The 142,049-nt window shown below is 38.3% G+C and overlaps 12 protein-coding genes and 1 long non-coding RNA gene across 27 annotated transcripts in view; 9 read left to right on the top strand and 4 right to left on the bottom strand.

Moving 5' to 3' along the window:
- The first annotated feature begins 2,549 nt into the window (after positions 1-2,549).
- Positions 2,550-14,655, top strand: LOC103984965 (putative elongation factor TypA-like SVR3, chloroplastic). The gene is made up of 14 exons (XM_009402557.3): positions 2,550-2,834; positions 4,665-4,774; positions 5,937-6,140; positions 6,508-6,684; positions 6,791-6,943; positions 7,629-7,718; positions 8,621-8,755; positions 8,864-8,980; positions 10,098-10,249; positions 10,319-10,403; positions 10,529-10,623; positions 11,138-11,303; positions 11,392-11,587; positions 13,850-14,655. Exons 1-14 carry the CDS (start codon positions 2,594-2,596, stop codon positions 13,978-13,980), a joined length of 2,052 nt encoding a protein of 683 aa, XP_009400832.2. The 5' UTR covers positions 2,550-2,593; the 3' UTR covers positions 13,981-14,655.
- Positions 14,656-16,599: 1,944 nt separating this feature from the next.
- Positions 16,600-18,757, top strand: LOC135637814 (uncharacterized). Of its 2 annotated transcripts, none has more exons than XR_010496392.1 (5): positions 16,600-16,963; positions 17,990-18,081; positions 18,182-18,229; positions 18,325-18,390; positions 18,478-18,757. It is a non-coding gene; the product is annotated as an uncharacterized LOC135637814 (long non-coding RNA). The 2 variants fall into 2 exon arrangements; XR_010496393.1 differs by having other exon boundaries at positions 16,600-16,974.
- Positions 18,758-18,922: 165 nt separating this feature from the next.
- Positions 18,923-22,451, bottom strand: LOC103984964 (E3 ubiquitin-protein ligase WAV3). The gene is made up of 2 exons (XM_009402556.3): positions 21,544-22,451; positions 18,923-21,147 (listed from the first exon to the last, which is right to left on the bottom strand). The coding sequence occupies exons 1-2, from the start codon at positions 21,916-21,918 to the stop codon at positions 19,009-19,011; spliced, it is 2,514 nt and encodes an 837-aa protein (XP_009400831.2). The 5' UTR covers positions 21,919-22,451; the 3' UTR covers positions 18,923-19,008.
- Positions 22,452-30,458: 8,007 nt separating this feature from the next.
- On the top strand, positions 30,459-41,849 carry LOC135638305 (phosphoglycerate mutase-like protein 1). 3 transcript variants are annotated; one of them, XM_065151377.1, is made up of 11 exons: positions 30,459-30,585; positions 32,061-32,122; positions 32,226-32,333; positions 34,104-34,183; positions 37,501-37,663; positions 38,076-38,150; positions 38,251-38,339; positions 40,276-40,395; positions 41,409-41,453; positions 41,532-41,569; positions 41,647-41,849. In XM_065151377.1, the coding sequence occupies exons 2-11, from the start codon at positions 32,063-32,065 to the stop codon at positions 41,658-41,660; spliced, it is 792 nt and encodes a 263-aa protein (XP_065007449.1). In that variant the 5' UTR covers positions 30,459-30,585; positions 32,061-32,062; the 3' UTR covers positions 41,661-41,849. The 3 variants fall into 3 exon arrangements, with proteins under 3 accessions (XP_065007449.1, XP_065007450.1, XP_065007448.1); XM_065151376.1 differs by having other exon boundaries at positions 30,460-30,585; positions 41,532-41,849; XM_065151378.1 differs by lacking the exons at positions 41,409-41,453; positions 41,532-41,569; positions 41,647-41,849 and adding an exon at positions 40,962-41,393.
- Positions 41,850-42,635: 786 nt separating this feature from the next.
- LOC135638304 (probable beta-1,4-xylosyltransferase IRX9H) lies at positions 42,636-55,860 on the top strand. The gene is made up of 4 exons (XM_065151375.1): positions 42,636-44,633; positions 52,108-52,357; positions 54,122-54,311; positions 55,326-55,860. Exons 1-4 carry the CDS (start codon positions 43,783-43,785, stop codon positions 55,340-55,342), a joined length of 1,308 nt encoding a protein of 435 aa, XP_065007447.1. The 5' UTR covers positions 42,636-43,782; the 3' UTR covers positions 55,343-55,860.
- A 1,294-nt stretch (positions 55,861-57,154) lies between these two features.
- On the bottom strand, positions 57,155-63,569 carry LOC135638991 (uncharacterized). Of its 4 annotated transcripts, none has more exons than XM_065152641.1 (4): positions 63,091-63,569; positions 60,659-62,280; positions 59,982-60,126; positions 57,155-58,009 (listed from the first exon to the last, which is right to left on the bottom strand). In XM_065152641.1, exons 2-4 carry the CDS (start codon positions 62,276-62,278, stop codon positions 57,414-57,416), a joined length of 2,361 nt encoding a protein of 786 aa, XP_065008713.1. In that variant the 5' UTR covers positions 62,279-62,280; positions 63,091-63,569; the 3' UTR covers positions 57,155-57,413. The 4 variants fall into 4 exon arrangements, with proteins under 4 accessions (XP_065008713.1, XP_065008715.1, XP_065008714.1 ...); XM_065152643.1 differs by having other exon boundaries at positions 60,659-62,238; XM_065152642.1 differs by having other exon boundaries at positions 63,185-63,569.
- A 5,534-nt stretch (positions 63,570-69,103) lies between these two features.
- On the top strand, positions 69,104-73,859 carry LOC135637926 (probable E3 ubiquitin-protein ligase LOG2). Its single transcript, XM_065150813.1, has 3 exons — positions 69,104-69,883; positions 71,797-72,301; positions 73,501-73,859. The coding sequence occupies exons 1-3, from the start codon at positions 69,315-69,317 to the stop codon at positions 73,639-73,641; spliced, it is 1,215 nt and encodes a 404-aa protein (XP_065006885.1). The 5' UTR covers positions 69,104-69,314; the 3' UTR covers positions 73,642-73,859.
- A 375-nt stretch (positions 73,860-74,234) lies between these two features.
- LOC135637927 (large ribosomal subunit protein uL23-like) lies at positions 74,235-77,287 on the bottom strand. 3 transcript variants are annotated; one of them, XM_065150815.1, is made up of 4 exons: positions 77,181-77,287; positions 76,339-76,388; positions 74,615-74,975; positions 74,235-74,530 (listed from the first exon to the last, which is right to left on the bottom strand). In XM_065150815.1, the coding sequence occupies exons 2-4, from the start codon at positions 76,355-76,357 to the stop codon at positions 74,446-74,448; spliced, it is 465 nt and encodes a 154-aa protein (XP_065006887.1). In that variant the 5' UTR covers positions 76,358-76,388; positions 77,181-77,287; the 3' UTR covers positions 74,235-74,445. The 3 variants fall into 3 exon arrangements, with proteins under 3 accessions (XP_065006887.1, XP_065006888.1, XP_065006886.1); XM_065150816.1 differs by having other exon boundaries at positions 77,212-77,255; XM_065150814.1 differs by having other exon boundaries at positions 74,615-74,978; positions 77,181-77,252.
- A 4,846-nt stretch (positions 77,288-82,133) lies between these two features.
- LOC135637908 (vegetative cell wall protein gp1-like) lies at positions 82,134-86,994 on the bottom strand. Of its 2 annotated transcripts, XR_010496418.1 has the most exons (3): positions 85,656-86,994; positions 84,278-84,387; positions 82,134-84,196 (listed from the first exon to the last, which is right to left on the bottom strand). XR_010496418.1 is itself a non-coding variant. In XM_065150785.1 (2 exons), exons 1-2 carry the CDS (start codon positions 86,135-86,137, stop codon positions 85,245-85,247), a joined length of 486 nt encoding a protein of 161 aa, XP_065006857.1. In that variant the 5' UTR covers positions 86,138-86,529; the 3' UTR covers positions 84,408-85,244. The 2 variants fall into 2 exon arrangements, 1 of the variants encoding a protein (XP_065006857.1); XM_065150785.1 differs by lacking the exons at positions 82,134-84,196; positions 84,278-84,387 and adding an exon at positions 84,408-85,248 and having other exon boundaries at positions 85,656-86,529.
- A 5,861-nt stretch (positions 86,995-92,855) lies between these two features.
- On the top strand, positions 92,856-93,654 carry LOC103984958 (protein S40-5). Its single transcript, XM_009402547.3, has one exon. It carries the CDS (start codon positions 92,979-92,981, stop codon positions 93,495-93,497), a length of 519 nt encoding a protein of 172 aa, XP_009400822.2. The 5' UTR covers positions 92,856-92,978; the 3' UTR covers positions 93,498-93,654.
- A 2,907-nt stretch (positions 93,655-96,561) lies between these two features.
- On the top strand, positions 96,562-115,616 carry LOC135583568 (uncharacterized). Of its 2 annotated transcripts, none has more exons than XM_065152047.1 (14): positions 96,562-96,718; positions 96,989-97,286; positions 99,583-99,821; positions 100,269-100,425; positions 101,983-102,060; positions 102,272-102,346; positions 103,146-103,265; positions 107,443-107,604; positions 108,450-108,975; positions 109,050-109,206; positions 109,514-109,623; positions 110,746-110,858; positions 113,789-114,149; positions 115,044-115,616. In XM_065152047.1, exons 2-14 carry the CDS (start codon positions 96,990-96,992, stop codon positions 115,361-115,363), a joined length of 2,715 nt encoding a protein of 904 aa, XP_065008119.1. In that variant the 5' UTR covers positions 96,562-96,718; position 96,989; the 3' UTR covers positions 115,364-115,616. The 2 variants fall into 2 exon arrangements, with proteins under 2 accessions (XP_065008119.1, XP_065008120.1); XM_065152048.1 differs by having other exon boundaries at positions 96,583-96,722.
- Positions 115,617-117,598: 1,982 nt separating this feature from the next.
- Positions 117,599-131,410, top strand: LOC103984956 (protein ENHANCED DISEASE RESISTANCE 2-like). Of its 4 annotated transcripts, none has more exons than XM_018825918.2 (23): positions 117,600-118,066; positions 119,805-119,879; positions 120,003-120,056; positions 120,148-120,213; positions 120,278-120,330; positions 121,893-121,933; positions 122,476-122,565; positions 122,632-122,678; positions 122,752-122,852; positions 123,239-123,334; positions 123,412-123,476; positions 123,556-123,627; positions 123,726-123,872; positions 123,989-124,308; positions 125,817-125,880; positions 125,987-126,162; positions 128,846-128,947; positions 129,034-129,084; positions 129,210-129,353; positions 129,467-129,562; positions 130,509-130,610; positions 130,929-131,030; positions 131,127-131,410. In XM_018825918.2, the coding sequence occupies exons 1-23, from the start codon at positions 117,905-117,907 to the stop codon at positions 131,136-131,138; spliced, it is 2,238 nt and encodes a 745-aa protein (XP_018681463.2). In that variant the 5' UTR covers positions 117,600-117,904; the 3' UTR covers positions 131,139-131,410. The 4 variants fall into 4 exon arrangements, with proteins under 4 accessions (XP_065008896.1, XP_018681463.2, XP_065008895.1 ...); XM_009402543.3 differs by having other exon boundaries at positions 117,601-118,066; positions 125,808-125,880; XM_065152823.1 differs by lacking the exon at positions 123,556-123,627 and having other exon boundaries at positions 125,808-125,880.
- A 5,953-nt stretch (positions 131,411-137,363) lies between these two features.
- Positions 137,364-142,049, top strand: part of LOC135583564 (auxin response factor 18-like) — a 5,725-nt gene continuing 1,039 nt past the window's right edge. Inside the window, exons 1-3 of one of the 2 annotated variants that reach the window (XM_065150309.1) lie at positions 137,364-137,902; positions 138,236-139,415; positions 140,593-141,509. In XM_065150309.1, the coding sequence (XP_065006381.1) occupies positions 138,276-139,415; positions 140,593-141,509 (2,057 nt within the window). In that variant the 5' untranslated portion in view covers positions 137,364-137,902; positions 138,236-138,275. The remainder of the gene's footprint in view (positions 137,903-138,235; positions 139,416-140,592; positions 141,510-142,049) is intronic. The other variant, XM_065150308.1, reaches the window with a different exon arrangement.

The raw sequence follows: 142,049 nt of genomic DNA, 5'->3' as shown, positions 1-142,049 counted from the left end.
TTTTCAAATATAAAAATATATCAAAAAATTAAAAAAATAATTTATATAATATAACATATTATAGAATTATTGTATTTTAATTTTATAATAAAAAGATTTATATGATCTTTGCTATATATATATATATATGCATACATACATGTATATATATATATGATGATGATGATGATGAAAATGTTTTTATGATCCTCCAAAAACACAACGTTAAACTTCGATCGTTGTTGGCCAAGCGATTGCCTGAGGTAGGACTAATGTTAGACACAACAACGGTAACCCCCTTGTGGAGTTGTTATTTCCAACGTAGACTTGTTGTCGCTTGAGGGAACAATTATTACCTAGGAAGAAGCAGGAGGTAACGACATTCTTACCAGTCATGCATGGATGACGAAACTATTATTGGTAGTGGTGGTTTTGCCGTTGGTTGTAGCGATGTGGTGGCCATCACTGTTTGTGTTGGTGATAATGGTTCTACCATCGAAGAAGTTGCATGAGTTAGTTATTATGAGAGAAGCTTGTGGTAATGTTGAGGGAATATATATAGTAGGTAGGTAATTATCATGATAGGATAAGAGAATTGAAAATCGAAGACAATTTTCACCGATCATATAAAAAAAAATCAATTGATGAATTAGATCATATATATATATATATATATAATATACAAGATGATTGCAACAATATTCCTCCAACTATTTCTTAATGATGCATTCGAGCATCACATTTAACAACTAAAATGTTCATCCACACCCTAACGATGCCTACCTCAGTGCAATCATTGTGCCATTCGCTTCCTCGATACAAAATAGGTGGCCAACAACATGTCGTCCCATTAATGGCCTTCTTTATTACCCGTACACACCAGTTACATAAAACTATTCTTCTTCTTCTCCCTCTCTCTCTCTCTCTCTCTCTCTCTCTCTCTCTATCATTTCTTAATGGCAAAGCATGCTTCTTTAACCTCTTATCAGATCAGTCCACCGCTATACCATTACTCTAATGTTTAAGCCTGTGAGTAGGGTCCCTATTGCTTCCATCATATCTGATATTATTTTGACCTCAGCAGAGTGTACTGACAAACCAAGTCAATACCGCAAGATCTCATACAAGCAAAGTTGGCAGGTGGCGACACAGCTTTGTGTAGAATAATATTACTCTTTCTTCCGATATGACCTCTGGCTGATAGTGTTCTTTATGTGCTTGCTTCCACGAACCTGGTCATCAGATGGTCCGATTAGATCTCACCTTGTGGTTCGAATCCTTCCGACTTTTAGCTTGGGAGGTGTCAGCGGGTGGGCACACTTCTGGGTTGCACCAACACGGAAGTGGAAGTGACGGGGAAGGCCATGGCCGCGTAGTCACCTGCTCCTCCACTTTGAACTTGTCCCTGAGGTAAATGGAAAGGGTGTGGGGGTGGAGCCTCCATGAACGTACGTACGCCAATCTAGTATTCGACACTGTTCACTTTGGGGGTGCAACGAGGAACCCTATCTGTTGTTTAGTGAGTAGTGGTGGTGTCATGGTGGGAACATAAAGCTACGACAGAAGAACAAGTGTGTTATTCGTTTGGTTGAGAGGTTAATATGACTCTGATCCGACGAGGTGATGGGGATGGGATGCTGATAACTCTGCATCGACCCGTTGGATTGAGATGATCGACGGTAGTTCTTAATTGTAGCTTCGACGATTCAACACACTATTCTACACTTTAGGGAAGCAAAGGTCTCATCAAAGTCGTCCATCTCACTTCCCATAATCTCAGTCGTTCGTTCGTTTGTTTTGGATAAAAATATAAAAAATATTCCATTGTTGTTTTGACAGTATAAAGTCCAGTGATTGAGATCAAAACGGGGAGGGAAACGGACGGTTCTGATGGGATGCCATTGTTTGTTGGTTTAATACTATAATATTAATTATTAATTATCGATATACTTAGTTACCTTTAATATCTCGATCTTTACGTTACAATCTTTTTACTTATAAAAATAAAATATTTTTAAAATAATTTAATAAAATTTAAAAATAAATATGATTAAAGTAACAAATTAAATATTTTATTTTTATAGATATAAAAATCTTAATATAAATTTTAAAATAATAAGGATCGAGATGTTAATGACGATTAATTATAATTAGCTTAATATTATATATGATTTAATAGAATAATTCACTTCACTTCACTTCACTTCACTTCGTTCGATTCTTCTCGGATTCCGAACTCCAAATCCGATGTTTACGGATCCAAAACGAGGTTCGACTCGGATCGGGTACGGATCCGGAATCGGCAGCGGCTGCGGCCATCCGAGGAATACCAACCATGAGCTCTGGGCGAGAAGCCTGAGCCCACGCGATTCAGCCACGTCGCTACTCATAAACGGTGCTCCTCCGGTACCGAATAAGGCTCACCTTCCATAAACGACTTCCGCCCATCTGAACCGTCGATTTAGAAGGCCGCTAACCGGCATAGGGCTCTACAGATGGATTCCGGCGGAACACCACAAGCGACATATCTTTAAAGGTCACGGCGCGACCACTCTTTTACCCTCGTCTCCGTTGCCTTTTGGGCCTCGATTGCCAAATCCCAAGGCATTGAGCAATGGAGATGGCGATCGGCATCCGGACTTCGCTCGGCCCGTCGCCTCGCCTCCCGGCCAGCGCTAACACTTACCGAAACCCCAGGGAAGCTACTACCTCCGTCTGCTTCTTCAAGGAGATTCTTGGCCGGCGTGTGTCTTGCCCTTTTTTAAACTCCAGGGGATGTTCTAATCCGAATGCGCGGCTGCGTCGAACGGCCACCAGATGTTCGACGACGTCCACCGCCAAGGAAGCTGCCTCTGGTATTTATTTTTCTGTTCAGCACAGTTTCGGTCAATTACTCGGTGGTTTGGAGTTCGTGTTGGAGATTCTTGATGATATGTGTGTTAGAATCGTGGCTATATCTGATTAATTAAGGGAAGTACGTGGAACTGGAACATGGTTTTTGATTAAAGTTGGCAGAACGCTTGTTCTGATTGGTGTTCTCAGTTGTTTGCTTTGCTTTTCCTCTATATGGAGCCGCTCCATATTCTCTTAAAATTCATAGAAAATTTTCATGATGTTTGATTGGGATGCTTTATATTGTGCATTCTATCAGTAAACTGCTACAAGGCACAGTGAACTGCCTGTGGCAGGGCATTCTTGTGAGTTATCCATCTGTTTGACTGTGTGGACCCATTGTAGCATTGAGTTTAAATTTATTATCGGTGTTATCCTGTGAAACAAAATCGATTCAATTTGCCAATTAATGAAGCGTTAGTTTTAATGATTAAAATTTCATTAACACCGACAACAATACTTGATACTGGAATTCAGTTGCTATATGAGTGGAAAAGCCAGTGTCTACAAGTGTTCTAGTTGTTTGGCGGCTTCCCCAGGTCAAAACAGGTGAACATGTAAAATTCAAACAAAAAAAAAGAAGATACTAAGTATAGAATATAAACACGAAATCATAGTTAATTAAATATGGCATACCATACGACTTGGTATGCTCAATTGGAAGAGTATACATGTCTATGAACATAAAGTTCACATGTTGGAGGAAGAAGAAAGAAAGCTACACAATGCGATAGCAAAACAAAAAAAAGGTGGCAACAGTGATGCAACAACAAAACAAGGCATAATTAACAAGTATAATTCAAACTAGAACATTAACACCAAATGAAGAAGTAATAGGATATGCACCTTTTAGCAGTCCAATAGAGAACAAGGAACGAAAACAAAGAAGAATACAATAAACGAGAGTGTAAAGCAGCAAAGACATGACAAGATCAGTTTCTTGCATTCTAGCAGGGAGAAGTGCAAGGTGAAATGCCCTTTGTTAGTTTATTTTTTTATTGAATAATTGAAAAATCCTAACAAGTGTCATATCGTAATCTTATATATAAGAAGGAAATACAATTATAAGTATCATAAGGCGTGCCTTCCATGCATGATTTTCTGAAAGGCACATAAGACATGCACCTTTGGTATGCCTTGTTAAAGTTGCTGGGCCTTGACTGAGGCAAGGCCCAAGATTGGGTCATTTGGCCTTAGTACCATTCAGGCATGCTTTCAACAATCATCCATTTATCATGTGGTGCATAATGTAATATAACATAACTAGGATGCCTTGAAGCTGGCACTTAGAAAATGTGTTGTTGTCAACACAAAGTACTATTTCTTATATGGTCCTCTTAGTATGATTTTAACCAAATGATTATATGTTATGACATATGGATGCTGCCTTATTAACAGGTTATACTCTCTTCTCTAATGAGTAGGAACTCGTGGTCATCATAAGGCAATGTGCTTGGCTCTTACAATATTTCTTGGGATGTTTTATTAGTTCAACAATAACCTTCTGCCTGCTAAAGCAGCAAATGAATATGACAGGACATTTTAGGATCCTCTTTAATATAATTGAAATGATTATGGATTATGTTTATTATCGTTTTCTAACAATATAAAGATTTTCAGGCTTTAAGCAATGGTTGGCAAGTTTTTTCCTTCCAACTATATGTATCCATCTTTGACTTTTCAAGTTGTGAAACATAAGTTGATTTCAAATGCTTTGAATTTTCGACAATTATGCATTTTTATGATGACTTGAAAAGGTTTTGGAGTGTATAATATGTACTAATTTGTTGTAGTATCAAAGAAGACGTCAATGACAAGAAGAGATGTAAGAAATATAGCGATCGTTGCTCATGTAGATCATGGTAAGACGACACTGGTGGATGCGATGTTGAAGCAAGCAAAGGTAGTGTTGATCTTGCATGAAGTATGTTTCTTAGTAGCACAATACCGTAAATGCCCTATGACCTCTCATGGTAGTCTACAAAGATTTGTGTAAAATTTCTATTACAATTGATTGTTGTGCATGCCTTTTTTAATCATGGTGTTTCTTAAATGTCATCTTTAAAAATATGGAGCTCCTCATAATCTTTCCATGAGAATAGTATATAACTATGTATTGCTTTTGCATTTGATTAGTATAGGGAACGAATTAGTTTCTTGGATCAACTATGAGACATGGATACTTATGTATGGGTTGTGTGCCAAATATGATACTTGTGGGATACTTCATTGATATATGTCAAATAGTTTTGTTTAGGTTATTTATGGATACTTCACAGGCACTTTTTCGAAGAACTTGTTTTTCTTGAATTTTTTATTATACATATAATGATATATAGTTTTTATTTGCTATTAATTATTAGATTATGATTAAAAATTAATATGATAATCTGATTTCCTGTAACCATAAGTTTTCACTATTATTTATATTGTTTAAGTGCAATGTTTCTATAATTGATTTTTTTCATGATTAATAGGTTAGTGATTATATTTAACTACCTTTTATTATTATCATGATGTGGAACTACACATTCTACCAATATCAAGCATTCTCATATCTTTATTGCTATATCTATCACATAATGTATCCTATTTTTCAAGATTTATTTTCCTTTCTATATTTTTGAAGTATAATGTCACTAAAATTTAATATTTGTGTGATAAATAGGATAGTGATTTATCATGTCATGGAACTACATATTCTAATACTATATGCCAAAATTTCTCATATCTTTATTTCCAGATGGTACCTTATTTTAAAGATTTAACATATCAATTTATACATGCTGTGTTGTTTTGGTGTCCGATATCTGTACTATTGCTTTATAGATGATGGCATTCACAAACAATATTCAAGATCGTTTTACACATGTGTTTCTCTAACATCCAGAGAACATTTCATAAATATTAAGAACCGCTATGGGTAAAATTTGTTAATAACTATAATGGTATCTACTCTAAAAGTTTCATCTCTGTATTATGCATAATAACCTGTTTGGACTGTTTAGTTATATGATATGCCATCATTCTTGACTAACCTTATATTGTTGATTTCCTTTTTTCAGGTCTTTCGTGATAACCAAACCGTCCAAGAGAGAATAATGGACTCAAACGATTTGGAGCGAGAAAGGGGAATTACAATACTTAGCAAAAACACATCCATATCCTACAAGGGAACTAAGATAAACATAATTGATACTCCAGGTCATTCTGACTTTGGTGGGGAAGTTGAACGTGTCCTGAACATGGTTGAAGGGGTTCTCCTTGTGGTATATTTTTGAAATTTACTATCAATATTAATCCTTACGATAAGGATGCTTGAAATTCATTGATACATTTCTTAATTCCACTTTGAAAGATTTATCATGGAAATAAGATCATGGAAGTCCTCTTAGATGGTGCATCAGGGATCAAATCATTTTTTACTGTTTTGCATCAGTTTTCCTTCCATACTGTTGGTTAGTTGTTGATAGAATTCTGTCCCTTCCACCAATTTATTCAAATAGTTGCATCATGATATGATCCTATAGAAAGCTATCTATGTTTATCTCATTATGTTCTTAAGAAATTCACTTTTTTGTGCTAATTTCTGATCTTTTAGCTTTCCTGATAACTATCTAAATATTTATTCTGCAGGTAGACTCAGTAGAGGGGCCGATGCCACAAACAAGATTCGTTTTAAAGAAGGCTTTAGAATTTGGTCATGCTGTTGTAGTTGTTGTAAATAAAATTGATAGGCCTTCAGCTCGTCCAGACTTTGTCATAAATTCCACATTCGAACTTTTTATTGAATTAAATGCGACTGATGAACAGGTAGACCATGCTTTAATACATATTTTCTAGTTTTTAGCTTTTGCAAAGTTTCTAAAGTAGCTTCTTTGTTAACTAAAAAACCTTGATTTATTTCTGATATTTGCAGTGTGATTTCCAAGTGATTTATGCAAGTGGCATTAAAGGAAAGGCTGGACTATCTCCAGACAATCTTGCTGATGATCTTGGGCCACTATTTGAGGCCATACTTAGATGCATACCAGAGCCCAGTATTAACAAAGATGGTCCTACACAGATGCTTGTCAGTGATAATTTTTAGCCTTTTCTTTGTTTGTATTTGGGTTTTTCAAGTTTCTGTTAACAATAATAAAGAAACAAAGAAGAAATGAAGAGAAAAAAAAAGGTATGCAGCAACTGTAACATGTATAAAAATCTATTCACTGCATTACTATGAAGAAAAATAGGGGACAAAATAGTTAGCTGGAGTCTCCAATGCCCCAGAAGAGCTTCTGGAGTTTGATGTTTCCTGTATTCTGTAAATGGGTATCAAAGTAAAAAAAAAAATGTTCCACTAAGTGTGATTTTGTGGCATCATGAATTTCCTAAAAATTGAAGGTTTTGTGGTTTTTTCCTCATAGGTGTAGCTTGTTTTCTAGTCTTAATTTGGGATTTGGGTCTTAATGGGGTATTCAAATAAAGGGGCTGTCAGTTGTAGAAAATAGAAGGTGAATGACTCTAACAGAAGGGAAATATTGGTATTTGTCCTATTGCCAGTTAACATCTTTTCCCTACTTTCTTTTTGTTCTTTCTCCTAGTTCTATGATTTATTCAATAAAGTGGGAAAGCTAATATTAGATTTATTTTGTGGCAAATATTTGTCTTCTTGTTCATGGGGTTATTTTCCCTTGCTAAATGAAATAAATATCAAAATATCTCTCTTTCTCTTCTGTATTTGGTGTAGTGATTTTCTAATAATGCTACCACAGGTATCAAACACTGAGTATGATGAACATAAAGGTAAAATAGCAATTGGAAGACTGCATGCTGGGGTTCTGCAAAAAGGCACAGAAGTAAAGGTGAGAACAGTTCAATTATGTATTTCTAATCTACATAGAAGTAAATTTTGGATAAGCAGTTTCTTATATTGCTGTGTGTGTCTGTAAGAACCATAAATTTCTGGTGCTTATCTGAGATGGCAATCCTTTCTTAGATTTCCGTAATTCCTATATTTTCATCTGCTTCTTTTTTAAATCTCCTAATCATCCTTTTGTTGATACTCTATATGTTGTTTACTATTTGCAGAAATAATTTTGCACTATATATTGCTTTTAATGGCTCCCATTTCTTGTATCCTGTTTCACTCTTGGCCATCTTTTCTCCATATCTCTACATTTTGCCTCTGTGGATAACTTGACCTTTGCCCTAGCTGGTTTGAATCTTGAAGAAATTAGGTTGCTTTAGATAGCTAACTATTTATCCTGTCAATGAGATTGATTTAGAACTTCTCTGCCGTGTATGACAATTGTGCATTTTCTTGAGTTAACCATTTTGAGATTCATATTTCCAAGTGATATTCTTGAGTTCACTTTGCCTGTTGCACAGAATATATACTTCTTAGACACAATTGTGAAGTTTCATATCTATTCATGCCTGATAAACATTACAAGTTGAGCTATGAAGTATTATTTGTATTTCTGCTTGATATACAATACAAGTTAAGCCTCGCAAGTGCTTGCATTATCAACAACATGAATTTGAGAACTTTGACTAATATCTAGAACTGATGACATAGAATTGCTCCTCAATTATAGTGTTTTGTTACCGATTAGCAAATACAATATTTGAGAGTGGCTAGTAAATTCAATTATGCTACATATAAACATGCTATGTTTAACAAGGAACATATAGGAAACATCTGTTGGTGACTATTTTGGTTCAGTTGGTCCTTAATTTTCCTGCATTGTTATCTTTCTTGTAGGTATGCACTTCAGATGATACATGCAGATTTGCTAAAATCAGTGAGCTTTTTGTTTATGAGAATTTCAGCAGAGTTCCAGTTGAGCAAGTACAGGCTGGTGACATATGTGCTGTCTGTGGTATTAATGACATAATGGTTAGCATCACTGCATTCTGCCTTCAGAGATCAACTAAAGAGTTATAATTGGAACAAATGGCTACAAACTGTGGCATAATAAAGTTATGATTCCGATACATTCTGCAGATTGGGGAGACTATAGCTGACAAAAGCTCTGGGAAAGCATTACCTACCATTAGGGTGGAAGAGCCAACAGTGAGAATGTCCTTCTCTATCAACACTTCACCTTTTGTTGGTCGAGAGGTATGATAATGCGATAGAGTTCCTTTACAATTAATAAAATGTTCCAGCATCTCGAACATAAGTATTTTTGCAATATACATCCAAATTAATGGTCTGATTAACATGGTTGTTGTGTTAGATAAGTTCTGAATGTTACACACGAAGTTTATGTTCACATGCTTAAGTTGTTGTCTAATTCTTGGTTATGTTAAATTATGGTTATGACTGGATTCCTCTTTTTTGATGTTAGTGCAGGTTAGTGAACAGTCCAGTTTTCATAAAATTGATTACTGTCTGCATTGTGCTCTCTGCTTAATGTTGTCCTTGAGTTTGGGTCTACTACCTGTGTATCTTTCATATTATGTGGCATATTACTCTTGATAATTTTAGTTGGATACCTTGTTTTCTTACGTCAATTGTCCCAGCGAAGATTTTTTTTTTCTTAGTCATGTTTGGGCTCACTATGCCTCCAGACTAAATTATGCATATAACTCCTGTTGCAATATTTTATGTTATAATGGTCAATTTGTTGAACCAAGATAATTGTCAAATAGCTAACAAATATTATAGTTGCATCATTCTTTTGTCATTTTGCCTCCAGCTGAATTTCACTTCTAATTATTGATAACTGCTTCATTTTTTTGTCATTTTGCTTTCAAATGCACTACACTTTTAGTGATCGATAACATTTTTTGAACTATTACAAGAGATTGAAGCATCTATATTGTATTTTGCTATCACTTCCGTTAAATATGACTGTTATTGATAGCCACTACATTGGGACATGCTATCATGGTTCTGTTTTCTCCCAGCCATCTGGTTTGATCAAATAATTTTAATGCTAGATGGGATGATGCTGTCTTCCAATTTGATGGCATTATATTATGCTTAAATGGTATCACAAACAACTCATTGTCAACTGATGCTGGTAGTGTGACTGATCTGTGCTGGTGCATGTGTTCACCTGTAAGGATGATTATCATATTTTATGCATTTTGCAATTATGCCACTAAGGAGAAAGATCTCTCCATGAGAAGAAAAAGTGACACTCATAATAGTTACTGAAAAGTCCGTTGTCAAGCATGAAATCTTCACATGGCTTAGATTGCATAAAAAACTTCTATTGATTAATTTTCAGGGGAAATATGTAACAAGTCGGAATCTTCGGGATCGGCTCTATCGTGAGCTTGAAAGAAACTTGGCTATGAAAGTAGAAGATGGTGAAACCTCTGATACATTTATTGTTAGTGGAAGGGGTACACTGCATCTTACCATCTTGATTGAAAATATGTAAGACTTCTCAAATTTCTGATTTTAATCCTAAGAACCTTATAACCCACTGGACCTAGATTTGTGCAGGCGAAGAGAAGGATATGAGTTTATGGTGGGGCCACCTAAGGTTATTAACAAATATATAGATGATAAGTTGCTGGAGCCGTTTGAGGTAAAAGTTATCCTTCAACATTTTCTATAAGACTAGAAGAATTATGAGTTACATTCCTTTTAAGTTTCTTATGAAGTTTTCACAGTGCAGATGAAAATGCTAATATTCTTTATTATTTTGTGCAGATTGCTACTGTGGAGCTGCCAGAAGAATATATGGGGCCTGTAGTTGAACTACTAGGAAAAAGGCGTGGGCAGATGTTTGATATGCAGGGGGTTGGGTCTGTCTGCTATATCTTCCTCTGTTCATATCATTCTTTCCTGCATATGCCTGCTTCCAAGAGCTTGTAGAAAGGATGATTGATGTGCTTTCTGTTCTGAATTTCACAATTGATAGTTTAGATGTTGAGTTACAATAACTTATCTGAGCAACTCTGCCAAGTTCATAAATGTGAATTAAGCATAGTATTACACCAGCCCCTGGCTGAAAGCCTGAAACAAGGGGTGCCAATGGTGGTTCAAACCTGTGTTAGTTCTTAATAGTGCTATGACACTGCAAAACTTATCCTGGACTAGGTCGACCCTTAAGAGTTTGGTTGGATCATCTGATTGTTAGTAGAAATTGGTAACTGTAGTAATTTAACTTGAATTCTCTGCAATGCATACTATGAGTTAGCTATATATGCCTGATCCTCTTGTTATTTGTGAAATATATGATTTATTCAGCAGAATCCTTTTCCTTCGATATTCTCTTCCACTAGGATATATCCTCATGAATGGGTTCTGTCATTATAGATCTGAGGGGACATCATTGATTAAATACAAAATCCCCACTCGTGGCCTTCTTGGATTGCGGAATGCGATTCTAACAGTTTCTCGAGGCACAGCAGTTTTGAACACAGTATTTGATGGCTATCAACCATGGGCAGGAGATATTAGCACCCGAGACCAGGGATCTTTGGTATAACCTATATTCTAATTCTAATATTATTTCTTTCACCAACCTTACGGTGATTATATTAAAATCAAGTATGGAAATTGTGAAACAGGTTGCTTTTGAAGATGGAAGCACTACCTCTTACGCTCTTTTCAGTGCACAAGAAAGAGGTCAGCTGTTTATTAGCCCTGGTATGGAAGTATATAAAGGTCAAATTGTAGGTAGCCATCAGCGTCCTGGTGACTTATCTCTAAACGTTTGTAAGAAGAAGGCTGCAACTAATATACGATCTAACAAGGAACAGACAGGTGAGTCATATGGTGATCATGAATTAGAAGCTTGTAAAATATACAAGTGCACCTTGAAGTGTCAAACATGCATATTCATTGCCTACAGATGTACATATATGTGCAGTTATGTTCTTTATGTAAACTAAACAATAACATTCAACCACTAAGCTCTTTTTAATTTGCATAATAAGATTGTATGCCCTTTCTTTTTCACCTTATGAACTATCTTGGCATAGATGTAGTGATCCCTTACTACCCAATTATCTACCTAAGGATAAAGATGCATGCTTTCTAGAATTGACTGGGATTCTTTCTCATGTTATATAGCGAACCAGAGATGTTTACAAAACTGTACTTTATTTGAGTTGTTTTAGGTTATTTATATGCACATGCATATATTCATATCATTAGGTTTGAGATTTTTTTTTTTGCAGATAAACAATAGACATGTTGTCTTTCTAACTGTATTTTTTAATTATTTACAAATTTGACATTTTTTTAATCATTTTACAGCACAAACTGTGAAACCTAGAGGCCTTAGTGTAAGCATCTATCTGACGGTTGGAAACAAGAAAAGAATTCAAAACGATTGTTTTAAAAACCAATACTAGATGAACAAGGAGGATAAAGATAATATCTTCAACATGAATGAAAGTTTCTTAGGGTAGATTAGAGTTCTAATGTTTGAAACAAATAAATATAATTATCAGATTTAGTTATTGTGATTTTGGATCTGTGGTTTATTTAAGACCAGATTAATGTCAATTGTTTTAGACAAGTAGATTTAACCGTGTTGATGACTTTTTTTTTTAAAAATGCAGTATATTCATGTGCAGCATGGTGCTACCTGTATCATAATTTTTTTTAGCAACACCAACTATTATGATAATATAATAACTCAATACACCATTAAAAATGAAAAAAATAAATTGGTTTAAAATTTCAGTATTTTAGTACAGTCACTGTATTGGCATACTAGTGTGTTGTGGAACTAATGTATACAAATCAGCATAGTTGGTGTACCATTGTATTTGATTCCATGATGTACAAAAATACGGAATCAGACAAGTCCCTTTCTAATGGTATTTTTTGGCTCAAAAATGTGTTGATTGATTGTTTAACAATGTGAAGCAAGTATTGGTGTTCCTTTGTCATTTTTCCAATTTTCCTTAAGGGATGAATTTAAGCTACTGTGATTTTGGATCCAGACAAAGAGAATTTCACTCTATACTTGTACTAAAAGACCTAATAGTGACAGATGGAGAAGTCTAACCTTTTTCAAACTAGAATTTGTTTGTGCAAATTGAGCCTATGAATTTGGCTTACAGTCTACATAAGTAGAACATGAGATTATGTATTATTGTGGCTTAAGTCTCACATATCAGCAAACATTCTTAGATTTGGAGAAGGATGAGGAGGAGATTGAGGTAAGAGGATCCTATAGAAAAAAGCATCTTGATCCCTGAAAATATAGGAACATCTAAAATTATGATAGGCTATAATCAATATCTTGGTTGCTATGTATCTTAACTAACAAAATAAAGCTGCTAGTAACAACCTTTGATGTCCGTGGCATGGTGAAACCTCTGACTTGAAGGTTTTGTACAGAACTTGATTCCTAATCCTTTCTTCCAAAGTGGGTCAAAAGCATGGTCTGTAGTAGACAAGCTCATTGTCCTATGTCCTTAGAAGATATATCAGTGTGTTCCTGTATGGTGGAAAGAATCAGTTAACAGCTTGAAAGAGTATAATCACTAATTTATGTTCAAAATTAGTGAGATATAGTATGACAATGTTCAGATTTATTTGATTGCTAGTATTGTGGGCTTGTTGCAAATGCTTAAGTAGATTTGGTGGTGGTTGGGGACAGTTATGATAATCTTTGTGCACATTTTTCTTTAGAACAAATAGAGTACAGTTTTAAGTTCTGAACGATGTTTGTTATTATTTTCATATTGTGATATTAAATATTGTATCAAACAACCAACGATTTAAATTGTGATCCAATATATTGCTAGGATACTTGAGGTTAAAGGCTTTAGGTGAAGAGCTTATGGCATGCAACAAAGACATGAGAAACTTGTTAAAATATGAACATGCTTCATTGTGCTGTGAAACTAGTCAGTTTAGGTTTAGATCATGCGCTGTTTCTGATTAAATATCATATCTGCTGGTCAAAGCCTCAACTATGGTGTTGAAACAGCTTGTTAGATCAAACATTCTCCACATCTTATCCTCTTAGATCTAGTTGTCTCACTAGTCTTTTCCTTCTCTATGCAGTGGTTCTGGATTCACCATTAAGTTATAGTTTGGACGACTGTATAGAATACATTCAAGAAGATGAATTGGTAGAAGTTACACCTCTAAGCATTCGGATGTGCAAGAATCCAAAGCTTACCAAGAAAAGGTAGAGGATCAATGGTAGCTCTGCCTGCGGCACTCATTCTTGATCTTTATACTGGCTGTGAAGGTTGACTACGAGTGTCTACCTCCACATTTTATTATATTGCCTCTATATTGCAGCATACCAGACCAATCAGATAATACCGTCAATATGATTAGATCAGTTTCACATCAAATTATCAAGGGTTTATAAACCTTTATACCAAGGTTCGCCGTACCGTACCGTACCGGCGTTTCGACCCGGGCTCGGTACCGGTACGGTACGGTATACCGCTCGGTACACCCAGGTGTACCGAGCGGTACACTCACGTGTACCGAGCACTGTACACTGCTACAGTGCTACTGTACACTGCTACAGTGTCGGTACGGTACGGAGTGGTCCGCGTACCGCTGGCCTATCGGACCGGTACGTACCGCCCGTACCGGGCGGTACAGTCCGGTACGGCAAACCTTGCTTTATACACAATTTTACGACTTCATGTCTTCATTATATTGATTATTCTGCGATCTAGTTTTCCTTCAATTTCCCATGTTGCAAAGGAAACAAGTTTATCTTCTGTAACTCAAAGAATGCTGTCAATGAGATCAAAAAGTTTTGTGCTACTTAAATTTCGGTCCTTGTAATTTCCTTCAGACATTGGATGCAAAAAGCAGACAAAAAACTGATGAACTAAATTTTCATATGGGATATTGTTAAAGATGTGCGTTGCGATATTGGTTGTTGCTTTCTGTGTCACATAAACATCATGGGTTAAGGTTTGTGAATATTAACCAAAAGTCATCTTATTTTTTTGTCTTCTTATTTATTTATTTTTACTTTCACGTAAGCTATACATTGGAGCTACACATGAGCATAGCAGTTTCTCTGCAATCGTCTATCGCATTTTTAGTGTGATGATTTATCCGACCATGGTCACATCACGTTTATGATAGGCCATACCACCAGAATAGGTTTATGGGATGATGGCATGATGCCATCACCTCAAATGGTGTATGTTTTGTTCTAACAAGTTTAAAGAGCATTCTGTGCATTGGATTTTCCAGTTTGATCTGATCGATCTAAATACCGCCTTGGTGGATGTCTCTACATTGATTTTGAAAAAAATTAATTAATTATAGCTTGTGTCACTATAGTGACCGTCAAACAATAAACATTGGCTTTAATAATATATCAAATTGTTTAAGTTTATATATTATTATATATTTTATGAGTATTTTGTATCTTTCTAAGTTTAAGAGTTAAGTGTAATTAGATATTAAAAGTTTTATTATTATAAATAAAATATCTAGGTCTATTTATCGTAACGTCGTCGGTTTTAACAATAGAAACACTAAAATAATGAGAAAAAATAATTTTAATATTTTAATTGGTGGTGACGGACGATATTGGTGGTGGCGGATGACGGTGTTGGACGACGATGTCGCTCTGCATCTATGTCGGTATTGACATAATTATTGAGCGGCGTTACTCTGCATTTGTGTTAGCGTCGACACAAATGTCAAGCGACTATTTCGTCGCTCGACAATTGCATCAATGTCGACGTAATTATCGAGTGACTAAAGGGCCGTTCTGTCACGGACTTAGCTGGAATTGTCTAAGTTGTGAGACACCCTTGTAGCTAAAACGCAAATTTAGCTTGAGTTGCCTAAGTCACGACGCACCATTGCGCAAACTTCTCGGACTTAGCTAGAATTACCTACGTTTTGAGGCGTTCTTACGACATATGCGTCCGCAAAGGTTCAACCTAGTTGTAACCTCGTACAGGTCCTGAATGACTAGTAAAATAGAAAGTTGATTAGATTAAAAATGAGCGACGGACAAGTCCCGGCATCTCGCAAAGAGGGAAGCTTTACAAGCAATTCAGCAAGCACCTTGTGTGCACAGAAGAAAAGAGAGAAATAAGGAAAACAAAGACTTTAGAAGGTAGAACAAATAGTTGTAAGTCCACAAACAACTGCTCAACGGGCGTCGGGCACGAAGGCAAGTTCCCATCAAGTCAACGTACGAACTTGTGAAGATTTTTCAATGCCCGACAATATGCCGAAGCCCCATCCAGCCCTGTGCCACCCGGGGGGTTCTAGGGTGCTGAGATGGCTGACGTTTCGCGGGTGCAGCGGGCTGCAGAAAATAGCCTGCGACATGCAAAAACGGAGCCAATTTGGGGCTTTTTGACTCGGTGTGGTGAGCGATCACACTGTGCATTGCAACCTGTTCGAATATGTATTTTTAAAAGCAAAAACACATAAAGCCAAGGCAAAACAGGCTACCATGTCTCTGTTCAAGCATACAAAAACGACGAACGGTTCGTTGAACGAAGTTGTTGCGAGTGCGCGATAACCATTCGTGACAGCTCGACATCACGCATATGTAAAACGACTCTCATCTCTCGTCGTCACTATTCTCATCTACGACAGTCACCTACGGCCTCCAACGACACCACCGTTAGTCGCCACCAACTACAACGTTGAAATTACTTTTTTCACAATGTTTTTAAGTTTTCATAGGTAAAATTAGTAACGTTAGTATAAATAAATCTAAATATTTTACTTTGATGATTATAGTAATTTCAATGTAAAATTTTTAAATCTAGAGTTAATTTATAATTAACCCAAGTTTTAACACAGTTTTTTTTTTCTTGAAACAAAAAAACGAAAAAACGAAAAAACGAAAAACAAAAACAACAACGACCACGACACCGACCTTACTGGAATCTGGGCACGAGATGGCCGCATCAATGGCCTTAGAGGACATCGCCGTGGACTCCCTGCCTTCGCCCTGCCTCGGGCTCGACGCGGCCCCCCGCTCAGGCCGCCGGGCTGTTCCCTCGAGCTCGGAAGCTCCTTCCTCGATGCCTGTCACGCTCGACGCGGCCGCCTTGCGCCGGCGCTCTTGAAGCGGCAGACGCGAAGCAGGAGGACGTGCGGCCTGGTCGTGGCCGAGATGGGCGGGCAGTACGAAGAGGGATTCGACGACGTTCGTGTGGTAAAAGGGTAACTGCCGTGTAATGTTTCACGCTTGCCCTTTAGATGCTCGATGAATTGCTTATGTAGCTTCCGTTGCATGGTAGTGCGAATAGGTGACTAATGATTGCCTCATTTCCTCATTTCTTGTAAGATTTGTCTTTCTATTGCCGGTTTTTCTATATATAATTTGAAATTGATAGCCTACATAATTTAGAAGGAAAAGAAAATATTGGATCAGGTTAGTATGTTGTTAGAGTCATCATTGGTTCTTGGCTTATGAGATTAATAGCTCACTCATCAGTGCGCCCGCCCTCGTAGGGAAGTCAAGGCCTTTTAGAGGTCTCATGGTGGACTTCATCATTTGTCCTCATGGGATGTCAGCTCGCGGTAGTTGGCTGATAAGGAATGTTCACTCTGGGCAATCTCATATGGTCAAAAGGTACCTATGAGGTTGGAGATAACACCTTACCCTTACAAGGCCTTGATTCCCCTACCACTGAACTAGTGCTGGATTTATGTAAAATACTAGTTAACAATGACTTCACCATCAAAAGATGACAAGAGGAAATGTTTAGTTTGCTGAAATAACGAAAAACCGTTTATCATTTCGATGTCAAATTTTTATAAGATAGCGGTACCTGATTCTTAGTAGTAGCTGAAGTGTGCAAGTATGGTGTTTGATAATCACGATAAAATAGGTAACTTTTTAACCCTTAGTTGGATATTGTGATGAAGAAAACTGATGATTTATGTCTTGTAAAGGTCTTGAACAGACATTGATAGGAGAACAGAGTGCTAAAGCACCATTCTTGTATTTTTATCTTGACAAGCAAACTGTGTTCTGTTATTTTTGTCTTGTATCACTGAAATGAACAACTATTATGATTAAATTAACTTCTCAGTCATTCTCTTTCGCGGAGATGTCTGGCTTTCCAAACATCGCCTAACTGTGATATAGAATATTATTACTTCTGAATATGGTCAATATATATATCAGATTGAAGTATCTTGCATCTCTGTATTTATGTTAATGACAATCTGTTGACTTTGCAGCAACTATTTAATTACTTCACCTATAAAGCGGCAAGGACTGTTCTCCACCAGCTGCATGAAATGAACCCACCAAGTTATATGTGGTTATATAAGTAAGCCATTCTATAGTGATACATTTTATAATGCTTTTTGCATAATTTGATTATATAAATTTCATTCACTGTATTCATATGACCGTGTGATGTTTTGCAGGACAATAAACCATCTGATGGTAAATGCTTTCTCCGCATACCGGCAAAGGTATTGAATTTGTTAGCTTTGATCACGGCTTTTCCCCCTTATTATTATCTTTGGCTGTAAAGGTTTGGATTGTAAAAATATTGGAAAATTCCCAGGAAAAGCAAGATCTGGCAGAAAGAGTGATGATAACAAGCTTTCATCTATATGGCAAATGGATTAAGGTAATGCATGTTATATGATACACTTGGATACAGAATCAAAATATTTCTCTAAATAAGAAGCTAATACCTTTTGGATTTGACTGACAGAAATGTGAGCATGCAAAAACGTATCAACAAATTTCGGAATGAAAACCAACCTACAGCTGATGCGCGAACGGCTGATGGAAACCGTCATTTGACCATCAGATGACACAAACACAGAAAATTGACAGATAGTCAAGTATGTGATTGCAGTGTTCCTCATCTTGTATATTAGTTCGTCATATCAAATCTCTATATCCATTTCCGATGGATTTTGTATTATATTCTTCTTACTCGATCTAATATTAGAAATATAAATCTGAGTTATGCCATCTGTTTATGCTTATCCAGCACTGTCGATTTGTTTACTAAGTTTGATGTATCAAGCCTCACCAAAGGTTAACACCCAAATTAGGGCAAAAAGAAACCACTTTGATGTACTAATGGCATATCTGAGTCATTTTATACCCAATTAGTACTATTCCTCATGCATCTGATAAGTATAACAACATTGTACAAATGAAAATTCATTTAAAGGATCTGTACAATCATTCAACCGGATATATATGAAGTTGAACCCAATTGGCTCCGGTTTGCTCAGAACCGGGCGTTCTCGAACCCATGCAGATCACCGACCCGGTTCAGAGACTTCCGCATGATGGCCACCTTCGCCAGCTGCTCGGCGGCGCGCCATGCCGAAGTGGACGTCAGCTGCTCCCCTCGCACCTCCGCCGGAGGCTCTCGCCGCCGCCGCCTCCTATTGGATGGCGAGAGGGACTCCTCCTGCTGCTCCTGATGACGAGGGAGCTGGTGCTGCTTCCTCAGTAGACGGCGGCGCTCGAGGTCGGCGAGCTCTGCTTCCAGGTTCTGGATGAGGCCGTGGTCCTGGGCGTCGCAAGCGGACTGCCGAAGCAGCGAGCGGGCGGAGGAGAGCAGGTGGTGGGCCGTGGCGTAGTCTGAGAGGTCCGCGAGGCGCCGCGACTCGGCCAACGCCCGGGTGGAGACGAAGAGATTCCGCAGCCACTGGGAGGTCGCGGAGCATGAGGATGACGAGGCTGCTTGGCTGTGGAGGAGGGGTGGCAATAGAAGGATCTGCTCCGCGTCCAATATGACGTCTTGGATGGCTGCATCTCTGTAGTTACACTTCACCGACAGCTGATGGTGGCTGTTTTCCGGTGCCGAAGCAGCCGACGACGACACTGGCACTCGCAGCTCCACCAGCAGCTCCCTCTCCTCCTCGGCGTAGAGGTTTCCCAGATGAAGAACGAAGCTCCCTTCCCCGGGAGCCTCCTCTCTGCAGCCGCCGCCGCCACCACCACCACCGCCGCCGCATGGGTAGACGGCGGAGATCTTGCCGGAGGGGAGGAAAAGTTGCAGGCGGACGTCCCGCATGACCAAGGACGCGAGTCCGCCCAAGCACTTCATGAAGGAGTCTTCGGAGGATTCCTCCTTCTGTTTCTGCTGCGACGGCCCCGCTGCTCCATCACCAAACCCAGGAGCGTGGAGGGGAATCGCCAGATGTGCATAACTAGTGGCGGGGCCGGCAGAAGTCATCATCGGTAGGGGATGGGGCCGGATATCGCCATCACCAGCATCCCGTGGTGAGCAAAGAGGTGTGTGATGGTAGTTGTGCTCGTCCTCCTTTCCTTGGTCCTGCGACTGCTGCTGCCGGGCGTCGGATAGGAGCATGATGGTGGCCACCGGGTTGCGCTCCCTGCGGTCTTCCAGAACCTTGGTGGCCTTCCTGAGCGCATCAGCCACGATCTCTTCCCCTGACGGGGCGCCGCCGCCCACCACGACAAGCCTCTCCACGATCTGGCGGGCAGCGCGCTGGCCCTGCCTCGACATCCGTCGAAGAGGGAGCAGCCTCTTGGCACCTGCGACCGCCGAGAAGGCCACCACGGAGAGTCTATCCGCAGGGCCCATTGACGAGACCACCAGCCGCATTTTGCTCTTCAGCATCTGGAGCTTGTCGGCCGTCATGCCTTGGCCTACGTCGAGCACCGTCACCAGATCGATTGGGGTGCGCCCGCCCGCTGGGCTGAGGAGATTCGCAGGCCGCATCCGTGGCGCTTTCACCTTGAGCATCACCACATAATTCCGGTGTCTCCGCCCTTCGGAGAGCAGAGCTGCCTGCGGCATCATGCTCACCTGGACGCCACCCGCCCTGGACCTCGTTGTCGGCCGACGTGGGACTCCGCCGCCATGGCTTCTAGGAGAGGGAGGGGTCGCGAGGAGCCCACGGAACTTGTTCTTTCGTTCCAAGTCATCCTCATCGTTCCCACGTTCATCTTCATCCTCGTTTGCTGCTTCTGGAATTGGGTTGAACCGCACACCTCCGCCCTTGTTGGTCGTGGACACGATGAGCAGCGGCTCGTCGTCGTCGTAGACCTTAACAGCAGCAGCAGTCAGTCTGTTCTGTCCCAGCTGCCGTTCCCCCATTTTGATAGCATTCCTATCGCCGCCGCTAGTAGCTCTTCTGTTCGGGTTGTTCCGGTTCTCGCTCTCTCCGGCCAGCACCTGTTCGACGACTGCATCCTCTTGTTGGTGGTGGAGAGCGGAGGGCAACTGTGCTCGACGCAAGGTGGCGAAGCAGACGGGGCACGCGAGGCTGCCGTGCATGCTCCTGACGTGGGCAGCGATGCAGGAAAGGTGGAAGGCGTGGGAACACTCCGCCGTGAAGACCGGCATCTCCCGGCTCGCCCTGAGGCTCTGCGTACATATCCGGCACCTACTCTGCAATTCCACCGCCACCACCGCATCAAAACAACGTCAACAACCCAAGAGGAAGACGTCAACAGATACCAGCGATCGTCTATGACAACGAGAAGAGTCAAAAGAAGGATAATTGCTCTGATATGGCAATCAAAACGCTGTGAACCCAAAAGGAAACTGAAATGACCGGAAAAGATGGGGAGAGAACTCGTTCCATCCCTCATCATTCTGCAATGAGGCTGCGCACCATGGTGCTCGCCCAGAAGCTGGGAGTCCCTAACGAGATCCAGCCACCGAGATAGATTAAATGAAACACCATGACCGCTGGATCTTTATGGAAATCAAACAGCAGGAATCAAAGAACTCCGCAGTCATCTTCGAGAAAGAAGCATATTTTTGGAGGCAGGGAATGCATACCCGGGAGAGCTGCTTGAAGAGGGCGAACCCGGATGGGGATCTTGGAGAAGAAGGGGTAGACAGAGCCTTCCGCCGAAACAGAGCTGGACTCCGGTTCTTCCTGCTGGTGTTGACGCTGGCGGTGGCGGGACTGGGAAGCTTGTCGCATTGCAGCTTCGAGCTGTCCGGAGACTCGGAACTAGTCCGGCACAGCGCCAGCCGCGGCGTCGAGGGGCTGTTCCCCCCTCGTCCGCCGCCGCCGGAGAAGAAGCTCAGCTTGGCGCAACTCCTGGGGCTCGAACTGCCCATGATTTGCTTCTGCTGCTTCTTCTCTCCTGCTTCCGTCCTGGCCACCACAGTCGCCGACGTGCAGAAGGCTCTCCGCCACCCTCCCATCGCTCGCTCACTTCACTTCTTCTCTCAAAGGTACTCTCTTTCTGTGCCTTCTTCCACAATTGGACTCCTCCTTGCGCACCTCCACATCCTATATATCACAAGCACATCACCGTCATCATCACCGTCTTGGCTTTTCTGCATCCCAGTGAGAAGGAAGTGCCACCGCATCAGGACAAGTAAATTTCCCGAGGCTCGCAGCGGTACCTCGGCTTTCCGCACTGATCTAGTAATCAAGACTGCGTCGTAATTCTGCACTCCACCTCCCCATTCAGATACAGATCCTTCTTCTCTTCCTGTTTCAGCCCGTCTTTAATCAGCCTCTTGGTTACTCTCTCCTTCTCCGACTACTGCTCCATTCCTCTTTATCGTCTGCTACTTTCAGCAATAAACATTCTTCTTTCCTTTTCGCCACCGCCCATCTTCCAAAGAAGAAGAGAGTAGGCCAGTGGGGGAGACGACGCACTTGCAGCCAACCTTTGGTGACGCCCCACCTGACACAACAATGATAGGAGTTACTGTGCCACCTAAACCATCAATGCCGTCTACACTTGATTACTATTATAGAGTACTGATTGCAGTCATCGAAAGATGCGTTTCTTAGACGGCTTGCTAACATGACATCAATCATCTCTCCTCCCTCTTCATCCTCATCTCCACATTATTTTAGTTGGATGGTCACGTTCTATTCTCATAGAATGACATTGATAGGGATGTCAGTAAAACGAATCTAGAGAGAGATGGATGGATCGACCAATGATTGCTTGTAGAGGCCGATAAGAGCGGCAACGTGATAAAAATGGAGTTGTAGATGGGAATTTACTGGAATAATCTGTAGTTAAAACATTATATTTGTTCCTGTCTTATCTTCAAGCAAAAAAAAAAACAGCTTTAGTAAGATTTTTAACTTTGAGAGTTAGATTTGATAGCGGAGACGTTGGTGATGCTTAGATCAGTCAGATCGTTTGTGCAAAAAGATTGAGACACGAAGTTAGCTTAAGGTTGAAGTAGACTCAGATGCCTTGCTTGCTCCACGATTAATCTGTATGAAAATTGATATCATATAAGTTTTTCGATCCGATTCCTTCGATGTTCAAGTCAGTAATTAATATGAACAGAATAATTTTAATAAATAATAATTAATCTTGATTATCTTACCTAATATATATTTTAGAACAAATTAAGTGATGGGAATATTTTATAGTGTAGATAGAATATTTTGTATCCCATTATTTTTAGAATATTCCTTGGATTACTGTTTTGGATTGATCTCCACGTGGTCTAGATGTTGATTAGGTTATGCTCTTTCACTGTTATGCGTTTTCACTGTTGATGGAACTATTATGTGTCGAGTTATTATTGATGTGAATATTTCTGACAGATTGATTCAGAAAATTGATTCAAACAGGTTATCCACTTATTAGCATAAAGATAAGGAATCGACAACAGCAGTTATTTACTACAAAATTGTTTCGGAATATATATATATGTTCAGTTAAATGATAGAAGTGGAAGAATTTTATTTTGATTCAAAGGTGTTCCTTCTCCGAGGACCACTTGTTGCTATGATCACATGAAATAGTTTTCTGAAAGCAGAATCTTTGTTTTCTTATGTTGATCATTTCTCTCAGAATAATAGAGTATACTATTGTTTATTACAAGAAATATATATATATATATATATATATATATATATATATATATATAACTCATTGTTGAGAGAAAAAGTTGTTAATATCCTAGTTAACCTGACATGGTCCAGACCCATGCGTAAGGTTGATCGAGGTGCTTTCAAGATAGAAATACTAAGCTCGCTCCCAAAATGCTACTTGCATGAAAACTGAGGTCAATAGAGGTTTCTCGACCCAGTCTCTTTGATGCTCAAGATACTAACTCAAGGCATATAAGTGTGGACGCTAGCGGTTAAAAAAAGGTAACTCCCTATTATGTGTTGAAGATGAGTTTTATATATGGTCAAAAAATGGCAAAATATTTCATGAAATATTCTACGAAGAGGTAGCCTATAACCGCCTTCAACAGTTTCCCATTGAGCTCTTGTCCATGTGAGCGACAAGGGAGGACAACTCATAACTTTCTACTTTGGACCCTTACCCATGTGGGCAGACGGGTGGAGGGTGGCCTCCAAACTCTCCTTTCATTTCAGACACTATATGACGATCACATGTCGGAGGAAGATTGGCTAATAGTGTACTCCCTATCATTTATCCCCCTCAAGGCGTGCTTCGAGGCTTTCGCGATAGGGGTTTGAAATATGACGTCTATTTTATCTAATATGTTAAACTTATACCGCTTCGATCCATCGTCGATTTGGTGGCACGCCTAGTTCATCTAACATGTTTAGTTTATCATGCTCAAGTGTTGCCAATGGCAATCCATCACCAACCTACCCCTCGTATCATTGAGAGATGCATCTTAGTCAGACAAGGTCGAGTTTCTCGACCTCCATGTCTCGGGCGAAGGTAGGGGCTGGGTTTCTCGACCTCCTCGTCTTTAGTGAAGGTGGGGGGTCAAGCTTCTGAACCTCCATGACTTACTCTCGTGCGGTTGGGAAGCCTACCCACCTCGAGTAAAGAAGGGGTCGGTGTTCTATCTCCTTGCTTCGGGTATTTTTTTTTCCCTTGTGTCTCTCATCGTGGTAGACTTACTCTCATGCAAGTCCAGTTTTTCTTACTCATATTCTTTAGACATATCTCACATTAGACATATCTCACATTGTGTCTCCCGCCATGATAGGTTTCTTCTTATGTGCATAAATTTTTTTTTTTATCTTGTGCCTCCGGTCATGGCGAGTTTCTTCTTACGTAGGTTGGGTTCTTCTACTCACGCACCTTAAGCACATTTTATCTTGTACCTCTTGCTTTCATGGGTTTCTTTTTACATGTGTTGGGTTTTCCCAACTTACATGCCTTAGACACATTTTATTTTGTGCCTCCCACCATGGCAGATTTCTTCTTACGCGGGTTGGGTTTTCGTGACTCATATACCTCGGGCATATTTTGTCTTATACGTTTCACTGTGTTGGGGTTTTTTTTATGAGGGTCATATTTTTCTGACTCATGTGCCTCGGGTATATTTTGTCTTGTGCCTCCCATCATAGTCGGTTTTGCTTACGTGGGTCGGGTTTTCCCAACTTATGGACCTCGATCATATTTTGTTTTATGTCTCATGTCGTGACAGGTTTCTTTTATATTTTTCGAGGTGAACTTTGTATATCAATCACTTTTATACTTTCTGAGGTGGTCTTCGCACATTGGTTAGTTTTATATTTTTTTAAGATAATCTTTGCACATTGATTACTCTTGTAATTTTCCAAGGTGCCTCTTTGTCTTTTGACTTATAGTATCACCATTATGTTATGACTATTCTTGACCATATACAAAACGTCAGCTTTGTCATTCATTATTAGTCTCTTATGATCAATAATCTCCATGAGGAGGTGGAGGAGCTGAAGAGGAAAAGGGGTGACCTAGCACTTATCATTGAGGCAAAGGCTCGAGGAGTCGAACTAGTGAGGCAACTAGAAGAGGCTGAATGATGCCTCGCCAAGAGCTAGGTTTGATGAGGCCATACAACTTTGAGCTCAATGAGCAAGTTGCAAGGTTTCAGGAGAAGGCAATCCTTATCTTATCTTGTGAGGTGTTGGTCTTTACTAAGTTATCTAGTTTGTCTACCCAACTTAGTCCTTATGTCTTTTTATTGCCGCATTGCCGGGCTTATCCACCTTACCAGTCTCTATCTCGATAAATCAAAGTCTTATTTTTGATGTAGAGGCTCGATCGAGTTGGTGTAGTCTTTTCAAGTAATGAAACTTTCTTTTTTTAACTTACAATACATATATCTTGAAAATATTTTTTTTTACAATTGGTGCTAAAAACATAGTAGACCAAGGCTTGACACTCAGGACACAATCACCCCGACGTATTCTCGAGGGATGCTTAAGGGGTAGAACCTCTTTAAATTTGTAATGTATCATGTCCTTAGAGGCACCACCTCTTCTATTGTCTCGAGGCGATAGGTTCTATCTTGGATGACCTCAATTACTCTATATATCCCTTCCTAGTTTGGCATTAGCTTACCACAAGATCTAGTTAGGTCGAACTTTAGCTCTCCGAAGCACCAAGTTTTGTTTATGGGTGCTTCAATTAGCGGTTCCACCAACTTAGGGTGTGGGATAGACTTAGCGAAATCTTGAGGGTCCATAAGTAGCTTCTTGGATCATGCATTCTTTAATAGGGAGATCATCATTAGATAACACTAGCACGACTCTCTTGGGTTGCTTCTGAGCTCTTTAATGTTGATTCTCGTCGGAAACTTCATCACTATGTGATAGGTTGAGATCACTGCCCTCAGTCTATTCAGTGTAGGTCGGCCTATGATATACATTGTATACCGAGGGGATATCTACTACCATGAATCTAGCCAGTATTGTTTTGGAGCAAGGCTCGTCTCCGAGTATGACATGTAGGTTCACGATCCTGAGAGGGGAGATTTATTCGCTAGTGAGCCTTGTCGATGAAGAAGTCATAGGGGTAAGGTCGTTAGTCGAGAGCCCGAGTTTTTAGAAAATATCAAGGTAGAGGATATCGATAGAACTATCTGTGTCAACCATGACCCTTTTCACCCGAGCATTGACCATCTTTATAGAAACTACTAAGGCATCATCATGATTCGTGTCAAGGTACTCTATCTCTTCCTCCTTGAAGGTTATCTCTAGGTTACTCTCTATCCTCGGTGTTTTTCAATGGTAGCTTGAGCATAAACTTTATGACCCGAGGAGGTATCTCCTCTCGAGGTAGGTCTACCAATGATGATATCAATTTGTCTCTTCACCAACTTCTAGGGCCGAGTTGAGGGTTCCTGATACTTTTAGATGAATCGCCCGAGGTGTCCATGATGTATGAGTTCTTCGATCTACTTTTTCAAGTCGTAACAATCCTTTGTGTCATGGTCGTTATCCTGGTGGAATCGATAGTATTTGAACCTATCTCTTTTCACCAACGGAATCTTCATTGGATGAGAGTCTTTTAAGAGTCTTTTTTTTATCTATAGAAAAACTTCAGTTCTAGACATACTCAAGGGGATCAACTCAGACTTTAGGCGAGGTAACTCAGGTTGTTCATTCCTCCTTTGTCATGGTGACCTTGGGTTCGGGGTAGATTGTGGTCGCTCCTACTTTGGCCTCTTACATGACTCCTCATGCTTACCAAAGATCATTATCTCAATGATAAATATGGCTTAGCCCTCTAAAGTATCTCTAGTGGTTGATGGTCTCTCTACTGACGACTAAAAAAGATAAGATGACTTGAGCCCCCTCATAAATATCTATATTATATGTGACGGATGAGCATTCATTATGTCTCAAATTTCATTGGTGAACGGAATGATAAAATCTATAAGCATTTTCTCCTCCCATTATCCAAGTCCAAGAAGCATTATCATTGATGGCCTCCGACACATGTTCTTAAGGAAGTGCCCTCACGAGTTGGGCAAAAGCAGCTATAGGCAGGTGTACCATTTTTGTGCTGAGCCTCTTAATGTGGTTGGGACAGTATGACATATCAGAATGTTTGAAGTACTATATAATGACATTTGGGCATGAAAAGCTATAATATGCTCCATCAGGTCAGCACTGGTATCGAATGCCTCCAACGATAGAAGCGAAAGTTTGTTAGAATCGATTCCTCCTAGATTTTCTATTTGAATGGTGATTGACTCAAGGTGGGGTCGACCAATGCTTCTCCTCTGGATCGTTGGAACTCTCATTGCATCTTCTCTAAACGTCAGTCCATCCATTGAATCTATCGACTAGGTCTTAGATTCCAGCAACGTAGAGTAGTGGTGTGATCAACTGAATTCCACGGTTTGAGAGATTTTTTCCTCGATCGATAGTTCGATGGATCTTAGGTGCTCTTGGGATGACGGTACCATGTCGAGTGGGGAAACCTCGATGGATGCCGATGCTAGTGGCGGTTGAGTCGGTGACCGTGATTGAGATGGTGGTATCGTCTATTAGGCTAACTAGGACAAAAGTAAACCAATGACCTATATCATAACTATTAGCATCCACACTTACTATGTGAGATTTAAGAATAACTCAGAGGGAATGAGTAGATAGCTTAAGGTTGTTCCTAGTGGTGAGAGGCTTGAGTCGTTGAATAGAAGCCGGTATTACATCGATGCCCAAGTCTGTAACCCAAAGTATGTGAGTGTAAACGCTAGTTGTTAAAAAAAAAAAGATAACATCCATTCGTTACACTGAAAATAAACTTTTATATTTGATAATAAAATAACATAATATTTAATAAAATATTTTATAAGAAAATAATCTCTAACTGTTTATTTCGCTCTTATCCACGGGGATAACAAAGGAAGACGGTCCACAATACTCTTGTCTATACAAGATAGGCTCTATTTCTTTTTTCACATTGAACTATCACATAACAATCATATATGTCAGATAAAATTAATTAAATAGGTACTCCCATCTTTCGTCAATAATTTAATAAAGCACATGAATGACATAAATAAATAAGACTGACTGCTACCGACATGGAGTTGGACTCGATCCTCAGAAAATTAATGTAGAGAGCCTCTTCAGCAGTGTGCATGCAGCTTTCCTTCAGTCACAAGCTATGATCTTGACCTGGAGAGACATCTGTAACAGATCCACAGTCACCTTGTGATGGTTTCTTATCATGTCAGTCTAAGTGGCTTCACATGGAGGCACGGTGAAGTGTCTGCAAGAGGAAGAAAGGCCGAAGAGAGAGAGAGAGAGAGAGAGAGAGAGAGATGTCCAGTATCTTCCAATTATTGTAGATTGTCTGGTTCATGTATCTTGCAATTCTGTGTACATTGAAATCGATGACAAAGAAAACATCCCATCATCTCATTGTCTGTAACCATTAGGGCGTGCACCCCATCACGACAATAACTGCACGGATTTATGGAGTCCCAAACAAGGTTGAAAGTATGATGTGATTGATCACTGGGATTAATGGATGTGCATTGACTTTTTTATTTTTGGCCAAGTAACAACATTTCGACAAGTCAAAGGTCATCAGGATGCTGCTTCCTGCAATTGCTTGACCATGAAATCTTCTTTGCTTGTGGTCAGAGGATTAGAGGATTAGTGTCACATAGTTTCAATAGCTACACAAATATTGATCATTTTCTATACGTTCCTTAAAGAAAAAAGCATTAGTTCTTGTAACTTTCTTAGTGTCCTTTATATCAATCAGGAATACACTCATAAAGAAATAAAAATTTTAAAGCATTATGAATCCAATTTGTGCAGTTACATAAATCATATAAAAATTATAAAAAAACCTAATTATTGTGTCGAAATAATCTTTCGTGATGTAAAATGTTGAAATATAAGTATAATAATACACAACTATTTAGAGTTAACATTTGATCGGTTTTAACATGACGTGACAAAAAAACTTCAAAGTCTACGAGAGAAGAGTGCGTGGCACTGATGTGGACACCTTGATCATTTTAGGTTAACATTTCAATTCAGGGATCTTGAGAGAGGAGATAGATGTGTCATGGATTCTGTAGCTCATGTGACTCGTCTTCATGGTAATCACTAAAGCCTATCAACCTAAATCAAAGAAGGATGAGTGTTTATGAATACTTCATAATTGATCCTTATCGGATATAATTTTCAATCCTTAGTAAATAGATTTGATACATCCAAGTTACGTAAATACTTGAGAGTTTGAAACCTCAAATATGTTATTTTTGCATGATTTTATGTAATAAAATTTAAAAAATAGTAAACCAACAGTAACAAAAAATATTTAAAAAAACCTATTTCGCACTACATTAAAATAAAAAAAAGCTCTTCATGATGTGAAAAAATTAAAATACATATATATTTTTTGAATAAATTGTTCATTAATATTAATTAGTTCGAGTTAAAGAAATAAATAAATGAGATTGCTATTTATAACCCCCATTTTATTATTTACCATCATATTTTAAATTTTTTTAATATTTCTAAATTATAAATATACCTAAATATGCTCCTCTACTTCCTCTTTCTTCTTCTTTTGCTATTTTTCATCTTCCCTGGAAGATGACAATGGTGAAAAAAGATCATAATATAAATAAATATAAAATAATAATTTTATATTCCTTACGTATTCTAATCCTCAATTAATATATAATTCGAGAATCAATTATAAATTTGAGTGAAAATCTCTCCTTTAAATTGAAATTAATCTATTTTATAATAAATGTCTCACTTCTTCAGGTGGGACGACATCAAGTAACATCGGTGATAAAAGTCGATGATGATTACGACTAATAAGGGATTGTAGAAAAAAAATAAAATCAATAATATTAGGATTATAAATAGTAAAAAAATATTTTTTTTTATTTTTATTTTTAAAGAGATTATGAATAACAAGGTTGTTAATAGATAAAAAAAACATAAAATAAAGAAAATTCCAAAACAAATACTTGGGCTGGAATTCTAAGTTCCACAAAAGTTGGGCTTTCGTTTCCTCCCCACATCTGCACCACATATTAATAATGCATCCAAAGCACTCCTCTCTTCATCCTCGTCTCCACCGCTTCTTCCCCTCCCGCTCTCTTCCGCCTCTACTTGGCCGTGTTGTCCCCGCTGCTCCTCCGGCTTCCCAGGTAAATATCAAGGAAAGGAAGAGACTACCTACCTTCCCTTATTGATCTGATCTCGTTCGCGTGCTCCTTAAATTGGTTGCCTGGTCAAGAAGAAGATCGTTGCCCTTGCTCTCTTTGATTGATGGTTGTCTTGTCGTACGGTTACTCCACCATTCGTAATTAGAGATTGATTTTCTTTCGTTTTTGTTTTATCGATGACGAATAGTCGCACAGCGGCAGGCAGTTCGGAAATCCGAGTGAAGACAGCATTGGTAACGACTGGGAAAGAAAAACTGTACTAGTAATTCCATAAAATCGTAGAGAAGTTTAGGTTTCTTGTTCCTCCCAGTTATCACTTGTAAGAATGCAAAAGCATTAAGCCGTTGAGCAAAGAACATGGTTAAGGGAGAATGATATGTTCAAGAAAAGTTGAGCTAGGAGATTTCAACAGAGGGTTTGTAATTTTGTAGATCGGTAGTCCACAGGGAAGCTAGTAGACTCGGTGCCTGCGTTTCTTAGATAGGGTCACATATTTGATCAAAGAATTCAAAGTAGGTGGAGGAGGCACCTTATGGTAACTGCCGGTCTGCCTTATCAAGTTCAATTTTTCCAGAACCTTTTGTCTATCACGTAGCGAAACACATCTTTCAACGGCCAGTTGTCCTCGAGTTATAGGGAAGGAGTGAGAATCGTGACGACTAGTTTTCTTGATGAGAAAATCTCAAAAGGTGCGCCCATAAAGTTTTTGCACCTCCATTGACAACTATTCTAGTCTTTGAACTTAACTACAGGAACTTCTTTTTTAATGAATATATGATTAATGAGGCTAATGGGATTTTTGTTGTCATCTAGGAAGGCTTGCTGCAGAATGTAGTTCTGAGTAATTGCCCCATAGGCCTTATATTTATCTATATGGAGATGAAGTCATGTAAAGAAGGGGATTCTTATTCGTACAAACATTATTTTGAACTTGGAACGAGCATGAAGAAATTAATGATATGGATTTATCTTTTGAGTTCTTTTGCTGGATTGGTCACTCATTATCTTTAGGAAAAAGGTAAGATAATGTGCCAACAATGTACTTAGAATTAATATGTGGATATGTGTCCAGATGGACATAAAAATACTATGTGGATATGGCTTGGCATGGCAAGGATCCTAGAGCTGATATGTCTGCATGGGGCAGCCCAGTTTACATTCACATCCTCATCTCTTGTACTTCATGGTGTAGGACCACTGTTTATAGTTCAGGTTACATAGATGTTTCAAAACATTTAACTTGATTCTTTTGAACCACTGGTTCAAAGTATTTTAGTTGGGCTAGCACCAAGTTGAAAAGTTAAAAAACATTAAATTTTATTATCTGCAAATCTCCTTGTATTACTCATCCTTTCAATAGAGAATTTTAGACAATGCTTTAGGTTTATAATTTGACACTAGTTGCTCTGGTTTTGCATTGACTGAATGCCACTAGCTTCTAACTTGGTTATCTGCAGATATGAATGGTGTCACTAGCTCAAGCTTGTTTCCTTTGCAGCGCTGTAAAACTGTGCACCTGGTTCGTTTTAGCTAAATATATTTTCTAAAGTGGCCTTATACCAAAGATTTTTTTTTTTTGGGACCTGAAACTCTAATCTATTACATTCAAAATGTGTATGTAGGTCAGACATGCACAAGGCATTCATAATGTGAAAGGTGAAAAAGACTACAGATCATACTTATCTCCAGAACTTTTTGATGCACCCCTTACTCCATTGGGATGGGATCAGGTACAATAAATGACTTTCTTTCTCTCTGTTTGCTGCATGTTATTTATTTGAGTAGTCTAGCCTGATTGGATCCAAGGGCAGTCAAGAATGTTTGGTTGAATATATGCACTTTTCTTTTTTTTCAGTTTTGTTGATCATTTGATGGACTACAATTAAAAGCCATGTATGGATGTGGTAGGAGATTCCATATTGAACTAAAGAAAGATATCCATAAGTTAGATAAAACAAAGTGACGTGATTTTGTTGAAATGGAGTTTGAAGGGTCTCTGAGGAGACAGCCTACTGATGTGCGTCATAAGAGCAGGAGTGTGAGTCTTACTCCAAGTGCGAGTCTTACTTGAGTGAAGTGAGTTAAAAAAAAAAAAACTGAAGGATCTAGAGCCATTAGATAAGTGACTAGAGGACGTCAGATGGCTGCATAATCTTGTGAGATGGATGGAGATGTTAATAGGTATAGTCCTGTAATAGCACGAGCTCACATGGAGTTGGGTTTACATATGAGTGAATTAGATGTAGCTAGTGTTATTCAAAGTTGCTGCCTAGGACACTAGGTATCACCCAAGTGCTTAATTGGACTCTACTGGCTAGGTATAATTGACTTAGGCAAATTTAGTCTTTCTTTTTTCATTTTGCATACTATGTATGTATGTTTTCTTTGATATTTAGAGATATAATCAATATAGGTGACTTCTGTGGATGTCAATTTTCTTTTATTTTAATACATGTACATAGGTATTCTTCATAATTTTCGAGGTATAGTTCTCAGATTAGTTTAATGGTTTATTCATTATTGGATTCAATAGTTTTAGGCTTTGCAGTTTAACATACAACAATGGATATGGTTGGTAGTAATGCTATCAAACGCTGGCGCATGGGTGCCTAGATGCATGTGTAGGTGCTTAAATGGGCTTGCCTTTCTAGCCTTTCTAATCCAACCTGTCTTAAGAGGTCTAGGTTAAAAACTATTTCAATATATTTGCCCCATGAGTCCAGGCCTGACAAACGATACTTGGGGTGAAACAAGGTTCTATTAGCCTTTTAAGGTTTATAAGCTTTAAGAGGTAGTTCTTTTTGACCATGCAAAAATGCTAAAATATTGAATTGAAAAATTAATACAAGATTCAAGACCATTTATAGTTTGATGGAGTAAAAATATAGCGACTTGCTTTATATTAAACTGTTAATTGACTTTAGCTTTTACTGGCTATGCATTGTTGCACAATCAACTGTATGCTCAGATTTGAGATTATATTTAACATTATTTTTTTATTGTTAATTTTTAGAAAATTAAATTGCCTAAAGTTACTAGGTGATCTGCTTATTTGCCTTGGTGGTGCATGGGCATGTAAGGATTCCAACTCCTATGTACCATCAGGGTGCTTTGGCAACCTTGGACACAAGTTCCTAACCAACCCATGAGTGGAATGGTTTTGCAAGAAAAAATTGTGGACGCCTTTGTGCAAAGTGGGATTGAGGAAGAGATACAAAGGCCTTTGTGTGTGGCATGAATAGGTAAGAGGACACAGAGAGAAATGTGGCAAAGATAAAATCTATACAAAGCAGCATAAAGAATGGTTGAGCGGAGTTTCAAGAACTAACAACACTTGTTTGGTTATCCTTCAGTGATTTTGTGTATGATAATATGCATGCTTGTTCAACTTATTGGTACTTCTTTTTTCATATTTTAACATGTTAATAATGCGCTTGTTATGAAACTTTCCTGTGACCGATAGTTAAAATTGCTTAATTATATTTATGTTATTCTTACAGGTCGATAATCTCCGTAAACACATTAGAGCCTGCGGCCTATATAAGAAAATTCAATTGGTTATCACCTCTCCTTTGCTAAGGTAGAATCCTTATATGCCTTATATGAATTATTTGACTAATTTGAAGTATGAATTTTTGTCCCTTTTTTAATTCAAATTCTGTGTATTAACAAGTAGAAAGAGGACAGATCTCCATGTATTACACTTTTCAATGCATTTGAAAATATCATTGGACATATTAGGCCTTGTCATGTTGTACTAGAGCCTCGAGTCTTTTGTTAGAACATCAAGGATTAAACTGCCACAGGATCAGAGTTGCCATGTGTACATTATGCGTTTGGTGCTGTCAGTCCTGTGCCTTTTCTTTGCACTCAAATCATGAACAATAGTCTTTTTTTCTTTCGAGAAGAAAATCTTCACCGATGTTGATTCTGTTGCCCTTATTTCTTTGAAGTTCTGAAGATTTTTTTTTAAACTTTGGTGTAAGTGATTTCCATTATTTTGAACTTTCTGGGAGTTCCATTAGGTGGGGCTATATTGTGTCAAGATGGTTCTAGTTTTGGTATTGCACCAAGCCACTGCAGGCTTATCCTTTATCTAAGAGTTTAGTGAATGTCGTGGAACCCAAGTTTCCTCTTCCTCTTAAAAAGAATATCCTTGTTGTCATCTATGTTATTTTTGGCTTAACTTGACTTTAGGAGGCACCACTTTTATCACATGTAATGTCCAGTTTGCATCCAGCCACATGATTTACAACTTTGTAATACCTTAAACACAGTAACATGCAGAATTAGACAAAGGATTTGTTCATGACTCATGAAAACTGATGAAGGTTTATTGTTTTGTTGTATGAAAATTCAATGTTGTTAAGACACCTGAAAATTTTGGTGTTCCACTAATAAATACATATTATAGTGAGAAGAATCATTTAAGATGTTATGGACACATTCAAATAAGATTTATTAATGCATCAGTTTGATTTTTTTTTTTTTTTTAATTTTGACAGTGACATCGTCTTTTAAACACCTCTCTCTCTCTACTCCCCACTCCCCTTGAATCCTGTTTAGCTCGCCACTGCCACCATTATCCAAGGGAATCGTTATTTAACTCTTTTTCTGTAGTTTCAGAGAGAGAAATAATTGATATATGATTTATTTGAAGCTGTTGTAGGTTTGTAAGTGATGCATGATTATCCGCATTAGAGAGTAGCTGTCGATCAACCTTAGCTCCTTCACTCAGTCCTCATCCTCCTCTTCCTCTTCTTCCTCCTACTCTTATTCCGCTGTGCCTCTTCTCAACTCCTCTCCTTTTTCTCCTCTGTCCTTCTTGGTGTTGATCGGCGTGACAGCCTACTATGCGTTGGTATTTTGGTGCATACAGGATTTGTAGTGGTCCAACCACGGACCAATAGATGTCCGGTATCGAGATTTGAAGCCAAGACTGGAACTTTTTGATTTTTGTATTTATTCCACATGCTGCTGAATTTAATGAATCAACATTATTAGTTCTTAGGTGTTTTGTAGTAGTATATTGTTGTGAAGAGATATATGATGAGTTAGATATTGTGGAGAGATATTTAGGGTATGAAAATTTTAAATGCATGTGATTGGTTTGAGATCATTTATTCCTTCAGAACTTGTTATACTGTTACAATATATTGGGTCTAAGACTTGTATTTTTTTTCTCAATTGGAAAGCGATTCTAACTTTAGAAGAAAAAGAAGGTAAAAATGCATTTAGTCATCTTGTTTTCCATTATCTTTGATTCGACATATCAATTGTAATCCGTACATGTGTTTAGTTATTGTAACCCACCAATTCTGCATGAATAGTTGAACATGTCCAATGACTTTGGTTAGTATATGTTACTATCTACCCCCAAGAAACAACATCTGATGAATCCTAAGTGAACTTAACTCACATGATTGTAGGCTCAATTTATAACAAATATGGTAGTTGTTTATGGTGTACGGGGGACACTGGGATCTTTGGTGCATCTTGATGAATATTTGGACTTAGTAGAGGAACACAGGGTATTGTGGCAGCCATGTGGTGGGGCACAACTCTTTCGGACCCTATATCAGCTACAAGGGATCTTGGATGATCCATGTGTTGTATATCTCTGACCTAACAATGATATTAGAGATTAAACTGGAGGTAACTTTAACATTCCTATCCAGTATGATTAATCTCATGTCACTCACTACCCACCATAGGACACGACTTTAAAATACTGTTTGGGAGCTTGGTTCTCATGGTTTTGAGCTTTGGTCATAACAATTTATCGTGTTTTTTATTTTTTAACATCTGTACAATTCATAATGAAAATGTTTGTTCATGTGTCAAAATAATGTACATAAAATATGAATTTGTACTATGAAATAGTAAATCATTTGTATTGAATTATTAATATTCAGCAAATGCTATTTAATTTTGAATAGATATTGTTCGTGGCTAGGGATTTTATTTCACCAAAGCTCCACTTGCCTAGTTAGTGGACAAATAGGCTGTAATTTAATCTTGATTGGACAACAAAAGAATTATAAGTTTTGGTAACACGTGTTGGTATAAATGTTATCCTAAGGAATCAGCCCATTAATTTGAAGGGTCTTATTGGTTAAGGGTCTTATTGTTGATAATGTTCTATTTTTTCTTGATATCAAACACAAGACAACATAAGGTGCACACCAAGTACAAGAAAATGATTGCACTATGACATGCTCATCAATGTGTTAAAGGGAGAACCCAGTGCATGAGGCTCCCCCTAAACCGGGGTCTAAGGGGGATCAATATGCGTAGCCTTATCTCTATATTGCTATTTCCGAGACTTCAAGATTGGTCTCCCAAGTCTGCAAGGAGCAACCTACGTTTGTATTAATGCCTGTCCTCTCTTCTTTCTATTAGTAGACTGTAAAACAAGTTATAGTGTGATATACTATACCGTACATTGTTAAAGAAGTAAAAAGTTCTCATGAACTTGATCCAACTTGTTTAATTAGAGGACAATTGTTATTGAATTAATTGTTTAGAATATTACTTGTCTGAACAACAAAATACTATTGATATGAATGAACTGACATCATTGTGTCATCTATTTGGTCCTGCAAGGGCTTCACCTTGCATTATAAGGTATGTTTTGCCCATTATAATTTGAGTAACCAGGATTCTTATTGTGAATATAATCTCTCTATTTTCAGGGGTAAGGATATGTATATTGGTCATTTGATCTTCCTCAGATACCCATATTGTGCATTAGGCTTGCAAAGATGAGATAAATGTGATGGTTGCAGTGTTTTTGTTACATTGAATTCATAGTTCATTAGTCATCAGTGCATCAAGCTATTGTAGTTTAATCGTGGCTCTGGTTATTTTGTTATATTGGTATAAATTTTGCTACAGAACAATGCAAACTGCCGTAGGGGTTTTTGGAGGAGACAGCTATAGTGATGGGGTCAATGTGCCTGCCTTAATGGTTGAAAACGTTGGGAATAGTAACCGGCCTGCAATTTCAAGCTTGAACTCTCCACCATTTGTAGCGGTTGAATCTTGCCGGGAGCATTTGGTATTTATTACTTTATCCTTTTTCCACTGGGTTGATAATTAATTCTAAAGTTTCACTTACAAGATTAACCTTACTGTTTAATTTATCTTCTGTCAAATTTGATCAGAAGAATTGGTCTTCAAGCATAGATGTCATATTTTTTCATGATTTATCCCAAGTTTTACATAATTTATTATTATTTCATGCCTGTCCTCTTGTTCTATTGATTCTGCTTTGGATCAACAGTAATAGGCTGCACTTCGAGGTGGACTTTTGGTGATAAGTCTATATGTTATTTATTATGAAGTTAACATTCAATTTGAATTCTGAATTCATATTTATTCTAGATGTTAAGTTTATCCATAAGCATTCTGTATTTATCAAATAAAGTTGATAAGTGATTTTCTTATTAAAAGGCTTATGCTGACTGCAGGGAGTTCGCCCATGTGATAAGAGGAGAAATATAAGTGAATATCGGCATCTTTTCCCTGCAATTGATTTTTCTTTGGCAAGTACTTTCTTAATAATTTCATGACTATATCAAGTATCAGTAAGTTTGCAAAGCTAGTCTTTGTTGGAGTATCATGTAAAATTTGACTCTCTTTCAGATAGAGAATGATGAAGACATCTTGTGGAAAGCTGATGTCAGAGAGACAAATGAAGAGGTTGCAGCTAGAGGAGTAAAGTTTTTAAACTGGTGAATAAATAACCAGTATTATAAAAAGTTTTCATGAACAAACCATTGAGGATTTGACTAATTTCTTTATGTTTTCTTATAAGATAGCTTCATTCCAATTTCTAGTTGTCTACCTTTTGCTGAATATCAACAGAACCTTGAATGACCAGTTTGCTGACCGCTATTGCCTGTTTTTCCGTCAATGCTGTTACAATCATTGTGTGGTCCAATTCATTGTTGTGCTTTTAGTTCATGGCTAATTCATTTATACAATTGTAAAGTTATTTTTATGTCACTGAAGGAGTTCATGTTTAGTCAGAGGCAAGGTTCATAATTTCGTATCGTATCAGTGTTTCGAGCTTCGCTCGGTATATATATATATATATATATATATATATATATATATATATATATAAAATAATAATAATAATAATAATAATAATAATAATAATATAAAACTAATATAAAAAAAAGAGGTGTACGCTACCTCGGCGATGTCACCTCATTTGCTTCTCCTCGTCGCGTCAGATGAGGAGAAGACCGATCTTCTCCTCATCTGCAGTGTTCAGTGAAGAACCGATGAAGAAGAAGCCGAGCCGTCGCCTCTCTGTTACCTTTTGGATCGGGATCGTCGAGGGAGGGCGGTGCCAGATCGGAAAGCGTCGAGGTTCTCTCGATTCTTCGAGCGTCTTCTTCCTCTTCTCTCTCGATGCTTCTTCCCTTGCCGCAGCCAGGCAGTATCATTTGAAATTAAAATTCTTGGTCAGAGGCTGGTTGTTCAGTTTTCTTAATGGCACATATATTTCATGCTGACTCAATTGTCTTTATACTCATTTTTGTAACAGTCACAACTTTTTTCTAGTTGTTTCTTGAACTGCTTCACAAAGTTTGGTGGTCCTCTGGCATTCTTTTTGAGTCTAAGGAATACTGCTTTTGCATCTTCATATTCACATAACTGTGTCAAATGTTTTCCTAAAGAAATTAGTGATGCTGTGATGATAAATATTTCACTTAGTGCTGCAAAATTGTCGAGATATGTTGCTTTTGATTAGGGTTCTTTTTTATATCTTGATGAGAAAAATTAACATTCTCCTAAATCAATGATAACAGCTGCTCCTTGTCTTGTACATGTGAATAGTTTTTAATTCTATTACAGTTCTTAAGAGCTAAATATTCATTACGTGTATCTTGTCCTGACTGTGCTTGCTTTGCAACATAGTGCCACTTTTTATTTGTTAAAATAGACTTTCAAGGATTTTCTATCTGGAGATGTAAATTATCATTCTTTACTATTTAAGCTTATGACTCATGAATCTTTTATTTGAAGACTAAAAAAAACACGATATCAATGAACTTAATGAGCAAAAAAGCTACCAATAGAATATTAACTGTATTTTGTATAATTTACAATATCCAATACATCATAGACCTGAACATACCAGCTAAATCATTTTTAAGTTTAGATTAGAGGTCAATTTGATTATGAGTGAGGCCTGTTTCGTTTACTATTTTGCCACTTCTGTCGACAGAACAGCTTAACACAGGAAAAGTAAATGCCATTATGTTGTGTATGAGGAAAAATCACATTACACTTTGCAGTTGAATCGTAATATTCTTGGAATATCTGGTTTTCCTTTTCCTTAGATCTATTTGATTTGATAGTGGTGTTGACGATATGACTTAAATTCATATACTAGATTCCCCAGCTCTATCATGCTTTTTCTCAAATGGCTGAAATGACTATTTTTTTCGCTTTCAAGGTCTCAAATCTTCTTCCTGATGCCTTACCTAATAAACCTTATCTAAGCAAAGTTAGTATTTGGTTGACCAACTCCTGGGCATGTAGATTAGGCCAGGAAGGAGCTCCTAAGAAAACATTGAATTTAACAAAAAAAAAAAAACTATATGAAACTTGTTTCACCTTATACATCTAATTGTTTATTCATTAACTTTACAGGTTATGGACACGAAAAGAGAATGAGATTGTTGTCGTTAGCCATAGTGGGCTCTTGTATCATACCCTAAAAATGTTTGGTAGTGACTGCCATCCCATCGTCAAAGAGGAAATCAGCAAACAGTAAGCGTCTATTGATACATTTTTTATTCTGTTCTCATAGTGGTACTATTTGTCTACTTCACACCATGTTCAGAAAAGCTGAGAAAAAAAAACATAAATAGAGTAATAAACAAAATTATACTTTGTGCATATTGAGAAAAAGGAGCTAGTGGTTTACCAGTTTGGTCGAATTAGATTTTTCAAACTTGATTGAACCTTGCAATTGGGTTCCTGAACTGAAAATGAACCTGTGCCTGAGGCTCCCGCCAATACTAGGGAGCATTATTATACAATGCAGAAAATGAATCAACTGACCAAAAAAATTACCTGATCATAATAGTTTGTTTCTGGCTGGTTAGATTTATTGGTAATGAGCATGATGTGGAGTAGGGAAATAGAAGCACAAAAAAAATGTAATAATATGACTCGCATGTTTACATGCAGCATAGGGGATAGTAGAAGATTTAGTCACCTTGTCATATTACCTTACGAAACACCTGAATAAGCTTATGCAACTGAGAAAATGTACTTTTGCATTTAATAGACATGAATGATCTCTAAATGTTCACTGAAGGCAAATTTTGCAGACGTCACTTTAGAGAATCCATTGAGCTCAATTTCCTGGTATACTAAAATTGCTAATGATGCTACTACGGGAGTTCGATGAAGAAGGAACTAGTCCAGTTAGTGTTTTGAATAAACATGATTTTGAGGTGTGCACCAACCCTTTCAAAAAGTAGAATCAGCATATTTGATATTTTGATTATAATTAAGTAGATATTTTAGAAAATAGAAGAGGCTAGAATGCTAGTTATGAACATATAGCATTTATCAATTGTAAACATGTCCTAGTTTTCACGATATATAACACTTTATTGCAGTTGTTACTTGTTACTGGATGAGTCTAGTTTCAATTGAATATTTTTTACCAAGTACCCGCTGTCAGATTTCTTGTTTCGGTGTTGATAGGATGACTATTTGTTCAATGGAATAGTATCTTATAATTATTTTACTCTTCACTTGCTGTTCCTCAGTTTAGCTAACTGTGAGCTCCGATCTATGGTGTTGGTTGACAGAAGGTGAGAGTTTCTAATCACTCTTTATGTTTTTCAGCCATCTAAATTTTACTGATTACGCAAAATGGTTTTGTTTGGTAGTATGCTTGGTTCAGATTCTTGTTACAGCAATTATCCTGGTAAGATACCGAGTGGTCTTGATCTGCCTAGCGACATTGCTGATGATAAGCACCCTGAGAAAGGCAACATCAATTAGGTCTTCCAAGATAGTCTCATCGACCAACCAGCGATGCATCAAAGCCTGGAGTTGGTTCCTGATATTTCATGTGATATTAATGTGCTCAGGAGGCCACAGAGTTCAATTTCTTTAACAAATTATCCACATTTGGAGAGGTTTTGTAAGTCTTTGATACGATGCATCGATTAGACTTGATCTATAACATGGATAGAATTTCCAGAGATTTACAGCAAATTGGGACTGGAAGGTGCACGAACTACTTGGTGTGGAGATACTGGTTCTATCGTCCTTGTCAACCTTGGTCAAGTAATCCACTGCTCAGCATGAACAGGTAGGTACTATCGTCTCTTCATTTACCTATTTTTCATGTGGCCTTGTTTCTTTACGTTTTTGCATGAAACATTATGACCTTTGCCTTTCCATTAGAAACTCTTCCATCATCAATATTGGCATCCCAATCCCTATGTTAGTCCAAGATATAGGGCCCAATTCCCGTAAGGGCAACTTTTGATAGCAAGCGAGGGTAAATTCTCTCGAGTTACTCCCCACTTTGTAAGTGCCACCATAAAACATTATAAAGGCTAAGCAGGGCTTTTTAAGATTGTGGTGAATTGCAGGTTCTCCATACATAATGCACTTTTCTTATAAAGGCATATTTGGTACATTATCTCTATAAGTTATTCATGCTGGCAATAAACTATGGAAAAGACATGAAATAAATGTGATGCACGAATGGGACCGATATACAAAATCGTATTTTATCATACCTACAATAATGCATAGTATCGTTGGTGTCTCAAGTATTTTTTGCTATAAAATTGCAGGACTTCCATGCATGTTGTGCATATGTGCAATCAATAACAAAGTTTTTCTTATGGTATTGTGCATATTATTTCCTTATTATCATGATTATTTTTTTTTATATTTGTCTATATATGTCAACTATTTATACTAGTTAATTTAAGCATGATGTGGATTGCATGTTTATACTTATCATAAATGCTAGTGCAAAATTTAAAATATTTAAGCTTTATCAATACACTTCATTGGGTATAAACATATGTTTTTGTTTATTGGTTATTTTCAACTGTAACTTGTAGAACCTTTTGAGTTTAAAACTTAATTTTTATTTTTTTTCTTTCGATAAATAATCGTATTGATAGTTTTATATTCTTCGCCCTTTGCTGATGATGGGTTGAAGGGGTGCATCTATTAAAATTTCATCCTTTGGGTATCAAGCTGTATTTGGATTTAGCCTCGATTTGAAGTACGAACTCTCTCCTCATTTCTCCTGACAACAGTTTTTATTTTTGCTACGTTAAAAGACGATTAGTCACGTCACTGTACAATTGAATTTGGAAATGGGAGTCCTGGTTACACCCCCCCGCCCCCCAATATTTCGTCTTTAGATAGCTATTATGCTTAGATGTGAATTCTATCGACAGCTGAGAACCCAAAATTAAAGATGAACTTTGCACCCCTTTTTTTTTCTTAATCTAACTCATTCCAAATTCGATTAAAATGTATACCATTGCACTGTCATTCCGGTAAGCGTGGAACATCAATGGATCATGTCATACACGGTCAGAAAAATGTAAGAAGAAGACAAAACAACCGTCACAGGCGAAGCCACGTTCCTCTGGTCGCGGCGTACCCCTAATAGAGAAGCCTGGATCAGTCAGGCGTACGGTGCCGGTTTCTGGAAGCAGATCACTAGTCTCCGCACCAGCGCTCGGGGAGCGGCGGCGGCCGGTGAGAGCTTCGGTACCGATGCCTTAGGGATGCGCGTTGAATCTGGTTCAGGTGAGACCCGCATTTGAGGCGGAGAAAGCAATAAGAAGCGAAAACCCGGTTCCGCCCCTCCATCTCTTGTATTTTCTCCAACTTTGTGGCGTACGACGGTATTCCAGGCGATTCACACTACCACTGCCGAGCTGTGATGTAGCGACGGGGGAACCCCGGCACTCGTGGCCACCGTTTGGGCGATCCAGGTCTCCTCCCACCCAATCCATCGTCCATCTCCCATCTCCGTCTTCTTTCCTCCCCTTGCCCCTATCTATCTTAACCCACCAGATCTAAGCCTTCCGTTTCCTCTCCCTCTTCCTTTTCTCTATCCAATTCATCAATTGCTTCCTTTCTTGATGCGTCTGAGCCATGGCGTCCTTCCGTCGAGCTCTCTCGGCGGCTAGCCACATCCACAACGATCGGTCCCTCCACAATCACACCCTCCCTTCTTGCATTTCCACCAGTCGCCATCACCCCCACTCCTGCTGCTCTTTCTTCGCGGTTCGCCGGCTCTTCGAGGGCGTCTTCCTCCGGAAGCCCTTCCGTGGCAAGCCGCTGCCGCCGCAGCAGCACCAGCACCACCACAATTCATGGAAGAGGTACCTCTCCCGCTTGCTCCTCTTCTTCCTCCTCGGCTTCGTCTTCGGCCTCTACCCATTCGCGGAGGTTGACGACTTCGTCTTGCGGCCCCACCACTTCTCCTTTGATTCATCGCCCTCCATCAGCCGTAACGGTAGCCTTCCGCGCCGTGATCTCGCGGCAGTCCTCCGGCCCGGCGACGCAGAGATCGAGATCGTGCGATCCGATGACGGCCACCGGTACTCGAACGACGAGCCCCTTCCGAACGACCTACCGGATCCATCGCCGCCCAGGAATAAGTTGCTGATCGTCGTGACGCCCACATACAACCACGCCTCCCAGAGCTACTACCTTAGCCGCCTGGGCCAGACGCTGCGGCTGGTCCCGCCGCCCCTCCTCTGGATTGTGGTGGAGATGAACGCGGCCTCGATGGAGACCGCAGAGATTCTCATGGGCACTGGCGTCGTGTACAGGCATCTCGTCTGCAAGAAGAACTCGACCAATATCAAGGACAGAGGTGTCCACCAGCGGAACACCGCACTTGAGCACATCGAGCGGCATCGTCTGGATGGGATCGTGTACTTTGCGGACGACGATAACATCTACTCGCTCGAGCTGTTCGAGGAACTGAGGGAGATCAGGTATGTCCTTTGTGCCACCATAAGTGTCAAAACAAGATTTCACATAAAAAATTACTACTTTCTTAGCTTTAGATTAGTGTGTTTTAACTTTATTTCCTCAACAGATGAACTTATTGGGCTGAAACAGTAAAAATTAAATTGATTTGATACTGATGCATGCTCGATGAGTGGAATCGAGAAAGAATTCCTTTGTTTAATGGAAGCAAATGAAACTGAAGGAGAATATGTGATTTAAATGAATCAATATGTTAACTGGTGATGAAGAAGTACCATAGATGGCTACATCAAGCTATATGGTTTTTTCAGATGCTTGGTGATGGAAAATGAAATGAAATAAACTACAAATCATGGTCTTGTGACTAGAGTTCAAAGCAATCAAAGGGAAAGCCATTGATATGGCGATAACTTGAGATCATTTGAGTCACTGGTGACTGGTGGTATTGTCAAAATTGTTAGATATGATATTGGTTTCAGTGATAAAAATTTCCAGGGCAAAGTGACTGATAGAGATAAAGAGAATAATGAATAAGATTTTAAAAGTTGATTCATGAAACTAACTGGAGTAGGATATGAACATGTATGAAGAATAATAAACAAACATATCCAACTTTGCTATTTATTGTTTATGACTAAGTAGTTGCATGAGCATGCCAACCACTGGATAAAGATGATTTTGGAACAGTTTTTTTTTTTTTGACAACATCTTTGCGATATGCAATTTTTTTTAGAGGATGAATGTGTCAATCTTGAGTATGTGATCCGAGTAAAAGTATCAGTCCAATACAAAGTGGATATTTTGAAAAAAGGAAGAATATGTGCAATTTGAGAGAGAAGCTTATGAGCTATGTGGTCCATCTTCATGTGTCTCATAAATGGCCAAATTAGCATAGAGAATAATATACATCAATAATCACATGGAAAAAGTTAGATTCTGAAACTGGTGGGCCTAAGCTACCAAATAACATTATAGTGTAGTTGAATAAATAACCTAAGATGTCTTAACTAGGGGCTAATTACATATTATCTCCTGTAATTAGACCTCCTTAGCATTCTGATTCTTAGACTTACAAAATTTACATTAGCATCCCTATAGTTATGAAGACAAAACATTTAACCCCATCTATCATAATGCCATCAGCTTTACCAACGAAAGATGCAACACGTGATAGTATGTGCGGAATTATCGATTTCGTCAATGGCAAAATGATCATTTTATGAGTTAATTAAAAGGTGGAAGATAGGGGCCATTGGCTTAGGCAGCTGCATGATTGGTTTCTTCCCCAAATCGATCTCTTAGGGTTTAGGACTAACTTAACAATGTCGTGTTGTTACGGACTTAGCTGGTTTTGCCTAAGTCGTGCGGCACCCTTGCGTGTCCGTCCGCAAATGTCAGCCTCCCCGAAGTCTCCTATTTGTCCCTTAGGACCAACAAAAGAGAGAACGGGCTAGAGAGAACGCCTCAATCGGGATCCACAAGCAAACATCTCCGAAAAACACTTCATAAACAATGCAAATTACAAACAGACTTTACAAGCTCTGAACAGTGGCACAACAAAGGGTAAAATGGTCCATTACAGATCGAAAATCTCTCGCACGTGTCCACATGACACAACCTTTATTTACAAGCCTAAAGAGGCCACCAACCCAACTAAAATGGGACTATTAAGCCTTCGGCTGCCCCTCTATATGCTGTACAAGGCATGAACATGTCAAAAGACACGGACATACATAAGCATTACATCAAACATCCTGTTTCGAAGTTTGTCTGTGACATTCTCCCCCACTTATTTCTTCGACGTCCTTGTTGAAGCCTTTGTCGACACTACAACTCCTCGCCTTTGCTGAGTCTTCAATCTTCTACTCCAGCTACAATGCGCCTCTTGGCTCCTTGCTGCTCTCCGCTGCTGTTTTTTAGTAGTCGAACCTTTGATCTGCCATGCTGCTTCAACTCACCAATGACTCTGACTCTGGTGTGGGGTTGGCTGAGTTGTGTTGATCCTTATTGATTCATGCGGATCCCCCAAATGAAGGAAAAGACCATCCTTACTGCGCCAGTCTCTCAAATTCCTCATGCTGCTTGAACTGGGTGGATGCTTGTTAAAGCTTTAACGAGCATCGTCTCGCAAACTTCTGAAGTTTTGGGTCCTTCCTCCACAAAATTTGCTCATTGACTCTTCTTACACTTTGTTGTCACATCCAAGTAGGTTCGCATCACTTCCGCTTTCGATTGGCATTTCGTTGGGAAATGAAGCGGACAATCTACTCTCAGTAGCACTGATCACCATTGGTGAGGATTTGACAACTATTGTCTTCCATTATCTTCGAAGGGTCTTTGAACTTATGCAGAGCTCCTCTGCTGGATAGATAAGAGAATTGGGGTACTCGGTTTCACCCATTCTCTTAAGAGTTGAGAAGGCAAAGGTTACTTGACTTCGCCCGCCTCCTCGAGGTTGTACTTCATGCATCGAGCTGGTTACTAGCCTTCGCCTGCTCTTTGCTCACACTTCTGAAGCACTTGAAGTGTTTGCACTCCTTGCGTTGAGATTCACCTTCTCAATGCCATTGAACTTCTGGAATACAGGAAGTTTCCACCCCAACTTGGAGTAATTCTCTCATAGGTTTGGTCGCCTCTGGGATTGTACCGTCTTCTCCATCAACCCTGCCGCCTACTCCACTGAGTAGCAAAGGTACAGTACCGCGTACTGCCTGCTTCGTTCCTTGGTTATGCACTCTTGCATGACCCGAAGCCCTTCACTTTCGGCTATCTTGATGAGAAGCACATTGACACCGGTCTTACGAAGTTCTTCGGCCTCTGCCCTTCAGCCTTGTCTCGGTACTTGGAGATTGTCTCTGCATTCTCCACCTCCTCGACCCTTTTCACGACCAAGCGCTCTCCCTCCATGAGAGGAAGGGATCAATGACTTTCACGGAAGTCCCGCCTCTGCGGTACCATGGCGCTGCCATGCCCATGGCCCTACTATCCGTCGCCTCGTATCTGCATCCCTTTTCTTCACGATCAGTAGATATGTCTCCGTGGCACTCCTCTTAGTCCACCTCCATTCTAACTTATGCTTGATTTTGGGTAGCTAAGTCCCTCTGGACTCATCGTCGCTTCCTCGCTCCTTTCGACCCCCTGCTTCAACACCTCTGTGTTATCTAAGCAGTCTGTTTGGTCGATGGAAAGACAGACTGCAACTCCCATGCATGGCCTCTGCCATCACGTTGTAGGGTTTGCACCGATTCTGTTCTCCTTAGCTTCCTTGGTAGCAACGTTCGCTTACTCGGCCTTGTCCTCTGACTTGCCGGGCTCCCTTAAGCGAATATGAGCTCTGGAGCAGTCCAACTCTCCAGCTGCTTCGATCATACCTCTGCATGATTAAGTTCCTCCCATGGAACTCACTGGTACTTGCATTCGAACTTTTCCCTTGGTGGAACCTAGCCCCTATATGCTGATGACCAAGGTTTTCATCCGATGCAAAATTCGATGCACGCACGGAAGACCCGCCTCTGCGGTACCATGACCTTCACTCCTTGAATCCATAGCCCTTCTTGCCGTCGTGTTGTTCACCGAAGTGGAGCTCCCAGTAGCTCCCGATCATACCTCCATATGATCTAGTCCCTCCCGGGACTAAGTCGTGTGTATCGTATTGCCACGAACTGTTCCACCACGATCCGCTGCACCATGTCGCCGCCTGGTGACATCTCCATTGCATTCTGATCCTTGTGGAAAAACTCGAATTGTGAACCCTCCGTGTGTGGCCTCTGCCAATACATCGCAAGGTCTCCTCCACCTTCGATTTTGTTCGCTCCTTTGGCAATCGACCTTCATCCACCCACTCTTGGGTCACACCTAGATGAAGCACCGCTCTAGGACAGTCCGTCGCCTAGTAGCTCCCGAAGTCCACCGACTTCACTGTAATTTGTGCACCATTATCTGGATCCTGGGCCTCTGCTCCTACCAGCACAATCTCCGCTGCGCACCGCTTCCTTCATGGCAACTTGAATGACAACACTGTGGCATATTCTTCAAGAGTACCCGCCTCTGCGTCCTCTTGCCCCGTGCTAAGGCCTTCTGAACTCAACTTCGCCTCCGCAAATTGAGTCGCCTTAGTTCCTCCATCAAATGCTCCTCCGAGATAAGGTGCATGTGCCCCGAAGCTCCCTTCGTCTTTGGCACCATGCAAGATGAGTCCGTTCCGTCAGAATGAAGGACCCATGGAACAACATGATCTTACTCTTGCCTCTGCAAGAGTTCATGTCCTTGACCTCTGTCTAAGGAAAGCACTGTGCCTCTGCTCCATGTTCCAACTTCTATGCTGGCTCCCTTCGAGCGGCTTGAGTACTTCGCCAAGTTACCCCCAAGTTGCTCCGCTCCTCGTTTTTGCATTGAGTTGATGGTGGCCCTCGCGCCCACCATTCCACGGGTCAGCCCTCCCTTGAGTCCGATCTCCATATCGACTCCAAGTGTGCCTTCATTTAAGTTGCTTTGGGTCGCTCCCCCACTTGATCTCGTAATGCATCCACCAATGCATTCTCTCAAGCGAGATCATGCGATGACTCCTCGCCGCTTGCTCAGTCCATCGAGCTTCGTGGAGTTGTTGTTTGTTGAGGTACTCCTCCTCAACATGTGAGGTCTGTCTCACATGATTCTCCCTTTGGAGAGCCGGGACTTATCCCTCCTGGATAACTGTCCCATTGGAGCAACATCTCTCTTCGTTTCGGAGACCACCATCCCCTTGGACTACTCCGATCTGCTAAACAAACTGTGCATTGTTCTGCCTCATGCAAACACACTTGCTAGATTGCGACTCCCCGTCAATTCAGTCCCAGCTGCACCCCACAAGGCCTAGCAACATGCTAAACTCGTTGCACACTTCAGCCTCTTACGGACGTATCCTTCACATGCAGAAGAGAAAGTTTCAATGCTCCATGGCGCCGAGTTTCGGTCGCCTTGGGATGGCCGCGAACATTCCATCGTCCGCATACAAGCCCATGCATGAGTACCAAATTCTTCGAGTTAGCAATTCCCCTCACCTCTGTGAGCTTTGCATAACTCTTTTGGTCGTTGAGCAACTCATTCCACCTTGGATGGTCTCATCCTTTACCAAGCGCCTCGCTTGCCTTGAGCACTATCAAGTATAGTTGTCAACGTTGAGCCGTAGCTCAAACTCAACCATCCCAACCTTTGTGCGCTCCACATTCTTCCAAGCTTGCCTGTTCTCGTGGTGCCTCTTGCACGAAGGGTTGGCCATTCCTCTGAATGCCAATCTCGGATGCCCGCTCCTCTGAGCGACTCCTTTTCCCTACATCTCCATGCCCGTTTTCCCCCAAACGGTCGCGCGTGTGCTGACTGCCCTCAATGCAGCCCCGCTAGGTCCCCCACGTTTGCATGCTAAGTGTTTCTATGAGTGCTTGTCCCGCTCTGATACCATCTGTCACGGACTTAGCTGGTTTTGCCTAAGTCGTGCGGCACCCTTGCGTGTCCGTCCGCAAAGGTCATCCTCCCCGAAGTCTCCCATTTGTCCCTTAGGACCAACAAAAGAGAGAACGGGCTAGAGAGAACACCTCAATCGGGATCCACAAGCAAACATCTCCGAAAAACACTTCATAGACAATGCAAATTACAAACAGACTTTACAAGCTCTGAACAGTGGCACAACAAAGGGTAAAATGGTCTATTACAGACCGAAAATCTCTCGCACGTGTCCACATGACACAACCTTTATTTACAAGCCTAAAGAGGCCACCAACCCAACTAAAATGGGACTATTAAGCCTTCGACTGCCCCTCTATATGCTGTACAAGGCATGAACATGTCAAAAGACACGGACATACATAAGCATTACATCAAACATCCTGTTTCGAAGTTTGTCCGTGACAGTGTTGTAGAGGAGCTTTGCCCTAAACCCTAAGAGATCACTTTGGGGGAAGAAACTCTAAGAGATTGATTTGGGGAAGAAACCAATCGTGCACCTGAGCCAATGACCCCTTTCTTCCACCTTTTATTTAGTGCCTGAAATGACCATTTTGCCATTGACAAAATCAATAATTCCACACGTGCTATAACATGTTATATCTTCTGTTGGTAAAAGCCGATGACACTAAGGTATATAAGGTTAAATGTTTCATTTTCATAACAATAAGGATACTAATGTAAATTTGTTAAGTCTAGGGACCGGGATATTAAAAATGTCTAACTACATAGGGTAATATGTAACTAGACCCTTAACTAGTTGACTAGAGCAAACAAGAATTGTCGAAGATTGGACAAATGAGACATATGATCAAATCTTTTTGGATACATGAAAGTAGAATTCTACTCTAAATTTGTTCCTGCACCTTATATAAGTTTTCCATTCCAAGAAACTTATTTTGCTCTAAATTTGTAGTTGTTAGTTGTTACTTTAAAATTAGGCGAGAATTCTAATACGAGTCATGGTTGCATATTCAATTCAATTCTCTGATCATTGACAAAAGCATGTTGTTGATAACATGTCCTGGCTTCTCCTCGATCTTGTCAAAAATGATGTTGATTCTAGTTGTCTCGTCCATGGATACTTCATCAATAAAAAACACGGGATAGTCATGCTCTGATACTCTATAACAGTATATAATGCTCTTATCAGCGTATTCTGTGGCCTTCCAAAAATGCAAGAAAGAGATAGATGTATGATTGGATTCTAAAAACATACTAGCTTAGTGTCTTTCTTCTTTTCTTTGATTTTAACCAATTTGCAAAATATCAAATATATGAAAAAACAAAAGCACCTTCATTTTGCTTTATTATGATATTTGATTGTTTATTCTTCCACAAGTTTGGTAGAGCTCATTGCAGGTCAGGCAAATAGCCTCTTGGCATGTAAGGATATGGATCCAAATTGATGAGAGTTCTCATGCATTTGTCCACTGATTTTTAATTGAAATAAAGATTTCTCTTTTTAAAAAAATTTGTGATATGTTGCATAGTATAGCCTTCTTTCCATGTAACTTTATTTGTTGGTTTTAATAGTTTCTCAGTCTGTGGTGATAATAATAGAGTGCAAGAGTTGAAATATTGTCTAGTTACTCCACTATCTCAATAAATTGGGCTGACCCAAATGTCACATTGTACTGCTAGCATTTGATCTCCACGATCTGAAACTGACATGCATCAAACAGGCCAGTTTAACAGTCCGCTTTTTTTAATAAAATTTCCAAAGCAAACAACGTTGTTTCTTGATTTTAAACCTGGTTGTTTAAATATTTACTTGAAACACACTTGATCGGACCTGCAATTGTGTGAGTTCTTACACAGGAAGATCCATGAAACAAAAGGATCAGGTCTGATAGCATTTTGTGGTTCTGAATTCTGATCACACATTGCCTATCGTAGCTCATAATGATGATCAGTACCTCTGGTACATGAGAAATTCACGTAATTATCTTTCCTAGCTGTCAATTTAGTACCAGAAAACTGATCTATTTGTTATTTTAGGAGATTTGGTGTTTGGCCTGTTGCAATGCTTTCTCAAAGCAAAAATAAGGCAATATTGGAAGGCCCAGTGTGCAATGGAAGTCAAGTAATCGGATGGCACACTAATGAGAAAAGCAAGAGACTTAGGAGATTTCATGTTGATATGTCTGGATTTGCATTCAATAGCACCATACTCTGGGACTACAAAAGATGGCATCGTCCAAACTCAGATGCCATTAGGCAGCTAGACACGGTGAAAGAGGGTTTTCAGGTACACTTTTTCCTTTCTAGTTTTATCTTGTTAAAACTGCAGAGTAAAGTTTTTAGAGCAGAAGTGACAGAAGAGTATATTATAACTAACTTAATAAGGAAAACTGAGAAAAATACCGTTATGTTATCAGTCATTTATGTTGTTGTGTGAGCCTGGAATGGTCTGTTTACATTATGATCTTCTGGATAAGGCGAAGTGCAAGAGAATGTTCTCTCTTTACTTCTGATATTTGTTTTGATGTAAACAGATTATATGTCACTTTTAAATTGCAATATTTCATTTTTTTTCCCCTCTGGCTCTTATGCTTCTTTGGAAGATATTATATTTGCAGTGTTTTTATTCAACAAAAAGAAAAAAGAAATCCTTTTCATGGTATGACCTTATAGGTTTTATCACCTTACAAGCTAGCATATTCAAACTTTATCTTGATCAACTATATTTGTGAGACAATAGGATTGAACGAATATGTTTTCTTAACTGTGTTTCTAGTATTTATGCCATTTTTTCATAAAATTTTGTATATCTGGTGAGATACAAATTGGGAAAAGTAGCTGATTGGTGTTTGTATCTGGTGAGATACAAACATTTTGAGAAGATTCAAACTTCCATTTTCAGTAGTTTTCTACCTAAATCTATAAGAACTTGCTGATAAAAATATTTATAGTATTATTGTCAATCATTTATGTATTAGGTTCCATCTTGAGCAGGTTTATGGCATGTATTGAGATAATGACAGCTTGAGTAAATTGAATGTCTGGCCAAACTGGTTTTCTGAATTTCAGAACTCCTAAAGTGGCTAAACTGATTGCAAAGCTCTATGCATACATGGACTCACACTATTGCATAGGTATCTCTAGAAATTTCTGTTTTTGGTTATAACCCTAGCAAAGAAAACTACGGTATAATGGTCCCTTGGTACTCTGAGTTAAGTTTGATTTGAGTTGTGATCAGATGTGTGTATCTTAACTCATGGCACTTTTCCCTTTGAATCTTACTAAGATTAAGTCATAATGAATGAACTGTTTGTGAATATGCTCTTTTCTTTTAATGTGAGCCGATGTATGTATTAGTTGGAGTCGATGATGCTTTTTGGAGAGTCTATCCAAGGAAGAACCAGCACATGGTACAGGTTGGCATGTCTATAGAAATCATTTTCAACAACATAATATAAGTTTGTGTTGCATAGAAGTTTTTGAACCAAGTGGATTGTTCCCACTCAATTAAAGACCACTGGTTACATTGTGGTGGGTGGTTCTCAATTTAGTATGGATCCTGTTTAACAGTTAGATTGGCCCATGTATCAGTACATTGCTCAAATGGGGCTTCAAGTGCATTTGTGTCCATGTAATAGCAAATTTAGATCATGGGTAATGAATTAAAAGATGTATCCCATCCTGACCAAAGTAATTTCCATAAATCAAAAGTATTTTGCATAATTTTAATTTAAAAAATAAATTTTATTTACTTGTCTAGGATGTATAATACTATTTCTCTATTCTTGGTTATATACCATCAGGTGGACCTAAGGAGCTTTATGATCATCTAGTTTGTCTTTTATGTTTATACTTTATACTGCATCAAGGGTATGTCAACCCTTTCTTTCCGTATCCCTTTGACTTAATTTGTGATTAAATGAAACAACTTTAACTATTTACTGATGTGCGTGTGTGTACTTCATTGTCCTTTCCAGCATCATTGCCCCTTCTGGCAAGTTTTGAATTCTTTATTAGCATTGTGAAGTACCTAAATGCCATTTGTTTGCAGGAGACTACATTTATAGAGCAGATAGTAGAGGATGAAAGTCAAATGGAAGGCTTACCAAATGATTGCTCAAGGATCATGAATTGGCACCTCCATTTAGAAGGTGGAGATCTTGTTTATCCTGAAGGATGGCAACTCTCAGGCAACCTTGATGCCATTATTCGCTTAACAGAGAACATGCATCTTTTGCAAGGTGCCTCTCTTCTAATGGCCTTTACATTGTTATTTATGTTAATATTTGTGGTCACTTTTGTGCATGACAAGGGGGTGGGAGAATCTATTTAGGAATAACTGTATGCAGACAAGGATACAACTCTCCATTTGTAAGCATATATATGCACATATGTTTGTCCTTTTTTCTCTAGTAATGTACATATTATTTGTAAATCCTATATAACATATATCCCTATCTTTATGTGTATGCACAGTTGTGTATCAATATTTATATGGTATAAACTTGCTGATCGGTGGTATTAATAGTACATAGATCAAAGTTGTACTTGCTATGACATTCAACCTTGCTCTTGGAGCTATTAGAATGGCATTATGAATGCTGCAACATGGATCGGTCAGTGAACAAGCATTCATGGACCTATACTGACACAAGTTTGGTTACATATTGAATTTGTTCAGTTATTTTTGTGCTCTAGATACATTAAAATGCAAATGTATTCATCAATATGGGAATCTGATAGCAAAGATTTAAGTACTTGGACTAAAAAGGTTACTTTTTGAGTTGGTCTGAGTTGCTCACTTGGGAAGTCGGAACCACTAACTAAACTATAGACCCTGCTGCTCAAGTTGTTTAGGCTTGATCCATATCTCTTCTATTAGGCTTGTTAAATCGTTGGTTCCCGGAACTTTTAAATTGCATATTCATTTATCTTATCATGCTTCAGTTTTTAGTGAAAACAACACCAACTCTTGAAATTGTTGATCAATTATGCATAGCAACTTGTGGTTTTCCCTGAAGGTGGACTCCTGGAACCTTCATGGAATTTGTTTACTCACAACCCAAATATAGACAATTCAGAGTGTAGGTTCTGACTTGATTGTGGACGCTCTTGGTTTACGGCACCAAATTTCTTGGCACAGGATTCTTTCTAAGATGACTTGTTTCTTTCAATAAAAAACTTCATACTATTGGTTTATGGCAGTCGTGTTGTTCCAATTTAATGTTCCTTCCTAACTGTTCTTATATTTCCAGGAAAGCACTTTACATAGGACAAGTTCAAATGCTATAACACTTCAGATAGCATAGCAGCTGCTCAAGGTTGGGCGAGCACGATTGAGATTGCATTGTATGTTCCATTCAAAAATTCTTTCAAGATTACAGACCATCATTACTGTCATACTGTTTCATTTGGGGATGCGTGGAAGGTATATATATCCCCATCTATGTACAGACTCTTTCATACGAGGGCTCAGCATTTTGGGATATACTGGTTTTCATTTTTCTTTTCACCCCCTTTTTCTTCTTGTAAGAAGCTTTTATTCAGCTCCAACGTTTGTGTTTGATAAATATCTGTGCTCTCAACTTGTTTCTCTATAGCTTGCTGATCAGTAGTTTCTCTTGCTAGTTACGGATATCTGTAGAAGTTGGCCTTCAGAATGATGCAGCCAGTATGGAATTTGAGAGTTTGACTTCATTGTGTATGGGAGTTGAAAATTTATAGGCTTCATGACTTATTGCTATGTTACATATCACATTCTTATGAAAGAACGTGCATCATCTTTGTTGAGTGATTAGTGCATTATTATACATGTAATAAGTCTTACATTTGAATTCATGTTTAAATAACTTTTTCTTGTAGGCTGTTTAATATAATATTGTTTTTCTTATCATTTTTACTTTAATGGGCATCAGCAACATTAAGGAAAGAGTATGGAAGCAGACAAATCGTGTTTGTTCACTGCATATCTTGCAACATGTAGGCTATGCTATAAATCTTCCTCTGAAATTAAAAAAAAAAAAAAAAAAAAAGACACAAAAATCTGCTTTATGTTTTCTCCACAAATTATCATCTTTTTCATACATTTTGCCTACAGTCACTTTGTAGCTTCCTTGTGTCCATTAATGTAAGATCTATACGAGCCCGTGCGTTAATTATAGAGTTAGACATTTTTAGTATCTTGATTAATCTGGTGCGAGCCCGTACGTTAAATTTATAAAAATTTATATTAAAATTTTTATAGTTATGAAATTGTTTCAATTTAGTTTTATTTATCCTAACGTCATTGGTGTTACTGACGAAAGTATGAAAATAATAGATAAAAGGATAATTTCAATATCTAAGATGCGTTTTCAATGACGACGAATGATGACATCGCTAGGGGCCACGTGTGGTTGTCGTGGATGAAGGAGAGCGACAACTAGAGGTGAGAAAAAGGGAGACAAGGAAGAGGACAAGCAAATATCGACACTCTACATTGCTCAATAATTGTGTCAGTGTCAATGCAAATACGGAGAGACGAAAGGGTCACTCAAACATTTGCATCGACACTGACACAAATGCTTGCATCTGTATCAGCACTGATGCAAATGCAAAGTATCGACATCGAGCATCATTCTCTCCCATTGTCTCACCTCTCACCGTCGTTCTTTCTCATCCACCACAATCACTCACGACCGTCAACGTCATCATCGTCTGTCACCACAAAAAATATAATTAGAATGTTAAAATTATCTTTTTATCCATTGTTTTCGTACTTTCATTAATAAAATCAATAACGTTAAGATAAATAAAATTAAATATTTCATTATAACTACAAGAATTTTAATATAATTTTTTTAAATAAATCTAACTAGATAAAGTAATCTATAATTAGTCACGGGCCAGACAACATAATTTTCAGTCTGCACTCCACTACATTATAAGAACAGCAACATTCCTAGAAAAAGATGTTAACGTTTGCTGCAAGTGACACAACACAAACTTGTCTACTAACCCCAGTTTCAGCTAGGCATTCGATATGCTCGAATCATGATGGATAGTTCAGGCTATGTTCATCAAGCAACAACCTGGACAATTCCAGTGAAGCACAATTCCAGACACCTAGTTTTAGTGCACTTACAACTTTAATGTAAGGACAATGTTACCTATTTCATATGTAACAGTGAAAATACCTACCTCTCCAGTCCACTAGATTAGCTCAACTATGTTAACATTGGTAAGTTTTTTTTTTTCTTTACAACATGCCCTTCTCAGCTCACAAATCTCTCAAATGTGTACATGAGAATATGTAGCATTAGAAGTTTTAGAAACTCTAACTCGATGTGGAACTTCAGTCACTCCTAAATGATGGTCATATCACCGGCAGCTCCTATTGGGTCCAACAAGCCTATCTGCCCCTCAAAAAGTGACTGGTTCTTCTGCTCATCAGCACCTGCAATTGGATGGTCAGCTTCAACCGCCAACTCCATTGCCTCAGCAGCAGATCCATCATCCTTCGACTCCTCAGAACTCCCTTCCAACCATTGTGACATGACATTCATGGGATTCTGCTTTGTCTTGCCCTCCTCGTTACAGGGTTCAGGACTTGTCAACTCGGAATCCAACAGTCTAAAGCCACAAGCAAGTTTTGATTTGGCCACAGAGGATCTTATCCTTGCTTCAATGGCCTTGATCAGTGATGTTGCTGCCTTGGGGGAGATTACACGGGCACCGCAGGCAACAGCAGTTGCATGCACCTCAGGGTTGGGACCTGCATATGGCTTAGGATGTAATGGATTTCCTCGTGATGGAAGCAGAGCCACTGTGCTACTCTTGCTTGCTAGCTGAGGACTTCCATCCTGTGATTGTCTGCAAAATTCCACAGGCCCAGCAGAAACAGACAATGCTTCAATTGGAGTAGCTAAAAGAGCATAAGAGGTGCCTGGCCCTGGGGTTCCTGTCTCAGCAATCGTTTAAAGTTCAAATAATCTATCACATTTTAAGAAACAAAACTTCCACTGAAACTTGTTGCTCTAATTTAAACTTTGATCAGATAAACATAAAAACACAGAATCTTACAATCAGAAAATAGAGATACACATTTGAGAAAGCTGCTAATGGCATCTTGTACAACTTGTAAACTGATTAGCTTTTACTCACTCTTGCTACCATTCTAGCCTGATTAACTTGGAATCATGGATTGACACCAAAACCATCATAACAATATGAAAGGGCTCCACATTCGCTTAGTTTTATAGTCCTAGGATTCTTGCTTGGATTATATTTTAGAGGGCAAAGACACAAGACTGCTACAAATAAAATGCCACCTGCTATCAAGTCAGTTCTCATGTGGTAGACGAAACAGATACCTTTTTTTTTGTTTTATTCTAAAATAATTTTAGTTAAGTTGGGAGATTTTACAAAATTCACAAACCATGAAAATGAAAGTTCCACCTCTGCGCCACAAGTAACATGTTTCCATTATTGTGAATGCTCTTTTTATTACCTGCTTTATCCTTTCATGATATTTTACATTAGTCCCTGATGATCATACCTTGAGTTAGACCTGATGACCATACCTTGAGCTAGAATCACTATTATTCTCCCGGTTCTAATTCTAGCGAAAATTGCTAGCTATTGTCAAATAAAATATTACATGCATGAATTGACTCAGAATTTTGTATGTGTCATTCAGGGAAATCAATCTTATTTTTTATAAGGCTAATTTCTGTATCTTCATGTTCCCGGTTAAGATGTTCAGTAGAAACACAACATTCACAAAAGATACAAAAGGCAAAGAAAATATTGACCCTTTTTTTATTAAGAAGTTATCCAGAAACAAATCATCTCACTTCACAACTCTTTCCAATACACAACCAGAGGCTGATGCAGTGCCGAGTGTGTGCCAACATATACGGTTGATATTGTATCCAGGTCAGTTCCATTGCTGTAACATGCTGACTGACATATCCTATATCACATCATTGGTATGGGAATTAACAAAAAAAATCCTTCAAAGAGATTATTTTCACAGCAGATGTTGAATTAAGAATTTAAAAGTCCAATCAACTTGAAGTTACAGTTACATTTTCCAAAGAAATGATGCCGAGCAAGTATGACTATATAAAGAATGAAATAAGGTTATAAGACTGAAACTTGAGTAGGAAGTATTTATTAAGTCTCTCAACACTTCTTGTATTTGTGATAAAAGTCAAATGTCAAGGCCGCTTTTAAGAATGGGCAAAGAACCAAGTACTACAATGTTGCTGGTTTTAATGTTCCTATGATGGGCATAAACTTCAAAATCTATGTGTGTGTGTGTGTGTGTGTGTGTGTATGTGTATATGTATATATATACACATATGCATTTACATATGCATATGGATATAGATATACATATATATATGTATGCATGCATGTCTATGTATACGTATGTCTACATGTATATACATGTATATATATACACAGCATCCTTGATACATGTTTTGTCATTGCAACTAGACAGAAACAGGAAATTATAGACAAAACAACATGAAGCCATCTTATTTACTGCAAATCAAATAGTTACAATGTAGAGTATACACTCCAGGTTATTGCAAAAAGAGGATGATAATTTATGAAAGACAAGTGGTTATCATGTTCAAATAGAGGTAAATACTTGTGTGCAAAATCAAGATATACTGGTAGATACAGACCAACAAAGAATGTATACAGTAGTTATGGAATAAAAAGCTATTACTTATATGGTGCTGTAAAATTTGAAAACTATGGAGAATTATTTACATTCAGTTTAATTCAGTAAATCTATATCTCATTTTTGATATTTTAAAGTAATTTCCTCATAACAATAAAGGAAGATACATATCACATTGGTAATCTATCTTCAGGATTACATATACACAGAAAGCTAGAAAAGATGATATAGCTACCTGCACAAGTTTCTGCAATGCTTCCAACCACAGGCATATAAACTGTCACTGGAAGTGCAGGATAGCCAAGCTTTACTTCAGAGGAACCCATGCTGATTTTCTTACCACTAGACTGAGTTGTACTAGATAAGCCAGCTCCATTTTTCTGCAAATTTAATAGGTTAAATTGTCATGAGATGTAAGCAGCAGGAATAGGAACAAAACTGGAAATAAAGACAGAGGGAAAGAAGCTATGCTGACATTGTAATAGCATTATGATTTTACAATAATACACAAGTCCTCACAAGAAAAAAGATGAAAGTTAGATGGAGGGACAAGTTATTATATACCATGAAAACATGGTAGGTTGCTATTGTTAAAACTACTTTGATGGAAAATTATTCAATTATATTATCAAGATTCTCCACAAGATAAGCTTAAAGAATGAGATTAAAAAACAATAGTGAAGCTACTCCAGATTCTATGCCATTAAAGTGAAATTTTCTCTTGTTACAGGCTATAATCTCAAGCATTTATTAGTTGATTTTATGATTGACAAAATTTACAACAGTTGCTTCAATTTTTACAAATCAGCAAGTTTTTGACTTAATAGTTATAGTAAATAATGCATATTCAGAGAAAAAGGCATCTATAAAACAAAAGTGCATCATAGAAATGCTATGGTCAATGAAGAAAACCTGAGACTTCTGGTGAGATTTAGCTATCTCAGGGGCTGTATCTAGTTTATGTAGCTCCACTTTCTCTTCTTCTGGCAAATCAGAGCCTTCTGAATCACTTCCAAACAACCTTTCTGGAAACAGTATGGTGGTATTATTTGACAGTTTGCATACAGTATTAGGGTTGGTTATGTTCACTGTTTGGATGGGCTGGGTTCCATGTAAACAGTCTGCAGTAACATTAAAAACGAATGGAGCCTCAGTAGAACAAGTAGATGAATTTGAATCAGTCAGGAAACCAGAGGGTAAAAGCACAAAATTAACAGGCTGTTTCTGAGGCTTGAGTTCCCGTGCCTTATCCTGAGATTGCAAATTATGAAATGATTTGACTTGGACCAAAGAACCAATGCTACTTTCTGTGGAAACAAGAAATGCTTGTCTGGTTCTACCACTAGCAACTCCTGTTTGTGCCGTTATTCCGGCATTCCTTTTCGCTGCAGCAACCTTCTCTGCAGCCTCCTTTAGAGAAGCCATTGCCACATTGTAAGTGTGTTCGGTGGTTGCACCTTCTTGTGCATATTTAATTGCTTCATAGCATAACTGGTTGTACAGAACAGTTAGGGATTCTTGAGAGTTGCCTTTTGTACCAGTAGAAAACCGATCAATTTCCGTCTCGTTAGACACTCTACCAGTCCCTTGTGAATTGCTGAATTTTCCAGCATGACAGGGATCCTTCTTTGAAGGTGGCAAAACATGGTTATGTTCTTTCTCAAATTTTGTTACCACCCACTTTCCAGACATCTTCTTTACTATGATCATAGCCTTACAACCTATCCTCGTTATCATTCTGGGGCGCTTAACTTTTCCCTCCTCTGTTATCTCCTTCTTTGCACGATCTTCACGGAAACCCTCCTTTGAGCACACTATCTGTCGAGAAATGATTGAATTATCACGTCTTGAACGGCAGTACCTACTAATACGTGCACGAAAACCCATGCTCCTAGCGTAAGAAATGTAGAATAACTTTGCAGCCTCTTCAGACTCAAATTCCATTCCCTCAAATGGTTCTTGGACAGAATCTCCTTCAGTGATGCACACTTTCTCTACCAACTCATCATCCTTGTGCACTGTCCTATTTTCTACCTTCCTTGGAGGCACTGGACCATGGTTATGGTCCTTGATGAACTTAGTAACAATCCATTTCCCTATGTCTATTTTTTTTATCATGATCATCGCTTTGCAACCAACTCTCGTGGCCACTCTTTGTCGGTTTCTTTGCTCACCATAAAGACTTTCACTAGCACGAATTTCACGGAAACCCTCCCTGGAACAAACAATTCTACGGGAAATAATAGAGTTATCACGCCTTGAACGGGTGTACCTGCTGATGCGGACACAAAAACCCACATGCCTAGCATATAGACCGTAAAATGTTTTTGCTGCTTCTTCAGATCCAAACTCCATTCCCACGTATGGTTCCAGGATCATATCACCTTGAGATGAAACTATCCTTCCTTCATCTAGCGTTAAAATCATTTTGGTGTCTTCATCTAGAGAGGTAATGATATCCATGTGGTCCAACGAAACTTCTGCTTTCACATCTTCAAATTCAATATGGTGATTGATTAGCTCATCGTCCATTCCTAAAGGACATTTCCAAAAAATATTCTGTTGAACTAAATGAAACAGCAAGCTTAAGAACGCAGAAAATTAGACACCTTCATCAGGAAAAGACAATAATTAGTGCAAGGGCCTACACCAAGTGAGCCCTAATGCAACTACACTTACACCTTTGTCTATACGGAGAATGTGATTTCAGTCACTGAACTTGATCTAATAAAAGCATTACTGTACCATACCAAATTCTTGAAAAAAGAAGATATTATAGTCAACTACGGAAGCACCTGAGTAGAGCAACCAAATCTTCTCCGTAAAGAAAGAGAAAGAGGAAAGAATTGCAGACTCCCTCCTGATCATCATTTAGTAATGGAATGACATATTAGGGTTTGCATGTCTCATGCAGTGTCAGTATACCACACATGATATCACTGATTATTATACGACATTATACATCAGCAGGTGGCTCACTCAGCACGAGAAATGCAGCAGGGCAGTAACGCAACAGGGGAAACCCCTTTCTAGTGCACGACAACAACTACCTACAGTAACTATTCAAACCCCCCAAAAAGATGAACACATTCCGGACCAACCCGACGGGTCCTCAAAATTTGGAAGGATTCACGGGCAAAACACATTGATCACATCTACGCAAAAAACAGAGCAAACTTCCAAGCAGGAACGAAGCATATCAGGGGGGACACACGAAAAAAGGCCGACTTTTGCCAAGTTGACAATCTTTGATCGCGCTTTAGACAGAAAAACACGCTCGTAGGTGAAGATTCGCCGGCCTCGAAAGAAGAAAAGAAGAAAAAAGGGAAATCAGGACGGATTACCTGTGGAAGTCTACTTCGGCTACTGCACCGAAGGAGCTAAGGAAGCCAATCCATGAAGCGAGGCAAGAGGCAGGGACGGGGATCAGAACCTCACCTCAATATCCATTTTGCACCGGGAGAAGGGAGGGAATTCTTGGAGAGAGGCCGCGTTAGAGCAGCGGGAGAAAGGTGGAAGGAGCCACTTCAGGGGCCATTAGGGCTTCGTTCGGGTGGAGGAGAGAGGTCTCTTCGAGACGAAGGGGAGAGGAAGAAGAGGGAGAGCGGAGCATGAAATGGACGGTGGGGGAGTGGGCGCGACGGCGATCTCGATAAAGTGGTCACGGATGGATGATGGCGTGGGGCCCGCGCATCATGAGGACGCTGCGGGCACGCCCAACGGGGAGGGAGGGTGGCAGCGGGGGAACGGAGGGGCGTGCGGGGCTTTCGCATCCTCACGGTCTCCACGATGCTTGGTCGCTGGTGGTGGTGGTGGTGGTGGGTGATGGGAATGGTGGTGGGCTGCCGTGCACCAACATAACGCAGGTGGGAGGGGCCGCTTGGGCCGGCCGGTCAGAGACTTGCAGGGTTGGGATTAGTAAAAAAATATTTATCATTATAAATTTCTTGTTGAATCTTGAATTTAGATTATAAAATTAATTAATAATTTTACGATATTTTTATTGATATAAGTGATATAAAAAATATTTTGATTAAAGATTCGAACCCCATAAGATCAAATGCCGAATCGAAAAATCAATCATCGTGTTAAAAAATTATTGAGTCGGGAATTGAACATTGAATTGAAAGATTGATCAATGTGTTGGAAGACTCGACGAAACATCGAACGTTTCGTCACAATGTATTAGAAGAGTTATTATTGTGTCAAAGTTTTAGTCAAAATGATTATAGGTCAAAGGAGATTGTTATCCGCTTGGAATAGAACTCATGTATTATCATTCGGTTTAAAGTTGGGTTGGCCCATATTTGGGCAAACACTTTGGGCATCTTATTGGTCCAAACACTTGGCCTTGTATTACTCTAAGATTAGAGTACTATCAACTTGATGATATTATCGCTTGTCTGCAATGATAGTATCATATAAGGTAGTGCCGATAATTTTATCTAGTTAAATAAATTCGACTCATGTCAAAATTTATGATGGTAATATTATTAGTATTCTGAAATCATAAATTATGACTCCACTTTTGTGTTATTTAGAGACATAGAAATCTCATTCCGGCTTTCCGGCCATTGTGTTTTGTAACTATTTATTTTAATTTTTACGAGTCTTCTCCGTTTTTATTATAAATAATAGGGGTTTGGGTATAAAAATCTCCCCGAAAGAAAATTTATAAAAAGATTATTGACCTTAAATTATTGGAAGGATGATTGTTAGTTGTTAGGGGAAAAAGTCACTAACCTTTTAATCAACTCGACTTTGCCCAAACTCATATACATAGAAATGCTCGACGTATTTGTGATGAAGGAATATTGTGCTTCAAAAAGATTATGTGATAGCTCGAAGGTGAAATCGTCTAAGATGACTCTAAGGTGTATTTGAGATTGATCTGAGATGGATCCAAGATAACTCTGAGATGGATCTGAGATAGCTTCTAAGGTGATTTCGAGATGGATTTGAGATAGCTTCGGTTGAAACATTGTACTCCTCGAAGTGTCATCTGTACGAAGACCAAGGTTGGGTGGTTTATTGGCCCGATCCCTCTAACGCTCAAATTAGCAAAAAGGCTTTCAAATATGTATTAGAGTAGTTTACCTAAGGAGTTACTTTTTTTCTTATTTAGGATACACTTTTATACCTTTGGAAGAGGAAAAAATAGTTTATGATTACTTTCTTTTGTTATAAACGGGGAAAATGAGGTTTAGGATTATCTTTCTTATCATAAAAGGAGAGAAGAGAGTTCACATTTCTCTTCTTTATCATAATAAAAGAGATGGAGGTTTACGTTTCTCTATTTTGATTCTCTAAACATGTAGGTGGATGAAGGGCAATGTGGATTTTGTGTGGTGATCGCATGGTATTGTACGTCCGTAGTCGATGAGTCGAGTGAATTATTATGAAGATAATAATTTACTGAGCCATAAGAAGTTTTAACATGTATGACTCATGGCCAGCTCGATATTGAGCCTAGAGGGTCACACATATATGGTAGGTATTGTGACAAGTATATGTTCGAATATGATATATCCGTCGGAGCCCCTATCTTATTAGATATTCAATAAGTCCATGAATTATTAGATCATATGGATGAGATCCAATAATAGCCGATGAGAGATTATTGGATATAGATTCATTAATCTAAGAGGCTTGAGTAGTTGGATGGAGATCCAATACCCAATATGGTATGATCCGTTAGGGTTAAGTAGATAGAGAACCTATATAAATAGGAGGGAACCAAAGACCTGTAGGCCAGAGGCTTCCTAGTTCCCACCTTCTATTCTCTTATCTATTTCTCTTCCTCAAATAGCAAGTGTGGATTTTTTTAGTAGTGATTAGAGGAGTGTCGTCGTAGTCCTACTGTGTGGATCATCTCCTATAGATCTACAGGGATTCAGGGATATACGATCTCCCTAGGTAACACAACTATTTCACACGTGGTTTTAAGTTTTGCAAGTTTTTACGCACCAATTTTTGCACAACGATGAATACGTTTTTGAGAAATTTGAGGTTTTTATTTTCTATTCTTCCGCTACACATGTGATGTCGCCCCTAGTTTTTAGAACGCATCAAAGTAAAGAATGTTAGCTAAGCTTTCTATGTCTATCATGACCTTTTTTACTCGGGCGTTGATCATTCTTACAAATACCATCAGGGCATCGTCATGGTTCGGATTGAGGTATTTTGATTCATTTGCCTTTGATATCTTTGAGTCATCTTCTAACCTTGGGACTTTATGATGGTGGCTTGGGCATAAGCTTTATGATCTGAGATACTATCTTCTCTCAAAGTGAATACCCTAACAATGACATCGATCTGCTTCTCGATTGGGCCTCGAGGTCGAGGTGAAGGTTCTTGAGATCTTTGGATAAATTTTTCAAGGTGCCCTCAATGAATAAGCTCTTTGATTTGCTTCTTCATATCTTGACAATCTTATGTGCCATGTCCATAGTCGCAATAGAAGCGATAATATTTAGATCTATTTCTCCTTTCTAGTGGGGTCTTATAAGAATCCTTTTTTCTATTATCTGTGGGAAGACCTTGATTTTTAATATTTTAAGGGGGGTTAACACTCGGGACTCAAATGAGGCAACTCAAGTTAGTTAGGGCTTCTCCATCATTGTGACTTTGGAGTAGGGACTAATGGTGACCATTCTAGTCATGACCTTTTATATGTTTTCTAACGTTTACTAGAGACCGTCACATTAACTGCAATGAATTGATTAGCCCTCTATAGCACCTTGTGTAGGGTTGTTTGTGGTCTTTCAACTAATGACCAAAAAAGCCAAGAGGACCTTAGTCTCCTCGTGAAGACTTGAATCACAAGTGATAGATGGACTTTTTGTATATCTTGAATCTCATTAATGAATCGAGTGATGAAACTAGAGAGTGTCTCCTCCTTCCCTTGTCTAAGTTCACGTAATATGATAACCGAAGGCTTCATATGTATATTTCCTAAGAAGTAAAGTTTAAATTTCTTTGCTAACTGAGTGAAGGAGCTGATTGAGAATGGCTTTAAGTGAGTATACCATTTTTGCACCGAGGCCCTCAATGTTGTTGAAAATGCTAAGACACAATAAAGTGCTCGAAATTTGTTGGAAATGTTCGGCACAATAAAGTGCATGAAATACCTAAAGGGACATCCAAATGCAAAAGGCTACTATTCAACTGGGTTGATATTACCGTCAAAGGTTTTCAGTGATAGGAGGTAGAAGTTGGATGAGATCAGTTCCTCTTGAATGTGTTGTGTGAATAAGGATTGATCCAGAGTGATATCAATTGAACCCTCCTTCAATTGTTGGAATTCCCATCGTATTTCGTTTAAACGTTGATCTATTTGCCTTAGTCGATCCATTAAGGTGTTGTCCATTGAATTCACTGATCGAATCTCAAATTAAGTAGAGCGAAATGCTTGTATGGTGGTGCACTGAATTTTGCTATTGGGGAGTGGGAAACCTCCTCGACGAGCAGTTATATAGATCTCGGGTTATCTTGATGTATTGGTATTGCATCTAGTATTGAGACTTCGAAATGTGTCGATGTTAGTGGTGATTGAGGTGTTGGTTGTAGCTAAGATGACGATGTTATATGTTCGGCTATTTGAGGCAGGAGTAGGGCAATAACTTGTAATATGCTTGTAAGCATCTATATTTGATTGGTGAAGTTTATGAATATCTCAACGGGAACAAGTAGGTGGCTTGAGTGTCTTGTTGGCATCTGCGTCAAGGGGGACACATTTACTTGTAGGAGGAACAACAGTTATTCTTCATGAATAAAAGTGTTGGAGGTTAAAGGCGAGGCCTCCTTGTTGAAGTGTCCATTAAGGGGATGGGTATACGAACGTTTATGTGACATCGGGATTTCTTTCTAGTGTCAAACTATGAGGGGAAAAAGTCACTGACCTCTTAATCAACCCGACTTGGCCCAGACCCGTGTGCCTAGGAATGCCCAAGGTGTTTGTGACGAAGGAATGTCATGCTTTAAAAAGATTCTAAGGTAGCTCCGAAATAAACCTTAGATGGATCTAAAGTGGATCCGAGGTGACTCTAAGGTAGATCTGAGATATCTCCGAGATGGATCCAAGGTGGATCCGAGGTAACTTTGAGGTGGATCTAAGATAGCTTTTAAGGTGATTCCAAGGAGGATCTGAGATAGCTTCCGAGATGACTTCTAAGGTTCAAATATCGCACTCCTTGAAGTATCACCTACACGAAGCCTAATAGGAGGGGGGGTTTCTCGGCTCGATCCCACCAATACTTAAGTTAGCAAAAAGGCTTTCAAATATGTATTAAAATAGTTTACCTCAAGGATTTATCTTTCTCCTTATTTAGGACATACTTTTATACCTCGAGAAGATAGATTTTGATTACCTTCTTTTGTTATAAAAGAAGAAAAGAAGGTTTATGATTATCCTCCTTATCATAAAGGGAGATAGTGGAGTTCGTGTTTCTCTTCCTTCTCATAATGAGATAACGTATAGATTTTATATAATGATGATAACTTTTCTATCATCAATGAAAATTGATATTCTTAAGAATAGAACAATCGAGATGAACAAACCAAACTACCGTAAATCTTGTGACTCTATATCCTCGCATCCACGAGTTACTTTTGTCTATTTTAATTTTGATGTTTAGTTTTTAAATTAAAATTTTAAATTAAATTAAAATTTATACCATCACTAATTCATCATCTAGAGCTATAAAAAATAATAATTTAGCAAGCTTAAGTAGTATTTGAAATCAAAATAATAAATACGAAGAAAAAAAATAACAGAATACTGTCATCTCTCAAAAATAATTCCCAATGGAGCTTATCAATAATTTATTAAATTTTATTGATTAAATTTTCGAAATTAAGTTATACACCTAAAATACTAATTTAATATATTATTAAGATCCCATCTTAATTAACCCTCAATAAAAAATATTAATTAATATGATGTGCATATATTTTATGTTTCTTGGAGTTATGCGTATGGTTTCGATTCCTAATCCCTGCGGCACTAAGTGCCACGTCACCGAACTACTCATTACGGGAATCTCACAGGTGGCGGTTCCAAGGCGACAAGTAGCGGTCTCTCTCTCTCTCTCTCTCTTTCCTTCCTTCCTTTACGGTGAGTGCCGCGTAGGTCCCCCGCGCTTTTGGCGTCACGTCGCGGGCGCACCGACGACGCTGGGGACCTATATGTAAATAACTAGCGGTTTTGGGTTGAAGTACGAAACCTGAGACAGAGAGTGAAACGGCAGAGAAGCCTAAGATAAGGGGCTTTTTGCGAATTAGGATTAATTGCCGTGAACATTTTGCAAAAGTGCACTTGTGTTGGTGGAGCTTCACGCTACCTTCCATTATGTTGTGCCGCCTCCCAAAAAGAGGAGGTTCCCTCTACGTTATCGCCCCCCTTTGGTCGCTGTGTTCTCCGTGGGCTGAAAGAATTCTCCTAATTGGCGTCAGAATCGCTCGCACAACCCGATCATTCTGTGATGCGAAGGTGCTTTGAGGTTATCTCTGCAAGGCCTCAAAGTTTCTCGAGGTGAGGAGCTGATTCCCTTCGCCGTTTCATCGGGGAATGGGGAACACGGGAAGCCGCGCCGGCGGGGGCGGCGCTGGCCTTGTCGGTGGTCGGCGGAGGAACTCTGGACGTCACCACCATCACCACCACCATCCGCCTCCCTTCGGCCCCGCCCCTTCTCCACCGGCTCCGCAGCCGCAGCAGCCGCCGTCGCCGCCGCCGCCGCCGGAGGTGACTGCCAACCGCTACGTGTTTGCCGCGGCGACCCCTTACCCGCCACAGTACCCTAACCCGAACCCCCCGCAGTACTTCCAGTACGGGTACTACCCGCCCCCGCCACCGGCGATGCCAGCGCCTCTCCCGGCGCCGTTCGACCACCACCACCGCGGAGGCGGAGGCGGGGCACACGTGGAGTACCCGGCCAACCACCCGGGGTGGGTTGGCACCGGGAGGTACCCGCCGTGTGTTCCTCCGCCACCTCCACCTCATTATGTCGAGCACCAGAAGGCCGTCACCATCAGGAACGATGTTAATATTAAGAAGGAGACCCTCAGGGTCGAGCCCGATGAGCAGAATTTTGGTCGGTTCCTCGTCGCTTTCACGTTCGACGCCACCGCCGCGGGAAGGTGATCGTATCTCTTCTTCCCTCTTCCTCTCTGCATTATATATATATATATATATATATATATATATATATATATATATATATATATATATATATATATATATATATATATATATAAGAAATGTTTTTTCGTTCTTTTTTTATGTTGTGAGGTGATATTAAATGATTCCATTTTATGTTCTTGTAAAAGTTGAGTAGCATCCGTTTTATCCGAGGCATTAAAGTACAAGAACAAAGACAAGTCTTCATGCTTTGGGCTTTGTAGGGAATCTCAATGGCTGGTTGATGATTATCTATCTTCAACAGTAAGATATCGTCAAGTTTAAGCTGCTCTTGGTCGAAAATTTAACTAGATGAGATTGTCTTTTTTCTTTTTTTGTGATTATAAGTATAGTCTTCTAGATTTTCCATGAGGATTGACTTGTCAATATTTCTTACTAAAAGAAAAAGAAAAGGAAAAGAAAAGCAAGACTTGTAGCTCATTCATGATTTTTAAGTACATAAACTGATGCAGATTAGGTTGCTTTTCCCTCTGCAATTATTCCTTGTTAGAGATTGAAATTAATAGTTCATCTCATAGAGTTCTGTCTCATGACCTTGCTGCATCAGGATATGCATAGAAACTTAATTGCTTGTTCCTATATTCACTGCTAGCCTACTTAATAGATGGATGAAGGAAAAAACAAAAGAAAAAAACAGATGGATGAAGGTGTAATATAAGCTAAAATCTTGGAAGTTGACACTTCAGAATAACCAATGTCAGTCCTCAATATTACTGGCCTGCTTGAGTACTGTGACCAATCTTTTATTATCTAAATAACAACTTCTTTAATGTAATTGGTGGGGTTCATGTGTCAACCATTCTGTGTGAGGCAATTTTGACATGTTCACAAGCTTTTGTACAAGTGTCGGAAATTATGTCGTTGGTACCACTTAAAAGGTTCACCAAAAGTCTGATCATAAGCTTGCTAATAATTGGGTGTTGAATGAGGATCTAAGTTGCTGCTGTATATGGCATTCCTATTGGTTGAATGTTCACAGTTACATCGACACAAGTTAAGACGTGTCCATAAAATTAAAGAAAAGGAAAAAAAAAGAAGAAGAAAAGAATGCAACAGAATGACATAATATCGCAAGACTCCCATAAAAAATGAGTACACATAGGAAATCCTTAAATCCTAGTAAGTTATAAAATTATGCTTCGATAGGTAGGCATAGTTAGATTTAACAGTTCTGCAAGGAAAAGAGCAATCAATTGAGATTCTTAAGGGAGAATTAAAAATAGTTAATACTTGAATTCTAGTATTAGCTATCTCCAGCCAATGATGCCCCAACACTTGTTACAAGGCTAATTAATGTGTCCTCTCACAGGGGCTACTGAAGCAAAAGCCTCACTCATGGAAGACAATATTAGGACTGAACCCATGCAACCACTTGAAAGAACCGGTTATATATGCTGTGTACTTGGTTCAGTTTGATTTTTGCTAATTCAAGAACAGACAATAAGAGATCTCATTTTGACTCCAGTTAGCATGGATCTGCTTGGTTTGAATGGAAGTGCATAAAAAAGACGACTAGTAGAGTCATGACTTGTTCTATTTCTTTATGATTTTTTCATGGAATGTGAGGTGACACATCCAAATCCTTAAACATTAATTATAGTCTTTCACAAACTGTGCTAAAGGATAAAGAGTAAAATTTTAATGTTGAGGATCTGGTTCATATGAAAACATTGCATACTGCTTTCTGCAGGTTTTTACACAAATAGGAACTGGCTAATTCAGTTTGATATTGCAAAATTTGTGGGGTTAGTGAGGATTGTTGAAGCCACAGATAATGACCAAAGATTGTGTTGCATATACTGCATAACATTCTATATACTAAAGCATTTGCTTTTGTACATTCTGTAAACAGCATCACTGTGTTCTTCTTTGCAAAAGAAGGTACAGCCTGCAACCTGACTGCAACAAGAGAGGACTTGCTTAAACCAGTCACAATATGTTTTAAGGAAGGTTTGGGTCAGAAGTTTAGACAACCATCTGGAACAGGAATTGACTTCTCAGTTTTTGATGGGGCTCAGTTGATAAAAGAGGGAGGAGAATTGGACTTATATCCCCTTGCTGTAAAAGCAGAAGCTTTTCCATCCAGCAATCAAGGGCCAGTTGATGAGAACTCAAATTTAGGAACCTCAAATTCACAGATTACACAGGCCCTCTTTGAGAAGAAAGAGAATGGTGAGTATCATGTTCGTGTGGTGAAGCAGATCTTGTGGGTCAATCAGACCAGATACGAGTTGCAGGAGATCTATGGCATAGGGAACTCGGTTGACAATGACACTGATGGGAATGACCCAGGGAAAGAATGTGTGATTTGTCTATCCGAACCACGGGATACCACGGTTCTCCCTTGCAGGCACATGGTAAGTCGAGTTATTCATTCTATAATAGTCCTTTTTATATGACATTGTTTATAGTGTAATTGTTCACCGTGTGATAGTTCCCAGAAAACTAACTAGGAAAGATAATTTTTATTTAGTTCAGATGATCAGTTGCTAGGTAGTTGATCATGTTAATAAGGAACTCATTGGTATTTAGTGACTTTGATTATCGGTGAAACTTCAATTCACCCTTTATGCCTTTGTATCTGCTATATTATGGATTATTTGTAGTAAAATCATGAACTCATGCATATGCTTTTTTCATGGCCAAAAATAAAATAAAATCTCTTCAAATCATATTGCTTACTTTTCTTATATAGTCTATACTTAAATTATCGATTTATAAAGCTAATGTCACAAGTATATGTGGGTGGCTTCATAGATTTTTTTTTTTTTTTTTTACGTTGAAACTCTAATTAGGGTAATATCAATATCCAAACCACGAGCAGTCAAATTATTTTATTGTTTATAAAGATTTGTCTTCCTCGTGACACCTCTTGTGGTTGAAGCATATATAAGTCTCTTTTTAACAAGCGCATAGTATCCTAAACATTTTTTTCTAATTTTATTAGTTTGTTTAGATTATACCTAATTATTGTCATTCCATTGTTTCTAATAACCTCAAATATTCATCTTGATATTCTCATTTCAGCACTATGAACTTTTTATATTTTTCTTGTTATTCAATATTTTGACCCATTAAGTGTTGCCACTCTGTATTTAAATCTGCTTTAATTCTATGAATAATGTGTAAATTCATTCCTTCTAAATAATAAATCCAAGCCATGAGGTCTTGTTAGAGTGAGTTTCTACTTGGTCTGCTATCTACTAGTTGTGAAATTGATACTTGGATTCCAATGCATGTTTGACATTCTTATTTTCGACTCACAAAATTAACTATAAACAACAAATAAGTTATCAAAGATTCAGCCTAAAGGCCCTAACCACTGAGACCATACTGATGGTGGTCACTCATATAGCCTTGGGACATGTAAAAGTATGCATTCGTCGAGAGAAATGCCTCGAGGCTTCATGGTAAACCTTACTACAATATCTGACTTTCAACATGAGCATTTTTTTAATTTCACATGTTGGTAAACAAGCTTTTGAAGTTTGTGGAAGGATATGTCAGTTTTTTGATACAAAACCTCATAGGTTGCTCTTTTGGGGCTTTGTTGCAGTGCATGTGCAGTGAATGTGCAAAGGTTCTTAGATTCCAGACCCATCGGTGCCCAATATGCAGGCAGCCGGTGGAGCGACTATTGGAGATCAAGGTCAACGACAGATCCGAGCAGCAGCAGCAGCAAGAGGCCCAGGGTTGACATAGAAGTTGATTCAGCAGGTGGTGATGCATGGTTTTGTGAGTATTATAAGGATTGGCAATAAAGGTTGAATTCATATGAGTAATGTTGTTGACTGAAAGAGCAAACCAAATGTAAATTCCTGGCATCTGCTTGCTTTGGTGAGGAGTTCCTTACGAAAGACCATGTATGTATCAGATTGAAGGACATATGTATTCTGGTCTGTCTTCTTTTTCTTAGTAGTTTGCATGCCTTGTTGCATTTATTTTTTGTTTAGAAATAGTTTCTGGTTGTGTCAAACTACTAAGACAGTAAACAACCCAACCCCTCTACTACATGAAACATTTGACTCTTGCGCACCAGGTTCACCTTTTTAAGAGGCATGATCATGATATGAGTCATGATACTTTTGGCCCTCTTCATATCCGCATTAGGGAAATTTCCATGTATTGGGCTTGTCATTTTTATCTGCAAATAAATGTTTTTGGTGTTTACATCAAAAAACGAGGAAAACATTTTTATTTGCTTCCAGGGGGTGGTGGGTAACACTTTATGCGTGCTGAGTGAAAATTGGAAGAATTAATAAACATTAGGTTGAAACTACATCGAAGGGATGAATCCAAATACTATAAGAAGATTAAGCATCAAGTGGTCGCTGAAGAAACAACAAAGCCTAAATAACAGCATAAATAGAAACAAAATCCCTTGTCAAGCTTAAAAATATTAAAAGTCACACCATGAGTCTCTCTAGATTTCCAATCCAAGGCCTGGTGGTGCAAGTAACTGCTAGATGTTGAATGCAGCCTCACGACGCTTGTCTGAGTCTTAGATGATGCCGATTTTATTTGCGACATCGAGAGCATCGTAGTCAGGCGTCAATCTCACATATGCCTTCTTGGTCCCATCAGGCCTGTTCAGATTACTCTCATATCATTAACGGTTGAATCGAATGCTAAATGTTTGTCGCAAAGCAGGGAGAAGAGAATCCACTGACCTGATCAGAGTATTCACTTTCTTTGACTGGATGTCATACATCTTCTTCACAGCTGCTTTGATCTTCTTCTTGTCGGCTCGAATATCAACAATGAAGACTAGTGTGTTGTTGTCTTCGATCTTCTTCATTGCAGATTCGGTCGTCAGGGGATATTTGAGGATTTGATACTGATCAAGCTTGTTTCTTGGTGGGGCACTGATTCTAGGATACTTAGGGTTTCTCTCCTTTGTCAGTGTCCTTGGCCGGTGGAAGGTAACAGATGTCCTGATCTTCTTGGCCTTCTTCTTCAAGGTGGACCCTGACTTCACAGCCTTGGCAGCCTTCAAAGCCTGTGTTTTGTCATCAGCCTTCTTGGAGGTGGCTGCTAGCAGTTTATAGTACATATTAATAAAAGCCTCCTAGTGAGAACAATTATCAGTTCTACAGACTTGACGTAACCAGATTATTGCAGCAACAATTGATACAGATAAAAGTCATGGTTCAGAACTCCATGGATAACTTCTACTCAGCCTTTGTCTAATGTGTGCCTTTCGAATTGTAATGTTCAGAACTCGATGGATAACTTCTACTCAATGATTGTAATGTTTCTAATTTCGCTCTTGATTCTAAAAAGGAAAAAAAAAGGTATTAGCACAAAAGAGTACTGAATTAATCTTTGCAACATTCACCACAAAATGCCTTCTGGTAGATGCCAAGTGGAAATAGCTGCTCATCTATAGAAAAGGTTATTAGTTAGCTAGAACTTTCATCGAGCTACATAAGCTTCCAAATGTAACTCGGTAAAGAAAATTGTGGCTTTACTTTAAACTGGCCGTTTCTAATTTATAGATTCAAACAATGATTAATTGAAACAGAATCTTCCATTGATAATTTAGGTTTTTATTCACTGAACTGAAAAGAAAGTGTACAGCCTACAGCAGTCCATTTAGAATCGAACTACCTTGTTTATTGAATGAACATGAGATTTAACAACTATAACTTCACCTAGCATAACCAACGATATTTACACTACTGGCTCAGTGGTTTTAGTGTCTCAAACTTTCACAAAGATAATTCATCCACTTGGAACATATCAAAATGACACCAGGCTGTAAATATTGTGCAAGCATACTACGGAAATCATCTCTTCCATGTTTTACTAGATACATAGAATGGTATGAACTACCTCTGCTATCACTCATGATATCCAGCATTTAGCTTTGGGAAGAATCCAACTATAAAACAGTTAAATAAAATTAAGCAATTAACGACAAGGTTCAAAAACCTAACTAAAAATTAAACCCACACACGCACGAGGTGTCAGTTCTAATACAGATCAACCCTACAATATGTATTTGCAAATTCAAATATTTACCCACGGTTTTATAACCAAACAACTAGGATATACACAGTTCAATGCTGTCTACTTCAGAATAAATAGTTGTATCCTAGTTTTCCAAGTAATAATGGAAATACAAAAAAGTGTTTTAGGTCCCATCTAACTCATCACCTACTAGGAAGAAGGTGCTTTGTATATATCACGTTAGCCAAACAGGCACAAACACAAAACTACGATACTTGTCACAAAAAAAAATTAACAATAAAAAATGTCTATAAAATTGCTTTGCCAGTTCCATATAGAATTGCTGTATTGAATAAACATATTCACATATCAAACTGCTATGATGAATAAATAAAGTTGCCAAAAAATTGAGCCAAAACTAAAATTAATCTAAACAAAGTACCTTTTGCCGGTGGAGCCATCTAGCGCAGAATAGTTTCCCTAGTGGATAAACTGCAACCAAATGAAATGTATGAAAATCAGCATGATTCATATGATGATTTATATGATCTAAGGAAATAGATCTTGCGAACCAAATCCATCACTTGATGATGGCATATGTTTCCAATGCATTACAAGAAATAAACATATCAACAAGCAACATGTTTTTGAGAAACAGGATTCAAAAACAAGGAAAGGCAGTTGAGGCTACCCAACCAGTATGGCAAACAATGTTAATTAGTACCGTGTTCATCGAACCAACCACTCGTCGGATTCACCATTTCACGGATGGATGTAGCCATGAATGCCTCAACCAAGCAAATATCATAATACAGGTATAGCAAGATGATACCAACATTCTTAAAGAAAAGAACCATGAGCTACCGCTAAACTAATAAGTGGGTGAAACATTATCACCCATAAACAAAGCATATATCAAAAGCCACAATTAATAGCCAGTCTGAGAAAGACTACATTTTTTGCTTCCCTATTCGATGATGCAAAGAATCAACCTACAGATTACTAGCCCCGCTTTGCTTCCCCGATCAAACATCATCCTACGTCCGTATCATCTGCACCAAATCTACCTCGTCGCTTAAATAATGCATCTTTTAGAAGATAAGTACAAATCAGCAGCTACTGATCCCAACAGCTTCCGTAGGTTACCATTTAACTGCTGCCAGAAGAAATTGCGACCGTGCCTCTGATGTACAATCCCCATCCACGAGAATCGAAAGAGGCGAAGAAACAAAGAAACAAAAAACCAAGCATTGGCGGAGAACGAACGAGTTCTATGGTTCTTACGAGATCAAGATAGGAACGCAGGAGGACAAGCCTTGCTCCCCAGCAGGCGCACTTCGCCACAGCCTCCGAGTCGGAAACCCTACCGAACGAAGTGAAGCAATTTATAGAACTCGTGAGTGAATCCTGTTCGTCCAATTGAGGTCGAACAGAATCTTAAAGTTGGCCGTAGTGTGCCACGGCCTCCGAACCGGAAACCCTAGCGCCAGAAATGCAAGCAATTCATAGAAACCGTGAGCGGATCCTGTCCGTCCAACTGAGATCAAACCGGATCTTAAAGTTTGCCGTGCCGGGTTATGTGCCCAATTGGAGTTCTTGCACGACGGTAGAAATCTTGCCAAAAGATGCATTTGATACGTATATGAATAATTTATGTGCTCGAATAATATATGAGTATATACTTCCACTCGAATTTAGATGAATAATTAATACTGTAGTTCAGATTTTACTTCTTTATTTTGTTAGTATTAATAAACATGTGCACATAACGTTTATAAAAAAAAATCATACCCTTAACTACTAAGATTATCAATGTTTACAACGTTATTATCCTTTATTGGTGTGTTAGTGTAGAGCCATTCATTTTGGTCTTTTAATATTGATTTAAAATTAAGATGTTTAATGCTATAATACCTTCTCGACCTACAAGTTTAACTATACATTATTTTATTCCAAACATATTTTAAACGGTGAGAGAGAGAGAGAGATTCTTTAAGATTGTCATTGTTTTACTTAAGGAATCTATTTTGATATAGTAATTAATTAATCTATGATAAAAAGTCACTATTCCTTTAATATTTAATATTTCGATCCCTAAACTTAATGTCATAGGTTTTACCGACGAATGCATGAAAACGATAGATAAAAAAAATAATTTTAATATTTAAATTATGTTTTCAATTGTGGTGAATAACAACACCAGTAGGAGCCATGAGTGGATGAGCAGAAAAAAGTAACGATGAGAAATGAGACATAGGATGAAAAGAAGAGGACGACATAGATATCGATGCTCTGCATTTGCATCAGCATCGACACAGTTACAAGCGACGTCAATATAGATACAAAGCAACGAGAAGATACAGTCTACCACAAGCTGAACACATCCTTCCTTTATTAGGCCTATGACACGTTCATCTATGATGCTAACTTCCTCGTGGCTCATCACATCCACCAGGTCACCTATGTTGCTTGTCACTCCCTTGACAATAGTTATCACATCTTTGACACAAGTCCGCAACAAACCCCTTTACACTTCCTACGATCTCGATCCTATTATTACCCTTTCGCACTTGTGGCCTCCTCATCCTATAACTCTTGTTTCTCCACCTCCGAGTCCACGATAGAACATTGGCCGAAGAAGCCTATAAATCCTTGGATGAACAACCATAAATAAAGAACGTCGATATTTGTATTATTCTCTTCCTCCTCTTTTTTTGTCATTATCCCTTTTCATTATCATTCTTTCTCATCCACAATGGTCACCACGACCCCCAACAATACTGTGCCACCATTAAAAATATAATTAGCCCTCAGCATTTTGTGGTACATTTTGTTCGATGTAGATGTGATGCTACAAACTCTTGCATCTTCGTTAGCATAATTTGGTTTATCAATTTCATAGGGGACTAGGAATGAACGCAATCAATCAAGTCCTCTGCCACAGGCATTTCATGGATTTGGTCTTCCTCATTGTTCAGATTCTTGCTTGTTCTAAAGCATGTTATGAGACAACAAAAGAACAACACTCGTGCATTGATGGGAATAAATCATGTGTCATTACAATAACTATGCAACAAATTTCTGGGTGGCATTTCCTGGATCATTTCTCTGCCTGCACCAAAACATTCTCTGCAGCAAAACACGTACTCGCTGTTGAACTTGGAGTTCTCTTTCTAATTTCAAGCAATTTATGAATTTTAAACCTACTAAGAAGGAACAAAGAATTTAAAGAAGAGTAATCGTAATAGATTCACAGTCTCTTTAACTTGAGAAAGAGTTTTACCTTAAAGGACGAAAACTAGTAAAAAATACAGAAAAATAAAAATAACAACATAACCCTACTTGATCAAGGATCTCATATCAATTTAGACATAGATTGTACCTTAAATAAAGAAAGAAAAAACAGAACTCCAAAGATCCCAGCACAATATAGGACAAGAATTGCGTGCATGTCATCCAGTTGTATACCCTACTGAAGAGACCTTTCGAATTCACAACAACAAAAAAATACTGCTTTGCTTTGTTGTAGGAAGGAACCCTAATGGCATTTCCTTCTTTCTCACTCTCACATATCTATAGACCCCAGAGATGTGAAAGATGGTCACTGTGTATACCCACAAGAGAAGCTTAGGCCTATCTAATGACCGAAATGGTGAGGCCAATCTGTGCCTTCAGAAATAAGTGATGTCTGATGGTGTGAGATGCTCAGTTTCTCATCACCACCCCTTCCAATTGAAGATTCTCCATGGAGAAACACCAAAGCTTATGCTATTAAATGAGATTTCCCGAACTATACGAGAAAATCTGTTTAAGGGAAATCCTCTTATTTATTGAGGGAAATCCTCTCTCATATAACATGTATAAATAGGAGAGGGACATATTAATGCAAATTAGCTTCTTCTGTATAAATCCTCTCTAACATGAGGGCTTTATATCTCCTCATCTAGCTAGAAAGGGCAGCGCCGTTATGTTGCTGCACTACTGCTTCTCCCCTTCCAGCCTCGCCAGAGGTCGACGGGACTCCTCCAACTCCACCACGCAGCAGCTTCCTCTACTGCATAATCACAAGGAAGCTGCAACTGCATTCTCAGCCGTATATCAAGTACAAGGTTTGCCTCCTTCTCTGATCTCACTTCTATCTCGCCGCCAAGTACATCTCAAATCACAGCGGAAGCAGCGCAGATCTACCTGAGATCTGCCTCTCAAACCGCAACCTCTATAATCTCCGGGATGCTACGACATCTCCGCGGCCATTTCCCGACCCACAGCAGCTTCCTCTGCTGTGGTCGCTTCCAGGCTCTAAGCGTAAACTACAGTAGCAGTGCGCAATCTGCCGCAGCGATCTGCAACAGCAATGCGCAATCTGCCACAGCGATCTGCAGTAGCAATGCGCAATCTGTAGCAGTAGTGCACAATCTGCAGCAGCCTCATTCTCCAACTTCTATGACATGAGCATCTGAGACGTTGCTGCATCGGTTTGCAGGCAAAAAAAAAAAAACTGGTATGTCTTCGTTCTCTTCTTCTTCTGATATTACAATTCCTGCATGGACTCTCACTTCTTCATCTACAGGGTTTATCTCTATCAATGTTGTCACGCTAATCCCTTTTAAGTTATCAAAGGGTGGCAACTATGCATCCTGACGGGCTCAATTTTCTAATCTCTTATTTGGATACGACTTGTTAGATTACGTTAATGGCTCTTTCAGTTGTCCGATAGCCATGCTCAACATCCCTGGAGAACCTAGTCCAATACCCAATCCAACTCACAAATTATGGTTGCGTCAAGATCGTCTCATCCTCCAAGCTATTCAAGCCTCAATTGCTGGATCCGTTGCTCCTTTAATATCTTCATATGTGACTGCTGCCGATGCATGGTCTAAATTGCAAACAACCTTGGTGAATCATTCGCGTACTCGCAAGCTTAGTCTTCTATCCAAGCTGATGGTGACAAAATAATAGGGAAGTACTATAACTGATTATCTACAAAATATCAAGGTTATCATCGATTACTTAGCTTTGATAAGTCATTCCCAATGTGACGAAGAGATCATCATCCATACCCTAAATAGTCTCGGCAACGACTACAAGGAATTGGCTGCTGCAATTCGGGCACGCATCTCATCAGTCTCCTTTGAAGAACTCTATGACAAGCTGACTGACTATGAGATGTATTTGAAGCGTACGGAAAAACTACCTGGATTGACTATCACAGCTTAAGTCGGTCACAAGTCTAAACGAAAGAGCACTCGGTGCCCTCCGAACATCACCAAAGGTTTGGCTAATGCACATCTTGAGTCCCATGCAACACCCCTCTTATCCTCCTAGTCATCACTTCTCGCAAAGTGGCAACTCCAATAACCATCCGTCTTGGCATCCTATCCCGCCGAGCCATTAAAGACGGGTTGTCTACTAGCTGTGTGACAAAATAGAGAAAGAAATTACAAAAGAAGCTGATTTGCATTAACATGTCCATCTCCTATTTATATAGGTTAGGAGAGAGAATTTCCCTCGATATATTAGAGGATTTCCCTAAACAGAGTAGAGAGATTTCCTCAAACAATTAGGGAAATCTCATCTACTATCATACCCCCGCAAAAATGGTGCTCATATCAAGGAGACCAATCTTGGACCGATGCAATGCAAAAAGTTTACGAGCTAGAGGCTTCGTGAGTGAGTCGGCTAATTGATCAGTCGTATGAACATGAGAAACACGAAGTTGATGGCGGACAACTTGATCACGCACAAAGTGGAAGTCGATGGCAATATGTTTCATACGAGAGTGAAACACCGGATTAGCACACAGATAGGTAGCGCACAAATAAGTTGTGATAATGTAGGAGCTACCTATCTGTGCACTAATCCGGTGTTTCACTCCTGCATGAAACATATTGCCATCAACTTTCACTTTGTGCGTGATCAAGTTGTCTACCATCAACTTCGGAGCTACCTATATGTGCGCTAATATGGTGTTTCACTCCCGCATGAAACATATTGCCATCGACTTCCACTTTGTGCCCGATCAAGTAGTCCGTCGTCAACTTCGTATTTCTCATGTCCATATGGCTGATTAATTAGTCGACTCACTCACGAAGCCTCTAGCTCGTAAACTTTTTGCATTGCATCGGTCCAAGATTGGTCTCCTTGATAGGAGCACCATCTTACAGGAGCATGATAGTAGATGAGATTTCCCTAACTGTTTAAGGAAATCTCTCTACTCTGTTGAGGGAAATCCTCTAATCTATTGAGAAAAATCCTCTCTCCTAACCTGTATAAATAGGAGAGGGACATGTTAATGTAAATCAGCTTCTTCTATAATTTCTCTCTATTTTGTCACAGTAGATGACCCATCTTTGATGGCTCGACGGGGCAGGATATCAAGACGGATGGTTATTGGAGTTGTCACTTTGCGAGAAGTGATGACTATGAGGATAAGAGGGATGTTGCATGGGACTCATAGGATCAAGATGTGCATTGGCCAAACCTTTGGTAATGTTCGGAGGGTACCGAGTGCTCTTTAGACTTGTGATTGACTTGAGCTGTGATAGTCGATCCAGGCAATTTGTCCGCACGCTTCAAATATGTCTTATAGTCAATCAGCTTATCATAGAGTTCATCAAAAGAGACTGGCGAATCGCATGCCCGAATTGCAACAGCCAATTCCTTGTAGTCGTTGTCGAGACCATTTAGGGTATGGATAATGATTTCTTTGTCACATAGAGAATGACCTATCAAAGCCAAGTCATCGATGATAACCTTGATATTTTGTAGATAATCAGTTATAGTGCTTCCCTCTTATTTTGTCACCATCGGCTTGGAAAGAAGACTGAGCTTGCCAGTACGCGAATGATTCGCCAAGGTTGTTTACAGTTTAGACCATGCATCGACAGTAGTCACACATGAAGATTTTAAAGGAGCGACGGATCCAGCAACTGAGGCTTGAATAGCTTAGAGGATGAGACGATCTTGATGCAACCACAGTTTATGAGCCGGATTGGGTCCTGGACTAGGTTCTCCAGGGATGTTAAGCATGGTTGGCGGACAACTGAAAGAGCCATCAATGTAACCTAACAAGTCGTATCCAAATAAGAGATTAGAAAATTAAGCCCGCCAGGATACATAGTTGCCACCCTTTGATAACTTGAAAGGGATTTGTGTGGCAGCATTGATGGAGATAAGCCCTGTAGAAGAAGAAGTGAGAGTCCCTGCAAGAACTGGAATATTATAAGAAGAGAACAAAGACATCCTAGTTTTTTTTTTTTGCTTGCAAACCGATGCAGCAACATCTCATATGCTCATGTCATAGAAGTTGGCGAACGAGGCTGCTGCAGATTGTGCACTGCTGATGTAGTTTGCTGCTGTTGTAGATTACTGCTGCAGATTGCTACTGCAGTTTGCGCCTAGAGCCTAGAAGCGACCACAATAGAGGAAGCTGCTGTGGGCCGGGAAATGGCCACGGAGATGTCGCAGCGTCCCAGAGATTGTAGAGGTTGAGATTTGAGAGGCAAATCTCAGGTAGATCTGCGTTGCTTCCACTGCGATTTGAGATGCACTTGGCAGCGAGACAGAAGTGAGATCAGAAAAGGAGGCGAACCTTGTACTTGATGCTGTTGCGTGGTGGAGGAGTTAGAGGAGTCCCGTCGACCTCTGGTGAGGTTGGAAGGGGAGAAGCAGCAACGCAACAACACAGCGGCACTGCCTTTTCTAGCCATATGAGGAGAGATTGAGCCCTCAGATTACTGGGGCTATAGCTCTGATACCATGTTAGAAAATGAATAGAGAAAGAAATTATTACAGAAGAAGCTGGAAGCTGATTTGCATTAACGTATCCCTCTCCTATTTATACAAGTTAGGAGAGAGGATTTCCCTCGACAGAGAGGATTTTCCTCGATACGATAGAGAGATTTCCGGAAATCTCATCTACTATCATTCACAACAGTAACAAAAAGGTAGGATATTAAATCTAGTTGAAGCAACATAGATAGCAACCATTAGGTTGATCAAATACTCTGCTAGAATGTTCAGAGGAGTGAATTAACTATAGAAGAAAACTAGATGGTCAGTTAAAAACTACACTAATGAGGCAGACTAACATTATATCATCTCAAAACAAACACGGCAAAAATCAAGAGAACATTCCAAGTAAATGATAGGGTGTGAAAAATACAACCTCAAAACTGGGATCAAGTGAAGAGCTAAATTTTATCTCAGCAACAAATGATGCCGATTTTATTTGCAACATCGAGGGCGTCGTAGTCATGCATTAATCTAATATAAGCCTTCTTAGTTCCATCAGTCAGGGCCTGATACAGATAGGTCCAAAGTCATTGAGAGTTGGATCAGATGATAAGAGTATGTAGCTGTGAAAAGTAAATCATGCTGACCTGATCAGAGTATTAACTTTCTTTGCATACATCTTCTACACAGCTGCTTTTATCATCTTCTTGTCATCTTGAATATCAACAATGAAGACCAGAGTGTTGTTGTCTTGAATCTTCCTCATCGTGATTCAATGGTCAAGGGATACTTGAGGATTAAACAGTTTTGCTTTGATGATACATATTTTTTTCATTTCTCTTTTTATTCAAGGACTGTATAATATGCCCAAAAAGCGGATATTGTGCTTTAACCGTTAGAAACATGTTGAAAATTTATCAACACATCTTCAATATGTAAAAATTTTATACTTAAGAAAACATCATGAATTATAATAATATGCATACATAATTATCTATTACATGCAAAATTTATTATGAAAGTTTACTTTTTTTTTTTTTTTTTGAGATGTTGCTGGGAGGTCGAAAATGATGAGATTGCTTAATAGATAAAATGTCCCTAGTATTATATTATTGTTTCTAAGTTGATCAGAACACAAGTTTTGAGGATACCTTTTGAAGAAAAGATACTGTGGCTCTATATTATGGATTTCTAAAGACTTACTTATGTACAACATAAGTTCTTCAGTATTGAAGTTAAATCATATGGACACCTAACATATTAAATGTTAATAAGAAACTACATAGACATAATGTGAAAGGGATGCACAAAACTTGTTCTTCTTTGACCCATTTGCTTTCAAGTTGTAGAATGCTGCTATTAATGGATCTGATTTGTAGCATAGTTTTTGGTATGGGTGTGGTTAATGCAACTGACACCCAACTAAATTTGATTTTGAATGACGTAAAATGAAGCTACCTATTCATAATGGAGACAACCAGTTATCACCTATTGATGGATATGAATCATATAAATAGAACCCACCAAACATGGCCATGCCAAGACTTCATCATTCACATCAGGAGGTAATGTGAAACAGTTACAGTGGCTCCTCTTAACTCCATCCCTTTTTATTCACCTGGTAAGTTTGTTTTTTTCTGTTAGATATTGTGAATGAGTTCAATTTGTTATACTTTATTGTTGGTATCATATTTTAAATTATGTATATTTTTATCATATGAAGGTCTCATGCCGTATAATCATCATCTCGAAGACAATCTTAACCAACAATTATATGGTTAATAGATAAGATGCTAAAAACAATCCAAGTCTAAAAGTATAACCAAGACAAACACTACAACGAGAGCAAAGGTATGAGAAGAAGCGTATAGAGATCGAAGAGTAAGATTGTGATGAATCCGATCCAATAGAATCAATGATGGTGATTTAGTGGATCGAGATCCCTCGCGATCATCATCATTATCATCAATCGATCGATTGGCTTGTGAATCTCAAAGCATCTCCATGCGGGTGGCGTAGCCGTACCTGGACCGCCGGATGTTGTCCTGCCGCTTCTTGTACAGCACAGCACCGCCCGCGAGCACCGCCACCCCCAGTACCACCCCCACTGCGATCCCCGCCTTCTTCTCCCCGCTCATCCCTCCCCCTTCTCCGTCACGGCCCGCTTGGTCGGCGACCTCCCCGGACTGGATCTCCTCGTGGCTCGGCACCGGTGCTGGCGACGGCGTCGCGGATGGGGTCGGAGCGGGCGAAGGCACCTCCGGCGGCAGCGCCGGCACCAGTGGAGAGAGAAGGTTCTCGGGCGACGGCGATGGCGATGGCGAGGGAGGGGAGTCCGGCGAGGGTGCGGGAGACGATCGGAGCGGACCTCCTGGAACCGGCGAGGGAGAGGGCGAGCTTGACGGTGGAATCAAAGAGAAAGCGAGATCCGCAGTCGAAAGGAGGACGACGACAGAAACTAGCGAGAGCGCAAGTGATGACGGCGTCAAGGAGGAGGCCACCGCCATGGGAAAGCGATGAGAGATCTGACAGCAGAGAGGAAGGCGGAGAACATGACCCCGGTGCACAACTTATTGCAGGGAGAGACGTCCGAGTACGGTCATCGACTGCACTGGCTAACAACTTCGAGATTTCTGATTGCGATAACGATGACGGATCCTCTCCAACTAGTCAATCTAATTTCATGGTCCAATATCTACATCAAACGGTCAGATGTGGTCGACACGTCATATCAAGCGTGCCAGTTTCTTGCGGTAAGTTGGAGGGAATCCCGGAAGATGCGCTATCCTCACGCAATTAATTGGGCGAGACTCGTTCAATTAATTGGGCGTCGCGTGGACTTCGCGGACTTGGGATCTCGTGTCTGGTGTTCAAACGGGTGAGGGCGGATTCGGATTCGGATTCGGACAGTTAACACGCGCCCCCACCGTGATGCACGGAGGCCCTGCCACGCTATGATATCAAGGAATGGATATGACTATATTATGATCAACTGGGCGAATAAATGTATAATCGTTATTTTATATCGATATGCATGACGATCCAACACTTGATTTCCTACCAAGATATGGAACAGATGAAGAAGCCAATCAATTCTTAAACATTAAGAAAATTAAAGAAAAAATATTAGTCAATTCATGCCCAATAAACACGAACTCTACCAAGCAGAAAAAAAAGCACAATTATCAACAACAATATTTTATCTAAAACTACAAGGAAAAATAGGAAACTTCTGAGTATTAATCATTCTACAAAACTATAAACGAGTATAGCATTGCATCGACTGCGTAAAGCATAGAAGTCCAAAGCGGGCATCCGACTTCTTAGATACCTTACAAACTCCTTGAATGAATGCTCTTCTCAATGTGGAGTTTGGTTCTCCTTCTCGTCGATGCAAGCTGTTAATCAAAAGCAAAGTTTCAGTGAATTCAGATAAATTTCAGCGGCAAAATACTTATTTAGAGTTGCGAAACAATTACAGTAAGAGATGCAGATGAATACTTGTAGCTGAACTCTAAAGAAGGAAGAGAATGAGGCATAACAAGTTGAAGGTCCCAAAAAGCAATCTGAGTAACTAGGAATAAACATGCACCAGAGAAACGATATCAGAACAAATCTCAAAATAGTATGGTGCCATAGATGGGGATTAAGGTCACATTCCAAGAATGGATGTATAAGACCCAAGATGGAGAAGGTCAATACTTAGTCATCAACTTAGATGACCTAAAGTCAATAGAAAGTTCATAAGTTCATGAATGCAAGGGTTACATAGAAATTGAAGATACAACTGGGTTTTTCTTACTGATCAATCAAAGCTGCACATCCTTACATCAAGTCATTGATTATAAGGCCTATGAAAAAGGTACAAAAAAAAATACAAAATACAAAAAAATTCAACTGCATATTTTTGAATGGTCTATGAAGAATTGCAAATCAGACTCGGATTCTTGCATCCATCCTTGTGAATATGTCCAGTACGTTTAATAGATTTGACTTTAGATTTCAAGAATGTCCAGCACGCTTATCAAATTGTTTGACTTTAGATTTCAAGAATCAAGTGAGAGAAGCGAAAACTTTTTTGTTTAAGACTTTGCAAAAACCATCTTTACATAGTTTAACTATAAACATTTTCACCTATGCATCCATTCTTTGCATCCTAGCTAAATCACAATCTGATACATGTCTGAATATCCACACAATGACACAGGATCCATTACATCACCACGGACTTGTTGGAGTGGTAGGAAATGTCTTGACTTAAGTCTAATAGCAAGATATCTATAGCTCCTCTGCAGCAGGAGCAAGTACAAAGCTTTTGAGAATACTACCTTACTCTTGATACTCCAATTGAAAACTATGGGTGCAGCAAACAACATGGTGGAAAAAGGCTTCAATTACTAAAGAAACATTTTTGTTTAGTGTAGACACTATTTTCTGCTTGGCATTCCATCTGAACTAATTGTATGGACCATTAAAGCTAAATTAGTCATATGAAACAGCTAATGGCTAGTATTTTGCGGAATACTAAGATTAAAAGCCATCATCTTTTGCATATACCAGCATGCCTTTTGTCTACCTATATGTCACAAAACAAACACATGGCATCTTTTGCTCAACCTATTAACTGCAACCATATTGATGGTGTAAAATATTCTGAAATCCACACCATTGAAGTCTAAACAGTTGTATACATTATTTAATAACTTTAACCCCAGGAGTGCAGGGAGCTTGCAACATCGAAACCAGGTCAAAACACACTGCAGAAAGGCATCAGAACTTGAGCCAGATGTGCCACACATATGGCTAGACCAGATTTTGGTCTGTGCTGGCTGAATGTGCTGCCAAATCAGACCTTATCATGCCAAAACAGTATCCACATATGCCCTTATGCCATGAAAGGGCATAGACAGCAATCTTCACTTTAGAACATCATTGGCATGCATAAAAAAGATTGAGTTCTTCTATGGAAGAACTCCATTTTGAAGATAGCATTTGGGGAATATTCAATTGAAGAGATTTTATAAAATTACCGAAAGATAAACAAGCACATTTGTCTGAAAGGATCCACTTCTAGCACATCAAGAAAGAGGATGACCAAAGACAAGCTTGCATCTAGATCAAGAACGACATCCTCAACTTGAGCATAAACTTGGTGAAGTTGTTTCTTGGAATATGTTCATAACATTTTCTTTTATCTGTCTCTGATGATAAATTTAGAAAAAGAGAAAGAGTTACTGCTTCAAAACAAAGAGGTAACTCCTTGCTCCGAGGGTAAACAGATTACACGGGGAATGATGGTCTTATCGTTAGCCACATCAGAACATTTCAATCTGAGCATTGAGAATGAACTGTGATCAAGATTGAAGCTACCTAAAGGTAGAATTTACAGGAGGGAGCAATTCAAAGCTAATAACCTAAAGCAAGAAGTGCCTGTTTTTCAGGGAAAAGAATCCTAGAAGTAGAAGAGGTTCCAACCCTTCTAGTTGCTTATGGGATTGCTCCATGTGCCGAAAAGACAACATCAGACCACCAACAGAAGCTAGACAATAATAAGAACAATTCTCTACTTAGCTTGTCCAAGAAAAGATGAAGCAAAATCATTATTTGCTCCTCACAGATCAAAGAAATCAAGCCCTTATAGTTCTCTAAATTAATCTCCTGAACAATGGCGTTATAGTTTAGGGAACATAAAATCATCGAATCATCTGAAACTCTTATATGACCGTATAATCCATTTAGGTCAATACGCCAAAAGCAAATTCCGGCATAATTCCCACAATCATTCTAATCCTTATGGCATATAGCTCACGACGGATATATTCTCGACGGTACCAGATGGGTATAGAAATATAAGATTGCACTTCAATGTTGCAGTTATACCCAAAGAGCATGCGAGAAGAGCAAAGAGGTTGTCTTTGGACTGTTAATTAGGAATTCTACCACCAAGAAGAGCAAAGACACAGGTTTTTGGTACCTCCACAGCAGAAGCAGCAGCAACAGCAGGACAGAACGAATAGGATGTCGCTGCAGAAGCGCAGAGGCGAAAGGGTCTCGTGCTGCTGCCGGTCTTTGGAGGAGCTGCTCCCGGCGTCGCCATCGGAGGAGCTGTTGGCAAGGAGGGGATCACTGGATCGCTCCCCTCGCAGCCGCTGCTTGTGCTGCTGCATGCGGTGGAGGTTGCGCTCGATCTTGTCGAGGTAGGCTTGCTTGAACGAGTCCCGGATCCGTAAAGATGGCCATAGATGCATACCTCAAACGATCTCTCTCTCTCTGTCTCTCTCTCTCTTCTTCCTCTGCGACAGTGTCTTCCGTCTTCTTCCTTCCTCCTTTCGCATTTTAATTAATTAATGCTGGAGAAAGTCACTTATACACGCTTTCTTATGAATCTAAACAAGAATTCTTTCATATATGATTTTTTTTATTTTTCTTTATTTTTTATATATAATAAGTGATGAAGATACAATTTAATCTATTAAGGATAAGATCTTCGCGATTACGTCATTATTTAATCAATTTTTCATTGACCTTATTAATTTTTTAAAAAAAAATATTAATTAAAAATTACTTTAAAAAAAGGTGCTACTTCACCCAATTCTCTATTTGTGTGTCATATGCCCATCTCGTCAAATCTTCACGTTCTACCTAACACCAAACCGGCCTCATGCTAATGCCCAAAGGGAAAACCAACCACCACCACCACCACTGCACGGCTATCTATCTACTCCTCAAACCCACCACTCTCCCTCTCTCTCAAATTTCAAATAAAAAAATATTATTAATTTCTGCACCGACACCAATGATCTGATACAAGATATATTGCAGCACCGGCATCCTCCTTTCGTTTGACAGCGTGCCACAGTCGACGCTACGCGATCGAGAACAGTCAACTTTGTTCTTCTCTCCATCCTCATATGCTGACATATGCCATCCATCACAAGTTCCAACGCGGACATCATTGATATCAGCGAGCCGAAAGTTAACCGCCGTACACGTAAACTCCAAAAACCACCGTATAACATAAGATAATTTCTTATTCTCATATTATTGCATTTTTATATTTTTAAAATTTATATATATATATATGTATACACATGTATATATATATAAGCCGCCCATCTTTGTCACGTTTATGTGTTCGCGATTAGCGATCACCAGACTCGTTCGTTACTTTTGACGTAAGAGAACAAACCGCCGTTATGATTGACAAACTCAATCTATAAATTCAAAAATAAAAGGAAAAATACATCCACCATTCAGATCCTACCACGACGTACCTCGTCGACTCTGCTTTGGCTTGACCGAGGTTTACGTGGGACCCGCTTATCGCTTCGGTCACGATGCGAGTAGACGGACGGAAGGGCAGTAAAAGAATTCTACTATTTTCCCTCGTCGGGCGCATCTGCCTCCGGTCTCACCCACCCGTCCACGTGACTCGGGGCCCCGCCTGCCTCGGCGCGACAGGTGTCGTTCTTACCCGCGAGGGCCACGCGGCGATTCGAGCAGCGCTGCGCTGCTGTCATAAACGCCGCGGGGCCCGCCTCGGTCCTTCCCCGCTTCGCGACAAATGCCGGCGGGCCCCGAAACTTCCTCTCGCGTAACGATAAGGACCTCCGAGCCGAATTACCGGAACTGCCCTTCCCTCTTTGCTCCGCTTGTCATTTTCCGAATGCCACCTCATCCTCCGCTGCGCCGTCCGATCCGGTTATCCCTCATATCCGACGGATCATATCGCGTCGGGTTTCCTAAGCCCACAGGTTACTGTTTCAGTATTTCTCACATTTTTATGATATTATAATTACATTTATATTTGGGCGATTTTTTAAAAATACATTCATATTTTGAGTATTTTCAAAAGGTACATCTCTTTTAATTTTTAAACAAAATATCTAATTTAAAATATCTCTTAAGATTTTTTCTATTAAAAATTTTTGCCCGTATTTTTTTTATCAATTTCTAACTATTATAGGATTTACATTTGACTCGTTTATAGTACTTTTCAATAATATTCATATTACTTTATTAAGATATTAAAATATTATAAATATTAAAAAAATATAAGTGATATTATATCGTACTTCTCTGTTGTCATTACTTATAAATTATCATGATATTATATTTTTATATTTATAATTAGTTTGGTTGAAGTTACGAGTCTATTTCGATCGGTTTTCAAATAGGTTTTTATATTATAATAGGCTAAAAATATTATAACAGATGAAAAAAAATTTTGAAGGATTATTTGGAATTTTCTAATTAAGGATACTATATGAGAAAAAAATAAAAAATGGGAGATATAGATTGAAAAATACACAATATATAGATATTTTATAGGAAAATCATCCATTATATTTCTAGTTGTATTATACCATTGTAAAATTTCTAATTTAGATATCTATGGCACTGCATCGAAGTTGGAATATTAATAAAAAATATATAAGATAGTTAATCTTAATCAATTATCATCTAATTCGCCATTGATTCTATTTTTTATGTGAATTGAAAATGATCGACTTACTTTCATATTAAGTTCATCCTCAGTATATCCTGTCATGTCATTTATATGATCATGACATTGATTTCATAAAGCTATTTAATATTATCATAATAGAATGAAATATTGTTTGCTATAGAATGAATTCATGAATTACGATGATCATAAGATAAAAAATATAAATTTACTATTACATGGATAGACGAAAAATGTTGTGATTAAAGAAAAAAATTGATTATGAAAAATAACGAGAGATAAGAAATTTTAAGAGAGATTTATATAGAACAATTGCGAGAGAAAAAGACAATATTAAGGAAGAAAACTGAAAGGATATATGACAAGTAATGATAGAAAAAGATGGTTGGAGGATCAATAATATACACTTTAACAAAACATATTTCGAAATAATCTTAGTCATTTGTAATATGACATAATTTGCATTGGCTTTATGTAAAAGACTCGTCTGAGAAAATACTAATTTTCAAATAGTCTTCTAATACTCATTTCGATTGGGTAACGAATCCCATTTTGCTATTAGTAATTATTTAGATAGAAAATAAACGAGTATTGAAATATTCCTTTATAGCGCCGAAGCATCCAATAATTCACACGTACGACTCTTGTGGCAATCCCGTGGATAAGTACCGGGGGGAGGGGTAGAATAGGGAAATCGCAGAAGAGGCTTATCCATTACCCCTCCCCTCCTTTCCTATAAACCCCTCCCCACCAACCCACCCCTCCGACACGGAGCGAAGCCGCGTCCTTGTAGTTTCTGATCCGCTTTCCCGGTCAGAGTTCGGGAAGTCGCGAGCGAGTCGGTCTTCTCTTTTACTTGGGGAGCACAGGGAAGGAGAAGAATGGCAGGGAGAAGCCACCACCGCCCCACCAAGCACGCGGCGCACCGCCTCTTTTCCGAGTCGGCGTCCACCGGTTTCCAAGACTCGGACGAGTTCACTGAGTCGGACGTCTGGGGATGCCCCGTCGAGCCGGCCCCCCGCCAGGCCGAGCCCGGCGGCCGGGCGATCCCCTCCTTCCGCCCGTCCGCCCGTGGCAGGAAGGCCGACGGCCAGAGGGGAGACCGCGTCCCCCCCGCCTCCCTGCCGGTAAACATACCCGATTGGTCCAAGATCCTCGGCAACTGCGCCAACAGCCACGGCAAGAACAGCAGCGGTCTCTGGGAGGAGGAGGAGGAGGAGGAGGAGGCAATCGACGGCGACGAGCTGGACGGCCGGCGGATGGTCCCGCCGCACGAGCTGCTGTGGCGGAGCCGGGCGGCGTCGATGTCGGTCCACGAGGGGATCGGGCGGACCCTCAAGGGCCGGGACCTGAGTCGGGTTCGCAACGCCGTGTGGCAGATCACCGGCTTCGAAGACTGACCGCCTCTTCACCACCGCTGATCCCTTCTCGTTACACTCCACCTTTTTGGTCAAGCAAAGAGAGAAACCGAGAGGAATTTTTTTGTTTCTTGTAGTCCATATGGATTCACCTCCATATGTTCTTTCGTCTTGAAAATTAGCTTCTTTTTTTGTGATCTGATGATGACTTGGTTTGGTGCTTCTTCTTCTTCCGTTGGATCGATGTAATACCTGACCTTTGGTCTGTGTCATTGGATCTCCATGACAACTTTGATCTTCCACACTTCATACCCGCTTGTTCTCCTCCCTTCCTTTGCATGAGTGGCCACAAAAGTTGAGACGGTACAAGGAATTGCAGGTCGGATATCCTTTAAGATGGAGACATGGATGACAGAAGAGAGAGAGAGAGAGAGAGGAGAGAGAAAAGTGATTCCAGGTCAGTTCTTATCTGTTACTTTGCATGGATGTCTACGGAAGCTGAGTAAGGTACAGAGAACTGCAGGTTGGGCCTGCTACTGTACGAGCAAGAGGAAGAAAACTGTGGTCGTGGGTTCCGGACTGCTGGTTTTATGGGAGCTTTCTTTGGGATAAGAGAGAGAGCGAGCGAGAGAGAGAGAGAGAGAGAGAGAGAGTAATCAAATGGACAGCAACACAAGAAATGTGTGTGTGATTCAAGAAAGAAAAGAAAAAGAAAAAGGAAAGTGTGTGTGGTGGTGGGGAAGGTGAGAGACTCAGGAAATTGGCTCCTCTCCAGCAATCTTCCTTCAAGTTCTACATCCTCTTCTTCTTCGCCTTCTTCTCATACATCTGTTGTTGATGACAAACCATACTGGATGCAGCAACTGAGATGAATCATTATAAGCTGCTTTGGTTTTATCTCACCTCCACTTGTCTTGAAACTAAAATTCAAATCATGGGAACAAGATAAACTAAAAATATAGCACACCCGTGCGTTGCATTCCTCCATACAACTTTGGTGTCGTTTGTCCACAGGGAAGCAGACATGAGAAGGGCATATTTTGATCCCAGTGACGTTTACATTACCGACTCCATTACTCTCCTGCCTTGGAAACAACCTCGGAGCACACTGCTTTGGACGCAGCCTGCCTCATGCTGCTGCTGCTGCTGCTGCACCTTTTGACGTCCATTTCCTGGACAGCTGCGTGTGTGGGCAAAACCATGCACGGCTCACCGTCTTCTGATTGTGGTGGCATCATTTGGTGGTGGGACAGCAAGCCACGGAGGAGAGACCCTGAAACAGATGGACGTTGATGGATCGATGATATGAAAGCCTTAAGAAATTGCATCTCCTCTTTTGTTGTGACTTCCTGCTGATGCAGATATCATCTTCTTCTCTGGCATCTTCACCCACAGAAATGCATCCGATGGAGGAGGAGGGGTTTCCGGTGACGTATACATGCCACCCACTTAGAATAGTTTATGTTGGTGGTGGTGAATTATCCAATGTACGTGCTTTGGGAGAGCTTCTTCCCTCTGCAGCTGGGAAACAGCAGGTTTGTGCAAGCTCGTCAAAGACGGTCTTCATGTGAGTCACATTAGCTTTTCCATGATTGGCTTTCATGATGAGTAAGTAGCTCTTTGGTCTTGAAAGTGTGCTATACAGCTTTAGGGTCTAACCATTTATGAGAACAATATATTTCCAATATTAAGTGGTGTATGAGCTTAAAATTTTATATTAAGATATTAACTTTATAATGCTATATCAGATAATTATCAAAAATAATTATTTAATATATATATATATATATATATATTATAAAATCAAATTTCATCTTCATTGCTTAAATTTTTTTTTTAATTTGAATTAGAGTGCTATGTTCTACCAATGATAATATAATATAATCTTATGCTTAAAGATGAGTGCTTTGGGGAATATTCCAATGCACTAAATTTGTCTCTTTTGATTAACAACAGTAATTAGCCTTCCATGGATGCTTGAAATCTTGAAGCTTGGCAACAAAGCTCTGTGGTTAACTTGGACATGAAGTAGAAATCACCATCAACCATCAAGTAGGGAGGAAAAGCTAGTGCCCACTAGAGAACAACAAGAGGGGGAGGGAGCCAAACACCAGATGATGTAGTCTTGGCCTTTGCACAAGAAAGTGAAAGGGAAAGGAAAAAGGAAAAGAGAGGGAAGCCATGAAGTGCCTTGTGCATTTGTTGTGGGGTTGCTGATGGGGAATACATTCTCATGTTCAACTCCTACTTGTTAATATTTTATGCTATGTTTGTATCATACCACTTTTTGGAGAAGCATATTATGGTTTAAATTTAATATGAATATAAAATTAGATGTAGATCAATATGATTAGGACTTCTATAGTAATGATTGGATATGAGATATTATTTATCAATATTAAATATCATGAAAATAAATTTATGCAAGATGCTTTTCAATGTTATAATCAAGGTGATTATTTTAGTGGTAGGAAACATAATTTACGATATCAAGATTTTGATCAAATATATCATATCTAAGACTCTTCTAAATCTGTTTTTTAGTTCAATATTCACTTTTTTTTTAGTCAATACACAACTTTATTCACTGAATATGTCTTCTAATTTAATAAAATTTAGTGAAAAATCATAAACCCGGTTTTTTCTTGGGTCTAATTGGTTCGAAGTTAATATAATATAACAATTGCATACAAAAGAAAATCTAGAAATCTTTGGTATTTCATATCTGTGGTATTGAATTAATATATTTTTTCGAACATTACATATGTTTACTATATAATTTTATATTTGCGATAATGTTTTCGAAGTATGGTTTTCGTAGGTTTACCCATTATTTGACTACTTATCTAAAAATTCTGATTTGATTTTGATGAATATTGACTATCTTTAAAATGTTGACTGAATAATTTTTAGAATTAATATTATTTTCGTAATATTTATTATAATTTAATGAGAACAATTTATGGTATTTCATTTTTTCGCTTTTCCAAAGGAATTGGATTGCATTCAGCATATAATGTATGGAGGAGGGAGGATTATCACGTGTATGGCACGTGCTTATCCTCGTTTAACTGAGACCGAGTATTCCGATCATATAACCGGCATCATACCGTCCGTGGCCACCAGTTTAGGATAATAGATATTGTAAGGGTTGGACAGGATCCGAAGGCCTGACCTCGTTGACGAACGGGCATCACAGGCAACCTCGTGTTCTTCCGCTCTGATTCCATCTTGGTCTCGCCGATCGCACCCAAGCCGCTCCTGTGAGTAATCTTTCCTTCCCATCGTCTCTCGCGAGCGTTTTGGTGTACTCGATTGTTTCTTTTTCTTCGGATCTTTTTGGTCTTAACATCTTCCGCGTCTCTCGATCTCTAATCTTTGCTTCAGAAACCCTAAAATTTGACTCATTGATTGCGTGAAGAGAAGAGTTTTTTTTTGGCTAATAACTAGAAATTGGAATTGATAGCCTCCTGATGTGTTTCAGATGATGTTTCTGGCATGCTGCTGATTCATTGTTTTATATAAACCTGTAGGATGCCGCGGATGACTGAGGCTTCTAAGCCACCTGCTTCTGATGAAACACTGCGTCCCACAGAACAAGGTGGGAAACCTGCAAGATCAGCTTTTCTATGGGTGGCCTTGTTTGTGCTCTTCCTGAATAGCTCTTGGGCTGTCTACCATTTTCAATTCGAGAGTCTACCTTTGCCTCTCGATGCTGAGCAAGCAGGCAAGCGTGGTTTCTCTGAAGTGTCGGCTTTGGAGCATGTCAAGTATTTGACCAAATTGGGTCCTCATCCCGTCGGTTCAGACGCTCTTGAGCTTGCAGTGCAGGTTCTTTTCTCATATGTTCTCGACAGTTGGTTACATCTTTGATTTGATATTGTAGCGAAGTGTTAATTTGCACAACTCATGATGTCTTCTAACAAAATGCTGTCTTAGACAGTATTATAGGAATAGTATCTTGTAAGATTATGTCAGTAATGTTGATTTGATTTTTTTTGGTTCGATTAAATTCAATGACTTTGTGCTTTATGTAAAATGGGTGGGCCAATAGTAGTTTTTTTTTCTTTTACTTTCTGTGCTGATGGAACAGCGGCAAGCAAATATGTGAATATTTGAAATGTGGAGTTTACAAAATCAAACTTTTTTTTTCCTGTGAAGGAAACAATGTATGTGTGTGGTGTTTGCTGGATTTATATTCTTCATTTGTCCATCTATCAGTGTCATGACAGCTTATAGGTTCGTATAGTGGAAGCCTAGGAACACGAGATTGATGTTTAGCAATGCTGATTTCTGTCTTTCAATATCATAACATTGTTAGCTCTTTCATGAATGAAAATGTATGTGCGTGTTTTGTGCAACTATTTTGCTTTAGAATATGGTGATAAAAAATTGTATGTGAAACCAATCATGTTTCACTAAACAAAGGATGATTCACTATATCTTCCACAGAATTATCTTAAGCTCAAGTTGTAGCTGGATTTGACAAGAAAAAAATGAGACTTAACATTTTCCATGATAAGCCTAGACTTTTTTCTCTGTTTTCTTTTTCTTTTGTGTATCCAAAGAAAGTAACCTGATAAGCAGAGGAATGATTCAGTATAAAACATTGCTTGATCAGACTATAGCAATGTAAGTATCACTATAGCATAGGATGCTACCCACGCATGAAAACTTTTTCTCGTATATTGACATATTCAAACTATACTTCATTGATCGAAACTTCTTTAAAAGTACCAAAAATTTTATAATAAACTCCATGAAAAAAATCAACAATTATAAAGTCAAATTTGTCGAACAAATGACACTTACTGTGTAACACTTTCTGGCTAGGTCAATTTTTGTTCTGTTTAAGGTCATTTAACAACTAAAATGAGAAGGGAGGCTAATCAAACCATGTCAATGCTTATTGACCTGCATCCTACTAAGCTTGGTTTGTGTTGGAGCCCTTGAGGTTTTCCATGTTCATACTTATGAACTATGAAGTATGGAATGTTGTGGACCTTTGTTTTCCTGGCTTGTGATGGCATTGAAGGCCAATTGTTGAGCAATGTCATTGTTGTCTTGCTCGATGGTTATGAAACAGCATAGTATCTTAGAGGCTCATCCAAGTACTACACAAGTACACATGTGGATTTTTGCTAATGGTTGATTAATAAGAAGCTGTGTATATTGTTTGGAGGGGCCTCCATGGTAGAAGCTAAGAAGTTTCAAGCTTATGAAATAAACTTAGATGTTGTACTTAGTTAGAGCAACATTATTGAAGAAAGTGACGAACCAATCTTGATCACGTAGACATGTATGTCAAATGTCTCATGGATTGTGATCGGAGATGTTGGACAAGTAGTATGTAGAGTGGAAACCTGAACATTACTAAGTAATATGAACAGGTTTGCATATGACAAAAAGACATGTACAGGGAGATCCATGATTTTTAAGACAAGACTGTTGATATTTCTTATTTCTATGTTCATAGTATGGGATTGATCATTTGGTGTGAACATAAGGATGGCTCTATTCGGTATGGCTCTATTTAGGTGTCTATTCGGGCAGGGCCCTATTCAGTTGGCTCAGTCCAGGTGTCATCTCGGGTTCAGTTTTTCGGACATCAGAACTGGAACGAAAATATAAGCTGATATTAGGACTAAGATGAACCAAAATTGAACCGAAACTTTGGTTTCTGTTGTTCCACTGGTTGGCCAGCACTCACTCTCTCATCTGTTTCGTTTTACCACCTGGGGGTTCACACCACTGATGGTGGCAGGTGGTTGGCGGGATGGCAGAGGTCCAGCAAGGCACAGCAATCAGGGGAGTGATGGTTACGCAGCAGTTAAGGGAGTGTATTAAAGCGCCATAATTTAACGGTCATGCTTGTATTTGCTAATCATGGTTTGTACTGGAAATCAATACAGGCACTTCTATATTACTTATTTTGGGGTTTTTAATTGTTTAATTATGTAATGACGCCTAAAATTTGATGTTGTCATCATTGCATTAAACTTATAAAGAATTACAATGATATGGTTATGACTTCATATGCTGCCTATCTTCCTTCATTTCTGCATATCTGTCTTTTGTCATTTAGCCATGTGTTGATGGTAGGGCTTTATGTATTCTTCTCCAATAGTATGTTTTTGCAGCAACAGAGAAGATTCAGAAGACAGCTCATTGGGAGGTTGATGTTCAGGTGGATCTCTTCCATGCGGAGACTGCCGCAAATCATCTCTCCAAAGGTCTCTTCAAGGGGAAAACACTTGTATATTCAGATCTGAAGCATGTTGTCTTGAGAATCTTGCCTAAGTACCTGCCTGAAGCAGAAGATAATGTTATTCTGGTTTCCTCACACATTGACACAGTTTTCTCATCGTAAGCTTTTTATCTGTGTTTTTATGATACTATTTAGTTCTATAACAATATAACCTATCATGGCATGTTATCAAGCAATAGAAGAAACAAACTAATGAGATAGCAACATACTAACGAGATATACAAACACTAGAATTTTCATTCTTTGTGATCTCTGCAAAATGAATAAGGGATGTACCTAATTACCTAGAACATACGAGTATTAGTTCATGCAATGCAACTTATAACAATTTAGTTCTAACTCTTCATGATGTCAGCACTATGATAAGTCACATTAGTTACTTGCCGACCGGGGAGGATTTCTCTTGCAATATCATAAGATTGTTTAATAATGTAAAAGGTACACCACAAAGAAAATGATTGTCTTATTTCCAGAATTTGAATATGTAGATTAATATCATTTGCTATATTTTTCCAATAGAAGGATCATTTCTTTTCTTTTTCCAGGCAAGGAGCTGGTGACTGCAGCTCATGTGTGGGAGTTATGTTAGAACTTGCTCGAGGAATTGCTCAATGGGCTCATGGATTTAAGAATGGTGTCATTTTTCTTTTTAATACTGGAGAGGAAGAGGGCCTTAATGGAGCTCACAGCTTTATAACACAGGTTAGGAGAGAGCTTTATTTGGTTTAAGCAATTATTTTCATTATATATCAGGATTAGGGATCTCATTCAAAAGAAGTGGAACATGATGTAATATTGTCATTGTTTGTTCCTTTGCAAGTGGTTCTTTTTTGGGTTTCCATGAACAAATTCCTCCATTTTTTTTAAATTTAAACCTGGCTTATAAGTGATGAATATCTTGGTGATAAGGAACCATCAGCCTCCTCAGATAGTCCTTAGATAAATCAAATATTATAAGAGATATTGTACATATAGTGAGTGATGTCGTGGAAGAAAATTGTGGAGAATAAATTTCGGTTAGTAAAGTGGAGTACAGCATTTTCATCTGAGTAGCATTTCCTTGGAAAATGAGAACACAGTTGACTTTCTTTTTCTTATATTCACCTATGCTAAAAATAGAGAAAAGATGTGCATAATAAATTGGGTTAATTAATAAATTATGACACTAACTCGTTTCAGCGATGTATGCAATTATAATACTTATTTATATTTTTGTAGTTAAAATTTGATTTTCCAAATTAAATGGAAAAATTATGTAGAGAATTCTTAAACTAAAGTAGTTTAATAAACCATTTTATAGGACAGTTGCATTACTAACATCAATTAATAACAACAGAGATCTGTAACGTAAGTGATCTTTACACTACAAGGTCCTTCGGTGAAAAAGATTCAGGATTCTAATTTCTAAGTGTTGATTGATGTATGGTATGAAGTAAACTACAAGGTGCTCAGCCAGGCGTTGGTTTATGTATGTGTTCTATCTGCAACAACACATTGATCTTTAACTCTATAACATTGGTATGTAAAATGGAAGTTTCTTTTTCTTTCCTATAAAATATATTCCTACTAAACGTGAAGGCCTTTACGTTTCTGATCCTTACTGACTTTGTTTAGGCATAAGGCTCTATGTCAAATTATTGGTTGCATGTGCACGAAGCCAAGTTTTAGCGGCAAAGTACATGCCTGCATGAACAGTCTGGAATGATTGCAACATGGAATCCCTTATATAGTGCACCTATAAAACATCATTAATATCTGCTTTGGGCTACTCTCATTCCACTCTACTTTCTTTTCTGTTTAGCAAATAAATTATAGCCAAATGTTTGGTTTTGATATATGTATCTGTTGTTGGCATGAATCAGCATGGGCTTTAGTGCTAGACTAATGAAGTGGTGTCACATTCTTACTGCTACAATCACTGGAAAGATGCATGCCGACTTGAACTTGTTGCAGCATGCAATCCTTGAGCAAGTGCAGCCGCAAGACATCGTTAATATCTTTCTATTCGTGATTTTAAATTTTTATAATCTGAATTCTAGCCTTCTTGTTGCTTTAAGTTTCACCAAAAGGCCATTGGCATGCATGAGTAACTCTTTACAAGCAAAATAAAATTTTGTTACTGAAGAAAACTTGTGAAGCTGAATAATCTTATGCTTGATGTTTTTTTGAAAGGTGAACATTTTAATAAAATTACTTTTCTTTTCTTTAAGAGAAAGTTTATTAGTCCTTCATAATAAGATCTATGTATTATTCTTTCAGCATCCATGGAGGAGCACCATTAGATTTGTAGTAGATCTGGAAGCTATGGGGATTGGTGGAAAATCCATTGTTTTTCAGGTTTTGTACACACAATGACTCTTATTGTGCTGTTATTGAATAGAATATGATTCCTTTTCTTAGCTGATATATATGGATTTAAGCTTCTATTGCTTCATTTTATTTCTTTGTTCCTCTTCTACTCAGCGTCTAGGGTTATTCCTCTCCAATCTCCTTCGTAGCTTGTTATCTGTTCAGTTGTTTACTGAATGAAACCTGTACTCATCTACAGGGTGGTTCAGTGCCATGGGCTCTTGAAACTTATGCCAAGGTCTCAAAGTACCCATCTGGTCTAGTTATTGCACAGGTCAGGATTTTGTTTTTGCTGAGTTGTAAATATGTCATCATCATTTTATCTTCTTTCTTTTCTGCACCTGATCTCTTGTTCTACGTTAAAATTACACAATTTCCTTTCACTTTGATATCACCATGATAGGTCAATTGGGAAAAATTGAGAAGTTGGATTGCTTTAATGAATTGAATGATCTGACTTTGAAATCCAAATTGCATCCGGGAGACAATGGGAGGGGAAAGAGAGAGCACATGAATTATAAAAAAACTGTAAAAAAAATAGAAAATGATAGGTTACCAGGTGGTAGGCTTACCATCGGGTGCACCTGGTTTTAATTATTAATTAGGGTGGTATGCTTGGTAATGTGACTATGATTGATGGTTTTGAACTTAAGTCAGGCGAAGACTGGCTGTCCGTGTACTAATTCACACTCGAACCAGCAAATACCAGGCCGTACCGACAAGATGACTGGTTTTGAACTTTAAATAGAAGCATGTTTGTTATTCAATTTAACATAGTATTTGATATTTCAGGTCATGCAAATTGACAGGTGTGGAAGTAACAGAACTTCCATAGGAATGTTCTAACACCGCACATAAGAACCTTGAATAAATAGAATAGAAGCTACCACGATAAACATACGATAATAGTTCACATGAAAAATGTGATGCTTTATGATATATATTCTCTAGGCATATATATTAACTGCCCTTTAGTTGTTTTTGCTTTACCTAGTCTGAGTGTTTCTTTCATGCACGTTATCATCTTGCAGTTGCATTTTTTTATAATTTGAGTTCAAGTTGTTGATCTGCAGGATCTCTTTCATTCTGGTGCAATACAATCTGCTACAGACTTTCAGGTGTATGAAGAAGTTGGCGGTCTTTCTGGACTTGATTTTGCATATACAGATGCTACTGCTATTTACCATACAAAGGTATGTTTCTTGGTCCTCAAAATCTTGGTCTGCAGTCCAGTAAACAGAATGTTTATTCCCTTTTAGTGGTATAGCATGTGCATTTGTCAATTAACTTCTATGATGTTAATTTTTGAAATATGCTTAGGGTGACTTTTTATATGTCAGAGCTAGCTAAAGATCCTTGTCTGTAGACTCTGTACCTGTTGTATAATTTGCTTATTACTCATGATGGTTGGTCTGCTACACATTATCATTACTTTCTAGAACGGTAGCTTCTAGATGTTGATAGCATTTACAAACATAATGTGGCTATCCATGGGAGCTGCGGTATAAGTCACATGTATAATGCTTATGAAGTTGCTTATTATGAGTTTGACACGTGAAGCTTGTTTTCATATCACTGTGATTTAAAAGGAACATATAGTAGATTCAACTAGATTAACAGCATGATTTGATTTTTGTGTCTCTATTGTGTACCACACGTAGCATGAGACTTCTATTCTTTGGTTTCCTTCAGAGGAAGTTCTTCTCAGGATTCTTTAGTCAAGAGACCCTTGGGAACATTAGCTCCTATATAACTTTTAAAGTGAGCCTTCAGGCCAGAACTTCCAGCGATATATTTTCAGTCAATATTGGGCAAGGATTATTAATATTCATAAATGATTGAATTTATGAATAATGTAGTAACAGTAAATAATGTAGTTCGTGTAGTACAACATGACTCTTTGTAACATGATTAATGTTATCTCAGATTTACTTTTGATTATGGCAGACCAAATGTTGTTAGGAATTGTACCCAGACAAAGTAGCCGTACCAAAGGTTTTAAATACTAGTCACTGATGATCTCAACCACCAATTGGACAATACAGTGCTAAGATCCTAGACAGTATGTCAGGATGCACCACTTGATATTGCCAAAAAATTAATTAAGAAGTAAAATAGAGTGGTATACCAAGTGGTACTTAGTTGCATGTTCACTGACGATTCATTGGTCGTACTGGTATATACCAGTCAGTATGTACCGGTTTGATTGGCACTTTAAACTGATAACACCCATCTCTATTAGATGACTTATGATGACATCAGCAATGGCATTTCCAAAGATTAAAGCTTCAACTGTATTGGTCTGGTACAAATAAGACTTTATCAGTCTGATGGCCGATCAGTACATGGACTGGGCAATTTTTCCTGATCCAGAATTTAGCTGTCTGATAAGCTTATCACATTGAGCTTAGTAGATGATAAGCTGCCTGATATCTAAATTGTACCAGGTGACAAGCCTATATTTCGATATTGGTACCTATCTTACCTTTTTAACCTTGTCTACTTTTTCTCTCTTTTGCTTTAATTCTTCTCCTTCCACTCAATTTCCCTGCTGCTGCCACTCTTCTTCCACTCCACATCACCATGTCACCATCTTCTCATCACATGGTTTTGTATCATATCTTAACCTCCTTCGCCTCCTCTCCTCTATGGTTTGTCATGCTGATCTGTATCGGGTGATATAGACCAGGGTCTGTCGTACCATACCATACCAACGTTTCGACCTGGGCTCGGTATCGGTACGGTACGGTGTACTGCTCGGTACACTCAGGTGTACCGAGCACAGTGCTACAGTGCGGACCGGTACCGGGCGGTACGATCTGGTATGGCAGACCTTGGTATAGACAGTACGTACTGGTCCGATAAGGGACCGACACGTGGACTGCCCTGTACTGGGCATTCCATAACAAGGGACCTCGTATTACTCGATATGCGGTTTGTATTAGCCATAATGGTCGAAATCCGACCATTATTGACATGTATCGATTGGTAACGATCGAATTTCAATTGATACCTATTAGTGGCTGGGATTCGTTGAATTCAAACGGTCCATTTGATCGTTTGAACGAGATTGAAGGGTTTTTAAACCCTTTCTACACCCCATTATCTTCCCTTTGCACTCTCTCTAACTCATCTTCTCAGAGTTGCTACTCTGATCGATCTTATGATATAGAGCAGTAGATCAATGGCAAAAGTAAAAGTTCTGACATTCTCGATACTCCGCACCATTACGTGCCATAATCGTACTTGCTTGAGGAGCCGTCTCAGAAACATGTAGTTCACGACAATCAAACTACGACTATCATTATATTGATGCACCAATGACATACGGTGTATCAGTATACTGTGTCGAGGGATCAATTTTGGGATTGAGTTTGACAAATACATCAAATTGATATACAAATATATAGGATCGAAGACTCCGATCCATCGCTCGTGGAGTCCCGTCGTTATTTTTGGTGGTAGAACTAGGTATATCCATCGATCGATTACTTGATTCCCTTGAATATTAAGGTTTAAGTTGTTTAACAAATAATATAACAATTCAAATCATTTTTTTAAAAATAATTCAATATTAACGGAAGGACAATCCAGAGCATACCACAAAGGTACTTAAAATCCGAAAAAGATATGTGTCATTATTCTTTCCTAACTTAGATTATTTTTGCTAAAATTATACTAAATTTATATTTATTTTCAACTTAAAAATTCTAATATAATTTTTTTCTATTTTTTAAGGAATTTTGGAGCTATTTTTGATCATTTTTTCGTGGCGTCATTATGCCTCGCCATATCAACACACGATAAGTTGGTATGAAGTGGTATGTACCATACCGTTGGCCGGCCGGTACACTAGTACGGGCCGGTAAGATGAACCTTGCTCTTCTCTTTCTTTCACTCTATTTGTAGTGGTTCAGCCGATACCAACTCGTATTGATCCACTGTAAACTGTATGGTCCATGTACCATACTTGTTTGGCTGCTGAATGGTATTGGTACCCAACTGAGATTTTAATATTTGTTCATGTCATGAAATAAATTTGACTTGCTAGTTGCAGAGTAAGATGCAACTTCACTGGAAATATGTGGGTCTAATGGTAAGTAGCATCATAGTTGCCTCCACTGTCACTAATACAATATAAAGTCTAGATGTCAGCACCAGTTATTTCTACTTGGGTTTGATTTTCTTTTTTTTTTTATTTACTACCTACCATGAAACTAGGAGCATGATATTTGATGTTGTACAATATAACATGTGGTTGCATTTGCGGTATTTAGGTCGTTTTATAGTTCAATTATTTGAACAATTAAATAATTGCTATTTCGATTCTTGCCTTTTATGTTTCACTTGACTTATAGTCAGTCTGATAGAAGGTTCAATTTTTCGACAAAGGAACTTCAGCTATTCATTGAGTACAATTATTGCATTTTCACAAGCAAACTTGTCAAATGAACTTTGTCTTCTTCTTTTTCATTTTGCAATTTCTTTTGGCAACTAATTGATTTGATCATGCTGTTATTACTTTGTAGAGTAAGTATGATTAGTATTTGAAATCATTATCTTAACATATTCGTATTTAGGTCAAATTGGTCTGGGCTACAATACAAAGTGGTTGAACACTAATGCCATTTAAAAATTTAACCTGCTATGTATTGGGTCAACTCACATATATGAAATCTGACTCTTTTATCTCTTAGCAGTGTGTGACTAATCCTCACTCCTGTTTCACACATGTATTTTCTTTCATAACTTCTTCCTCTTGCATATGTGGTTTGATCATCTTCCCCTTACCCTTTAAGGCTTAACATGTTCATGTGTAATTCAATCATGTTCCTTTACTTTTTGAGGGTTGACTTGTAATCATGAGAAGGTGGTTCACTTGTTTGCATCACTTGTTGCAGGCTTGCAGCACAGCCCCTCTTTAATTTCACATAGTTTATATTAAACTTTGACCCAAGTTTTGATCTTCAATCCAGACACAGTGATTGCCAATTGGCTTTGCTCATGTAATATATCATTTGGATTACTGAGTTCTGATGCCATGTTGAGATTTTTTAAGCATTGGAGTCTTGGTGGAACTTCCATTGGAGTTATCAAATATACTAATGTAGTTATATTATTTGACACAGGAGCTGAAGCACCTTGTGCATTTAGAGTCTAATCCCAAACTTTATGTTCATAAAAAAGGTATCACAACTTATGTTAGTGGAATTGGTACTAGGATTATAAAAATAATAGACCTTCTTTCTCTGTAGTCCATGTAATTAGGATTAGTGTATTGGACCATTTTTATCTTTTACCAATAGTCTAGGGTAATATTTTTCAATTCAAATATGAGTTACTGATATTTTTCTGTAACAATCTATGCAGAATGACAAATTGAAGCTTTTGAAGCCAGGATCTCTTCAACATCTGGGAGAAAACATGCTGGCATTTCTAATTCAATCTGCTATGTCAACAAATCTCCAAAATAAAATGGAAGTGAAAAAGGATGGCATTGTTCAAAGCCAATCTATCTTTTTTGATATCCTGGTACGGTAATTATTACTTAAAGCTTCCTGTAAATTCATGCACATTGGGTGATTTTCCAGCCTTTAACCTAATTTATCTAAAGAATGATCTATTTGGTTGGTCCTTTTAGTGTTGGTCTTGCAGTTTCTCATTAATGGCTCACTTCCCTAACAGTCCTCCATGTACTAGTGAACCAAGAAAATGAAAGGTCCTCTATATACTAGATAACATTTTAACATTTTGTTTTGGGATGTCTTTTGATGTATATCGAATGAAAGCTTATTTTGTTAGTATAGCCATGAAAACTTTTAGTTAAACTGTCAATTGGAAATACTCAGAAAGACAGTTGTCACTTGTCACTCTTTTTAAAAACTCAGGGTCTTGTACTCTTTGAACATTTGTCATATGTGCATCTCTTAAAGTATCTGAAGTTCTGAATAATCAGTGACAAGGGGTATTTTTGGTATGCTTGTCGGATGCTTTGTGAATGCTTCTTCGAAGGAATTTTTCCTTGAGTGTTGATCTTCTGATGACAGTCAAGATGGAGATTTCACAATAAATACATTTGTTTTGGAAGCTTTGTTTAAGAATGGGTAAACACCAGTTCAACTTATATTCAAAATGATTAGGCTCTGATTCTAGTTGCTCTGTGTGGTAAAGACTAAAGATGACAAAAGTATGTCTCTTATGAGATTTATAAACCTTTTTATTGATAATTCATTTTTGATATAAAATTTATATTTATCTCTTATGCCAAAATGTTTTAAATTAAGTCACATTTGATCATCTTGAACATTGGTGTGTTTGGGGTTACGTAATTTTCATATTTCTAATTAATTTGATACTTAAATTGGAAAACTCTGTAGGGTACATACATGGTTGTCTACTCGCAACGACTTGCAACAATGCTGCATAACTCAGTGATATTGCAATCACTTCTTATATGGACAACATCTCTTATTATGGGTGGCTATCATGGTGCTATGACATTTGGATTATCGTGTTTTAGCATTTTGCTCATGTGGATTTGTTCTCTAAGCTTATCAATAATGGTTTCTTTTCTCATACCCTTGATTTCCACCTCACCTGTACCATATATTGCAAACCCATGGTTAGTTATTGGCTTATTCGGCGCACCTGCAGTACTTGGGGCATTGACTGGTCAACATCTGGGCTTTCTTTGCATCAGTAGGTATTTGAGATGCACTTTTTCCAAAAGAGTGCCTACAGTAGCATCCAACACTCTGGAAAATTTAATAAAGTTGGAGACTGAAAGGTGGCTTTTCAAAGCTGGTTTTATTCAGTGGCTAATACTTCTTATAATTGGCAACTTCTACAAGGTTGGGTCCTCCTTTGTGGCCCTTGTTTGGTTAGTTCCACCAGCTTTTGCTTGTAAGTCTAAGAACTCTTAAGCCCCTTAAACTTATATTATTCACTGTATTTACATATTGTCTTTGTTTTCTTAGATGGTTTGATGGAAGCAACATTATCCCCATTACGATCACCAAAGCAGCTCAAAATTGTGACACTGATTTTGGGTTTAGCAATGCCTATTCTGTTCTCTTCTGGGATGATGATTCGATTGGTTGGCATATTAGTTGGAATCATTGTCCGGTCAGAAAGGTAAAATTTCAACATCCCTATCTTTAGGAGTATTTTCTTTAAAAGAATTATAGTGTGTTGGTATGTCAGCATGGATCTGACCTATACCGGTCTGGCTATGGTGTTATCTATGTTTGGTACACAAAATTGAATTCCTTGGTTTCAACTGGATATCTGTCTCTTGGATTCCTTTTCTTTCTATTCTGAATTAATTATAATAACATTGGAACACTTCTTTGTTATATACTTTTTGAATCTTCTCTCACTCTTATAAACAATCTTCTCTCACTCTTATAAATGTTTTAATTGTCTTATGATTGACATGCAGGAACCCAGGTAGCAGACCTGACTGGCTTGGCAATGTCATAGTTGCTGTATTTGTTTCAGCAATTGTTTGTCTTATGCTGGTATACCTTCTTTCATATATTCATCTCTCAGGTAGTTATTTATCTTTCTTAGTTCTAATTGCATAAACTATGATTTCTATTCTTCTCCTGCATAAAATTATCATGCAGAGGACTTCTCTTGGACCTTATTTGCTTACCTTTTTTGTTACTACCTTGTTGACATTCACGGTTAACCTTGCAATCAGCTTTAACAATTAAATGATTGATATATTTTATTATCTTTTCAGGTAGCAGATAAATAGGGACTATACATTCATCTTCAACAAATTAACTGATTGATATGTTGTATTATCTATATTCAGACAACAGATAGATGAGGACTATACATTCAGCTTTAACAATTGAATTATGTTTTATTATTTTTTAAGCCAACAGATAGATAGGGGCTATCCAAACTAATTTCACTAACTGAAAGTTACATGATGGAAAGAAAATGAGCAGTAAGAAAAGGCAGCAACAAAAAGCTACAGCCCAGCAGGCATCACACAACAATTTACAACACAAGATTTATAAGGTACAGAAAAGAAAGTGAAATGTTTAATGTTGTCTTTGGATTTCCAACTTTTAAGCAGTAGATCAGTAGATCTAATGAGAGCCTTAGCATTAGTGACCTGGTCTTTAAAAGTTTTTGTATTCTTAGCTTCTCAGATCAACCAAGGTATCATCATGGCTAAGCTATCCCAAGTTAATCTTGATGCGCAAGAAATGAATTGTCAGAGGAGATGAAATCTTAAGCAAGGTTTCTCTTCCACACTTAATAGTTCAAACTTAAAACTGCACTTCAACAAAATGTATCCTGTTGATTCCACAGAGCAAGCCAGGCTGGCTAGGATGGCTTAGTCAGCTGTCTCTTCTTGAATAGCTCACTGAAATAAATTTGGTTATCTAGCAAGACACTTAAACATTTAATTTTACTTTGGTTTTTGATAATTCCGAACCTTTCTATGATATCGCCAAACTAAGTTCAGCATAATTCAAGAATCAGTGGATGAGAGAGACAGTTATGTTCATAACTAGTTTGAGTCATTTTTAAATTTACACTTCCAGTACTATACCGACGAAGACTAAATGGCACTATAGCATACAAACTACTTTTGTGGTGGTTCTGAACTTGTTTTGCAAACATGGACTTAATTATGAAGACTATATGTAGGTGCAAAAGGACCAATGATCTTTTCAATGCTTATGCTGCTTGCCCTTGCACTGGCTGCAGTATCAACTGGCATTCTCCCAACGTTTACAGAAGACATTTCTCGGGCTGTCACAGTAAGCTACTTTCTGTGCATTTTTATTCACTTTGGGTTTTCAATGGTCATGATGATTAACCCTTACGCTATGCTTGCTTGATTGGATCCTATTAATGATGTTGGTTTAACCTTTATCTTGTTGATGTATGAAATTTAAACAAAGTAGACAAGGGGTATATTTTTTATAACAAGCAAAGGGAAACTGTGAAAACTAACTTCACAATTTTTTTGCTCGTTTAAACCCTATACAACAAAAGTTTGGTATTTCATTTGTCTGGCTTACATGGAAGGAATCTTGTATTTCTTTCTTTTGGCATAAACACATTGCTGAAGTTGTATTATGACTATTCTGGCTTTCAGCATTATCTAATTAAATGATAATAGCAACAAACAAGCCATAATATTTCAACTACTTGGGGTTGACTATTTGGTTCTTTTCTCTCTATTAAGCTTTGTAGAAACTAGAAAGTAATATCCTTAGTTAATTCAAAAGTATCAAATATCTATTTTACGTTGTCTGTTTGGCTAAACAAACAAATCAATGTAAACTAGCACTAAATACTTCAATCTCTTTTCTTACGTAGCCCCAAAACTTTTGTTTAGAGCTTATCATAGTTCATATTTAAACCCACTGCTCTCTGATTACTTACACATTTTAGTTTTAATTTTTTTAAGAAAATTGAAAAATACATATATAGATAAATGACTATTGTTTCTCATCGGTTTGGCAAGACATGACATATTCTAATAAGAAGTTTGTTAAGTCTTTGCACCTGTAGCCGATCATTAGTGTAAATCCTACTTAGAACCAAAATGAGCCCTAACCTCTGGAGGAAATTGTATCCTTCCATATATGTAAAAGAATTTTCTAGAAAATTAGTTAAAAAATCCTGTGTCTACAAGCTCTTATGTTCATGTTTAAGTAAATCAATCTTTTTTCCTTCTCTAAAGATAAACAGTATAAAGAATAGTGAGTAATGAGGCAAGATTTTTGACGTCTTTTTTCATTTTAATTTTTGAAGTATTGAAAATCCGAGCCATTGTGAACTTTCTAATTATTAGGTTCACATAAATGACATCTTTACCAGCTAAACCATCTTGTGCATTTTCTGTATTTCCATCTAAAATTTCCTTGCCAGACTGTCTAACTTGAGGGAAGCACCATAACCAATCTCTAGAAGGGTAGTGCTTCTCACGCTATTAGGCTTATCTTTTAGAAGCTCAAAATACAGTTCTTCCTAGTTGAAATATAATGTCAATTGTTTGCATGAATATATTACAGAGGTTTGAATTAGGCTTTCAATTTGATTTTGTGCTTTAGATTTGCTCTAACCAAGCTTGGTTACATAAAAGATTACTGTTTATTAATATACTCATGTTCATCCTTTTAAAGTTATTTCATTTAAGCTCTTGAACTGTGCGACACTTTGAGTTTGATAAAAAATTATTTGGGATTAGTTTATAGTGAAGCATGAACAAATCTAAGCTTAGTCAAGGATGATTCGATGTCATCCTAAATTATCAATCTCTAAGTATGCTGTTATGATTATGTGTGAGCTGCTAGAGTAAAGACTTGATGATACAAAAATATTTCAAGCAAGGTTCTTAATCTCTTACCGTAATGGCGTTTCAAGCTTTGCTCGATATGGTAAGGTACAGGTGTACCGAGCGGTATGCCAGGGTGTACTGCTTGGTATATATATATATATATATATAATATAATATAATATAATATAATGTAAAAATATAAAAAAGGAGGCGCACGTTGCCTCCTTTTCTTCTCCTCATCTGCGGCGTTCGGCGAAGATGTCGAAGGCTGCATATGTCTCCGAAGAATGCGGCGAAGGCCTCATGCGTCTTCGGCCTTCAGCGAATAACGCGGCGAAGAAGAAGCCAAGCCATCGCCTCTCTGTTACCTCTTGGATCGGGATCGTTGAGGGAGGGCGGCGCCGAATCGGGAAGTGTCATGGTTCTCTCGATTCTCCCTCTTCTTCAAGCGCCTTCTCCCTCTTCTTCCTCAACGCTTCTTATTCCCTCTCTGTAGCCAGGCTGATACCGCCCGGTAGCGGGCGGCGATAGTCGAAATCGATTGTTATCAACCTGTTCGGGCGATACAACCTTGTATTGGACGCCCCGTTTCGGACGATACGGGGCTAGATCAATGGTACTGCCGGGTAGTGAGCGGTCCGTGTATCGGTCCTTGATTTCAAGTATTAGTGTGAGGCTAACTTTTTCTTAATCCTAGACTTTTTTTGGTGTGTGAAATATTAGAAAGGAGTAAAGGGTACTTTGTGAGAAGAATGAAATAGAATTAGGTTCTTAAGCTGATTTCTTTGGAGGAACACTCCAGTGGCATCACTATAGGTTCTCTACTCTTTAAGGTCAATGTCAAATCCACTTGTCTAGGAGTTACCATGACACTATAAACACCAACAAGAAGTGACCATCAATGCCATTTACAAAGAGACTACAAAAGCTGGTTTTATTTTAAAATTAAAAGCCCTTTAAATTGCTAGGAAAATATAATGTTATTTTCTTTCATATTCTGATCAACTGATGCACTGTGGTCAACCCAAGGATTGTTGTTGTATGACACGGGGTCTGCCAACATCATTTTTAGTGCATTATGCTCTAATACCATGCCCATTGACTCACTGTTATGCCAGTATTCACATGCCAAAAATTAGCTCAGCCATGTATTGGCACCTCTACCACAGTTCAGAATGACACATGCTGATACTATCTCAAGTCTTTTCATCTATACGATGAGTCAGCATGACAAGAGTATTCTGTTTTTAACTAATTGTTAACTTCCACCTAGCATTACAGTACTTATCTTCTTCTTTTTGGATAAGTTCAACTGTAGGACAACCTAGTAGAATAAAATATTCCTTTTCACTTGTGCAACTTGTAGTTATCACTTTTCTGCTAATTGTGATTATGTGTCAGGTTGTGCATGTAGTGAAGACAAAAGGAAACTCTGAAAATCAGGATGCATCATCTTTCATTTCCTTATCTTCTTTGACTCCTGGAAAGTTGACAGAGGAAGTGAAGAATTTGAAGGATGAAGAATTCACTTGTGGACGGAATAAAACTATTGATTTTGTTTCTTTTACTGTGAAATATGGCTGTTGGAGTTCCAAGGATTCGGGAAGTGGATGGAGTAAATCAGACATTCCCATAGTCCATGTTGAACATGATTCTATTGCATCAGGAGCCAGAAAAACAGGAATATTTATTGACACCAAAATTTCAAAACGCTGGTCGCTTGCAATCAATAGAGAAGAAATCAGAGACTTCACATTTGAAGGTAAGGAGCAGTTTAATAGAGGCCAGTAGCATCAGCTAAGTCTTTCTGATTGGGGTATAAAATAGTTTATACTGATACTTGTGCTTTCAAAGGCTTTGCCAAATCTGTTATATAATTCTTTGGAAGATAAAATGAGCAAAACACTATATATTTTATATGATCATACTAGATTTTTTGTATTATTACATCGAAAAAATGGATATCAAACTTGGTATATTGAATGGTTTTTCAACGTGAACCACTTGGTATCATGGGAAAAAAACAAAAGAAGAAAAAAAAGAAATACCAACCAGTGCCGGCCTATATGGCATGGTATGTTTGGTCGGATCAATAAAATACCAGTCAATATGGATCGGCCCAACAAGCATTTGAAACCTTGATATTAGATTTTTACAGTTTAGCATAAAGTCCTGAGCTCGAATTCCACCTTCGCCACTTATCATTTGAAAAAAAAAATCTTGATATTAGATCAGTTTGCATTAGAATGTAAGTTATCGACACATCTCTTGCTGAGTTTATTTCCAAAAGTGTAATTTTTTTAATCTTTGTTTGCAGCAGTTTATTTTTATTTCTTGAGCAATTTGCTACATGTGAGTATGATCTTTCATGGAAATACCAGCTCTTTATTTTCTTGTTATTGACGAACTTTTACAGTAGATGAACAATAACAGAGACACTGTTTATCCTTTATTCTTATGTGACCTGACAACTCAGAAGGAACCCTATGAAGAATCCATCTTAGATGACTATTTATCTCGCTCTACCTATATTAGCACCTTCAATCTGTAACATCTACTTTATTGTATGGTGAAAGGATTAAGCAGTTCAGATAGTTATGTTCTCAATCAACTGTATTTGCATCACTAACTGCTGTGGAAATGCGTGCATGAACAGCTGACTCAGAAGAACTGGTACCACTTGGCGACAAGAGTGAGGTTGATGGATGGCATTTTATCCAGTTTTCTGGTGGAAAGAATTCTCCGACAAAATTCCGTTTGAATCTCTTCTGGTTGAGCAACACGACACATCAATCACAAAAATCATATGAATCAGGAGCCTCTCCTCTGCTCTTGAAACTCCGAACCGACGTGAGCAAAATCACACCAGAAGTCGAGAGCGTTCTCGAGAAACTTCCACCTTGGTGTTCTCTTTTTGGTAAATCCACTTCACCCTATCCTTTGGCATTCTTGACTACACTCCCAGTTCAATTCTAGATACTGCCTGGATATGATAAATGCCTTCCAGAGGCTTAATGGGATATTATTTTCTTGGTTATTCAAAATCAAATTAGTCGAAAGTTATATCTGGAAATACTTTTGTATCTAGATCACAGAACTACAAAATTTTACCGTTTGAATCGAAATCGTAAGTATGTGTCTGTTATCTTTGAAGAAAATGTTGAATAGAACAAGCTGATGTTTGTCTTGTTTTGCAAGTGTTGATTTCCATAGTGATTATTCTCTGTGAGCTTAAGCATCTCAAACATCATTATATATGTCATATGGTGTGGAAGGATAAAGCTTGCCATTATGGTGCCTAATTAATGGTGAGTTGGTGCACGCATACCAACATAGTATGAGTTCACCTTTGGCAATCACATTCTAGCTCAAAGGTTGATGGTCGCTTCGACGCAGGAAGAGTTGCAAGAAACCTTCGCATTTGCTTCTGTATCTCTTCTCCTAAAATTAATATGTCAATTGAGCAGAAAAATTTGGGTTAATCATTGATCCGATCATAATCAATCAAATGGCTGCCTTCTTGACGCATAGAGTTTTATATAGGAGGAGGCGTGTTTTCTTAATTATTTTAGGATAATTTATCTAAAAATTCTCACTAGTTTGTTTTTTTGGTGTTATTTTACCAAGAATTTATCAGTGTTTTCTTAAAATTCTAGTTTTACCTTCATATTTCAATCATTCTTTTTTTAATTTCTCGAACCGATTCGAGTCAATCGAGGATCTTTCCTCTTTCACTTCCTTGTCTGCTCTCTCATCTTCCTTCTCCTTGAATGAGATGATCGAAAGAAGAGATGGAGTGGTGATATAAGAGGAGGAGGAGAAAAATGAAGAAAGGATAGAGTAATGGAGGAGAAGATGGAACAATCAATGGTATAGTTATCCATTTACAAAAAAGATGACCCTCCAGTAAATTCTCAATACATGATGGACACCATCCCATAAAAAATAATTAGTAGAGAATCTTTTAAGACATATATATATATATATATATATATATATATATATATATATATATATATATATATATATATATATATATATATATATATATATATATATATATATATATATATATATATCAAAATATTAATGCTATACACATGTATCCTTTCAAGTATTTAAATCCTTCTATACGTAACTGATGTTACCATTTCGCCTGTAAAGTCTTAAGTCATCACTTACAAACTGTGGTTACCAGTGAGCTTTAAAAAGTAAAATTTGAAATGCCTAAAACACCCTTCTATTATTCTTAATCGAAGGGATTCCTACAAATTTTTATTAATTTATAGGATTAAATGTAGCATTTTTTTCCAGGAAAATTAGCAATATTACTCTTTATGTTATTTTTTGAATTTTGTATATATATATATATCCTTAAATTTAGAGGGATATATATATATATGTATATATAAAAGATAAAATATTCTATAGTGAAAAAATCTTGACTCTAATAGGACCTAATAAATAGGGGAAGTCATCTGTCACAAACAAACCCTCTATGGATGGCTTTGAAAATAATTGAGATGGGTGACAAATTTTATGATCCCTTCCTACCATTCCAAAGGGTACTATTGATGTGCCAATGAGAATTGATTCTAACTCTTATTATCATTTTTATGGTAAGGATGATGACTCCAGTGAACAATTTCTTTTCAAGCTGCAGGTCCATGTTGAATTTTACTTCTTCAATTCATCTAAATGGTCTATTAATGATGTGGATCTGTGTTAGAATAATTTATGTCATATTTCTTGGTGATGAATAATGTTGTATATTTATAGGATCGAGGAGAGTTTGATCGTCCTCTCATCATCATGCTCATGAATCAATCAAGATGATTATATAATTTCTTATTTGTGAGTGATTCTTTATCGATCGGTTAAGACGCTTTTCTGATGCGAGAAATCGTGATATTGGGGTTTAGTAATGTCTTCCGTTAAGTGCAAAATAAGACATATCGAAGAATCAAATTATGCATTGGCTATCTAATTATGCTAAGGCTAAAACATATGATTTTTCCCAGATTGCAGAGAGTTTGGTGTTGAGTGATTGACACTCAACATGATTTTATTTTTGTGTTTTTTTTCAGACGATAATCCGATGATAGAAGATTTGATAACTGATTGATTGTATGTTTCTGAAAGTTTTTGGATTAATTTAATAATATATTATCCCCACACACAGAGAGAGAGAGAGAGAGAGAGAGGGGGGGCAGATGGGTTGGCTGAATGTGCTTTGAAAGCTTTACAGGGAAAGGGGGTTTGTAATCTTTTTGGGCTCATTTGGTTCGTCCCCCCATCCGATTCACCTCACTCCGATTGGTTGATTGGAGGCGGGGCCGCCATGCCATAGCACGCGAGATTACTACTACATTGCCAGCCTCTCGCTCGCTCGCTCGACAGCAGCAGAAGCCGAAGCCGACGGAAGAAAGCAGGAAACATACTGGAGCAGCAGCCACAAAAAAGGTCGCAGCTTTCCATGGTCACGGAGCTCTAAGAGGGTGGGCGAGGCAAGCTCCTATGGGGATCTCTTCGGAAGAAGCCGCGGATCGAAGGATGGAGGGGTGGCTGTACCTCGTCCGGCACAATCGCCTTGGGTTGCAGTACTCGAGGAAGAGGTACTTCGTTCTTCGAGGCAACGCCCTCGATTGCTTCAAGACCGCGCCCACGTCGAACGGGGAGGTATTTCTGATCGCTTCTCGGCGGCTCTGCCGTTGGTTTCTCGGTCTGTTCTTGATCTCTCGTTCCGTCATTGCTCGTGTTTTCTTGCTCCGTTCTTGATTACTTGAGCCATCGGCTAACTTTCTTCAGGGGAAAAGATGGAATCTTTTAGTGGTTTGTTTTGGCTGCTTCGACGATCTTGTTGATTAGAAAGAGAGAAGAGAGGAGCTTCTTTGCCTGGTCTTCTTTGCTTTGCGGGGAAGCTTGAGTCGGTTTTATCCCGAATTCGTCTCGAGCAAAGCGAGATCAGCAATCGTGAGATCGTTAATCGATTCACGTGACGTGGGGTTTTGCAGAGACCAAAGATGGTGGTAGATTATATGTTGGACTGTGGGCTGTGACAATGTGTCCTGGGCGTGATGGGAGAAGGTGAATTCGGTGCTAACGGTACATGATGGGTAGTGGAAAGAGACTACAGGAGGCAACTGATAGTGGCAAGCAGTGGACGGTGATTGACTTGTGATTGGTGTCGACGATGAGTGTATTGAACAAGTCTTGGTCGAGGTTGAGGAAAATTGGATAAACATAATAAAAAGTCTAAAAGAGATGTTGCCAAATTATTGCTAATTTAGAATTTTGTGATACGGTCTTCAGGAAAGAAAACTAAAAGCATATTTCCTCTATGAATTTTTGTCAAATTTTTAAATAGAAAGTTGTTGTTTGATAACAAAACTAAACAGGCCTTTACATTTTTGTGATGGGCACGGTATTATGAATGGGGATCAAGTCTTAATGGTATTGTTGATCATCTTATGTGAAATGATCCCCGAGAAGGATGCACTCATAGTTTATTTCTTCATCTCAGTCACTCCTCATGGATGTTGTGTGATTTATGAGAGGGCAAGTGGATGGGTGATTAAACAGGATCTGCATGATGCATGATGCATGATGCAATTCAGACATAATAACTTTTCAACATGCCAGGAGTTTCTATTTGAAATCAATGGTCAAAACCATGGATCTTTTTTTTGTTTGTTTGTTTCTTCCTTTTCTTCTTTTGTGCTCTTTGTATAGCTGCAAACTTTTCCAACTCTTGATCAATTCTGCATCGATACATAGATAAAGACCTCCGATATTTATTTTATAAGGACATTACAAACTTTCAGGTAAACCAAGTGTAAACAGAATTGTTTTTGGTCAAGAGGACAGGAAGCAATTTGTGTAAATTGTCCTAATTGTAAGAATGTGACAGATCAGGACAGTAATATGTGATATCCACATGTCGTAGTGTGGTTTAGCATGTTTTTTCTTGTTCTGGTACTGGAAATCTTGATGCTGATCCCAGCTAATGTGAAAATTAGATGTCCTGAACCTACACCCGTTTCTTGCCTATTCAAGACAATCTTAATTGCCTGATAAAGTATTATTAGACTCACATGTGGTCCGAATCTTGGACCCCGAAGTACCTTTGTTTTAGCATGGATCACAAAATAACTTGTTGTCTATGAATTGCTTATTTTTCTTTTGGTCATCTCCATATGGTAACTTTGATTCTTACTATTTAGTAGACTGGCTGAATCTACATGATAATGTTGCAAAGATTCTGATTGATGTTTTTTGTCCAATAATTTGTTGGCAACTTGGAGTGGTGCTGTTTTATCTGCTGAATTTTGTTGAAATAACTGAATATTATTTTTCTCATGTGTTGTGCTCAAATGCATGGAATTGTGATTTTTGTGAATATTCTTTGTTTTCTCAGGAACCTAGTAGGAGTGCAGTGGTTGACTCCTCCATACGCATCACTGATAATGGGAGAGATATTTTGCATAGAAATGTACAGCATAAACCTGACTCATTTTGCAGTCTAGATTCATTTATTCCATCAATATAGTTATGTGATAATTGCCATTGTTACCAATTTCATCACCTAGTTATAGCTTTGTTGGTACTTTTTCAGGTCTTGTATATATTTACGCTTTATAATGCCTCTAATCACAAAGATCAACTTAAGGTATGCTGGAATTTTACTTTGAAAGGCTTTCTGGTAGTAGCTTTTTTGCTTTTTTCTTCTTATGGATTTTAAAAATGGCCAAACCCTGCAGTTGGGTGCTAGAAGCTCAGAAGAAGCAGCTAGGTGGATCAGATCTCTAATGGAAGCAGCATTAAAGGTTTTGATGTTCTTGTTAGTTCTTTTGTATTCCTTGACAACTGTACATGTTTATACATTTGCAGGAAGGCCCAAACAAAGAAGAAAATGTTGTATCTCGTTCAAAAAGAAGATTTAGGTATTACATCACCCCTCTTTACCTATTAAGTGGTTTTAAATGTTTGTAAGTTTATGTGGGTTGACAACTATGCTCTTTTTTTTTGTTGGATAGGCATTTAATAACTAACATTACCATGCTTTGTAACTATCTGCTCAGTTATTTCCTCATAACTCTATGCTCTTAGTACTCTTTTGGAATAGGCCTCTAAAGCTTTATTGTCCTAGATGTTAACATGGGAACTACATTTATATTTTTGTATAATTGGAATTATTCTTTAGAGTGGTAAAGGTAAGGGCCAAGGTTTCCAATACTACCCGGTATGTTATGGCAAGAGTGGAATTTACCAGTTTGCTAGCTTACTGGTACATGGACCAAGGTAACCCGACCTGGTATAGGCCTATACCATTCGATACAAGACTTGTATCACCCAATATGCTCGGTATAGGGCCTGTAGCATCGGATATAGGACCTATAACGTCCGGTACAGCACAGCACATGCCTTGTACTGGTTTTTTTTTTTTCAGTTTTCTTTTGAAACTTGGTACAAACCGATGTATCGACACTCAATACACCGTTGTAGACCAGTGTGGTATTAATCTGAGCTCTGACCAATATGGTGCTGGTACATATAATTCTAACCGTGGTTGTCCAATATAGATTTAGAAAAGATGGTCTTTATGGCATTTGAAGATGCTACAGCTCATCATTGCCTTTATATGAAATTGAGTAAGTTATTTTTTGCTTAATCTTATGGAGAGTCCATGAGAAAGAAAGTTGTAAGCTGTTAGTGTACTTCCTAGAGCTTCTCAAAAAGATCACAAGACATTTTACATAGGCTTGGTTAATGTCAACTTGATTGCAGAGCCCTCAATACCTTCCTAAATGATTAGTTTGTGCAGTGAGATGATGTTGTCTCTGGTGAAGGGAATCCTTTTTTCTTCCGCACATGGTGACTAAAATTAATAGTCAATTTAGGGAGATTGGCTACATGGCAAAAGCATTTCTGCAATAGTGTTCAATATTAGTGATCGTGGACCTGGATTTTTCATGGAATAGAGATCAATACTCTATGTCATTGCATGTGTTTATAATTTTGTCATTGTACCGATGCCTTCAGATATGAATTGCTTTTTTCCTTTGGTTTTTGATTAACTAAACCTTTCTAATTTACACTAAACTTAAGAACTTATCTGTTTAAATTGCCTTTAACAGGCTTTTATTGTTGTCTAGTCAAAAGATTTCTCGTGAATGGTTTTCATATGCTCCTTAAGCATAATTCATAGAAGTAAGCAGTTACTTCAGAATTAAATCGTTGGTAGTAATTCACACTTCTAATGTTCATTTAGCTCATCTACAAAACTGTGGTCTTAGTTTGACATAATTTATTGGTGCCAATTCTTGAATAATGTTATTATATCTGTGCATTTAGTTCCCATCTAATATGGACCATGATCTGTCTACTGTTTGATCAATGGCATAATTGTATCAAAATTTTCTTGATATTGTTTGTCTAACTGAAGTAATTTTTTTTTTTTTTTTTGTATTTCCGTGTTATTTGATCACTAAGAATGATTCTACAGGATGATTCGTAGGAGTGGGAGAAGCCAGAAACGCTCTGTAGGTTAGTGCATGTTCTTTCACCACTTATTCTTTAGCTCCTTTTTTTTTTCCTTTTAACTTACAAACTTTAGATTCCTTTGACAAAATTGGCATCTAACTACAGATCGAATTGTGCATTGTATCGGGTTCCTATTGTCTGTTGGACCAATATGGTTTGTCAGAGGGGAAAAGGGTAGAAAGAGTGTGATAGGAAGAAACATTGATCACATGCTTTCTTCTTTCTTCTTTCTTCTATGGTTTGAGGATCCCTAGCTGCTAAAAACAAAGATTCAATCCCTAATCAGTAAAAAAGCCAGCTTAGTTCCTGTAGTGTCAATGTGCACTGATTCATGTACTACTGTTTCAAGGCTGGCCTACTACATGCCAGTTGGAAATCTTTGTATATTGTGAAACCAGTTTACATGATCGTACATTTTTTTTGCAAAAAAAAATTTGACCATAATATTGAGATTTTACAGATAATTTTATTAGCTTGACTGTGCTTACTGGCTGTTATTGTTTCCTTGCTTTTTTCTAAATTATTTTCCCATAAAATTCACTTAGATTGGACTGTATTCACATCTGTGCTTGCTGATCCAATGGCGTCTGATGTGATTGCACCTTCCCCATGGACGATAGTTGGCTGCAGAAACGGTGATCATTACATTACTATTTTTCTTTTGTCAAAAGATCATTTTAAACTAGGATTTTTCTATGTAGGCTTGCGGCTGTTTAAAGAGGCAAGAGATGCTGATTCTCGGGGAATGGTACCTATCATTTGACAAACAATAATTGTTTATCAGGTTATTGAGGTGCTAATAGATATTCCACTCTTCTCAGTATCGGGATGACCATCCAGCTTTAATGGCAGTAGGTGTCATTGATGCATCCTCAGAAGCCATTTTCAAGAGAGTTATGTCTCTTGGTTCATCAAGATCAGAGTAAAGACAACACCCTCCTGTCCGTAGAATTTTGTATTTTAACACCTAATATTATAACTTCTGAAAAAATATGCATAATTTTCTTATTTGAGAAAAAAGGTCATGTACAATGTTTTAGTCCAGATAGATTGCTACATTCTTGACTTGTGACCCATTTTATCAGAGCATCATCTTTCAACAATTTTAGCAAATAAGTGATCTAGATTATGTTAATGTTGTGAGCAGATATACTAAAATCTTGCAGTATCATACCAACATTCTGGAACAAGAAAAGCATGGCACACCATAAAGATGAAATGAGAAGTCATGTCATGAGTTGGAAATTTCTAGATATGGTTTTTATACACTGTGCTTATTCTGAAAGTAAATTATGAAATTTCTTGCAGATGGGATTTCTGTTTATTAGAAGGCAATGTGGTCGAGCACGTGGATGGTCACACTGATATCATTCACAAAAAACTGTGTGGTGATTGGTTGCCATGGTCAGATAAATACCTCTTGGATTACTGGAATATTATCTATATCTTCTTACTAGCACATTGATAGCAGTGGTTTGCAGGCGAATGAAAAGAAGGGATTTATTACTACGACGGTACTGGAGGAGGGAAGACGATGGAACATATGGTAATTCCATTTATGAATGACTGGTGATTCTCAGATCATAAAGATCTAAATCAACTACTCTATTTTGACTTTGTCACAGTAATTCTGTACCACTCTGTTTTCCACCAAAAATGTCCATCTAAGAGAGGTTATGTTCGTGCCTGCCTTAAAAGTAATGTATGCTTGAAACTCAGGCTGTCATGCACATTTTCTCGTGGTCTTGCCCATCTTAACAAACACAAACTTTTGGTACTTTATGCTCATTTTCAGGTGGTGGATATGTGATATCTCCAGTGAGCCAAGGAAAACAATCAGTCGTAAAACACATGCTTGCAGTTGATTGGAAATTTTGGAAATCTTATTTTTTCACCTCTTCTGCAAAGTATATTACAATCCGGATGCTAGGGAGAGTTGCAGGTTTGATCTATAACATGGTCATATTATTTTTACTTTTTTTTTGGCATGTCTCATCCATTTATTAGATCAATATAGTGAGCATATGTTGACAGGTTGATTAACTGTGTGCTCTGCAGCTCTTCGAGAATTCTTCCGGGCAAAACTTGGTAGCAGGGCATGCTCTGATTTATCTTCAAGTGAATCAACAAGGGAGATAGAGTTGCAACAGAGTGAAAAGGAACAAATGAAACTAGAAGTACACTCAGCAGATGAAAATGATAATATTGAGGACTCTGCAGATGAGACACAGAGATCACCTACCAAAATTGCAAAGGCAAGTGGATCATTCCTTCAAATGAATGATGCAGCTGATGAGTTCTTTGATGTTATCAATGAACCAGAGTATGATGAAACAGAGGCTTTGTGGCCTTCTGAGGAAGGCATGATGCAACCCCAGGTTAGTGCTTGTCGTAGAATTCATCAAATATAAAATTATGTCCGTGTTAACTATACTTTAGCTTTGAAAGAAGTTATATTCAGGATCCTATATTTTTTGTCTTCTTTATTGACTATACTGAAAATCAAGCTAATGTTCTCCATCAGTTTTAAAATCAGGGAAATGACCTCTTAATGTGTAGTTGTGCATAATTGTACAGTAAGAACCTTTAGTGACAATTGTAATGATCACTATTATGGAAAATATTCAAGATGAATGGAAAAAGGTAAATAAGAAAAAGATGGGGAAAATATTTCATGCGTTACAGGCTTTAGAACATAAGTTGTATAGTTTTACATAGTAGCTTAAAAATATAAGCTGATCATGTTTTTATTTTAAAGTTTTTTTTGTCATGTCTATGTCAATAGTGTCTTTGATACAGTAAAGATCATGTAGACCTTTCTTTTCTTCTGTGATAAAGCATGAAGTTGATTTGAATGGCAATGTTAAAGATATGAAATATTTAAAATTTTAATTGGTTATTAGAAGAAACTGCATTATTGGAATGGGATTGATGGTATATAAATTTTCTCAAGAGGGAAAGAAGTCCTTGGTAGAATAGGATCATGATGATTCTATTTCCATCAGCAGTGTCATGGTATAAGGACATGCCAACTGTTTCTATCATGATAGGTTTCTGTCATATTGGTCGGACCTAGAGTTTTTAAATATCAATAGCACCAGGGTATATATTTACAGGTATTATCCAGTCTGACCAAGGAACGATATTGAACCTCATTGGTTGATACTGGTCAATGTTATACCACCTAGTATACTAGTATCATATGGGTCCGACCAGTTGCCGAAACCACTGCTGAGATTTGAATCCTTGATGAGTACATCCCTTGCCTACTGGCACACAATAGAATTAGCCTAGTCATGGATCGACGTATTGGATATTGGTTCTTTTGATGTTTGCCAATACCTTTTTTCCATTATGTGTTTCAACCCGTGTTGTTGTAATCCACGTGGAGACATGCTGGTTGGCACAACTTGTATATATATATATATATATATATATATATAGGTTGTCTGTACTGGACAAAAGCTTTAATATTTTTTCTGCAACAGGTGTTCTAATTGAAGGAAATTTCAATTTTGACTTTGAACTTTCACTACAACCAGTTTGAAACTTCAAAAATTTTCAGAATTTTCACGTTATCAGTTGTTTTAAATTGGAGATATGGAAAGGGGTTTGATGAATAAATATTAACTAGATAGAATAAACTCAGAATCTCATCCATAAAAAGGTTTCATCTAGATGTTAGTCTATTGTAATATTTTTACAGGCACCTACGAGCTGGTCCTTGATTTTTAATTCTTTGTCTATCTCAAATTCTCTATGCGAATATGTTTGTCTATACATGAAGTTTATCTGCCATTTTGTTCTTTCATATTTAATTGTGTGCATGGTCAAATTATTACTTCAAAAATTTCGTGATTTTTCTTTCTTATAACAGTTAGTGCAGGACCAGCATCATTCCAAGCTATCAACGGCTGCAGTTTTCGTGAAAAAGTTGCATGATATTGCAGGTGGATTTATTAGATTTATTCTAAATGTTCATACATAATCATGTCTCGTTTTAACTTTGTTGATTACTTTTGTATTTACTATCTGGTTTCATCCTCTTCTTTTCAGTTCAAAAAAAAGGTTATATTGACTTACAGGAAGCCTCATTAGGGGAAAGTGTGCCATGTAGCTATGGATTAACACTTCCAAAAGACCTAAACTGTAGTTTGCCTTCCAGTTGGGCAATGGCAGATCCTTCAACATTTTTAATTCGTGGCAAATCTTACCTACATGATCATCAAAAGGTAAACTTTCTAGCTCTGTGATTAAGATTTGATTCTACCTACATTAATCATATCATAGGTTGAGAGATAATACAGAAACAATTTTATTTAGGAAACAAGTTAATAATTAAAGTATTGGTGGAATATTTTTGTTAACAAATATAGGGAATTTTGATAGTATATACCCTCCTATCAGAGACTTCCTTTCTTCATGGAAAACGTGCATTTTCTATAAGAGATAACAGAGAGAGATAGAGAATATAGGGACAAAAGATACAAGAGATGAAATAGGGACAAAAGATATAAAAGAAGAACTAGAAGAAGAGGAGAGAAGAATAAAGAAAGTCAGAGAAAAACCCGAAAGATATGATATTCATGACAGTTTTGAATTTATTAATGTCTTTAGGATTTACAATAACCTTTTTTTTTTTAGATTTCATCTCTTCCCCCTACTATTTCTTATCAAGGTAGTACTTGACAAAGATTACATTCATATAAGTTGAGGGATTAAAAGTTAAGCCTGTACTACCACAAGATTTCCTATATTCTATAACCCTCTAAACAAGATTCCAAACAAGAAATTAACTGATCTATACCATGCTATACTTATATTAGACATTAGGGGCCTTCTGAAATTTCTGCTGAGGAAAAGGATGAAAATGTAAGATATTCCTAATCCTGGTAGGACTTGAACACCCTTTAAGTTGGTGGATTAGTTGAGACTTGAGACACAATCAGGTCTTGACTAGGGACTTATCCATTTTATAAGCTCTCATCTCTTTATGCCTTATAGGAATCTTTATTTATAAGCTCGCATCTCTTCCATCTCCTATTCCTAAACAAGGTGTTAACAAGGATAACCTCTATTCAAATTGAGGGATCAAAAGTTAATCCTGGGTTTTCACTATAAAAGGATTCCAAAATTGGAAAACAACTAGCCTAGCCTATACCAAGGATCTAAGAATCGGGCGTATTGCTTGGTATGAGTTGGTATTTACTAATCCAATAGGCAACAACTGTCAATAACTGCATCAGGATGGATTTATACACATTTATAAATTACTGCATATAAAAAGCTAGGACACTGGATAAAAGCAATCTCTTAAGAATTTGACCTTATTCGTTGGGATAGATACAGTTTCCAATAGTTGATGGTGAGGATCCATATTGCACTCTAAAATGTCAACAGAGTTATGCCCTTCATCTCCGCATGTCTCTCCTGTCCTTGGACCATCTTGATACCATGTCTGATGATCCGTTGATCTTGGGAAAGAAATCACATTACCAAGATTGGTCTGCTTGCCCTTAGGAGAGGATAATGTTCATGAATACTAATATCCATATCATCCAGGTAACCATATTCCATGCTAAATATAACATTATCCATGATCATCATGCAATAATCTAATCCAAAAATCTGGTATACAATGATAACATGTATCCATTTTTGAAAGCTAGTCATCCAAAGATAGATCATTATACATTTGTTTCAAGGATTACATTGTGAAAGAGCCAGTGATGTATAATTATCAACGAAATTCAATAACAAAGCAATGCTTGTAAGTGACATTTAGAAGAATAAAGACTAGTGGTTTAGATTTGTATATATAATAAGATTTCAGAAGATTGGATTTCATCACCATTCAACGATCATTTTCATCACCTATAGTATCATAGTCACTGTTGCACATGATTGTTACGATCAAGGAATCAAATCTTGATTGTATTGGTCGGTAACCAGGTGGTATTTTATTTTTAATATTTTGCGGTATACCAGGCTGTACAAGATGATATACTACCAGGTGGTATGTTATTTTTAATATTTTTGTGGTATACCACCCAAAATATCAATATTATGCTAGTTCAACCAGTTCCTGGAACCGATATTGGACCGAGATTTAAATCCTTGGTCATAATCATCATAATCATCATTAATAGAATCTAACAGTAAGAGAACAAATGAATATGTATATAAAAAAGATAAAGGTAATTTTTTCCAGATTTGTTCATATTCAACATAAGATTCTAAAAAGCTTGGATTTCATGACCAAGATCTAAATTCTCACTTAATGAATCAGAATAGCTCAGTTTGTTTACCAAAATTTAATAATTCGTTTAACTAAATTGATTTAAACACATCACATACACCTAACCATTATATTTACATGCCATGTACTTCAAATTAAATTTTCTTTTATTGGGACCAAATCCATGATCTATGATCAACTAATAGGATAGATGTGATCGGCCATTAGAAAAAATCCAACAGATGAAGAATCATCAAAATCAAACACCAAATAAAATTATAACATCTTGTTACAAATCAATCTTTGAAAACAACAGATAGATTCTTGGATCTGACAGCTAGGTCCCTTGCTGAACTCAATCTGTCAAGATCAATCAAATCATTTTTTTAATGGAATAACTCTACTTATTCCACTTATTAATCTTATCCAAGCATTTTAGACTGGGATAATTTTGTTCAACTTAACTATCAGAGCTAATTCGACCAACTAAAAATGTCTCCATCACATTTTTTTCAAGGAATTATATATTGTATTATAAACAAATAAAGAATTTTAAGTATCGGCATCCATAATATAATCCAACTATTGCTAGAGAAATGTTCAGTCTGATAAGTTGATTTTAGTGTTTATGAAAATTAATAATATATGTTGTATTTATTTATCTTCTTGTCTAATAGATAAAAGCCAATGGTACCTTGATGCAAATGGTAGCTGCTGATTGGTTAAATTCTGATAAACGTGAAGATGACCTCGGTGGTCGACCAGGGGGAATTGTCCAGGTGTTTCTGAGAAGAAAAATTACAGTATATCCTGTTGTGACTATTCTTTTGTTTTCTCTGAGATATTTAAGTTTTGAGTCTTGCAGAAGTATTCAGCGCAAGGTGGCAGTGAGTTTTTCTTCATCATACACATACAGGTGAGTGGCTGCTTAAGTGAATCATGTCAACAGCATACAGGAGACGAATGATAGAGACAAGAATTGTCTACAATAAGATATACATATTCTGGTTTTAGAAATATCCCAAGGTTGTATATTGACAGGTTCCAGGTTCGACCACATACAGCCTAGCTTTTTATTACATGATGGATTGTCCATTGGAAAGTGTTCCCCTCCTAGAAAGATTTGTCAAAGGTGACGATGCATATAGGAATTCAAGGTTTAAACTCATTCCATACATATCAAAGGTATACATTTTCACTATATAATTGTTTCTAACTAGTTCCACATTATGTTTCTATTAATTACGCACAACAACTTTGTTATTTAGTTCTTTTTTGTCCCTTTGACTTTATTGTAGGGTTCTTGGATAGTGAAGCAAAGTGTGGGAAAGAAAGCATGTCTGGTGGGTCAAGCACTTCGCATCAATTATTTTTGTGGGTGCAACTATATTGAGGTATATTTAGATGTTTGTTACAGTACAGCTGCTTTTGTAAAACCAATTAAATTACTTTGTCAGATTTTTCAAATTATATTTCTAATCTCTTTCTGTAATGGTAACATTGACTACATCCTTAGGATTTCTGCAGTGTATTATGGTACTCTGTGGTCAATGAAATGCATTATCAGAAAACATTGCAGCATTACATGTGCCCATGGATAATGATATAAATTATCAGATTAGCAACCCATGAAAAGCAAAGTTATAAATGTAACATGCAATTGTTTCCTTATATTTTCTGTCAGCATCCCCTTCTCCAAACCCTTTTCTTCTCCCCCAGATCCATGATTGAACATTTCTATCCGGCTACCGTTCATTCCTCTTTCCTCAACCTGAGCACATTATCCTAACTCGTCAACAAGTTGTCATACTATGTACTAGGCTCTGCAGCCTAAAGCAACCTATATTTACTAGCTTAATATCCTCTTCTCCCTTTCCCTTGTTCCAGTAGTTTTAAGTCGTGCATGCATTCCACCATATCAGTCTATAGTTAGCTATTGATGCTACATCCAATTTTACATAGTTACTCAAATTTGACTTTGTTGTGGTTTAAAATTGGTGAATGACTGAAAGGGATTTCCTGTGCATCAGATATTCAATTAAATGGTACTCTGTGTTCTATGAATTCATGGCAAAAAATCTGATTAATCCTTCTAAACATCCACTGATCACATACTATTACTTGAACTGAGTAATTGATGCCTTTAGTATAGGGAATGCTTGCATGTTTACATTTTATTGTATGGTGATGCTTATTAATATAAATCCTTTTCACTGCATACACGAGCAGCCACATGTTCAATAATTAGTTATGCATAATGTGTTAGATGCTTTTGTGCAGTACTATCATGAAACAGCAACATGGGTTTGGTAATGACATCTTATGCTTATGAACTTTCAGCTTGGAATTGACATCGGCTCATCAACAGTTGCTAGGGGCGTCGTGAGTCTTGTTCTTGGTTACTTGAGCAATCTGGTTATAGAAATGGCATTTCTGATTCAGGTATGCATTTAAAGTGCGAATATTAGCTTACATCATCTGTTCTATCTGACTCTTGAACAAACCAATCTTCATGGAAAATCAGTACGACCTTTCCACTTAATCAGTGACAGTTAGATGTTCAGCAGTATCAATGGCTAAGTAGACTCACTGCATCTTCGGAACTTTTTTCCCTCTTAAATTTGTGGTATTTTCTTTGCATTTATCATGAAAAAGCAAAGAGAAGTGAATGCTTATTTGATGATTAGAGGAATCAGTATTGATATGTTGTCTTGGGACATTGATAACCATGTTATCGTACCTTATAACAACGGCTTGCAGGGCAATACGGAAGAAGAGCTTCCCGAGTTCCTTCTTGGGACATGCAGGCTGAACCATCTTGATGTCTCTAAATCGGTTCCATTAACCGATGATAATCATAAGGTGAACAAACCTGTAGCTAACTGGTCGGGTGATTGAATTCATGACTCAGATCGATCGAGTATTCTTACCTTATTCTTTCTCTCTTTTCTTATGCAGATTAGATTATGATTTACTTGCACATATATGATTCTTTCATTTGATAACAAGCTGGACATGGAAGTAAGTACACTTGTTCCTGGAGATGCAGTAACAATTGGAAATGATACTGATGTCTACTTATAATTCGTAGTAATATGTCGATGCATCAATTAGATATCGGCTACATTATGATAGATTTTGGTCTTTAGATGCTATTTAATTGCTTGTTTATATTCCATTGCTGTTGATTACATGTTTATAAGTAATCTTTTGCGATCATTCATGAAGGTTTAATTTTCATCTGCACCTGGATATAGCTAGGGGTGTCTGATTAATTGATTTGGTGGAATCAGCATTGTGACATGACAAATGCTAAAAATTGATTTGGAATGGTACTCTTCCAAGCATTGCTTGCTGATCTTCCCTACTGCAATCAGGAACTAGCACAATAACAAGCAGAATTATCATTTATTTGTCGATGGTATCTTGATATGACTTAGACATTAATATCTCAAAAAACTTGTCCCCTGGCATCACTAGGTAAGCTATATTGTCTCATAATACAATAAGTTAGTGATCAATATGTCTGTTTAATTCCAATAACAAACGAGATCTCATCTAACTGAGTATCTATACGGAGGCATCCCTCCGCGATTAGCTTCTTAGAGGGACTATTGATAGGTAGCACATTTTTCTTCGAAAGTTTTCTTCTATTTTATTTTGTTATCATGGGTCACGCACTTGTTCTCTATGTTATTAATCGTTATATCCTTAGACATTTCATCGGTAATGACATCCAAAATGGGTAGTGTGCATGCATTATTAAGGGGTTGATTTTTTAAGGGTTAATTATAGATTATCCCTTATAGTTAGATCTCTTGAGCTTTTCGATCCTTAGACTTAGAAAATTCACATTGAATGATATGAAAGCAATAAAGTCGACGACGGACAGTGATGTCGATCTGCGAGAATGATACGGTGCTTGATCTTGTCGACGTTATTAATAACATGAAAATGATGGGTAAAATGATAATTTTAATTCGATCTATATCTTTCATCAATAAAGGGACTATTTTAGAGTAAATGAGATTAAATATTTTATTTTCATAATTATATGTATTTAAATATAAATTTTTTAAGTTTATAAGTCGAAATGTTAAAGAGATTTAACTATAGAGATAATATATAATTAGCTCTCTTTTGAAGCCTTATTGCTTATAAATGAACCGTTTTGTTGATGTTCCTAAATCAAGTGTGTATGTCTGAAGTAAGGAAAGAAATGGGAGGGTGTGACAAGCCATCCATCTTACCGTACCAATCGAAGTCATATTTAATCTCTAAGCTTCTCGGTCTCTTCTTTCAGTGCCTAAATTGTTCATTAATCGATGTCAAATGTAGAGATAGTTGTGGTCTTTTCAGAGTTGGAAAAGCCAACATCACTTTCTTAAATCCCACCGCGAGCTTTGGAACCATCGAACCATCTCTCTCTCTCTCTCTCTCTCTCTCTCTCTCTCTCTCTCTCTTACCCTCAGAGTAGGATAATTAATGAGCTGGTTTGGCACCACAAGACATCACTCTCCCTCCCTCTCTCTCTCTCTCTCTCTCTCTCTCTCTCTCTCTCTCTCTCTCTCTCTCTTACCCTCAGAGTAGGATAATTAATGAGCTGGTTTGGCACCACAAAACATCACTCTCTCTCTTTCTCTCTCTTACCCTCGTGGTGGGCATCTTAGTAGGATAATTAATGAGCTGGTTTGGCACCACAAAACGTGGGAAGAGTTACGAGGGGGTGACAGCTCCAACGGAAGTCACAAGTGAGATAGAGTGGATGAAGAAAGACCAAAGCACAGGAAAGAGTCATATTGTTTCAGCAGCTTAATTAATTAAGCCCTGTTGTGCTTTCGATAACACTGATTTAGAAGGTTAATTTAGTACACTGATTTAGAGTCGATGCTCCCAAACCCATTGGCGCATGAACAGCCACCGGCGCTGGCGGCGGCGGCGGCGGGGATGGCACACGGGAGAAGACGACTGTCACGTGGATTTCTCCATCTCGATCTTTGTTCTTGATGACCACCCCACATGTCCTACCGCTACTGCCATCACTCATCCACCCACCACCGTAGAAGCTCTTGTGCTGTTGCTTTCCTTCCCTTTCCCCAACGCCTCCTGACGCAGACGATGGGAGCTGGAAAACCCAGCTGCACTTCATGCACTACTTATTATTATCTAAGCAAGATAGGGTTACCGTCTCTCTCTCTCTCTCTCTCTCTCTCTCTCTCTCTCTCTTTCTGTGTGTATGTCTTCCTTTATTAGTGGATATGTGAGTTCTGCTCGCCCTCCTCCATCCTGTGTCTTGGTCAGAAGCTTTGGGTGGATCACTCCGTCGGGAGTGAACGTGATACGACAGCTCGGCCAATAAGCACCACATTGTATCACTGGTTTATCTCTCCACTTGACATTGTTAAGGTAGACCAAAGGATTGCACCTTCTTCTTCTTCTTCTTCTTCTTCTTTGCACGTACCAGATTAACTTGCAAGGAAGACGACATCAAGAATCAACCGGCACTCAGCTTTGGATCACATCTCAGCACCACCATCATGCCATCATTGACTCCTTTTTCTCCCATGGAAGTAAATTCCATTGGAGGTGTGATATTATATCTATATATATTGTTATCGAAAAGTTTATATTATATATATATATATATATATATATATATATATGTAATATAGTATCAAGTGCGAACAATATACAACAGGAACTCTGTCTCATTCGGCATTAGATACAACACAAATAATCAAGCATTTGGACATAAAATTAAATCAAATCAGGATGAATAAGCAGATCTACATATCATACGCGCAAAGGTATAATGGGGAGGTTGACATCACATCTGTGCAACTTCTTTATGTCAATTTCCTCTAATTAATTCTACATTTCAAGCCAAATTGTCAAGATTTTTCTCGACATTTTCACAGCAATTTGACTATTTTGTGACTCAAGTCATAATAAGTTATTAATTCCTGAAAACGATTAATCTCATGCACAACTATAACTCCAAAAATTCAATTTTTATAACTAGAATGGTAGAGAAAAAGAGTTAAAAAGATAATATATGTATATTTCATACGAAAGTGAATCTTATATATATTTCTTTCATCAATATCCTTTCATATGAAACCTATTAATACTTTTGTTTGATCATGAACACATCAAACATCAGGGTTACTGAGTGTGCATTTTTGTAGTGTCATCAGGGAACAGTGCATTAAATTGTGAATGCGAAAGAAATAATAAGCTCCACAAATATCTATTTCTGATCTTGTAGGACAGTTCATCACACATAAAACTCCACCATTGAATAATTTAGCAGTCCTTTTCATCATCAAATTAATACTATGGTTATAAGTTGGGATCTATCTTCTTCCTAACAAGTAGAAAGATTCATTTTGTGGGAAGGTTTAATCTTTACTCAAAAGGTTTTACATGTGTCCTTTCCAAAATATGAAATTAAAATTTTTTTATACAAATATTAATGTAATTTATATCCCTCCAAACTATTAAGATCCTTTTACTGATATCTATCCACTTGAGAAAACTCAGTTAAGGCACTTAATTTGTTTGTGTTAAAGAAATAATTAAAAGCATAAATTTAACACCCATAATATTATTTTTAGCATTTTTAGTCATTTAAGCACAACTCCACCTTTCTTTTTCCCCAAAGAGAATAAAAGGCTCTATTAACTATAAAAAGGTTACCAAAGTCCCAATCATTCTGCAATATATAACATAATCTATGAGAAAATTTATTCTTCTTTTTTCTTTTCTTTTGCATCACAATATTAACTTGTTGATCTCTTTGAATATTTTAGTTTGTGCATCCTCCGACTTAATAGCCTAACTTTCTCATCATGATTTGTTCGAAATATTTTATCTAATATATTATCATTAGTTTAATATAATCTCTTGCACTTATCTTAACCAACTTGACATGTCCTAGAAAGATCTTCCACTTGTCACTTGATTTTCCTACTAATGTTTTATGGATCGATCCATATCACACATAATTCAAGATAAAGAAATATTTGTTTTGCATAAAAAAAGAAAAAGGCATAAGTCAACCAACAAAGACGAAAAGACATTGATCAACACAATCATACATAATATTTTTGATGGCGATGGATAACGACTACAACTAAGCATCTCCTTCAAACTCATCCAAAGTTACTTTTGCATGACACTTCATATGCTACTTCACTATCATCTACTAGTTGAATTAGTCTCACTCGATGATATAAAATTTGTTGCTTGGTGGTGATTTCTTTTCGACATCTACGTATTATCGTTAGACATATGATTTTTTTTTTTTTTGTCATGCATGTCTCGAATATAAAATCTTTTTCTACTAAGATTAATAATAAATACAACATGACTTAAAGAATGAATATAATCATTGAGGAAGAATTATCATCTCTAAGTTAGGTGCATGATATTATCTTTTATCGTGAGGAATTATTTGTTTTTAGGATGGTCCCAAAAGTCATAATCAAAAGTATAATCAATCGTATATGATAAATTCCAACCGAGAATAAATATGATCAAATTAGATAGGTTTGGACTCCAACAACTAACTATCCATTATAAAATTGAAGGGGGTACGAATTATCTCATCATGGATTCAGATCACAAGTCTGTCTCTGGTCTCCAACGTGGAGAGAGAAGTTGACAATCCCTAGTGCATTTATTTAGTTAGAACACAATGGATCGTACCCAAACAAATGGATGTTTTTTCCTTCCACATGAAACAAGAGGAGAGGAGATGGTGCAAATGGTGTCACCCTTCATGGAGGGCCCTCCCTCTCCGAGAAGACAAGAACAAGACAGTGGGAGGGGAGACCAGAGCTTGTGGTTGGGGAAGGAGGGAAGCAAGTGTGGGGGCAGTACAGCTGTTGTGAGTGTTGGGAAGAGGAGAGAAGGACAAGAACAAATGGGACCAGCCTCCACAAAATGATTGAGCTCGAGTTCATGTCCATTTATTTGTCAGTGGCTTTTGTAGGTGGGAGGGATTTCCTCTATTGTGTGGTTTAGGTTGTTCTTCCCACCAAAACAAACACTTTGTTAATATTATTCGATAGAGAAAGTAATAGACTTATCGTACTAAAATATAAAAAGGTATTCATAGCTTGTCATGATCCGCGATTCTTGATATGATTTTGATCGATGTTGTTTAAAGATCAAGTTTTCAAAGAATAATAACAAATGTAGATTTTTGCTTGATATCTCGATCCAAGTTTTCGAAGGATGAGATGTGATCACTCACTAGTTATAAGTATTTTGTTCTTAAATTAAAAAATGAAAAATAAAATGAATTAAGGCTCTATCTCATTTCTTTCTCTTTCATTCCTCGTTCGTCTATCTTGATATCTTGATATCGTTGTTATTGTTGTTATATGAATATGGTTTGAAGGCATAATTAACACGACCAAACTAAACAAGAAAGGAAAAGAAAAAGAAAACAATCAACACCATTGAAACATGTTGTGAAGTCAAGATTTGCACTTGCATAGATAGATAAAACACATTGGCTCTTCCTTAACATTACTGTCAAAGCTCGAATGATTGAGACCAAAAAGATGTCATGCCTCCACTACAAGAATCCAATCCTCACAAGCTTTTAGGAACACACACAGCATACAGCACACAGCACACAGCACACAGCCATCATCGTGTTTCCTTCTGTTTGCCACTTCCCTCACTCGAATCAACCAACATGCAGTGGCATAGTGGTGAATAAGGAGAAAGTGGGAGGGCAATCCGTCGAGGAAAGCGCGGATCTCCGAGTCCTCCGGATCGGCGAGGAATCGGCGGACCGGCCGCCGACCAAAAGATCGGGGCGGTCCAAAGCGCGAAGCAGCGGCGGTACACGCATCGCCGAGTTTGTCCCCATTGCAAGATGCGTGGTGCAACGGAGGCCGCAGCCGATCCCCCCTCCCGTGCTTCTACTGACACTTTCCACAGCGTACGTGACAGCGACACCACTCTTTCTATTTCTTATTTGTTTTGGGTAATGTTTCATATAACCCCTTGAAAGATCTTAAATTGCATAGGTATTGCAATGAAAGCCACGAGTTTCTTACTTACATATGCACCTGCAAAGCGGTTTCGAAGAGGTAAAACGTCATTTCGAACATTGTAGGGATGTATATGGAACATTCTCGTTGCGCTGCTCTTTAAGATCTCAAGCGAGGACGGTAGGGGCGTGGCGAAGCCTCTCTGCTCTTTTGATGACCGGCGAATTCAGGATCGGTGCCCTCTGATTCCCGCTGGCATCGGACGGATCGTAGTCGGGAGAGGACGAAGAAGGAGAAGTCTTTCACCCTTTGTAGTGTTGTCTGCTGAATCTGGAACTACAAGAGAGGATTCTTGCGGTGTTTGGTGATGGATTTGTGTCGCTTTTCCGGGAAATTGGAGTCGTGGGTGAGGAAATGGTGCTTATTTACTCGGAAAGCCGAAAGTCTTTCGGTGTGAGGGAGGGGTTCGATAGTGATGTACTGGGTTTTGGGGGGTTCGGGAGTGTAGTATCGAGGTCTGAGCTCTGGTGTCGTTAGTTTCCTGTTTGTGCCTCGGGTTTCGTGGAGCAAGAAGACAGGGTGCAGTGGAGATGAGTCGGATTTGGGATTTTTTGGTTCTTCTGAAGGGAAAGTAGAGGACAAATGGAGCTAATCTGTTCTCTACTTTTGATTTGATTTTCGTGCTCTTCATTCCCTGATTGCAGCAGTTCTGCACATCCTAAGGTAAGAAACTGTATCGATTTATCAAATTACCGTAGATTCGTAGGAGCTTTAGGTCTTGCTCTTTCTTTTAGGCATCGAAATCCAATCCACCTTCGGAGGTATTTTAAAGTTACTTTCTTGTTTTAGCTTATAAATTTCGAGTCTTTTGTTCTGATTCCTTGTTTTCTATGAGCTAGTTAAGATGGAGAAGTTAATCTGAATATTACTTCGGTTGGCTAAGAGATGAGAAAATATTTGGAATCCTGCTGGATTTCGTGTGGTTCTTTTTACGAGTGTAGTGCTTGATGTAGAATCCGTGCCTGAAACCTGTAGAATTTTCTCTTCTTTTCTCAGCACAGAATTTCTTGGAAACTAGTTGGAATTGCTCTTGCCCATGCTCGCATTCGACAAATCGATGAAAGAACCACCATCGATGAAACAAACTGACAAGTGCCTGGACTCCCAGCTATGGCATGCATGTGCTGGCGGAATGGTTCAGATGCCGGCGGTGAACTCCAAGGTCTACTACTTCCCACAGGGCCACGCAGAGCACGCCCAAGGTGTCGTGGATTTTGGGACCTCCCGTCGAATCCCACCTCTCATCCTTTGCCGAGTAACTGCCTTGAAATTTATGGCCGATCAGGAGACTGATGAGATTTTCGCTAAGATCCACATGGTTCCGCTGAGTTCCAACGAACCAGACCATGGCGAAGATGACAGATTGAGTCTCAGTATAAATGGACTTGATGCACAGGAGAAGCCGGCATCTTTTGCAAAGACTCTGACTCAATCGGATGCCAATAATGGCGGGGGATTCTCTGTTCCTCGTTACTGTGCTGAGACCATCTTCCCACGGTTGGATTACTCGGCCGACCCTCCTGTGCAGACCGTCCATGCAAAGGATGTGCATGGTGAAATTTGGAAGTTCAGGCACATATACAGGGGCACCCCTCGCCGGCACCTGCTCACAACTGGATGGAGTACTTTTGTTAACCAGAAGAAGCTTGTGGCAGGGGATTCAATTGTGTTCTTGAGAACAAAAGATGGGGATCTTTGTGTGGGGATCCGACGGGCTAAAAGAGGTGGGATTGGTGGGGGTCCAGAGATCCCTTCAGGATGGAATCCCCTGAATGGAAACTATGCGTCGAACTATGGAGGCTTCTCTGCTTTCCTAAGGGAGGAAGAGAGTAAATTGATGAGGGGAAATGGAAATGGTGGTAGTTTTAGTTCTGGTGGGGGTACGAGGATAGGGGGAAGAGTGAGGGCAGATTCTGTCATTGAGGCGGCTACACTTGCAGCTCATGGAAAACCTTTTGAGGTTATGTACTATCCTAGAGCAAGTACGCTAGAATTCTGTGTGAAGGCTGCATCAGTAAAAGCAGCAATGAGGATCCAATGGTGCCCTGCGATGAGGTTTAAAATGGCTTTTGAAACTGAGGATTCCTCGAGGATTAGTTGGTTCATGGGAACGATATCTTCTGTTCAGATTGCAGATCCCGTACGATGGCCTAATTCACCTTGGAAACTTCTGCAGGTACCATCTTTATGCAGCATGTATGCTTCTTTCTGTGTCAACGAATGAGCTACATACTTTTGTTTTATTGGTGCTAACTCATCTGTTTATTTTCTCATCTTTTATCACAGAATGAGCTATATAGTTTTGTTTCTATGATGTTAATTTTATCAGTTCATTTTCTCATCTTTCATTACAGCTTATCCACAGTTTCTGTGCTTCATCTCTTTCTGGATGAAGTCTTATCCCCTTTCTGATACATCCATGTTATTGTTCTGATCAGTAGTTTCATTGGTGTAGCAGAAGGTAATGTAGTTTTTTATGTGTCATTGTTCTCCTCTCTTTTTTACACGCCCCTACTAATTGTCCTTGTGATTGGTTGGTTCTCCTTTTTTCTTGTTTGTTGTACCATTTTTGCATGGTTAAGTACCATTTTTTATGTTAATGTTGAGATATATGAATCATGTTGCCCTAATTTCACTTTGCCACCAATGGTGGAGGCACTGGCTGGGGTTTCTAATTCTGGAACTTGTCATTGTAGGAATGGCACATGAGGTTCCCTAAACAGGTTCCTTGGCGATTGATTTCTTTCGGATAACACCTCATTGCTCGGCATCTAACCCACTAAACAAAATCTACAAATTTACTTGTAATATTTGTTTTCTATTTGGATCTTTTGTCAAGTATTCATCTATTTCTGAATCATTATGTTGAGGGACTCCGATTTCATCAATCAGACATAAGGCAAGGCTGACTTTTTTAAGTAACTTTTTTTAAAGGAGCCTAGTGGACAGTTGCTTTGCTTCTTTCACATATAGTATCCCAACACAAGCATTAAGCAAATTGGACTCTTTTTACAGAAAGTAAATTATCATTAAAAAAATAGGGACAGACATAAAGAAATTTGATCCATAATATGTTGATTTAGGAATTAAAGAGAAAATAAAAATGTCCATTGTGGTCTCATGTATATTATACCGATCCTTCTTCCCCCATAGACATGTTTTGCTTTTGACAAACTATATTTTTTTTTCTTTAAATTATGTTTGTGTTTTGTGTACTACTAAAATGTTTGCAGTATTATGCTTTGCATACTAGAAATGGAGTGCTTGCTCAGTGATTTAAGAGTTCTGGTTGTTCTCTTCTTGTTTTCCTTCTGTGTCTAACCTCCTCCTGACCATTTAAACTTGTTTTGCAGGTGACATGGGATGAACCAGATTTATTACAAAATGTAAACTGCGTGAACCCATGGCTGGTTGAACTAGTATCGAACATGCCAGCTATCCATCTACCACCCTTCTCTCCACCAAGGAAAAAGCTCCGCATTCCCCAGCACTCTGACTTTCCCCTTGAAGGCCAACTTCCAACACCAATGTTCCCCGGGAACCCCCTTGGTCACAGCACCAGTCCCTTGTGCTGTTTACCGGACAGTACTCCTGCAGGCATACAGGGAGCCAGGCATGCTCAATTTGGTATACCTTTATCAGATCTCCACCTTGACAAACTGCAGTCGGGTCTGTTCCACGCTGGCTTTCACCGCCTTGGTTACCCCACTTCGCTTTCAAAAATATCAACGGGCCTCATCATTGACAGTCCTGCTATTGATAACAACATATCTTGTTTGTTAACAATTGGCAATACTTCTCAAAGCACAAAAAATCGCTGTGATGGTAAACCACAACAATTAGTGCTTTTTGGGAAGCAAATACTGACCGAAGAGCAGATTTCTCTGAGCAATTCTGGGGATATGGTCTCCCCTGGAGCCACCGCAAACAGTTCTTCTGATGGGAATCTAGAGAAGACAACAAATTTGTCAGATGGTTCTGGCTATGTGACCAATAAGAATCTCGTTGTGGATAATTCATCTCGTAATGGACTCCAATGGTGCAGGGACCACCTTGCATCAGAGCTTGGACTGGAGACTGGGCATTGCAAGGTTTTTATGGAGTCAGATGATGTTGGACGTACCCTTGATCTCTCTGTGTTTGCTTCTTATGAAGAACTATATGGAACACTAGCTGACATGTTCCGCATTAAAAGGTCAGAGATGACAAGCCATGTGATTTACAAGGATGCAACAGGTGCAGTTAAACACACTGGAGATGAACCTTTCAGGTTAGGATCACAATCAAAGTAACAAATCAAGTTTTAGAAAATTAGACTGTTAAGAACTTAAGAGTGCATTGATATCTTTAAAGCTTACTACTGATTCACATCTGGATTTCTTGATCGGATCTTTTGCCTAATTTCTTGGGGGAATCCATCTACGCAATTCTAACTTTAGTAACCTGCTTTCTTTGTGATGCTCATTCCAGTCCATCATCCATTTGTTGACTTCAACTTCAAGGTTATCTTTCTCAGTTATTGTGATTTTATATTATAATAGGTTAGGTATGGGCGCTCACAAGCAATTTGATTTCATAAATGGATCTATGAGATTAATCAGCCTGTTTTAGTGCACCAGTTCAAGTTTGTAGAGATATCTGTTTCGTGGACTATCATGGATCTTCTTCTGTGGATTACACTGCAAATATCTTTTTTAGGTTTTCAACCTTACATTGTGGTATTACTCTCCTCAGATGCCACAGTGGCAGCAGCCCACTGCTCTGGGCTGCACATTTAATTTGCTTTAGGCATTTGTTTGTTTAGAAATTT

The sequence above is a fragment of the Musa acuminata genome, chromosome BXJ3-5 (genome assembly GCF_036884655.1).
Source record: "Musa acuminata AAA Group cultivar baxijiao chromosome BXJ3-5, Cavendish_Baxijiao_AAA, whole genome shotgun sequence".
NCBI lineage: Eukaryota > Viridiplantae > Streptophyta > Magnoliopsida > Zingiberales > Musaceae > Musa > Musa acuminata.
Note: the sequence above shows the minus strand (reverse complement) of the source record. Positions and strands in the feature narration are given on the sequence as shown.

Bases quoted from the DNA above. Each gene is read 5' to 3' on its own strand.
- LOC103984964 (XM_009402556.3), bottom strand. From the start codon at position 21,918: ATGGGAGGGTGGCGGAGAGCCTTCTGCACGTCGGCGACTGTGGTGGCC. The intron at 21,148-21,543 runs GTATGCATTCCC...GTGGAATTGCAG, and splicing joins TCTTCAAGCAGCTCTCCCGG to AGTAGGTGCCGGATATGTAC.
- LOC135638991 (XM_065152641.1), bottom strand. From the start codon at position 62,278: ATGGACGATGAGCTAATCAATCACCATATTGAATTTGAAGATGTGAAA. The intron at 60,127-60,658 runs GTTTTCTTCATT...TTAAATTTGCAG, and splicing joins AATCTCACCAGAAGTCTCAG to AAAAATGGAGCTGGCTTATC. The intron at 58,010-59,981 runs GTAGCTATATCA...TTGCTGAGACAG, and splicing joins CATTGCAGAAACTTGTGCAG to GAACCCCAGGGCCAGGCACC.
- LOC135637927 (XM_065150814.1), bottom strand. The intron at 74,531-74,614 runs GTCAGTGGATTC...TAATCTGAACAG, and splicing joins AAAGTGAATACTCTGATCAG to GCCTGATGGGACCAAGAAGG.
- LOC103984956 (XM_009402543.3), top strand. From the start codon at position 117,905: ATGGGGATCTCTTCGGAAGAAGCCGCGGATCGAAGGATGGAGGGGTGG. The intron at 123,477-123,555 runs GTAATTCCATTT...ACTTTGTCACAG, and splicing joins GGAAGACGATGGAACATATG to TAATTCTGTACCACTCTGTT. The intron at 126,163-128,845 runs GTAAACTTTCTA...CTTGTCTAATAG, and splicing joins ACCTACATGATCATCAAAAG to ATAAAAGCCAATGGTACCTT.
- LOC135637926 (XM_065150813.1), top strand. From the start codon at position 69,315: ATGGGGAACACGGGAAGCCGCGCCGGCGGGGGCGGCGCTGGCCTTGTC. The intron at 69,884-71,796 runs GTGATCGTATCT...TTCTGTAAACAG, and splicing joins GACGCCACCGCCGCGGGAAG to CATCACTGTGTTCTTCTTTG. The intron at 72,302-73,500 runs GTAAGTCGAGTT...GCTTTGTTGCAG, and splicing joins TTCTCCCTTGCAGGCACATG to TGCATGTGCAGTGAATGTGC.
- LOC135638304 (XM_065151375.1), top strand. From the start codon at position 43,783: ATGGCGTCCTTCCGTCGAGCTCTCTCGGCGGCTAGCCACATCCACAAC. The intron at 44,634-52,107 runs GTATGTCCTTTG...TTGTTATTTTAG, and splicing joins GAGGAACTGAGGGAGATCAG to GAGATTTGGTGTTTGGCCTG. The intron at 52,358-54,121 runs GTACACTTTTTC...ATTTGTTTGCAG, and splicing joins CGGTGAAAGAGGGTTTTCAG to GAGACTACATTTATAGAGCA.
- LOC135638305 (XM_065151376.1), top strand. From the start codon at position 32,063: ATGAATGGTGTCACTAGCTCAAGCTTGTTTCCTTTGCAGCGCTGTAAA. The intron at 32,123-32,225 runs GTTCGTTTTAGC...ATGTGTATGTAG, and splicing joins GCTGTAAAACTGTGCACCTG to GTCAGACATGCACAAGGCAT. The intron at 41,454-41,531 runs GTGAGAGTTTCT...TTTGTTTGGTAG, and splicing joins ATGGTGTTGGTTGACAGAAG to TATGCTTGGTTCAGATTCTT.
- LOC103984965 (XM_009402557.3), top strand. From the start codon at position 2,594: ATGGAGATGGCGATCGGCATCCGGACTTCGCTCGGCCCGTCGCCTCGC. The intron at 2,835-4,664 runs GTATTTATTTTT...AATTTGTTGTAG, and splicing joins CGCCAAGGAAGCTGCCTCTG to TATCAAAGAAGACGTCAATG. The intron at 6,141-6,507 runs GTATATTTTTGA...TTTATTCTGCAG, and splicing joins TTGAAGGGGTTCTCCTTGTG to GTAGACTCAGTAGAGGGGCC.
- LOC135637908 (XM_065150785.1), bottom strand. From the start codon at position 86,137: ATGGCGGTGGCCTCCTCCTTGACGCCGTCATCACTTGCGCTCTCGCTA.
- LOC135583568 (XM_065152047.1), top strand. From the start codon at position 96,990: ATGCCGCGGATGACTGAGGCTTCTAAGCCACCTGCTTCTGATGAAACA. The intron at 99,822-100,268 runs GTAAGCTTTTTA...TTCTTTTTCCAG, and splicing joins ATTGACACAGTTTTCTCATC to GCAAGGAGCTGGTGACTGCA. The intron at 100,426-101,982 runs GTTAGGAGAGAG...TTATTCTTTCAG, and splicing joins CTCACAGCTTTATAACACAG to CATCCATGGAGGAGCACCAT.
- LOC103984958 (XM_009402547.3), top strand. From the start codon at position 92,979: ATGGCAGGGAGAAGCCACCACCGCCCCACCAAGCACGCGGCGCACCGC.